The sequence below is a fragment of the Neodiprion lecontei genome, chromosome 7, assembly GCF_021901455.1.
Source record: "Neodiprion lecontei isolate iyNeoLeco1 chromosome 7, iyNeoLeco1.1, whole genome shotgun sequence".
NCBI classification, from domain to species: domain Eukaryota; kingdom Metazoa; phylum Arthropoda; class Insecta; order Hymenoptera; family Diprionidae; genus Neodiprion; species Neodiprion lecontei.
Window position 1 is genome coordinate 625,594 of NC_060266.1, and position 127,108 is coordinate 752,701.

General features: G+C 48.5%; 1 protein-coding gene across 1 annotated transcript; it reads right to left on the reverse strand.

Moving 5' to 3' along the window:
- Window positions 1-983: 983 nt before the first annotated feature.
- Window positions 984-120,976, reverse strand: LOC107216866 (alpha-protein kinase 1-like). Its single transcript, XM_046745167.1, has 2 exons — window positions 118,502-120,976; window positions 984-8,254 (listed from the first exon to the last, which is right to left on the reverse strand). The coding sequence occupies exons 1-2, from the start codon at window positions 119,307-119,309 to the stop codon at window positions 6,825-6,827; spliced, it is 2,238 nt and encodes a 745-aa protein (XP_046601123.1). The 5' UTR covers window positions 119,310-120,976; the 3' UTR covers window positions 984-6,824.
- Window positions 120,977-127,108: the final 6,132 nt, after the last annotated feature.

The following is a 127,108-nucleotide window of genomic DNA, read 5'->3' on the forward strand; positions in this document are numbered from 1 at the left end:
GTGCACACAGCGGAGAGGTTGTGGCAAAAGTTGAAGCCAAATAATGTAATAACGACATCGTACAAGTCTTGCTTTTCCCACCTGGTAGCGTAAATGAAGAGCCACGCTGCCAATAAGTATGTAATTTGCTACGACGGAAGAGTACCCCCCCCCCCCCCCCTTCTGCATCGACGATAGAGGAAAAGTTCCTATTTTCATCTCGACTGGTCCTTGCCTCACTTGGGGCCCGCTTCGTGCTTCTGTTCACTTCAACCGATCCTTCAGGTTCGCCCGACCGCCCGACGAGACGCCAACTACCTTCTTCAATCGATACCTTAACCTCCGCCCACGTAACCTCGGATTAACAGCACTTTCGGGAGTTTTAAGGATATATGTATGTCTACATGTACAAAGGCATACACATGCGTTTATATGGGTGTGTAATATCCTACTATAATATAGGTAGATATGTGCCTTAGGGGAGAAATCACTTGTCGGCCATCGACGACCATCGTTTGTGACTGATCGTTGTGCCCACACTCTCGATTCCCTCGTGTGCGTGGTATGCACGGTATGCATGTATGTGTGGATGTGTATATACACATAAAATATATACGTACCTGTGCAGAAGGTACCTCAGCACTCTCTGCCGTTTTTCCCTCACCCTTGTTTGACAGATCGGGTATTTGGCGTTGACTCGTATTTGAGTAATCATTCATTGATTTTAATGACCAAGGCCCCGCTTATGTAGCTCCAGCATAAAATCGTCGAACGCTCTTTCGGAAAAAAAAAGAAATTTGGAATATCTCAGACTTGCTGCAATATCGTCGTACATGTTGCGTATAACATTCTTCTCTTTTTTCTCATGCGTTGTAAAATGCGAGTAGCATATCAATACGTGCAGGCTGTATAGAATATTATGTCGCTGTAACGGAGAGGGATTGGTTTGGGAAAGAATAGTGGGTGGATTTTAAATAAATGTAGACGACCACCAACGATTTGTGTCATTTTATGGAATCTTTACTTTTTGCCCGATTCGTTAGGCCAGTCTATGGTAATTATGATTACGCTTGTATAACGGTGGTGATAATATTGGATATCTCTTTTTTGCTTCAATTCTTTTTTCTTCCTACCTCTTCGCTTCTCACCGGACAATTCATATCTTTGTATAATATACCGTGTCACAATTATGTGTAATAATATGTATAATAATAGTTGGTATATTATAAACATATAACGTCGAAATTCCTTCCATTGTATACCGCGCAACTAAACAATAATATAGATACAGTAACGATCTAATTTGTAACAATACAATATATAATAGTTAACTAATTATATACCTATACGTGATAGATATTTCTTATACGACGTACGGTGTGATGATATTACATGATATACAAAGAATTATCATACAGTGACATTATCTCTTCATACAACAACAACAACAACAACAATGGAAGTGATAATAATAATAGTTATAATGATAATAACGATGAAAATAATAATAATAATATAGATGATGACGATGTTGACAATAATTTAACCAACCGAAAATCTTACCGCGCAGTTTTAGATATTTTTCTTGATCTCCGTTAGTTTATTTTTGTAAATAGTATATTTCATTTTTCTTTTCTTTTTTTTTTTTGTCTTTTTGTTTTTGGCATTAAATAAACATCGACGCATAATACCCTATCTCGGTATTATTTTACAATTGTAGTTAGTTACATAGGGTAATGTATGTAGTAGTGTTTTCGTTCACCTAGCTATATGTATGTATGCATATATATATATATATATATATATATATATATATATATGTATATCTGGGATTTATAATAGTATATATAATACGTATCTATAGCGACGCGTACATGCATGATAGAAGTGTCTATTACAGGCTATACCTATTAATAATATCGTATTACTATACGTTTACTAGGTTGGCAGGGCGGGTGGCAGGGTTCTGACTCGGCGCTCTGTGTTCCAATTGGCTTTTTGTCGTCTACACATCTTGCCAGTGCATACGCGGTTATAACAGTTGCACATTTGACGGACTGCATAGATATACGTACGATGAACAACGCTCGTTGTGTGTCGTGTCCGTATGTTCGCTCGTATTACTATACACATGTACACCTTCAGGTATACGGTCTACACGTGTATTGTACGGTCTACACGTCGAGGATTGCCAATCAGCAATTTATGTACATAGTAGCCTTGTAAAAATATCAAGAGGCAACACACGAGCTTCGAGTTTATCGAGTGTATGTGTGTATGTGTGTGTTGTGACTCGAGCCTGGTACAAAAAGTTGACTGGCAAAAAGACCGTTTTATCAATTATTATCAATTATTATTTATTAGCCTCGATGGGAAATTAAAGGATTAATTCAAAAATATATATATACGTGTGTGTATATATATGTGTGTGGATATATTATATATATTATTTTGCAACGAAACTATCCTTACAATGTTTTATTTTTCTTTTTTTTCTAATTTTTTTATTCGATATAGTATTATCATGATAGTTTTATTAAATGTATAGGTATTATATATTAATAATAATAGTTATTATTATTATGCATATTTTTCTAATTTCCAGTCGATTGGAACGCAGACGAACAAAATCACTCGCACTCACGCTAAATAGGGTTTTTTTTAAAGCTTTTGTCATTAGAATATAAAGGTTTGTCAGCCTAACTTCTTTTCATTATATATAGTTACTGAATTCACTCGGTTTATAATACGATTTCTTTTTCATTTTGACTCTCCTTTTTCTTCACTTTTTATTTTCCTTCAATGGGTCTCGTAATTTTTAGTCTTTTTAAATGCATCATCTGCAATTACTCTTTGTTTTCAGCTCTTATTCTGTAATTCTTCGCCGTTTCTTTTCTCTCGCCGTCGAGCGTGAAGTATTATAATATTTTTTCGATGCTTCCTTTCGTTTCGTTCCTTTAGTCGCAGCTGGCGATTCATAATAATCTGCTTATTAAAAACAACAAACATGTTACACGGATATATAGGTATTTCTGTACGGTATATGCATATGAGTTATATACTATAGATTTTCATCCAAGAGAATGATAGTATGTAGATTTACCTACTATTTATGTTATATGCGTGTATGTGACGTGGTTCAAAGGCTAGTAGAGTAGGATTACACTCGATTTGAGGTTGCGCAATCGTGTGGTGTAGTATATGGTATACAATGAGTAGCACGGCGTGTCTTTGCGCGTGTGTCGTATATGGGTGTAGGTATAGGTGGTATTATGGGAATAAATGAGAGAATCAGCAGCCGGCCAATACCTACATATAGGACGGGCTTATCTTGCAACGAAACGAAACGCGAAACAGGAAAGACGAAAGACGAAAGACGAAATACACGGCCGGTGAAACGTGATACGTGAAACTTGAAGGGGGGGTTATGGAACTAAAGAGAGTCACGCGAGCATTCACACGTAGGTAGGTTATATACACACACACAGTATAGAGAATCCCATTCGCTTTCAAGATAAGCTTTTCGCTGCCTGGAGCCATACCTGTCCCTCGTCTTTTTAAAACCTTTCATTAACATCCCACTCATTCTCGCTACCTCTATCTTTCCCTACGATCTCTCGTATGTCGGTACCGTACGTCATTACCGCATATTCTATACGTATAGGTAATACGATAGGATACACAGCCTGCATTCGCGGCCACGCTACGTTAAAATGCAACGCCGCGTTATAAAATTTGTTGTACATACAAGTATCCAAACACACCAATAATTTAGGTAGGTGTGGTTGGTGCATTCTGCATGCAGTATAGATGCATTCGTACCAGCATCTGCGTGCACGCGTGTGTAGGAGAATAAGATGAAGAGAGCGTGTAGTGAGGGAAAAATCGAGGTTTGCACGACGCAGCTTCCTAATCATCGTCGCCCTGTCTGTTCGCGGTTTATCTGCTTATTGTTAGATGCAGCACCCCTCCCTCAGGGTACAACTATATGTTTCACGGTTATTAACGCGCGAGACTAAGAAAGATGTTTACAATTTCATTATACATATAATTACAAGTATGGATATACATATCTAGTATATACACAGTGATAGTTGATTTGTTCAATTTTTGCAGGGGATTATCCCCTTCTTTCCTTCTTGTTCTCCTTTTGAATTCTTTTAATCGTCAGTTTTATCGTATATGGTATATGAAGCGTATTTCGTTTATAAATTCTTTATTTTAATATTTACTTATTTATACCATTATTAATAATTCTCTTAAATAATCGATCGCAAAAACATCGCTCATATTATAGCTGTGTATATATATACACGTGTGTGTTGGTTTTTGTTTGTATTTCTCACTTTTTGAATTATTATGCATTATTTGTTTGACTATCATACGTATGTACATGCATGTATTTGCATCGCGGTATCTACATGTCATACCTCAGTAATATAATGTACATCTTATTGTTAGCCTTTGCAAGTTTTTTCTCGAGATTTGACAAAACTACATCCTACGTTATCCTCGTTATATACGTATTATATACCGAATTGACAGTGCCGTTTTAACTTATGCCGCGCAGTTGGAAAACTGTATTCTATCCGATATCGGCGTACGTATATGTATAATAATAAGAGGATAATCGGCAGATGTTTAATTTCCTCCTCCAGTTCGTAAACCGGGATCTGCACTCCTGGAATCCCTGCACTCCTACAGTATAGACAGGAACTATATATATATTATCTTTCCTCAGTCGCGTATGCATATTTACACACATATATCCCTATAATATCTATATGTACCTATAAATATGGCTACCCTATTCTTATGCCTATGCGGTATTTACAGGTATTCGCGTTATAGAGTCGAATACAGGAATGTACGGTTGCACAAGTGTGTGACGAATCAGCAATTCGTATCGATCGTATCGGCTCTCGCACGTGCAAGTTTTACGTAATAACGAATTGTTGTAACGTCTAATTCTTTGATTACTCCATTATACCGCTGCTGTACCCTCGCGAAACGGCAGCGGCGTTATCCCCTTTATACAATATACGTTCGGTTGTGGATCGGCATCAGAGCTGGCGAGCTAATGTCTGAGAATCAGCTAAAGCTGGGGCATCCATCAAAGTCACTCTCTTTGAATGGCGCGTAGGTACCGTGTAAAAATGCGAGGAGCCAAGGAGGAGCGGCAGGCAGCCAGTGTTGGCATTTCAAACGACGATATCCGTCGTTGACGTATACACGTATACGTACGTATACGTGCAAGAGATGTCCAGTGTATATACATACGTATATATATATATGTGTGTGTGTGTACACACACCTACCTTGACGAATCTCTTTGTATGCAGCCACGAGCTGATATACACCACCATTATCGATTGTTCTATTTTTGTTCGAGATTTCGAATCGCCCTCTGTAACGAGGACGATGGGCAACGGGATTCGAGTTGTTGTAACTCTTATGATGAAAAATGAAGTGAAGTTTGCCATTCACTTTCGTCGAGATTCTTGCTTAATTGCCGACAGGTACCTACGAGAGTTTGTCAAGTGTGCGAGCAGTTTCAAGCTTCCGGTGGTACGTTTAGCTGGATTCTCTGCCGATAGCTCCGGCTCGTAGCTATTCCTACGGTACAGTTGTGAGTATATGTTTTATTCTTCATGCTCACATCGGTATGCGATACATATGTACCTACATCGCGGGTACGCAATGCGTGTGTAAGTAAATGCGTTTTTTACGAATACAATGTTTGGCATATGACTTAGGCGGGTATGTACGCAATTCACACAGTGGTATAGGTATGCTGATTAAACTACACATAATAAAGGTACGTAGAATATGATTTTTTCGCTCTCGACGGGTGCGACCTGTGATACGTAATATTGATATACCTATACGTTACAAACGTTCCTATAAAATATAATCAGATACGAATAGTTTGATCATTCGCGAAGAGAAATGTGGAGTAATAGTCTGATAATAATTATATACTCATATCTTATATCTTTCGTTTATCTTGTACGCGTTGAGGATACTTATAGGGACAGGTAAATAGGAATCTTGCGATACATACATATACCATATATATACACGCACGTGCATTGTACACGTACCGGTTATATAGATTAGTGTTATTCTAGCTAATACTGGTTGGGTTGGCGATCTAGCTTGCGTTAACGATAGAGAAACATTGAATAATACATTGGGGCGAGGATCGAGAGTTGCCTGTATGTATGTATGTCCGCGTGGGGCCATCCGAGTCAAATAGAAGCGAACGAATCGCGGTCCGATTAAACATTGATTCGAGAACAATACCTGCGCTCCGAGATTTATTCGCGGCGGCCGGCGAGTCGTCGATCCGATCGTAAGAAGTCGAATACCACCACCACCGCCACCATCACCACCTTCTCCTTCTCGTTTCGTTTTGTTTTGTTTTTTGTTCTCCTTGTAACAAATATGATGCATTACACGTATAACACGGACGTCCAACGTACGTTGACACAAGCATTGCATGCACGAAAAGGCAGGTAAAGATATCGTTTACTTAGCCTGTGGCTTCGTCGGGGAGAAAGAAGAAGCCTAGCGAGTCGTCGGCTCTCACGCGGGCATAGTTTCGTCTCCGGAGGGATCGAAGTTAAAGAAAACGAAGAAGAAGATTTTTGCGGTCGGGAAAAAAGATTCTGTAGCCTCGGTCGTTGACTAACAATAACAAGAATGATAATAACGATGATAATAGTACTAATGATAATAATGATAATGCTGTTATAAATAGTAAAAATAATTGAAAGTGTGTCGATACAAGGAGCTGGCAATGCATGTCGTTGGGGGTGATGAATGATTTAACAGACCATATGCTACACGTTCTGAAAAAGTCTGTGCAGCTGGCTCGACGAGCTTATCGTCGTTTCGTGCTGTGGGTAGTACCAGCTTCCACCTCCTTGGCTCTGATTCTGGGAATAGGTTCTTCGCGACGTACAGGATACACAGGCGCACCCTTTGCCACCTTGACACCATTCCGTACACGTGACGTTGCTACTAGGGGCTGCTAAGTAATTGCCGAGTAACCAGTTCTCCGTGTTTGACACTGACATGCTTTGGTAATGTTGCTGTTGCTGCTGTTGCTGTTGCTGCTGCTGCTGTTGTTGTTGTTGCTGCTGCTGCTGCTGCTGCTGTTGTTGTTGTTGTTGTTGCTGCTGCTGCTGCTGCTGCTGTTGTTGTTGCTGCTGTTGTTGTTGTTGTTGTTGTTGTTGTTGTTGTTGTTGTTGTTGTTGTTGTTGTTGTTGTTGTTGTTGTTGCTGTTGGGAATGCGACAACTGTGACAGGCTATGAGAGATTTGATTCAAACTTCCTGAGTTTTGTATTGCGTTTGTTTGCTGCTGCTGCTGCTGCTGTTGTTGTTGTTGTTGTTGTTGTTGTTGTTGTTGTTGTTGTTGTTGTTGTTGATGATGATGATGATGATGATGATGATGGTGCTGATGATGTTGAGTCTGTTTTTGAGATACCGTTGAATGACTCAGGGTACTCTGGTGACAGCGGGGCGTTGCGGCGCAGAGCGTTATTCCTTGATGATGAGTTTTCTGTAGGCCAGATATACCACCGGATGTATATCCCATCTGTGCAGATGCCGCAGTTGGTTGCTGCTGCTGCTGCTGCTGCTGTCGTCCGTGTGAGAGCTGGTTCTTTTGATTCGAGCGATTAGTCGACGAAGAATCATACGCCGTGTACGAATTGCCGATTTGATGATTCTGGAGTATTCCTACCGCGGAATTTCCTGCAGTGGGTAATGAGTTTTGTTGCAACGATGTTCCGGAGGACGAAGAGGTGGAGGAGGCGGAGGAGGAAGAGGCCGCGGCGGCGGCGGCAGCGGCTGCGGCGAGAGAATGAAGGACGGGGTTTTGCGCGGAGGACGCGGCCGCGACGAGGGGATGCTGCTGCCCGGATTGTCTCCGTTTGCTCGCCGCGCTCCCGCTCCACCGCCTCGACGTCGTCCCGTTGGTATTCGCCCCGTTTGCGTGCTCCGGTGGACCCGCGGGCTCCCGAGCTCGCGTCCGGGTCGGCGCTGCGGGCGCCTGTTGCGGGGTCGGCTGGGCCGCAACTGCCCAGGGCTGCAGCCGCGCGTATGGATGGGGCTGGGGACGACAGCCTCTGCAGGATACAGCCGCTATTCCCACCGCGGGCTGTCGGTGATGACCCAGGACCCCCGACTGGTGCTGCTGATGATGCTGCTGCTGCCGAGCTTTCATCTCCAGGAGCGAGACCGCGCTGCCCGGCACCGCGAGGAGTTCTGAAATCATGCGTAATACGGAAATGTCTCAGTCTTTGGCCGTATCAGGTGTAACAGCGGCGGCTAGGTATACGGGTAATAGACGGGCTCCTTCGATAATACAAATCTCGCAGACATCGGTTTTTTTTCTTCTCTTTTCTCAGTTTTGTGTAACGTATTGGTTAAATCGTTGATCCGCAGTTGGTGTACAGATACGTTACACGGATAGAAGTCGGTAAAGTATTTTGGCGTACAAAAAGAAATACACCTGCGCCGAGAAATTGATGATAACGAAATAAGGAAATAACAAATTACGAAATTTATGTAAGCTTACGTGCCTGGCGTGCGATCAACCGCGGCTCTTTCTCTCCCTACTTTGTTCCACTTCCACGTATAGGTACACACACATATCTATTCGTACAAACCGTCAGTGGGCTTTTACTCATACAGCCTAAACGTGGGAGTGCGGTTTATGTATACTCGTACGTATACACCCATCGCGGTTTATTTTGAGGGAAACGCAAGAGTGCCGCAGCTCTGTACGCCGGATCTTCAAACACCGTCTAAGGGTTGCGATTCGTTAAGCTATTCAGACTCATCTACGTGTGGGTTAATTTAAACGCGTGCGACGCTTTGCACGTGTATTTCCGTTCGAGTATGTAGGCATCCGAGGCAGGGGGAGACGTACGTGAGAGCGACGAGCTCAACGGGTCCGTGTCGGTGCGAGCGTGAGAGAAAAAGGGAAATGAGCAGAGGAATGGTAACGCGGGGATGATGTGACCCTGTACTATATCCAGGGAAATAAAAGTATAGAAGGAATTGAGTACCCTGGCGAGGCCAAGTAATCTACCGAACAAACAACAAGTTATTAGCGCTGGTGTATACCCTGGGCCTTAGGGGACGTGAAAGGGAATGGGGGAAAAAACGGAGCTATGCGAAGCGGAGGACTGTTATATACTTGTCGAAATTTTACACCTGCAGTGTGCAAGCCCCGGTGACCACACAGGTGTATTTATATTTTTTCCCCGTAATGAATTGGTGCAATCTCGTACAAACATCTCCCGTCATCTGAGTTGGACGGCAGAACCGAGTAACGTGTACATACTAGTAGGTACTGTAGGATTGTCAATTTGTCATTCAACCACGAGCGTTGTTTCGGGTTACTCGAATGGCCGGAGGCCAACGTTCCGTCTCGCAGGCCCTGCATCTGCTGGCTGCTCTACCCGTATTAAAGTTGTGCGGTCGTAGGAAGCGTTTGTCGTCGCCGCCGCGCTGCCGCCGTTGTTTCTTACGTACATACGTATACACTTGTACAAAGTTGCGCGCGAGAACGCATCTGGCACCAAGATAAGCCTCCCCGGTTATACTTTTGACCCGGGTATAACATTCAGGCAGGAAATTAACTTTATATCGCGTGTACCTACGTACATAATATGTCCGACAAAGTCTATTCGCATTGAAGCTCGGACGGGTGACCCTATTATACCTACATCCGTCCACATCTTTCGGCAAATTTATCCTGGTTCAATTGACATTTGCAGCTGTCTCGGTTTAACAATTTTCCTCTTTTCCTTCCTGCAACTGTAGCGGTAAATATACGCGGATTACTTCGCATTACGTAACGCACTTGTTATAAACCAAAGAACCGCGGACAAGGATTTTTCCTTATTCTACAATTCTGCGGGAATAATAACCTCACCGTAGTTTCTGCTTACTTGTAAACTGCATAGTTAAAAAACCCAGCTACGCGGAGTCGATACGCTAATAATGTTGATATAATACGTGTCGTACAAGATGTACCCAATTTCGAAAACTCGCGAGGGGTTAAGAAGTAAAATTGACGCGAACGATAGACGAGGTCTACCGACTACCTACGTTTTTTCAACGGTTCAGTGCAGAGATACGTTTTAATTTCCATTCCATATTCTTTATTTTGTTATTTTTAATAAATTTTTTGACCGTCTCTGCTGCTTGGCAAAGACGACGTTACACGTATGTGAGCGGGCGGCGAAATAGTTGAAAACCACGAGAGCTTGTCTTTGATCTCATAGAGGCTGCTCCGTCGTTCCAAAATACTTGTTTCAAACCAGTCCCTGCGGACTCGACTCATGGTCGCAATTTATTTTTGCCATTTCGGAGAATGCTTCATAGATCATCACTGCCGTCCGCAGCAGACGAAGGAGAAGAGGAGAAAGAGAGCGAGGGAAGACGTAAAAAACGAGAGCGCGATCCAGCCAGCGGCTGTTGGATGCCGGAGAAGCACTTTGCTTTGAGCTACCAGATCGGACCGTCCGTCCGCATCAGCTGACTCGCGTCATTAGTCAGGCTGCGGCTGATCGTTAGGTGACTAGGCTGATTTACCTCCTCGATCCTACGCGCCGGTTTGTGTATGCTATGTGCTGCATACGGCATATACTTGATGTAATAAGTGAATATGATGCAGCTTGCATACTTTGTCTCGTCTGTATATACGTTTAACGGCGCTAGCGCTGAATCTTCTTCCTTTTCGTGTCACAGATCAGTTTTGTGCGAGTTGTTTTTCACAAAAGATTTCAAATCCCGTACGGAGGGAGATGATGAATTTCGGTCGTCAAATGCAAGCAGTTTTTCAAAGAGATATTGGAATCGCTAATAAGCGACATTGCGAGCCTGGGGCGGGGCGGAGCAAGACAAGATCTTGAAAGTTGCTCCTCTCTCATCTGCCGAACGGCTGGATACGAGAGAACACGGCGCTAATGACCGTAGACGTTTACGGTGTAAACTTGAGTGAGGAAACTCTGAAAAACTTCCATTCGGTCAGAGTTTCGAACTATACGGGTGTGTCAATTCACTGATCGTGCAGTAATCAAACCTAGCAGAACTCTCCCCGCTTAGTAACTGCAGTTTTTTTTCTCTCTGATTGAAGCGGTTTGCCGGCGTCATAGACATTGAGTTCCAAACGAGTATTACGATCGTTCTTGATCCAAATATTCTTCCGGACCCTTGACTGGCTGTATTAATTAAGGGTGGGTCGACGCGAGAGAATGATTAGGTGCGTGATGCGTTTCACGAGAGAGACCCAGATGCATCCGCTAATTATTAGGTGGAGCAGGAGTTGCGTCGGGGTGAGGGCAGGGGGGGAGGGGGGACTTTGGAATTTATAGCGGTTTCCGAGTTGAAGTAAATTGCGGCGCGGCGCGGCGCACGCACATCCCATGATCGTTAACCCCTAAACATAACTTTGGCGGTTTCCCGTTCGTCGTCGCTCGTAGCTCGTCGTCGTTTCACCTCGCCCTGGGTCGTTAAAAACGCATAAACTGCCTCATCATCGGTACCCCCCGGCGCACCGCGGCCCTCCGAGACTTTGGGGGAACTTTGCGCGCACACACGGTTAAATTACGAAACGAAGGAGAAAGGGGTGGCATAGGATACCTACGTCCGATACAACGTCTCTCCGAATCACACGGATCACGGGGTGCTGCTCGCCATTGTCGATCCTATCTTTCATTTCTTTGCGGTATAAGCAAATCGATCATTTACCATCTTGCCGTTCGTAGGACGCATTCCGAGATTCGGAAAATTATATAAAAGGTAAACTTGATAGCAGGAGGAGTCACTGCAAGTTTCCTTTTACAAGCGATGGTTATTACGTTCCCACCTTGTACGTATTTGATCTACGTATGTTTATACATTGCTCGATAGAAACGAACGCAAATTGCAACGGACAGCAAAGTGCCGTGGAAGATTCGAGCGAAGGAAAATCTTGGCAAACGTCGATCTTCACCGTCTCATATGACCGTTCAACGAACGGACAAGTCGTTCGCGCGAATCCTTGGCTGTATAGTCTAAAGACGCGTATGGAAGCCTTATGCGGGAGACGATAATAGTACCTGTACGTACCGCTTGCGCAAAGTTGACGGAAAGAATGAAAAGGAGAAACAGGAGGAAAAAGAAATGGAAGCGAAGCGATCAATACCTTATATAGTAGCGTTCTGATTCTTACCTTTTCATTACAAATGTGATTTTGGTACATAATTGTTATCGATAAGAAATGAAAAAACGAGAGATATGCTGCTGCGATCTTTCGTGCGTATGAGGGCAGGATAACAGTCTTATTGGTATAAATGCCGATCAATGTGTACCTACCCGTTGCTATATTAATCATTAATCAGCGAGACTCGTCAGATCGGGTCGCTTTGATCAAGACTCGGCTGGCTGGTCGACGTATGTATGTAGGTACTATACTACTGAGGAACGTTTACCTGCGGTGCTGCTCGGGTTATATCCCGAGTTGTTCCATCATCGGCACACCGTAGCCAAGCGCACGAAATACCCTCTCCTCGTATCTGACGTTGAGTCGTCCCCACCCCCTATCCCCTCTCAAGGAAGCCGTAGACACTTTCGACGACGTCAATTCAACTGACTTGAGATCCTTATAAATTTTTCACCCAAGTCTGATCGTTACTTCTGCTTCGCCTACCGTAAAACGTCCCGGCGAACGAACCTGACGGACTCCCGAAGTCCCGGTGTCCGCTTCGCTCGAGCTAACCCATCCTTTTCTCATTCCTTGCGAACGCGTGCGCGAATTTTTTCCATTTCAATTCTGGGACGTAATCGCACACAGATTATATGCGTTTCGGCTGGGAGTCGAATGGAGGGAATTCTTCGAGCACGCCACCCGGTATAATTCAAGGCTTTACAACCGAGGACCATAAATAATGCAGATGGCCGACTGCGGCCGAACTCGCTCGGCTGCCGTGGCTGTTGCTGGATGCGTTTCGTTGCGCCGAGTTCACCCGGATCGGGTCGGGCCGAAAGGGAAGGTCTTCCGATCTGTACGGAAGCGGGTGCCACCCGCGTGCGCGGCGAGGGAATGTAAAACCGATAATTGCAAAATCAATGCTTCCCGAATTATTATACGGTTTGGCTATGCACGGCGTTTATCATTTTATCTCACGGGCGTCGGCTGATGGGTACATGTATTATACCGTGATGCGATATCGAGAGTCCAGAATTGATTGCCATGCAATCTATTTATATAAACACGTTTGACCGCGGAGAGGATAGATCTAGTTCGCGTTAGTCGCCGATTGCAAAGGGAATAGTGAATAGAGTACAATACAGGCAACGCACGTGTGGGTGGATTAAATATGGATATCTCCCGGCCTAGTGTCTGATCTACGTTAGTAACTGCAGCGGTGCAAAGCGCTGTTAGCTATCCACCCGTTTCCTCGGCATCGATCGAACCTCAAGTCAGAAAAATAATCAACCGACTCGAGACCGCTCGGTCTGACTGTGAGCTATAGCTACACGAATGAAATATGCTACCGAGGCTCGCGACTTGGTATATACACACAGTGTCTGCATGTAGGATGAGAACAGAATAAGCATTTATTATCCTCTATGGAGCTTACTGTCCCCTGATTGCGAGCCGAGCTGACACGCGAGGATACAAAATTCATAGTCGTGCCGCAATGAATATTTGGCGTCGTGTACATCGGTCGAGATTTCATCAAAAGAAGCAAAGGGGAGGTATTACAATATCTACTCGTTCATTCCATTGTCTTCCAATCAGGAGACAGATTATTATTACCTAAAAGCATCAGAGGGGTGCGCGTCGTTAACTTGTGAGACAATTTTTTACTCCGGAGCACCTTACGTGTTATGCAATGGTGCAGGAGGATCATGTTCGTAATGTAAGTTGCGTATGTATAATCGCAACTGCTCTCATACACTACCGCAGCGCGACCCTTCGCATACCAGTTAACCCAAAACAACATCCGTTTCGTCGAGACTGGGTCACTGTATAAACGTGTCGCGTAATGTACGTCAGTTTTATTTATTATTATTATTCGCGCCTTACGTTTTGCGTCAATTTCGCAATCATGCTGAAGTTTGTAGTTATCTGCTTACGAATTTACTGAAAGAGGAGGCAAAGGTTTTACTCTATCGTCACCTAGATAACCTAGGCTTGCTCCGTACACGCATGGCGGTGGTCGAATCATCTCGTTCGAACGGATGGTACGTAATAATTTCAGCTATCATGTTTCGAGGAAGCCCAGCATCCTTCCTGTCTCTCGGTCTGTTTGTCCGTCCGTCCGTCCGTCCATCCGTCTGCCGCGGCGGCGTAATCTCTTTTCGTCTCGCATCTCCTCTTCCCGCATCGGCGCCGTCCCATTTCGCTTCGGTTCAATCGTTCCTCCAGATTCCATTTCCCTCACAGCTCTAACGCAACGCGCCCCTCCCTTCTCCCTTTTCTCTCTTACCCGCAACACCCATCGAAGGCAGATACAAATAACAATCCATGTGTCAAGTGTGGATTCGACGAATGAAATTAATCATCCAAGAGTAGGCCGCACGCTGGGTTTACAACTCATTCGAATATATTTAAACTCGACAAACAAACGGAGGAGGGAACGTGGGCAAAGTGCACGCGGTCGTCTCCGTTATACCTATCTCCTCGTCTCTCGTCGCCGCCCGGTTTGGCAAAGTGGTGGATTTAACTTTTAAATGAAAATATTTCAATCTCCGCGCAACGCTCTTCTCCGCGCTCTCCTCAAAAGGCTCTCCTGCCCGTCCTTCGCTACTCGATATTAACTTATATAATTGCGCCCAAATCAATTCCTGCCCCGTAAGCTTCCGGCCATTCGCCATGGAGCGGACCCGCGACGCAAGGCTTGCCGGGTAGTTCTATATTTTTAGATTCGCTGCCTAAAGGCACTGCGGGCAAGTAATTTTCTCGGCCAAAGTCACAGCTGCGGGCACGCCCGAGTGGACCTGGAAATAAGGAAAGTAAAAAGAGGGGAAAAAATGCACGGCTGGTACAAATAAAGACAAAACTGTAGGATCATGGTCATGCCCATGCCGTGTCTGTCAGGTAAATTGATTTTGTCTGCTTGGCGATGATGACGGTGTCGCGACGCAATGATACGCCGACTACTGCGAGTTCAGCCTTTCGTAAGACTCCTCGCCCCTGCGTCGAGTAACAAATACACGACTTTTTCGGTCCTTAAGCGCCTGTAAAGAAAGGGGGGAAAAACAGGTAAGAAAATTGAGAACGACTACTGAAATTGAAGGTTTTTTTCTTTTATTCTCGACGGTTGTCTTTGCACCTTTCTACCCAATTTTTGTATCCTACGTGTGCATTTCTTTTTCTCCATCATCTCGTTTTAATCATTCCGCCACACGCCAAGCTTTTCGAGCGTCTTCAACTGTTTTGCCATCCTTAGCTTTTAATTGTGTGCCTAGCTGCCAGCTTTACTTGTTTCCCCCGATTGTAATTGCAAACTCGACTGCCCATGGCGTAATTTCTGTCAACATAGTGGAGAGGTATGAAAAAAAAATTGCAATCCCGTGACATACAGATTCGAATTCTATTCTATATACCTACATTTACCTCACCTGCCCATGTATTAGGTACCTATCTGTACTTGCCGGATGCTCGAGCGAGTTCAACATATTGTGTGTGTTTTTTTTTTCAAATTGCTTAACAATCGGCTTACTCGGGATCAGAACAATTTATCACAATATCTCGATTGTCTTTTTCTTATCAGTGACAGCTCGTTCACCTTGAAGAATTATGCTACCGTGGTAATTTATTCAACACACAAGGTGTGTATAAGTATTCCACGATCGACGCTCACGGATCAATGCGAGAATTACACTCCCTAATGAGCTATCAACTCCCTTCTGCTACGGCGACTCTTTAACCGGTATGTTTTATATGAGAATTAAGACAGCCTTACAACGCATTTCTATAATCTGGTTTTCAATTCCGAGCGACTGGTAAACGTATTATGTATATTATATACTATACATGTATGTACATGTATTATTATTGTCGACCTTTGGAGAAATTGTATGTCGTAGGTAAAAGTGTGGGTATGAATGTAGTATATACATGTACAAACCGTATCGTTGGCATACGTGCCGACGTCGTTTAGAACGATTCATTCCGACAGCCATCGTTGTCGTTAACTTCTTATCAGTTGTCAGTTGGCCCAGGTATGGGCATTGCACGTTTTATGTGTATATAGGTATATTCTCCTGCATAATGACAACTCGGTATACAGGTTCTTGTACGGTTTTGAGTATTTTTTTCGATTGATCAAACATGCAGGCAGCATATACTTGGAAAAGTTATCAGCTGAAGCTAGAGAAAGAGGGCAAGCATATGTGATCGACCGAGAGTAGCCCTGGAGAAGAGCCACGTCGACGGTTTGTGTCGTTCGCCCTGTAATTCTTTTTTTCCTTGTCATCAACTCATTTTTCGCTACAATCGCCTTACGCCAGACCGGCGCGGCGGGTAAATTTTTTCCCCCTGACTCACAACGTCCGCCTGATTGTCCGCTATTGCTTGTCAACCCTTTCTTCTTCAGTCTCCGTACGAACAAACTGTTGAAAACGTCGTCGGCATTCGACAGACTTTCTGCCCATCGATAGTGCCGCTTATCGCCCTTTCACGCTTTATCTGTTTCCTTTTTGTTTTTGTTTTTGTTTTTTTTTCGAAGGCCAACTGTGTACACGGAACGCGTTGATAACCGCGAGAATGCAAGCGTAACTATCGAATGTCGATCGAAATGCGCCAGAATTTTTTATACGCTCAGTTAGATTGCACGTCATACATAGATTCTGTCCACCTCAAGTATAGACGGGAATATTACTCGGCTAACGTGGTCGAGCAATGGCGGCACTTTGTCAATAGCAGCTATGTGCCGCACGCAGTGCAGAATTATCAGGCCTCTATTGTATCATGAATCGCATATGATTGTAAATATTGACGAATTTCGTGATCGTGCGATATGTTTGCGAACATTCCGTCTTCGGGAAACGTTCCAGCACCGTCTGGCTCATACCTCATTTTTCCCCCTCTTTTCCCTTTTTCTTCAAACGAATCGATCTTCCGCCTATCCATTGTCTATCTACCTCTCTCGTCTACACTGTCACTATCATTTGTAAAATTGTTCCCCTCGAGTCGGGTTGTTGTAGCATAGGAGCACAGCACCTGCTCCCCTTAATCTAAGCATTGTCTGTTTCATCTGTCCGCGACGAGGCTTCGGGGCGAGTCCGGGTAGAAGATGGCAAACAAACGACCACCGTCCTGTCTTCTTTCGGCCCCCAGCCCTCCCAGTCTTTAGTCTTCAGCATTTAGTCTTGAGCCTTCAGCCTTCACCCTTCAGCTATTGTCTTAGCCAAATTGTTGAACGGCACACCGACGCTTCGCAACGCGTTGCTACTTTTTTCGACAGCATATATTCTCTTCTTTCTTTCTTTCTTACTTCCACCTATGTACGAGTATGTATGTACCTATCACTATAATATAACTGCATTTATGGGTATTATTCTTCTTCTCTTGGTGCAGGCTTTTGGCAGGTGTTATACAAATAAGGCGGGGCTCTCAAAAGATTCACGCTTCTAGTGGCCGCATGGTTCAACTCGAGGCGTTAAACCTTTATTTTTTCTTTCCTCTGATTCGCCTTCGTTTCTCAGCGTGGGCGAAGGAACGATGAGTTATCTAGGATCCCGATTATTGCCACGTTTACTATACGATTGTCAAAGATTACGTGAACAAGCAGGTTGTAAAGTAATAACGAAACGTTATCGAATGAATTCGTGCCGTCCGTTCTGCTCCCTTATCCGCCGCACCGCGTATTATTAAACCAAATAAAATATCAAGTGTTGATTCACGGACATCTTGAGAATTCATCCTATATCTCGGGACTAAAACTCGATTTTATTGTATATATCATACGGCAAAGATAAACTCTCGAGCATTCCTAACCACGCTTGGTCTGTAAACAAATAAAATTCCCTCTCGGAGATTCCAGAAATTTGGGTGGAAAGATTACACTCAATTGATAATGGATTAGGAATCGGTTCACGGTACGCGTCTACTCGTATCGTATAGCGTACAGGTATCATAGGATGCATGGGTGTAATGTTACGCGTGTATCATCAGCACGAGACGATCCCCCTACTCCCTCCCCGACTCGAATATTCCTAGCTGTGATGAGAATGTACGACAAAGAGCGAGGCGAGACAGGCATTAGCTGTTCCTGACTCGAAGGGATCGCGGACTGGAATCAGCTGTTTGACGTGGGTTAGGTATATACGTATAGCGTCGAGGAGGAAGCCTGGGAGTTGGGTCGGTCTTGGATCGTTAATGCAGGTCTTGGAGGACTGTAGCGTCGACTCCCACCACTACGGGTGTCATTCGTCCCTGCTGTTCCTGAAACAGTCCACATAATCTACCGTCGTATATATCCTCACTAATACCCGAGCGTAGGATCATGCGGGTGCGATGATGGAGTGTCCGCAGAACCGGTAGGTTCTTTAATACATTCTCCCTCTTCTCTCGATGGGCACATATTCATCCACCTCCCCCCCCCCGCCCCCCTCCCTCCTCTTCGACTCCCGCATCGCGGCTACATGCACGGCACAGTGTCTGGCCGGTACCTAAATAGGCGAGCTTACCGCGCGCCGTTGAGATGAAGATCTGCGCGGAGGTCTTTGGACAGTTTATACTTTTCTCCGCCGCTGGCGGGGGGTGGGGGGGTTGTATTGTACTTGCAGCGCTTTTGGAAAAGACAGGGACCTTTGAAATTCTATTCAAATCGGATCTCCGGGACGCAAACTCTATACTCATTGTCAGAGTTCCTCTCGGTCGGCTTTCGACGAGTTTGAATGATTTCTTATGCAAATCCAGCAACACGCGCGAGAGAGTCGTACGGAGATACGGAGAGCTGTTCGAATAATTTTTCAATTTCTCTGCCAAAACTTGCATCTTGCGGCTGACGAAGTTGAATTTATCGTACAGCAGGTACGTATTCGTACACCGCTACACAGCCGTGTCAGAATACATGTTGACATTCGTGGGCGTGAAATTTATAACTAATTGGAGTATTCTTCTATGCAAGAAATAGGTTATTTCCCTTATGAATTTTCCCTGCTCAGATTTAAGTTGTATAACCGCGGCGTCTGACTAAACACGGCACTGGTTATTACGGTAGGGAAGAGTATAACGTGTCTATAGCGTGAGGGGGTTACGTTCTAACGAGCCAACACCTCGGCAGAAAAGAAAAGGTAGACTTTTCCAGCGACCGGCCTCGTACCTCGTCGCGGAGCAAGACCTAAACCAACTTGGCACTACCCCGGGATATATCTCGGCATGAGGCAAGACAGGCACGGCAGGGTATGCGTGTACCCACATCAAACGCCGCATGTTCGAGGGATGTATGCGCGTATACCTGCGGGGGAAGGAAAGGACAGGGTTGGTAGACAACAGCGTCCCGCGGGGATGTGATACCGATCCCCCATTACATTGTGCGGGACTTGGCAGTTTTATACGGCGGTACGACGATACTCGCAGCATATCCTTTTGCAGCGCGACGCGAGGTGCGTTGTTATCGGGCGTCCAGGTGCCGCGGACCCCTATTTCAGTCAATGCTGTATGCGTCTATCGCATCCTCCGAGCTGCTGCAGGGCTTGATGGTACGTGTGTGTCGTCGGACGATCAAGTTTCTGTGAATTCAGTCCTCCGCCCTAGAGAATGCGTGTGGTACGCTAAATTCAGACTCTTGATGTTTCTGGGTTATCCATGTCCCAGCTGAGAGTAGTTATAGCCGGTGCCACGTATACGCACGGTGCGAATGAGCAAGCTCGCAAGCATTCGCGTGCAAGAATTTCTTTGTATACGTAGCGTAAAGCAGGTCTGAATGCTTGTCAAGTCGACTCTTTGCTGCGAACCCAAATATCGCTCTAAGTATCCTGTGTGACCCGTTGTGCACAGGTGTAGGTACCTACACCTCGGTGGGTAATTTAACGCATGACCCGAAAACTGTCGCGGGCGATCGAACGACGTACCTACGTCGTAACCAGCGTCGTCCTGTCTGTCTATCACGCTAAATGCCCCGAGTCGCTCGTCTGGTGTCGCGAAAATAGAAGGTAGCTAAGTAGTAGGGCGCTTCCTGGTCTTTTGATGAAGAAGAAGTTTGAAAAAACGATTTGTTCACAGCCGGTGAATAATTATACCTATATGCCGCCCGATGTCGGCCGAGGACTGCGCCGCAACCGATCGTTGACTGACTGACTGACGTAGTGTCGTAACACGGGGGTCTGGAAGGAACGTTAATATCAGTACCCTCGCTCGGAGTGTGACACGGTTCGCAGGAGGAATGTATTAATTCGATCATTTGACAGGTTAGGCGCGCTGGTATTTTCTCTCCGCTTATTGTTGGCGTCGTTACTCCGAAGTATTGTCATTTTTAGTATTCCTTTCCCTTCTCCTCTGCGACGAAAAATGAAATATCCATTCTTGTCGCAGCCCACGGCGAACCGCCTCAGAGAATCGCGCGACCCTGACTGGATTCTTTATTAAAACGGAGGGGCCGGTTTTAATTTTTGATCGACCGTTTTTATAACCGGGATCTAATTTCTAGTCGAAGCCCTTGGGGAACCTCGGGGAAAGTGGATTGCCGACCTCTTTTCGAAACCGTTCGGGGGATAGACGAAGAGAGAGATAGAGAGGGAGAGGCAGAGGGGGAGATAGGGAGGATTGAGAAGGAAGAAAGATTTTATTGCACGAGGGAATGGAGGGAGCATCTCGCCTTGCCTCGCCTTGCTTCGCCTCGCATCCTCGGCCATGCCCGTCGTCGTCGGATGTGATAGTGACGGTTGACGGTCGACGGTGCCGCGCGTGTGGCTCTCCAAAGGGGCTATAATTTTTTTTTTCTCTTTTTTTTCCTACCCCCCGACATTTTTCCTCCGATGACAGAGCGGGGTGATAGGCGAGCGGTTGGGCGCGGGTCGCGCGTGGTATGCCGGTATGCCAGGATCCTTAGAAATGTCTGATTAGAAACTACAGCCTTTGTTTCATCCTGGGGCCGTATTCTTTCTTGCCAGTGAGCGTGGCTGCCTTTTGTTTCGTGTTTGAACGGCTCGAGCTTTCGGCTGCGGCTGTGGCGGAACTTCGAAGAGGGGCCGTGGAAATTGCGCGGAATGATGAAAGACACTGTAATCTTATTCATTAAGGGGAGGCTTTGCTGTCCGCGATATAGAAGCCTGAACCTTGGCGTAAGCAAGATGAATGTCTTTCGCGTTTAAAATGAGAAAAATGAATGACAAATAAAAAGTAAAAACCGCAAACAAGAGAGATATATGTAATGTATACCAGCTCGTGCCCTCATTTCTACTTTTTCTCGCTTCTGATTCCGCAAAATCAAAGCATCACTGTCATACGAGGTATCAGTCGAAGACGCGTGGGATTTTTGAATTATGGGTGCAACCTGAGCGAACTGAGGATTCCTGCCTTTTGTGGTAAATTTACATAACGCATTCGATGACGCGTCTCGTTCAGGGTAACGAGAAGAGGGACTTACGTTCTCGACACTCATTCCCCGGTTTACGACGAGGAGTCATTCGAAAATTCCCGAACCTCGTTGCGACGTTTCCCCATTTACACACCTGCGAAACGAGTTTCGAGGCTCATTTCTGCGCCCGGCCCGTCGAATTTCATAAATAACAGGCTTCGCAGCTCTACGGGTTCGTAGCCGACCTTCTTCCATCGCTGTTGGTTGATTCTTGAGTTGGGGTTTTCTCTCTCTCTCTCTCTCTCTCTCTCTCTCTCTCTCTCTCTCTCTCTCTCTCTCTCTCTCTCTCTCTCTCTCTCTCTCTCTCTCTCTCTCTCTCTCTCTCTCTCTCTCTCTCTTCACTTTACTTACTTTTCATTTGCTTACGGTGCAAATTTCTCTCTCTTTTCTTACTCACGATTTCGCGTGCTAGTCATTGGATGTTAGGTGTAGGCTACTCTAGTTTAATTCCCTACGCTGAAGTGCCGCATTACATTGTGCTGTCTATCTCTTTTAGTCACAAAGTAAGTTTTATGCTAATGCTCTGTGGCTACATTGTCTAATATATTGTTACAGACACGAATATATTATATCTGTCTATCTCTCTCCTTTATTGTCGAGCACGGTCGAAAGACGTCTGGGAATTTCAAAGGCCTCTTTTCTAATTTTCTGAAATTTTCAGGTGAACCGCACGTCGAGTCTCCAGCGGGGCTGTAAACTCGTAAATGTTGCGAGGGTGAAGGCGAGAAGAGTTCCAGAGGCGCAGCCGAGGCTGAATCTGACCACACAACGCGGTATGTAAGTATTACGGTTTTCACAATTTACCTTGTAGGTCTGTATCACCGCTGCGACAAAGAAGAAACGTATGTACTGTACCTATACATATACCTATAAACCTCGATCGCAGTTGACTGCGGGTTCTCCTCCCGCATTGTCGTCCGTCGACCGAGATTCGTATCTCGAAGACAGAAAAGTATACATATACCGCGTATCCAGGTACAGATGTATATACGCGCACACACAGACACACACATATGCATATATATACATGTTGCCGCGTATATTACGTAGGTACATATATATACATATACCCGTAGACGTTCGTTCGTTCGTTTTCGCTAACTTTTCTTCCCGCTGCCGTTGCACTTCGCGGCTTGCGCCACCGCAATTACCGGGGAGACGCAATTAAGCGACAGTGTCTAATTATACAAGTGAGCGGATGGCGGCCATTTTTCATTTCTTTTTCGTTTCTTTTTTTTTTTTTCCTTCTTGAAATTAACTTTTGCGAGACCAAACGGCACGCCACTCGCGTGTTTTTCCATAAGCCCGGGCGCGTAAGTGCCGCCTCCAGTGAAGTGCAGCAGCTTCTTTCGAGCATTTCTCAAGCCCTGCCAACAATAACACGTGTAGCTAGGTACACGTAACGCTGAAAGCACTGCCGCAGCAGCGTTCGATGCTTTGTCATACTTTTCGTACTGCAGGCATCCCGGAGATGAGTAGCGAGCGTTCTTGCACCAAAACGTGCCTAGCGTGACAGTAGATCGGGCTGCGAGGTGAAGAATAATCTAATTGACGAATCTCTTCTGCGCGGTGAGCTGTAGAGTAGGAAATTGCATTTACATTTCAAATGCAACTTATAATTGAAACGCAGTTTGCTAATCGATCGTTAGTGAGGGGTAGTCTGGTGCGGCGACATTCTGTGGAAGCAACGCTACAGAGAGAGAGAGAGAGAGAGAACCGTGCTCGGTTCTGAAATTCGAAGCGACGCTGCAGGGGTTCGGTATAAAAGGTATATAATATGGAAAGAAAGAATGGGAATAAAAAAAAGTGCCGCAGTCAGCTCGCGGTGAACCAAACATGCTTCGACCATTTGCGTTATCTCGTCCGTCGGTGTAACGAATTAATAAATTCGCCGCACCGTTATATTCGTTGACTTTCGACATTCGGTGACCGGCGACTCTCGTCGCACCATCGGCATCGTTATCGCCAACTCCACCGTCGATCGCGGTCGTCTTCTCTATCGTACTCTTCTATCTGGCGCTATCTGTCGCCCCTGCTCCAACCCTATTTGCTCTTCACCGCATACACCCGCATACGACCGCGTTCGGCACGTACGTGTGTATGTACATAGGCGCCCCTATATTCCCCCGCCTCTATCTCCCTCCCTCTCCTTCCTTTCGCATGATCAACGCCGCACTTCGTCTCTGTTCACCTCCTGCCAAAACCAGTCATCAATAACCACGGTATCAGCCCCGCCTGGAAGTAGGGGACTATCCACGTGCACGAGACGTGCTCCGATTCCTCGACCGTCCCCGGTGCAACCTGTACTATACGTACTGCGTACTATACTGTACCTAAACGGTGCATAATCGTGTCTGCGCAACGGTCATGAGCGTAGAGTCGCGGAAGATACGTTCAATTTTACTCTATGAAAAAAAAGAAGACGCACCGAAAATGTACCTTCTGTTTTGGAAATGATTTTTCGTTCGAGTCCAATTGTGTTGGACGGGGTCTCTCTCCGATACGATTAACGAGGAGGTAGGAAGGTAGGTTATGCTAGCTACGCCTTGCTGCGGGTTTCTATGCCCGGTTGCCCCGCAATTACAGTTTTGCTCGCTTACAACCCGGGAGGCGAGAGTGCCAGACTAGGATACTAAATCGTTTCGCGTCAAGTATAATTAACGATATTACTTGGATATAGGAACAGGTATATAGGTACCTTTAGAATCGTTGGACCTTGGTTATACCTGGTTGGGGAAGTAGGTGTACCGCGTGTGTTGGTTGGCTCGGCGCAGCATATCATTTCTTTACCTTAGATTTTTGGAATTTATTCCGAGTAACGGTTGTCTTTGCCATTGGGGACAGAAGGATTATCATTGTCATTGTTATATTCTTGGACCTGCTTCGTAGTCTTGCACAAAGGGTATTGTGGTTCTCCGGGAACGCTGCAGCAATCGTGGTATACGTGTACGCGTTTAATTCCTATGGATTTATGTATGTGTATAAGAAATAAACCTGTACTACCTACACTTAATGCATAAGCCGATCATTAAGTAACATATCGAATGAATTGACGCGGTGCGTGGTAAACCGATTTTTTTCCAAGCAAAGGTTTGCCAGACGAATGAAATTGCATTAAATCTGCATACAAATGTACAATGCTTGGTCACCTCTTGCATAATACACAGGTGTCGGTAATTTTCATTCAAATTTTACACTTAACGATCCGTCGACGATACAGTGGGAGAATTCATCTTCCTCGGGATTTTTTGCAGTCTCTGATATTGATTTATCCATCGGCACTCTCTTTCTCTCTCTCTCTCTCTCTCTCTCTCTCTCTCTTTCTCCTAGATCTTTTCTTTTGGCCTTTCTTGGACTTTTCCCGCATCTCTACACAGGAAAGCCGCAAGTTATAGTCGTTGGGGAAAAGGCAAAGCCCGGGCACCCGGCGCTGTTGGAAGTTGAAACGCCCCGCAGCTCCCCAGGGAAGCTTTTAATAGACACGAAAGCAATTACTGCAGCGCAAGCTACGGGGACTCGATCCTTCTTTTCCATTATTCCTGAGCGATTCTCCAAGTATGCTACGTATGAGGTACCTATACCGCAACACAAACAAAGAGTCTTGATCGCTGCGGATTGAACGAATGAGAAAATAGAGGAAAAAAATGAGTGGAACCAGTCTATAACCTTCACTAATTCATTCCTACGGATAATCTTGCAGCAATTTTTATTCAGCCCAGCGCAGGGCGTACCTTTAAATACAGTATTTCACGTACGTGTCCGAGCCCTTCAAGTTTCCTACGCCGCTCTAGAGTCTGGTCTCTACATTATTAAGTCTCTTGTACCACGCGCAACCTGGCCGGAAGTACCGGCTTAACGATTAAACAACTAGTTCCGCCAACAGCCCCGATTACGTCGTAGAGCGCTGCGCCATGTCGCGACGCTCGGGTCAGTCACGGACGAGAGAAAATGCGGGATCCGTTGAGGAAACGGATGCAGGGGTTCCGCCGAACTTGATAACGCGGCATGTTGTCCTTGTACTTAAACTATTCAACGTTCCATATAATACCGCGTGGTACGTTCGCTTGTTCGCCCGCTCGTATTTAGGTACGCGTATGCGTTTGTCCCGGGTTTTAATCACTCGCCTGAAACAGAAGCAGTAGAAAAAACAGCTTGCTTCGTATTCTCTGTATCTACCTACTATTTGTGCCTGAAACCAGTAGATACATTATAGATAGGTGTAACATCGAGCCGACGGTGCCAACGATTTGCTCAGAATTTTTCTTTCGTCAACTGGGCTCCGATGGTATGCAGATATTATTTCTTTTATAATCTATTTTTCTGCAGCTGGTGAGTATTGATGCGACGGGCAAATTTTCTAAAGATGAAAGAAAACCTCGGTGTGAAATCGGTGTAGGTATAGGTAGAGATGCTGCTGCTGCGGAAGGGGGTTTCAGGGGTTGAGTTTCGATTCGACGATTAATAAGTATGTAGGTACAATGATCCGCACGAAGCGGTCTATACCTATAGGTAGCTGAATATATCGCTGTATCGCTGCTGCAGTCGGCAAAGAATGGAAGTTGGCTGCTGCAGGGGCAGAACAGCTCGGTGCCCTTGGCGCTGGCAACAATGCAGATTTGCGGAATTTATGGGAGCAGCAGCTGCTGCCGGTAGTTCGCGTATTTTCCACGATATTGTGGTCGTTCGCTGCTGTATATGTGCCGGAAACTTGCCCGTACGTACACGAGGATCAATGCGTAGCTTGGACGACTTGTGCTCCGATATTACAGGGTGAACGTTGGGATATCTGCCGCTGAGTGTACAGTTTTTTTTTTCTTTTTACCCGTCCGAAATCGAACGGGGCAAGGCTTGTATAACTTCCTTTCTTACTTTATTTTTTTTCCTCTCTTTCTCTCGGGTTTCCCTTACGCATACACGTGTACCTACTACGCTTGTGGCAAGAAGTACGGTATCGCAGAGCTGATAGAGAGAATATTTCGGGGCTGTTTTATCGTTCGACAAAGCCGCCGCGTTATCGTCCCACTTCGTTTGATTCCACCATAGGCTCGAATTCCTCCATTTGTGATCTTCCAGAAATACGCGTATCTATATTCAATGTACAAGGTACACTGCGCATATTGTTTCATTTCATTTGTGTATAACGACGGCTCGCCGCTGTACAGATAGTCCGTTAAACCGGATCACCAAACGCTTGGAGATAAGATAAACCTCAAGTCGTTCGGTTGCCGCCAGTTTTTGCTCCCGTTTCATCGCTGCTCAGAAGGTTGTAAAAATAGGGAAAGATATATGACGAGGGGAATGTTTATAAATAGTAGTAAATGTTACTTTGGTAAAGATAGAAAAAAGATTAGAAATTACGGGGGCGGTGGTGGTATAATCTGTGACCGTTGCCACCGGTCAACTTCACATAATATACGTATATAGGTAGGATTGTATCGTAGTTTCTCACTAAAGTTCAAGCTCGGGCGAAAAAATGCTAAAAATGGATCAAATTAGTTTTTGAAAAGTTTCCGCGGCGACCGAAAGCCAAAATCCGGTACGAGTTCTGTTCCTCAGGGTTCGAAACAGGCGAGGGAAATGAGGGAAAAAGAATAAAAAAGACTTTCGATACAGTGCGGTGAACGGGAATCCAGGGTGTACCGTCGCATCGGTCTGCTAATGAAAAGTCCAGTTGCTTTCAGTTTCCGGGCCGCTTCATCATCGCCGAGGGTGGCTGGGCGGATTTAACGTTGCCTACCATGCCATACCATGTTCGTGCAGTTACTATACGTATACGCCGTTGTAGAAGAGAAGCCTGGATCGGGCATGTCGCCACCCGTACCAAACGCGGTGTAACTAAATCTCAACGGAGTCGCAGTAGCTTGTTTCCGTGTTGCTGATTTTCCCCAGCATGGGCTTCGTGTTCACCGGAGAATAACTCCCGGGATTTCAACTCGCGAGTGCTTAGGAACGCTGCCTATCATCTTTTTTTCCTCATCTTAGTTACGCTACTTTAAATCTAGAATGCACCGTATAAGCTGGGCACGTAGTGATATTCCGTATTCCTTCAGCATTTGCTTATCCTCCAAGAGGGTTCGAAATTACAGGTATAATTACCGCTATCGTTGTATAAACTGGATCGGTAGGTCCGACGAAACGTCTAGTTGGTCTTTTTCGGACCTACAACTACACATGCAGGGTCTCTTCCCGTACCAGACGTATACGGACTTGAGTATACAGGCTGTTGTACTGGTTCACAGCAACGCTGCTACACACGGACTATGTAGGTATAATCATGTGCTTGCTCGCGACACGCGTTGTAGCCATACAGATGCCCGCAATAGATCACGACTCCGTTGCAGTACGCCGCAGAGACGTGTAACCTTTGAAATGGGAGGGGGGGATTTTGGGGTCGATTGCTAGACCTGGAGAGCTCGGATTCCGCCTTCCTCTCTCCTCTTCTCTCTCCTCTCTCCTCTCTCGACTCACCGATCTCTGAAGGAGCCCTTTTTGAGCCGCGCAGTTTCCTGGTATTTGACACGTCGATGACGCCGCGCCGCATCGAATGAAAGAACGGACGGTGTATAATGTAGGAGCGTCGAGCATTCCTCCGCGTCCTCGACGAGGCGGAGGACCCCGTCGAAGAGTAGATCGGACCTTGGTTAGTTAGGCGGAACACGCCTCTCCGGCTCTCCGGTTCTCCGTCTACGGTCGGCTCCGAAGTAGGCCTGCGGGCTCCGGCATCTGCCCTTGTAGAGGCGCTAACCCATCCTCTAGCATCCGACCGTCCGTCCACACGTAGGTATACCTGCAAATACCCGCGCACCGTATATGCCTATGCCGTGCGCGGGGCTGCCATGCCGACGGGCTTTTTATTTTCCACGTAGCGCCGCGAACTCGGATCAGTTTCCGAGAAAGTGTAGCAAGCACCGCGAATCTGCGATCCGAACGACGCGGGATGAATAGAACGCTCCCAGCCGACCTACGAGAGTATATTTACGATCGGCTGAGATTTCGTCGAGGAGCTTTCTGCAGGCTCAGCGTGTAGGTACATATTCCGAAAGGTTCGGCGGTGCGCTCGGCGAGGACTTATAGACGTAGGTGCCCCCGAGTCCCAGGAATCGTGACACGATTATTCCGGCTTAAACGCCGTTTCCGTGAACGTTTCAGAAAAACAAATAGCATACGGAACAGCATGTGAACATAGCTTGCGAAATTGGACGGGGGTAAATCGATACTTTACTCGCAAGCAAGGTAAATGTCTGTAGGTGCGCCTATACGTATGCAGGTACCTACAGGTCGCGTTATTGCAGAAATACAATAGGCACAGAGCTATCGTCATTGCTTCTTACTCTGTATACATATATGCAAGTTATCATGCAAATTGTGGCAATTTCAGGGCGTACCAATCTTCTCGCAGCTGTGCTCGATTAAAGTCTGTATAGGTATGCACGTTTCTCCTGCGGGTCGTTGATATAGTTTATATGTATGCCATGGGTGTAGTCGGTCATGTAGTTTAGTGTACGTAGAGCTCTCTGTATCTGTAACAGACACCCGTAACGTGTGCCCAGGAAAATAGCAGAACTCCGTTCGAACGCTTCATTTATCAACGATCTAAATGCTAGCGTCTCGGCAGTAGTCTATACCTGGGCCCCTTCCTGCTCCTCTCCCCCTTTCCGCCGCTCTTTTGCCCCCCCCCGTGTATCGTATCCTCGTATTTTGTTCTTCCGATTTCGATCGAGCAAGTTGTATCAAGGGTACCGACGCACAGTCAGTACGACTCTTATACACGCTTAATGGCAAATAAAACAGCTGTTGAAAACCCTGCAGCGAAGAGTGTGCAGGGTGATAACCGGGTTACGGTCTTTAGATGGAGTCGGCCTTCCGTCGTTAAAGCCGATCTTTCAAGAGGAGCCCAAAAATATTTTTAGTACTAGCCTCGACGCGCAGAGGTCGATAACTCTTCTGGGTACTTGGTATAATACGACTCTTCTCCGAGTTATACGTATTCCATGAAGAGGAGGTAAATAATCGACGCGTTTTGTAAGTGAACGTCGGGACTTCGAGATGGTAATTAGAACGACGAACAAAGACCGATAAGATCGAACCTGCACCAGGGACGTGGACGTGCAGGGAGTTTGTCATACCCTTACTGGGATACCTGCTCATACCTTCACTTGTATACTTCTCGGCTAATTAAGAAAGTTCGAGGGTATATACCTGCCGGGCGGTTGTGATGGAAACATCCGTGTATGTAGGTATAATGTACCTACATCTCGCACGGCACGTCGTTTCGGAATACAAAAGTAAATGGAATATATTACACATGTTATATTATTGTGTAGTATACGTTTCATGGTGAATATGACGCGAGGTTCGCACACGTTTAATGCATAGCCGTGTCATCGTCCTCGTCGTCGTCGTCGTAGGGGTGGCCTGTCGGGGAGAACGAGCCAGACAGGCGGCAGCGGCGGGGTTCGAACCCAGTACCGCAGAACCGCAGGACCGCAGCAGCGGGACCTCTCGACAAGACAGACGAGGACCGGGACTATGACGACGGACACGCTACGATACCTTCCCGGCTTTGAACGAACATGAGAAATCGTATCAGCCGACGACGTCGAGAACGTCGCCGACGTGGCGAAGCGGCCGCGAGGTTGAATTGTGGTGAAACTATAACCCTCCGAGATGTTGCGAGGGGAGCGCGCAGTCGAGCTGTAGGAGAGACGGGTGCATTACTGCAGCTGGGCTCGCGGTGCAACATACTTTGGTTTCTTCGTGTAATGTTACACAAGATGTGCACTGACTCTCGAGCGAATTCATCGTTTACTTGGTATTATTAGTTTCCTTTCGTGATTTTTTTTTTTTTTATCCTTATTTTTCTTTGGGAAGAGGAAAATTCTTCTATACGACTTTTAATACGTGAAGCGGTCGTAAATTTTCAACTAGTCGGGGGAGAGTGCAGGGCTCCGGCGGGAGAGAAGCTAGATCGTTGGAAATTTTTCAGTGTAATTTCTTCGCCGCTATAAATATTGTTAAAAGCGATGGGAATTTATTGCGCAAGTATCGAACTTTACTCTTTATTCTTTGCTTCCTTATCGCTCGTGTATGTTGTATACGGATGTATAGTGAGTATGCACACGAGGGGTTGCTGTACGTATTATCGGGGCTCTTTTCGCTTACGCAAATTCGTATCGCGGGCTGACTCGCGTGTGCCTGATTTACTGACCGATTGGCTCATGGACTAGCAGCCTCATCCGCGCCCAGTATACGGATGGACGATCTGACCTAAATTTTAAACAGTGAATAAATTCTTTTTCCCGTTTTCTGGAGAAAATAAACTTGTTTTAATCTCAAGCCGTGCACGCGTGCACTATATCTACATCGCTCGTGTCGGGGGAAAAAAAAAAAAAAAACAACAAAAACGCGCCCTATATTATACGCAAGACGCTATTCTATCGATAGATAACGCTACGGTATAATTTTTGCGATTCAAACGTAGCGTGTTCGTCGGGTGGTGTTAATGATCTCATTAACGGGTCTGAAATTCAAACGGAGAGCTCCGGTGTATGCCGTATTGCTTCGGACCGCAATATCTCAGGCATTCCCGGTTCTCTCCCACGCTGCGATCGCCTTATTACACTCGCGTTGTCGCACCGACCACTATCCAACAGAGGATAGAGAATAACGTGGCAACTTTTGATCATTCATTGTGCTTAAAGATAAGAGGTGAGTTGCGATTTGTTCCCTCGGTAGTACGGATATTTTTTTTTTTACGATTTACAAATTTGCTGCGACCGGTTGGTTCGTAAAACCACGTTTGACTGCGTACCTACAATATGCATCGTCATGGCGAGATGAAAATGATACGAGATCGGAGCTGAACAAATGCTAGAAAGGAGCGGTAGATGGTGAATGGAGAGAAGGAAATTGAACGTCGACAACGAGCTGAGAGAGGAATGATTGTCCGTGACTAAGGACCATTAAGGACCCCGCCCGAGGGTTCGGGGCTCCGCGTCGCCTGGGTGCGTCCCTGAACCGCCCGGTACTGCACGTCCGTTTATAACCATTACCCGTTGTTCCCCCGAGAGCGAAATGAATCGTCGGTAATACTGCAACTGCCGGACCGCTTCAATAGAGATTATTTGTCCGCACCCGATCATCGGGCGAAAATCTAAGGCTTCGATAAACTCGCGGTTATTGTACATGTATTGTATAATATGTATACTCCGGCAGTGCAAGCGCGATGACATTGGAAGTATGAGAAGGTATATCTTCGCCTCTGTTTATGCGTATACAATAGAAGAGCAAGTACGGTGCAGGTGCGAGAGAGAAGACAAGAGCTGGAAAAGGTTTGACCGGGCCTCCTCCAGGCTTGGTGCCATGTGATGGAGTTGACGACCGAGTGATCATGTAATAATATTAAGAAAAGATGTAGCAATATCCTTGCGGTCGACCCTAGATAGTCGTTCCCGTTCCGGGTTCGCTCCTTACGTTACGTCAAATTGTAGTTTACAAAACTTCTGAGACTACGACGACGACGCCACTGCCGTTGCTGCTACTGCTATTGCTGCTGCAGTTGTCTTTAATTACGCGCTAGGCGCGTCTCTGCTCGACACACATGCACACCGTTGTCCTCCGCCAGACGGATGTAACACCGGGGCGCCTTTGCCCTTCTCCTTGCGTCGAGTTAGTTTGTTTGTCTTTAACTATACCTACCTATAGGCAAACATATCGTTGCTGGTGGTCTTGACGCGTTATTAAACTTGGCTATAACAGTTTTCAACATTTTTCACCACGCTTTCTGTAAGCAATGTGCATTACAGGATCACCAAGACGTCATACTCTTATAGACGGTTGCATTCCCAGTTTGACGCCTAAAAATCATAGCCAATTTTCATTTTTCAAGTATTTTGCTTCTGTTTGATTCGCCTCTCGACCCTCGATCGATAGCCGCTGTCTTCTTATTCTCCACAGTCCAGCATCAGGATATTAAAAGTTTGGACATCGAGGAGCTGGCGATGCGGGGAGGTGGAGAGGAGAGGAGGAGCTGGCTCTTCTTTGCCGGTCGTACATCATAGGAAATTCTTGAATACGTGAGAGAGCCATAACTTATAATATCGAGATCGCGGCAGGAACTGCCCAAGTTTCTCTCTCTCTCTCTCTCTGTCTCACTCGATTCGTCCATCTTTTTCTCTTCCATGCGCTTAATATCAGTACATTAATATTTACTGCACGCGGTACTTGAGCGGATATTTTATAACGTTGTAACGTATAAAGCGTGGCGGTATTATACGGGCATCCGGTATAGAGTCTATCCTTCGAGGAAAGTTGGATTGTTGAAATTACTGAAACCCTGCGCATGACGAAGTATGTATAATAAATTTCCTGAAATTACTAGGTACCGGTGTACGCTAGCGCCAACAGCAGAGACGTAGTACTCTCGATTTACGGTTTTCGGCGGATTAGCCCGAACGGATAATTGACTTGGTTGAAACGCCTTCCTGCACATATATGTACCGGATCACTCGCGCGCACTTATTGTACGGGAGATTGTATTTTTCGATCGATCTGTCGTCCCGTCGGAAAGTGTAACGGAGCCGTAATCTCGCTAATTATAGAGACTACGTTTAGATGTACTTCTGTACAGCTAATCGGTCAATTATTTAATTTATTCTATTTCTATGCTTCGACGAGCGAGTGTAAGAAACCAGAATTGGCCAACTGCTGCTGCCTTTCGTAATGATCGGACGAGAAATATAGATTTATAGAACTGGAAATTTTTCGTTCACGAGGAACCTTCGATTCGCGTAGAAGAATAATAGTAAGTAAAGATATTACTTATCATGTGTACATGTATTCAACTATCCATGCGGCACGTTGTTGGATAATAAATTTCTGTGTAATATCGGACTACTAACGTTGATAGCAATCTCTTGATGTTAATTTGTCAGTCGCCTTAGCCATTCGACTGCAGGATTATGTATATCTGCCCAGTCGATGCTGGTTTTCTATACCGCGAGTGGTGAAAGCAGCTTAATCGTTGCTCGTGTAAATCGGCTCTATAGCAAGTTTTCATTAAGTCTAGATTTTTTTTTTTTAAAAACTAAAAATCCATCTTGCCCCCGTTAGATCGGAGTGTACATGCGATGGAATTTCTCTTATCTCTGAATAGGTAATTCGGATCACTCTGCAACAATAACGGCTGTAACTGAATATGCTTAGACACGATAAATCGATAACATCTATACATCTGAGAGTGACTGTTTTTCTCTTCACTTTACTTCTTATTATACCGATCTCCTCTTCCACGCGCCAGGATGGAACGCGCGAATCATTTGAACGTCAATCAATCAGCGAATGCTTCGATCAAACATCTGACATACGTTACGCTCAGAATATTAGTTGCGTGGATAAGTTTGCAGGTAGGGAAAATATATCGTTACACGGGTGTGGCACAAGTGCACAGATAGCTTATCGCCGTCTACGTGTTGTACTTATTGTCGATTTCTTTGCTCGAAATTTTTCTCATATCGAACAGTATCAGGTACGGTACGTCTATGCAAGCGCGGGATTGTTTGCGAACAATGGGGTGACGCTAACGCACATTCTAATCCGGCACTAAAATTTAACTATATAACTATACGACTTCCACGAGGCAGGCTCACAGAGGCAAGGCTTGAACGCAACGCCCTGAAACTAATTTGGTAATGCCATTCCGGGTAGCGGGTTTATATTGCGATGCCGCCGCGCTTGAAATCGTTCGTTAGCTCGAGTTGTCGAGAGAAGAGGGAAGTGGCGAGTGGCGAGTGGCAAGTGGCGATTGGCGAGTGGCAAGTTCCTGCCGCTAGAACCGATATACTCTGACTAATAAGGCTGGGAACGCGTACAATGATTTTCCCGCAATGCGGATGTAAATTATGTGCGTGAAATACATTTCTCCGACTGTTTAATTCGAATTCCTAAAAGTAAATCGACGACAAGGTTGCATGGTGATAAAGAAGGAAGAAACAATCTCTTGGCTGGATTCATCCCGCGCTCTCGGCGAAGCTGCAGAGCGATCGATTCGAATAATCTCCGGCCGAAGGACGTCGTTACAAGGGATAAATCACAGCTCAAGCGATCGTGCTTCGCTGGTACGGCCGGCGAACCGAGCGAGAGGCGGAATCTCGACTAATTAAAATGCACCGTGAAGAGTGGTGATACGTGAACCGTTGAATTATCTTATCGTTGAGAGGCGAAAGGGAGTCGGTGGTCCCTCCGGTTTGACAAGGCTCTGAAACTACAGGCAGGGTGGACAGAGCCTAGCTCCGAGATTCCGGGTACACCTTCGTCTCTTTTCCCCGACAGATATCTCCCTGCCTCGGGCCATGGGCTGCGGTAAAAAAAAAATTTTTTAATTAAAAAACAAATAATTCGTTATGCCAGAACGCTCAGGTTATTGCGAATTGCGAAACTCAATTAAACCTATTCCGCGCGAAATGTCTATCTGTTTGCAGTTCGAGTGAGGCATATATAATTTATGTATCTGTGTTTTTTAATCACCGTGAATGCACGTGTACACGTATACGTTATATACGATATTTGGCAAGTTTGGAACAAATTGGCAATACGCGTTGTTGTTTCGAAATCGAATTTATCCACCGCTGCTTATTAAAATCCTCCCAATTCTGTCAATCATATAGGCAGGTACGCGTATACGTGTGTTCTATATACATTATACACACGAGACGAGTTAATCGGCTTAATGAGAAATCGAACATGATTGCCGTATTTTACGAAGCCGGTAGAAGCCGCGGGCTCGCTCGAGCCTTTCAGGCATCTGTTTGCCGCCAATCATTTATATGCGGAGCTTGATCAATTTTCAAAGTGTCACGCTGCTCTCGCAGGATCACCACCGTATATCTTATCTCGCCGCGCGCTCCATGCAGAATCTACGCCTACATCTCATCCAGAGTACCGGCTGCCTAACCTAACCGTTTCTCGTCTTTGAAACAACATTTCCACCATCTTTCTACACGGTTTATCCGCCTTCGGGGAATTCGGTCGAGCCTCGATGGGACTAGCGGCTCTCACGTCTCGACGTATATTGCACCGCGTTACATGCGGGCTACAGGACATTAAGCGGGGAAGCCCTCGAGCTCTTCGGTCTGCATACGGTTCCTCCTAATTTCGACATCACACATCCTGCAGATGTCCACCCTGCTGGCCATAAGTCGGTGCAGATGTGCACCGCGCAGCGGAAATGCTAAATCCTTATTGGGACGCGGTTGTTATCATTGTCTCGGCGACGTTTACATCCTCTGCAGCTATTCTTGATATTTGTAAGATTGAGTAATCTTGAGGAAGCAATAGGAAATCTTGCGCAACCCGAGCAGCGGATGCTTTGGAACGCCACTGCCGCAGATCTTTGGGCGAACCGGAATAATCTAAAACGAATCGATTCCCGTCCGCCAACTCGCGACTGAAATGAATCGGTCTCGGGTCTCGAGGTCCTTCGATCCTCGGCCGCATTGCTTTCCCTGCGCCAGGATCCGACTGCACCTCCTCGTCGCTTGCAGGGGGGAAGGAACAAAAAGTCGGAGAGAGAAGGAGCAAAGAAGGAGGGTAGTAGGGGGGAATCGGAGAACCGAGAGAGATCTCGAAATGAATTATCCTCCTGGCAAAGAAACCCAGGCTGGTATGGATTAGCCGATGAGAGATTTGAGCGTGCCTTTTCACCGACTTACAGCCTACCATTAGACGCTCAGCTCCGTGCTAGATGAAACGGGGAAAGGAGAGGGAGGGGGCGCGGTGATGGGCAGGCTGCAGTGCTCCTCACAAAGATCTTGAGATTATTCCTTCGAGTCAGTCTCCGCCGGGTACCTACCCACTTTATTCGCAAAGAGGCTTTGTAATATCCTGAACGGCTAGTGTTTCCTAATACTCAGGATTGCTGTGGGGCCGATGAACGCATTTTACATGTATATATTCCAACGATTGGATATTTTCTGAACGGTCCCGAATACGCCTCTCACCATCGTTCGAGGAAGAATTATTATTGCTGGATGTTATTTTACCAGAATTCCCGCCCAACGATTCACAACCCGGGCTGTTATCTATATCACCTCGACTCCGCGGAGGGGCTCTGCAGGATAATAAAAGCCTGTAGAGAGCGTATTTTCGACCGACTGCGCTAAAGGATATCGTTTCGATAGTTAACGACACCGATCTGCATCAATGTGGGACTCTGCACTCGAAGGTCAATAAATAAATCAGTGTTAGAGAGATATCCTTGATTCGTGAAAGTATGGAAACAAAATGTTGCGGGAGGGAGAGGTAAAGAGAGAACGAGATGGGGAAAGGGACAGGGAGGGAGGGAGGGACAGGACTTACAAAACGCAGAGCGACGAGGAGGGTCGCAGCAGAGGGAAACACGCGAGGCAGTGTAAACACAGGAATTAGTGAGACGGTTGAGTGTTTGACGAAAGGGAGACAGTTCCCGGGTTCTCTCTCTCTCTCTCTCTCTCTCTCTCTCTCTTTCTCTCTTTCTCTCCTCTCTTCACAAAGCCCTCGCTGGTCTGACTCATTTGCTCGTAGCCGGGTAGGTACTCGAACGTAGCCTCGTATCCGCCGAAAGTACGCTGTTTGCATCTTAAGTCCCCTTCGGGCAGGCGGTGTTGGAACCTTCCCAGACGAAGAGCAAATAGGTGCTTACTTATACGTGACGTTGAAATTCTACGCGGATGGTTAAGGGATATATCTCGTTAAGTTTCCTTCGCTGGAAAGTTATGAATTATAATTTGCGAGGGAGAAATTCTGGAATTAGAAAACCCGCGTCGACTCTGCAAGCGTGGACTTTAATATCTCGTTATGCGATAGTATATATTGTGCAACAAGGAGGCAAGCTCGGTATTTTCGGGTCGAGCGTAAGTTTGCCATCTGAGTCGTAGGTGAGCCGAAGACGAATATTGCAAATACGTAAGGTGAGAAAAGACCGTTGCCTCCTTGTTGCAAACGATTCTTTATACAGCACACCCGTCAAACAACCCGTAAATCATGCCCGCGTTATATAAAACTATGTGTTTATCAATTTTCAAGAAATAACAATACAATCAACCGCACGTCTTTGCCTGACGCTTGATCGCGGTATAAGGGGATACCTGAGTATAAGCTACTCTCGAACATTTACCGCATACACAGCAGCGGGATAAACTCTTCAGCGAATAAAACAGCTAACGGTATTATTTGGTGTCGGTATAAATGGAAGAGGAATTTGAAGGATAAATCAATACGGCCGGAGGCTAAATTGCCTCGGCCAGCGCGAAAAGATCCATCGAATTCGTAAACAGAAACGATTCCCACGCGGCTGTTTGTCAAAGGCATTTTCCGAAGACAAAGGAACGGCGTTGACGACGGCGATGACGCCCCTTCAACGCGAACGCGAATTCTCTCGAAGTTGTGGCATTACGACTCTTCTCTCGGCGAAGACGTCGCGCCCTGATTGCCAGTGCGGGATAATCCCGCCTGCCCACCTCTTCACCCCCGGTTCTCCGAGTATTTTACTCGGAGGAACCGCCCTGCCTGGGGTACGACCGACAAAGAACGAACTTCGTCAGGTTCCTCCGGGGTAGCAGGTACCTTACAGGTACAACGCTGCAGGTAGAGAAGATGCATGCCGTCGAGTTTCGAGGTTCGTTTTCGCAGGAAGCACCAGCTGCGGCTGGCACAGGCACCGAGGGTCCTTCGACACCCTAGGCTCCAGCATGCACCGGGACAAAGTTTACGCAGCGCCACCCATCGAATGCCACGAATTCGCATTGATCAATGGTCACACAGTGCTTTAAGTGTCCATTTGCGATGCGCAGCTGCAGTTTCGGCCTTTGGTTACATTTTTCAGCGTCGTTTTTATTTTTTTTTGCTCCTCCCCCCTCCTCGCGCACTGTTGGCAAGAACGAAAGCCTGCAGTTTTCCAAGCTGACGCGACGTGCAGCATTCCCCGCGAGGTACGATCGTATCTCCTCTGCACCTTGGCACGCGTTCTAACCAGCAAGGCTCGTGACTCAGCTACACGTGGTGCTTGCTCGTTCGCTTTTCGATCCGCGAGAATCGAGAGATGCGTGATTTGGTATTCCAACGAGTAAAGAGTAAATCCTCCCTCAACCTGCACCCTCACGTTTCGCATTAAGCTCCGGCCTGCAACGATCCCGTGCGAAAAGACTCCCGGATACGCGCGTGTGGCTCGATCCTTTGAAATTTTATCATAAATTCGCCCCGCTACCGTGCAGCGTGTTTCGATGCTTCGCTAAGTATTTTAATTTTCTCCGGTGCATACGACGTCACATGCTTAATCGTCTCCTTGCGCTCTCTTCGGGCGTATACTTTACACGTTCAATATCTCAAAAGTCCATTCCTCTATACTGTAACGCGTGTGCGAATCCAGGCAATTCGCCATTGTCTAACGACGCGTAGGTACCCGTAGGTATAGCGTGGGCCGCACAACACCCGCATCGATCAGCTGTTCAACATTTGCGTGTCTGCCTTCATCTCGGCCGTTACCTTTTTATTTGAATCGCTGCTCTTGCAGCGGCGGAACGCCCATTCCCGAAGCAATTTAAACCTATTCAGGTTTTTTCAAACCACCCTCGGAGCCTGCCTGCCTGCCTAACCGCGGCCGTCGCATTACCCCGCCGTTCCTCGATCGTCTCGCCCGAACCCACCGTTTAGTTCGCTTCCTAGCCGACCCCGCCGGCATAACCAGACTTTTTCGTCTCTTTCTCCCTGTCCTCCTCCTCCTCCTCCTCCCTTTCTCAAGGGTATATAAGACCATGCGAAGAAAGCTTATTGCCGGAGATGCTGGACAATGGCTATCGTAGTATTCCCCGGCTCCAGAGTACTCTAGCAAAAAGCATACCGTTATTGTCCACCTCGTGCGTACGTAACTCTCGCCTTGCTATGGGAATCTATATGTGTACGTATACAGCCTTATATGCAAAGAGGGAATAGTAAATTTCGTGGCCGTACCGTGTATGCAGAGACCGAGATGAGGTGCCCTCGTTTCGGAGTTCCGCAGACTGCGGAGAACCGGACGGCCGTCTCGCAGGGCGGAGGGCAGGGCCGAGGCTAAACCCTTGTCTACTAATTACACATTCCTTGTGCAGGCCGCGTAGATCTTCCGTCTCTCTCCCACTACCGCTTCTAGGTGTGTGTGCGTAGATATGGGACGGCAGGCAGGCACCGACACACGTTTGCTTATGCTCGCCGGGCGGAACCTGATGCGGCGCATGGCTTGAATTCGCGAGTACCCAAGGGACCCCTATGTTTTCGAAATATTTCGCCCGGTGCAGGCCTAGCGGCATTCCGCCCGGTATAATACGTGTCAAAGCGTCTGTTATATCTATGCATGTAGGCGCGGATGTAATGCATGAATACAGGATGGTGCTGGGCTATTCGAAAACATTACTTGTCAACTCTGAAGTTGGTTCTCGTTAGCTCGCGTTCGATCAGCTGGCTAGATCAGTCCAACGATCGATAGCGAAGCACGGATCTTGGACTACGGCTTCACGGCGTCCTTCCTCAGTCAATCAGGCCAGTCGCGTTATGTCTGCCAAATATTACCGGCCAAATAAACTCGTCTCAAGATTCGACTCTGTCCGCGAGGTTACAAACGGCCAAGTACCGTCCCAGCGGTTAGCGAGCACCAGAGGTGTTAATTGCGTACATCTGTCAGGCGGAGCTTGCCTAGAGCTGTTCCCCTCCGCGCGTTTGTAAAATAGCAGCACGATAGATGTCGAAAATTCGTATTACGGAATCACGCCAGGGTCGCGGTGTGGTAGATAGGAATGATGTTATCAACTGCAGGATGTCACCTTCGGTCAAACAAGATACACGGGAACCTCGGAAATTCCGCGACCGACTTGCGAAGGGCTCGGGGCTCGAGTCGTCTCGCGGCTACGCCGCTGCTAGACACCCGCTACAAGGGGCTTCTCGACCTCCTCGTCGGCGGGGCTTCGTTGAGGCTTAGAATCCCTAGACGTGTCCCTCTTCAGCCGAACACATACATCGTACAGGTAACCGCAGTCGCGCAGAATATATGTACAGGCGGTGCCACGTGTGCCGTGCATTTCAGCGACTCCTTCGAATATAGGAGATCGCCGACGACCTGGTATTTTCATGTAGGTACCTATAACAGCTGACCACCGGAACCTGGGCTGGAGCGAGTAACGAAATGTGCTAATATTACCGTTTAACCCAAGCCCTGTGAATCCGCCAGTGCTCGCAATTATGATTTTAACAACTGAAGCAGCGTCGTTCGCTTCTGCCAGGACGTACCGTCGAAAGACCGACTGCCCCGAGTCGTAATCACCGGAGGATAAGGGATCGCGGAAGCGGACGTCCCTCTCCGCTGACTGACCGGGGTCAGTTCCCATAGCAACTAGATTCATGCTCACCACCGAGTTTCCCCTCGCCTGCCCATTCCTCTCAGGCTTGAATCGACGGCCGTCTGCCTCATCCTTGTTCTCGTCGTCATCGTCGCCGCGGACTCATGGCGTGGGGGGGATTTAAACTAGTTAGGCACTATATTTAAGCCAGTTGACTGAACAAGTGGATTAAGCTCTCGTGTGACGATATTGAATACGGAGACGACTGGAAAGGATCAAAGCGGCTTCGTTAAAGACGAACCTCGTGTAATCACCCAAGTGTATACGTATATAGGCATGGTTGACAGACAACCGCCGTGAGACAGAGAGAGAGAGAGAGAGAGAGAGAGAGGGAGAATGGGAAAGGGAGGAACACGCGAACGAACGAATGGCTCCGGCGCACAGTTCATTTGCATTTCCAACCTTTTGCCTCCGATCATGTCCGCTGCGCGGTGAATGATTGCGAAAAGTACCAACGACGGAGGATGCCGGGTTCGAATCAAGAAATATCTATCTAGCCCGGGAAGATTGCATTTGTAATGAGGAATTTCGAGATATACCTAACCTACGCGACGTAAGTTTTCGAGGAGCTCGTCAAAGCGGGTTAATTATAGATTAACGTCAGGTGACACGTGGGAACGCAAATGGAACGTTGGAGACAAGAACCGGTGGACATTCGTACGACACGTGGCTGACAACTCCGTCGGGAGCTCGGAACCACTAATTCATACGCGTACGAGGCAACGCATTACGACGTTAAATCGAACGTGGGTACGGTGTTGAAGTCACTTGTACATCCGTGCTTGCGTGTGATTAAATATGTATATACCAAAACTTGTACACCCTCGACTCGAAAAGTAATTAGGAATGGCAATAGTTTAGGCGGTTTGTATTATATGTATTGTCGTACCACGTTTACCTGTGGTTCTCAAAACCCGAATCGAAGCCTCCGTCTGTAAAGTTCTCGGTGATTTTTCGGCACACTAGTCGCATGCAAATCATTTAAATGCACGATTGAAAAAAAAAAATATATATATATATATTTTTTTCGAGAGAGAGAGAGAGATAGAGAATCACTTTTTGCACAGTTATCACAATTAAGTTTGGGTCGGTGTTCCATTAGCCTGGAAACTTTCACGTTTTACCAATTTAGAAGGATGCAGCAGGCTAGGCGAAAGCCGCCGAGCTGGGTTAATATCACAGCCATGTAGAGGGTCTGCGGCACTCGGAGAGGATATGAAACAGATGACGGGCAACTCTGTTTTTACTGGCGCGGCCGCTAGGCCAGGAGGTACCCCAGGTCCCAGCCAGGGCACATGTAATCCCGTCCCCTCGGCGGCCCCTCGCTTTGCTAAATAATACCCCTTTCTCCGCAGTCAGACGAACTTTTACCCCATGTTGTCGGTACCGGACTGACTCTACCTGACAGGACTTTGTTCAGTAAGGCAACGTTACTAACCCACGAAATTGTGCCTTCTTATTTACACTTCTACGAGTTGAGCGTGGAAGGAGAGCGCGTCTCCAATTTCTGCATCCGCGACGGAGTAAGTGGACGGGGGGTGATTTTTTTTTTCTACGCAAAATCGATTATTAGCAGTAGGTGAGACTATTTGAAGAGTCCGGCATCGAGTTCCTTACTGAATTCTTTAGAAGAAGATATTTTCGTCGCGGTTGATCGACGGTCAGGCAATTTGAACGAGTAATGACGTCACATCTCAGCTTTACGAGCCATCTATCGCACCGTTCTTGGCACACCAACCGTCCTTCCTTCTGCCCTTTCCCTCTATCCTCCTCGTTCCTTCACTGCAGGGCTGTATAAAGGGTTCCCTGTGCAATAGACCTCCGAGTCCGAGTTCTTTGGAGTCAAGTTTCTCCCGAGGAACGAACAGAATCGTAAAGCTTTTATTTTCGAAGACGCGGGTCCGCGAGTCGAGGGTGACTGCGCAGATAACGCGAGTCCACCGAGCCATGGACCACGGACGCTGAATTTTATTTCCTTATATTTATGTAAATTTTTATCAGCGAAAAATAGTGTCATAAAAACCTTTAACGAGCTCACGCTGCGTAACCCAGGAAAAATGTCGACTGACTATCGCATAGAGTGGTGCTGGATGTAAAGGCCTACGTCGAAAATCATGTTTATCAATGGCAAAAATCTAAACTGTTCGTATATTCTAAGCTCGTATCGCGGGACACGTTCCGTTCGATTGGTTCGGGGATAAGAGCCGGGGACACAGAGAGCGGGCGTAAGTTTAGATCCAGGTCCAAACTCTAATCGAGGGTTCCCTGGACCGTGTAATCGAAGAAACGGCCGAGTCCAGCACCGTCACGTCGCCAATGCCAACACAGCAGCAGTACCACCATCACCGCTAACACGAGCCTGCGAGCGTAGTGAGTATAAGTAAAAAAAAAAAAACAACTCGTACACGTCGACTGTTAATTGACGAAACAGCCGGTGCGAAGCAACGAAAACAGAAAGTGGCTAATGACAAACCGGTGCGAGAGGAATTGCATGGTAATCTAATCACTTGTTAGATTATAATATCGAGAGCACGGGATACCTATGCTTATTCCTTTCAACCTCGTATGGAAGTCTTCTTGTAAGACGTTCAACAAATCGTTTGGCTGGCTCCGTACGCGGTAGGTGCAGAATTATACTGCCACAATTTGGGTATTCGTATAATTTCGTATACGTTCCAATTGCGTTGAGATAGTGAATTTGTAGGCGAACCGTGTCTAATAGCGTCGGACTATATATTTACGGCAATAACGATATCGTCCAAGTATTAGGAAATCGATTCAACATTGGTCACTGGTGGAGGCTTTGTTTTTCACTCGAGGAAGTACAACCGTTGGTGCAGCGGACGTCGGAGCTAGAAATGGTTTATACGAATATGTTGTTAACAATACACCTCAGTGACAACGATATACATATAACGTATAGATTTACTTCTGTCCGCGTCTGCGAAGTCACGGCAAAACTCTTCATTGTCGTCGTCGTATGTCCACTTATATTCCAGCTACTCAATTTTTCCTTTTACTTCACTCAGGGCTGTCGGTTATATGTAAGTATAGTATACCTATATCGTAACGCCTTGCGGTGATTCTTACTCAGATAAGCTTTTTATTTATTTTTTATCAAACGAATGGACGGCCGCGGTCCATGCTTCCTGTATGGTATATGTAACACACTGCAGCGTCGCCGTGACGACGAAACTACGCTTTGGACGTAGATGCCAATCACAGATTACCTCGTTTAATTTGAAAACGCACAAGCGAGCGAAAGAAAATGAAAGAAATTGAAACGGTTTCCTCGGAAAGCTTCGCCGTTATACACAACTACACGGATAATATTATATCACATTACTGCAAAGTGAGAATTATGCTGCTAAATTTCAATTTGATTGGTCCATTTGAAATCATTATCAATTGCCTCAACAGTTTTTCGAATATATGAAATCCGGCAAGAAACGCAGGGAAAGACGTGAAAGGGATGCCCGGCAGGGCGGCTACTCGCCGGGAGCATCATCGATAGGTGGATGAAATAAACCTACATCCCTGCGTCCTCCGAGAGTAGGTACGCGCGTGGATACCTAATATAGCTTTTCCCCTTGTACCGCGTATTCGCTAGGGGTTTGGCGACTTGAATTCCTAACCGGGAAAGGGGGCACGGAGCGAGCGCAGTGTGGGGTCGAGACCCGAGCCTGATGGATGGCGCCGGCCGAGACGAGCGAGCATCCAGCGAACCGCCGCGAACATGGCGAGCAAACGTCAGCCTCTCTCCTTTCATCTCTTCTCCTACCCTGTACAGATAGACCCAGTCGTGCCTGACTGCGTGCGGCACATATTCATACCAATGTATACCTGCTGTGCGGGCGCACCGAGGCTTATTCGTAGATGCACATAAGCGACCCTTTATTTTTCCGTAACGCTCGACGCGAGGAAGGGTCAGGGTCATTTTCGATCGGTCGTCTAAAAACGGCCAAGTATTTATAGATCGGTATCAGTTGAGTTTAATTTTCCGACGCTGCATGAAAAAGTTGCCGACGTTGTGCTGCGCCCTCGGCTAATGTCGTTCGATTCTATCTCCAGCCTGCAATCGGATAGTACGAATTGTATAATAAAGGTATAAATACAACGGAATGATATGAAAACGAGCAATCACAGCTGTTCTTATAACAGCGAAGAGAAATCGGTACAATTGAAGATCGAAATAATTACTTACTGCGGAGCGTATAGAATACTCGACGTGGCTGGGCATAGCGAACGAAAAACATATCCCAGGTCGATTTATCTTGAAATCCATTTCCTGTACACATATCGTTTGCAATTATAGGTGGTATACCTTACCCCCTGGCTGACGGAATATCAGAGATACAATATCAATCGCCCTTGTTACTGATCAAGGTTTCGTTCCCGGTCACGTAGCAACGTCTGATTATACAGACTCGTCCAGCCAATCTCCATTGTGTTCTCTTTGTACGTTCGTTTTATTAATTTTATTTTTTATCGCGACAACGAAAAGAAGGACGCAATCGAAAAAGTTCGCACGAGGGTATCTTGCGAACCGCGCACTGCAGCAACGCCGTCGATAATCCACGTACTTGGTTAGCCTTACATTTCCGGGACTCGATGCCGCAGCATCGGGGATTGCCTTTGATGTAGGTAGGTACGTGATTGAATAATGGCCCTTCTATCCCAGTATCCGATCGTGAGAGAATTCGCATCTTATTTCCTAGATAATTGCGACAACTGACCCCTCCTGCTCGCCGTTACTCTTCCTCCCTCCTTTACATCTTTGCAGGAACCGTGGCGGATCTGGTACTACGCGACTAAATCTTTTATTCCCTATACTGCTGCATACGCGACACGCGTACACGGCATAACGAATGCGTGAACGTATAACAATATAGTGTACGCGGCGCGCGGGTACAAGGTATACGGTGGATTGCACGAGCGAGAGAATAAATTGTTGCCAATAAGGGAAGGAATAACGGAGAGGAATGGAGACGAGAAAGCAAAGGGACCGAGCGAGACCCGAGAGAGGACGTATGTATAAAGTAAACGTAATATAAATGTTAAAATCAATCCGCTCTCCAGACGGAGCTGCTCGCGGATATACATGGGGGAAAACGTAAGACGCGAACCCACCACTCGACGATTCACGAACGCACACACGGATACCTATAAAATTCTTACCGAACGAGCAATAAGAAGGAGAAAAAAATAAAAATAAAATTGGATAAAAAGTAAGCACGGAACAAAATAAAAGGCAGAGCCGGAGATTACTTATAGTTCTTCCGAGCCGAGGCTCTTCTTCTTTATATGCCAAGTTTTAGTCGGCCAGGCAGTACAGGCCCGGTCGAGCCGCACGTGTTTTGCAAACGCTGCCTTCATCGCTGCTGGGTCAACCGTATATATAAGCTTCTTATCCATCTCCCTCTCCCTCTCCCTCTCCCTCTCCCTCTCCTTACTCCCTCTCTTTTATTCTTTCTTCTCTCGGCTTGCCTCGCCTCGACCCCTCGCTTTCTCGCCGCATTCGGCCGATTCGCTCGCTCGCTCGTTCTCAGTCTCGTCTCACGTTCCAGTTACACAACAGCCGTCTGTCCGGATTCGTTCGCGGAATCGCAACACGTGCTGGTCGGCCTTATAGTCCACACGTGTATCCCGTCGACGCAGGCACCCCCTGTCCGTGTCCGGTTCAGACTAAACCAAAGAAACGATCGCGCCGATTGATGCCTGACCGTATCGCCATAGTTGGACAAACACATTTTGGATAGTTGACAGGTACGGCGAATGAATAAAGGAAAAAATCAAATGAGTCGCGGGGCTGCGGATGACGGATTTTAGGAGACATATGCAGACATCCAGCGGCTTCGCGTTTGCAAATATTTCAATTTTCTCACTCACTTCCTTCTCGTGGGGCAATAGTTGGCGTCTCATCCCAACAACTACTCGTACACTGTCGTACGTATACTCGATTTTCATTATTTCTCGAAGGAAGAGCAAGAGTCACGCCGGTAAACGAGGTGGTCCTCTTCTACCATCCTTCAATTTTCTCCTTACTCCCTGTTCCTCGCGTCCACCGTCATTCGATAAAGATAAATTGTTCGATACCTGCACACTCATGTTTAGTTACAGCAATAAGACCTGCGTTTTGTTTTGTTGAATCTGATTTTTTTCTTACAACTGCAGGAGAAAGATGTATTTCCTAATGGAAATATTGGTAAATAAGTTTGGAACATATGTACCTAGTCTACGTACCTATTCCCTTTGTGAGGTATTATTGTAACGAACATCTTGGAATATTTGAAAGCTAAATCTTATTAAACGGGAAGATGATTTCGCTGGTTTTATAGTTTGCCATATCTTTTCTGCGCGTGATAAATATTGAAATAAAGACAGAGACGGACAGAGGAAGGGAGAGAGAGAGAAAGAGAGAGAAAGAAAGAGAGGACGAGTCGTCGTTCCCGTAGCCTCGAAAAGGCTTAAAGCGCTCCGGTAATTATACGTTCCAGTAGCTTTCGAAAGAGAATTCATTTATGCAGGAACGCAAGCGGCTCGGCACAAAAATAAGAGATGAAGATTAAAACGAAACACCTGGTGCTCTCTGGCTGGGGAAGTGAAGATGGCGAAAATAAAAGACGACAGGCAGGCAAAGAGGGCTCTTCGTTATTATTAGTATCATTGTCATTATCGTTATTATCGTGACTGAACGGTGATATTCGAACAGAATTGTATGAATAAACCTCCGTGACACGGGATGGGAAAATTCGTATATCTTTCATCCTCCGATGGAGCTGCATGGCTGCGCGAACAGTGAGGTGCGTATCACGGTGGGTCAGGTCGTCCGCGCAGTTCCATGACGATTTCCGTGGTATAAGCCTCGCACAAGGCGAACCGTTCCTCAAAGACGTAGGCAACCGCCTTCTCTGGACCCGCGGGACCTTCGGGAATCCATTAACTATTTGGTCGACAGCCTAGGGGGGAAATCGTGGCTGAATCGCAGGGAAGGAGACACGGGGAAAGGTCTTGGCCTGCTTAGAAAGACCGGCTGGCACTTCCACTCCTCGCTCGTTTAATATACGATCTTATCCAAACACGGAATCTGTACCTAGAATCGTACGTTGGGAAAAAACGTCGAAAGTCGAATTCCGATCGCTCCGTCAGCTCTGAAATTTACTATGGAAAACGCGAAACTGTGACGGTCATGGTCTCGTCGTGCACATACCTGCGATTACACATCTACGTGCGAAAGTATAATCGTACACGCAAATCTCATCTCGGTCACGTAAAATATTTACATCCTTTTTCCGTATGAAAATAATCTTCTCGCTGCATGTATGCGCGTAGACTGCAGAGACACGGGAATCACATGATATGCGTGTGCGCTCACGTATTCATTCGCAATGTACGTATACGTACGTGCCCGCGTGACTCTTTTGTATACGGTGAAATCCCGTACCTACCGCTTCACTTAGAATAAATGGCGTTAGCTCTCAGCCTCCCGCTGGCGTGCCTAATATACGACAAAGCCTAAAACGGAGTAACAATAAGCATCTCAAGGCGTCTATTCCACCGTCTCGATTGTTCGCTTCAACCTCTGATGCGGCTGCACTCCCCGTAGCAGAAAGAGGCAGGCGCACTAACCTTGTCTTACTTTAGGAATTTATCATTCCCGACGGTCGGTAGAAGGCCGGATGAGATATAGCGCGGCTTCGGTGTTTTATTTCGGCCGGTCAACCGTTACTACTTAACACTAGTCCGAGGTAAACTCCGCGCACGTTGCGTTGACGAAATCGACGTGTCAATCGGTCATCACCGCGGCTGCTACTTTTCTCACGGCTATTTCACAACCCCAGAGGCGGCGGGTCAATCCGGGGTGAACCCGCCGACGTGGCTCAAGTCCTCCACTCGAGGTCTCCACCTCGGAGAGCTTGGAACAACAACCGACCGAACGAACGTACGTATGTGTATAATTGAGTGAAACTCGACGCACAAGCCGCTATGAAAATAAGACACAAGAGCACCGGGGTACACGGAATCGAAATTCATTTCTTCTCTCTTCTTTTTCCCATGTTAAACGTTATTGTTATCGTTAGTGTTACAATAAACGGATGGCGGGGTTCGAGGCTACATCCTCGGAACTCCGAGATATTCCGTTTCACAATCAGCTTTACAGCGAATTAAGATTGCCTCCGCGTGTCAAGGGGCGACGAATCGATACCGCGGAACGATCCTCTGCCATTGAAATTTCTGATAAGACAGTCGAGAGGTCCCAGGTGTTTTTACGGGTCTCGCGAAATATTCATGGTTCGCCAATTCATTGCACGCGCCTTTCATTTTCAAGAGTCCGCCGTCGCATGTACGGGAAGATGAAAAATATCAAATATCCGCATCGCACCAGGAGAAAATTAATCGGAATAACGCGGAAAGACAAGGGGCAAGCCAGCAGTGTGTACGTCGAACAATATTAGCAACGTATACCGTATATAATAGTGAGATATTGTTTCGATTGATGCCGGATGGAAGAAACGATAATGCAGCAACAAGAGTGTGAGAATCAAGATTGGGCAAGTTGAAATTCCGTATCCTAGATCAGGAACTTCCATCTCCGCCACCAGCTCGACCTCGAATGTGTAGGTAACGCTGCTCGCTCGTGTGCCTACGTGATTAGTGATTGGTGGACGGATGTGTGCGAGGACCGTTCTTCTCTGCGGATAACGCCTGATTACATTAGCCAGCCACTCGGTAGATGAATGCTCTTGTAATTGCACGCCCGGTAGGATCATTGGCGATGATTTATATAATGACCACGTGAAACCCGTCATTAGAGTCCCTTCTACGGTCCCAGTGTGTGGCGTCGACGTAGGCATACGCCGCGTGCGTGTGTCTCGTGCAGCGTGTGGAGGCACACACGCGCTCAATGAACGTCCGGGCCCGCCTTACTAGCCGTTGCCTCTCCTTCCACGTAGAGGAAACCCGAGCGCTGCAGCATCTCGCCGTCTCCCTTCGTCCCTGCTTTCCTCGTAGGCACGGCACCCACGATGCGTGGCCGATAAAGAGGGAGAAAACAAGAGAATTATCGATTCATCACACTCGTGTCCTGCAGTATATGCGGGAAGGTGTGCGATCCACGTATGCGCTCGATACGAACAATGCGCGTAGGTGCACGCAATTTCTGATCATGATTCCTGAAAGATCGATGAAGGGATTCTTCCACCTTGGACTTCTTTGCTTTAAACACCGGTGAGATTCCGTGCAACGGAGCATCCTGCGATGCAGACATCACGTATCCGTCGCCAAGTAGCTTGAATCCGTTTTACGGGTCTAATCAGCGCTGTCAAAAACCCTGCGGACATTCTTGATTCTCTTGTACAGGTGCAAAAATTATATGGGCTAGGCAACGCACCGCAGATAATCGTCGGCAATCTGCGTAGTCGGATATCGAGGTGCCTCCTGCAAAGGGCTCGCGAAGTAGTTACGGCATCAGGTTTATCGTATCATCGCCGGGGGGGGGGGGGTCAAGCTTATCTTTTGGTGTCCTATTAAAATACGGTTGAGCTTCTTTGGCTTGTTTAGGCTTGACCGCGTTTCGAACTTCTATAATATATATCTCGCGAGTCTCTCGACTCTGTGTAACTGCACAGCACGGGGGGACAAGAGGGATTATTTTTCTAGCTACTTTATGGAGCGATAACACACACGCTTTTTATACGTGTCGTAAAACCTTCCCTCCTTCCCTTACCCGTCCTCTTCCTCCTCCTTCTCCTCCTCTGCATCTCTTTCTCGGAGGCGAGAGAGGAACGGGATGCAACGCCGCGGATCGCTTATATGCGTGCCAAATTGCTACGCGGAGGCTACCGCACTCCTCCGCGTTGACTTGTCATTTACGCTTCGTTCGCAATTCTTAGTATCACCTCTTCCCCGAGTCTTGCCGCTCACCTGCAGCAGAATGCTCTTCTTTATTATTCGACGCGGTTTTTTTTTCTCAATTCTCATTCACCCCAACTACGACGACCAGCAAGATGATGTAATAAGGAAAGATCGAAGTTCGCGGAAAATTGGTCCATTCATCAGTGTATATGAGTATGGATGGTAGACTCGTTCGACGAGGGGGTGTGGATTTCTTCTCGAGAAGTCGTAGAGTCGACTATTTGCTGCGGTAGTGCGGAATAGGTACGTCTGGCGTATCGCTCCAAAAACGTTCGCTAACGAGCTCCTGTGATGACGAAGAGAGCGTTGCTCAGAATGACGTCGGAGCTGCGCACGTCTCTTTAGAACTTTGGGCCAGCTCGCGTGTCCTCCTCCCCCCCATCCCCCGGCCTGACATGCATGACGATGTGGGTATATATGCTCGAGGTTTCGTTCGCGAGGTCCCTCTTTACACTCGCTGGACGCGCCGCGCCGCGCCGCGGAGACGAGATTAAGGCGGTATTGTGTTAGCGAGGACAATGGGGTGTTTGTGCCACATTCCCTCGCCCGCGGTATCTCGTCAACGGGGACCGAATAAGCTTTGCAGGGGGCGTGGTGAGGGGGCCGCGGCACCGTGTGCAGCATCTTTGTTCGTCGCGGGTTGAAGAGCCTTTGGGAGAACTCGTTGATTATCGCGCGGAGACCGCAAGCTCTCCGTTATATTCTCAACCGGACTTGAATGTGTGCGTTTCTCTCTGTCTCTCGGTGTGTGCGTGCGTGCTTAAGAGCCTCTGCAGCAGCTACTGCGCGAGTTGGTAAAAACGTGCACCGAGTGCAAATCCTTACCACGCTGCGACGCAATGAGTTCTCTTTCCTCCCTCTCGCCGTCTCTCACAATCAGAGAAGTTTCGTCTTTCGTCGTCGTTCTCAGCTTGGAAATCCGCGTCTTTCAAATTAAGGACGGCGCCGTATTATTTCATCCTTTACATTCCCCCCGGGTGAAGGGACTACATATATATTTTCCTTTGCTCCGAGACGACCCGGATGCCGACGCCTGCCGCCGCCACCGCTGCCGTGCCGAGGTCATCCCGAGGAATCAGATAACCGATGACCCCAGGAAATCTAGAAATCACTGCTCCGTTACAGTACACGTTCTTCTATGCATGTACGGAGTTGACAGATCGATCGAATTGTAATATAGTTGGGAGCAGAGCTCTGACTTTGTCACCCGGAGATCCGGTTACTTTTGAATTTTATTCAGGAAGTACGAGCGGTTGGACGACTCGATCGGGGTCGCGGTCATGGCGCCGCGTGGGTTAGATTCATACATGTACAATCTATACACCTCTTTGTATCTCCTTGCTGCTATAGACACTGAATATCTAGCCAAGATGGCAAGCACCAAAGTACGTAGGTACACGTGAGGAGCTGGACTCTGACCAATTCAAGGTAACCCGTGTCGTCTGCAACGCAGGTTAAACAGATGGTAGCAGAAGACACCGCATCGGTAGCCTTGAATCGGTCAGAATTCACTTTCCTTGTAGGTATAGCTACGTCTGTGAGGCACGTTCTTGCGTCATACGTATCTAAGACCACCGGGCTCCTTAAATATACACGGAGGAGTTCGAAGCAGCGTCTCCGATCAGATTCAAACTTCAGTCGACGTACCTAGACGCGGGAATTTCAATTTGCCCTGGTAAATGAAATTAGTAAATTTACGAGCGAACGGAATTATTCCAACAGACTGAAAGATGACGGCGTTACTGCGGCTTCCTACTACTTCGCAGGGATGGCAAAGTGCGGACGGTTCTTGGTGACCTGTTATATTATTGATTGATTTTCGAGTCAATCAACGAAGGTGCGGATGCTGGCAAGTCTCCCAGAGGGTATGAGGCATTTACAGCCGATTGTAGTTACAGTCAGCGCAGTTGCGCCAACGGCGACATTGTCAAATTTCATTCCCATCCGCCTGTGGAGAAGGAGAAGAAGAAAAAGAAGACGAAGGTGCAGAAAGAGAAACTAGAGAGAAACAGAGCAATCGCGTTTGAAAAATCAAGAGGCGCGAATTCTCCCAGCAGAGCGCGTTCCTACGCTCTCCGTTTGGTTCGAACTCCTTCTGCCGTTCACTGCCGGCGTATCATCGATTCTCGATATTAGGCAAGTTACAGTCATACGTCCCATCAGCGAGAATAAGAGAGACCATCCACTTTTCTGAGCCAAGCTATTGGAGCACGACGCCTCGTTAAGACGTCGCGTCGCCTGACTCTGGGCTCACAGTTCCCCGACAATACGTATCCTATATATCACAAATAATACGTATACCCATACATGTAACGGACGGTGAAGTTATTACAATCGTACTCCGCTCGTATCTAGGAGCATTTCGGCTCTTCGGCTCTTCGAAGAAGCGGAGAATCCTACACGCCGCGGATGTGTATGCGCGCCTACCGGAGCGAATAGGGTCTGCGGATCATTAGGTACACGAACGAGCACGTACAGCCATTCAAATACGTTTTCAAACACGCGAGCTAACCGAGTCGTCGTGTCCCCGAAGCTTTTTTTTCTTCCCCGAGATACCCCGTCCCCTCGTCCTCGTTTCTCGGACCCCATCTCCTGCTCCCGTTGTTCCTCGTCGCCGTTGCAGCGTCACTATACGCAATGTGTTATAGGTATATACGCATTGTTGCGACTGGATGATTGTCACGCGTCACCGCCTCGGCTAATGGCACTCCTCCCCAGTGTCACAAACGCGACCGGCAACGCTTTGCCCAAATTATGCACGCTCCTTGACGATGGAGAGATGTGATAAGACTCGTGCCGATTTATTATACCCCTCGGCCTGTGGTGCAATTCTTGTTCCACCGCTTTTAGCTTTTCCACTCCTCCGTCTTCTAGCTTCCGCTTCATTCTTTGCAGGTAATTCACTCGTTAACGCTCATTGTCTGTTGAGAAGTGATATGGAATTACAGCGGTACATGCAGAGGGTATCACTATACGCACAGCCTTATCGGCACGTGATTCGAACGGTCATGCGGACGCGATCACCTTCTGACGTAACTCGTTCGTTCGATAAATGGATACCGCGACGACAATAAACTGCCGAGATCCCATTATTCGATACCGAAAGCACGGCGTAAGGCGAACGTTGTAAGCCCGGCTTTTCTCAATCCCCGCAAATTCCCCTTGCATTCAACGATGAAAAACGTTCAATAATTGCGGGTCGGTGACATAGTCATATAATACGTATCTAATATATTATTATGTGTACAGGTGTGTTCGCTCGGTGAATTCAACAGCTTTTCATTGGCAAATTTCAATACCCATTCGCCACTATCATCATCATTATCATTATTATTTTCATCGCCATTGTCACTCTCATTGTTATTGTATCGGGACCAGTATATCCATCAGACTGCTTTCGCAGAGCCGCGTTATTCGCGTGGCAATCGTGTCGCAGCTGCATAAAGTTTCGATTCGCCGCGTGTCGAGGCGATGTACGCGAGACCGACTGACGTGCCTACGCAGGATATCCACACGGTTCTCGGAGGCGTCTGTGTAAACACCGCGAAAGCTCCGAACGTTGACCGATGAGTGGAGCTTAATCTTCCACTTGGTGCGCGGAAAATATAAGACATCCGACACGGGTGCCACGCCGTCGACCATATTACGCACTCCCGAGACGAGCGCGTCTGCGTAGGAAGATCACCGCAGTCTTGGAAAACAAGCGGTTCACGACCTAAATCCCGATGATTGATTCCCTCCGGGTCGCCGAAAGAATTCTTAACAAGCCCATGCGACAGAGCAGGTAAAACCCGGCAACACGAGCGAAGTGTAACCCGGCTGCAGGGCCCGGCGTCCCTGACGTAGGTACCATACCCGCAACATACACGCGAAGCCAAACTGAAACGGAGCTTTGACGAGCTTCCGAACCTTTTGTGCCGTGATCCCGGCGACGGAGCTTTCGCCTTTGTGCGAAACGGGGCTAAGTCTACAGAAATAATGGCAGGGCTGAGCGCGGAATGGCGGACCTGAATGCATCTCCTCCTCCATCTAGACGCCCACCCGCAACCTACCTGCAGAGCAATGAGTACATCCACGTTTGCCTTGCACGGCAAGGGGGACATCGGTATCCGGGTTACAACACCGCCGTCCCTGCGCGAGAGGGCGATACCGAATTTAGATTCGATCCGACGACGGTTGCGGCGAGTCGCCGGTGACCGAGAATCAAAACCAGGCGAAGTTCAGAGGGAAGACGTAAATTTTAACAGCGATAATGATGTATCCTTGGAACGTTGATCGAGTATATTTATACCTATACCTGTACGCAGAGGTCGCCTGTCGGCGCGGAACACCCCGGCCACGTGCAGGTGTATATAATTATTAATTAGCAACGCTGATTGAATCGAGTATTCCATAGGCGGTGAATCGATATCAAAGGCCTATAATATTCAGCACGAACAGGTAGACTTTTTAAAGCTTTGAAATTATAATTAGCGACCTTTGGAACGCTGATTATTATAGGACTGGCGTCGAGGAGGCCCGATCTTTTCCGCTACTCCATTCAAACGGCGGAGGCAATTAAGAGATATTGAAAGAAGCCCTGTAGAATATTTCCGCGAGGGTGCGGATTTGTACTTGCGTCGAGAAACGTAGGTATGTTACTCCGGCGGTATACGAAACTGTACAAGTTCCGAATCATCGTGCGCGGTAACGGAGCGTGTCGCCTGGATAATATTATTCAAGGGTGTGGAAGTTTCCTCCGGCGTTTCCGCGTCTCGACAAATTTCAGGAGAAGAATATCGCGGTGGAATACGTGACCCTAGACCGGAGGCGGGTACAGCGCCGCAGCGGCGTTAGAGCCGATTATTCTGGCAAGGTACGCTAGATAAAGGTCATTATGCCCTGCTGGCATCGTAATGGCAGTTCCAGGTAATTTGAGCCCTATGGGCCCCGTGATCCGCGATAGCGCGGCCTAAATGCCACCCGCCGGCTGCCCCCCTTGCGGGCCGCGACGCCCAGCGTCGTTACCGTGGGTACGTGCCTCCCGGCCCTCGGCGTCTCTTCCCTCCCTCCTTGTCTCCCTCGCCACTCGATATCTATCTCGTCCGTACGTTATAATATCTTTTCGATCACTAGGCGCGCCGCTCCCGTCATCAAAAGTGTCTGATTTTAATTTCGGCCAGGTCCGAAACTCGAGAAATTGCTTTAGATGAACCGAAGGTCCGATTATACCTACACCTGACAACAATTTGCAAATAGAGTACCTAGGTATATTGTAAAGTGAAAGTGTAGATACTTCGCCGCCCCTCAATGTATACGGTGCTCTAAAGTCTCCGATTCCCAAACGGTTTAGAGCGGGTCGTCGATGGGTTTACCTGGAACAAAAAAAAAACAAAAAACAAAGCCGGGGAATTAGAGATAATTAGGACGGTGTAGAACAGCGAAGATCGTAGGGATTAGATTTTACGATAATTACGCCCCGGCGTAGGGTACATAGGTATACCGTAATCACGGGGGCCGCCTTTGGTATGGCAAGCGCGGCTCCTTTCGCTGTACACATAAAACGTTTGCATTCCATTAGCCGTGCATTCAATTACGTGAGCTAGTTCAGTCGTTTGATAGAAAACGCTTCGACGGCTTTGCTGAGACTTCTGTTATACAGACGCGAAGACTACTGGAATCGATGGATTTCCGCTTGCAAGATAGGATTCAGAGAGCCATTTTTATAACACGTGGTACGTACGTTTCCGCCAAGAATTTTGTCCGAAAAATAGCGAAATAGCCATTGACCTTTGGTTTCAGAGGTTTCCGAGACCGGAACGGTTCTTGTTCGAGAACGCTAAATGCAGCGACGTTGGTTGATGCGCGAGCGGCGATTAACGTTATTTTCTTGTTCCCTTGTTATTCTATTTTCTTTTTCTTTTTCCTTTTCTTTCTTTCTTATTTTTAATCAAAATTCAAGCCAGCCCACGATCCGATGGCCGTATAATGTTACGGCGTTTTGCCGGTCGCTCGCTGCAAGGGTTCCGAGGGCTATCGAGGGAAGTTTATGACCAACTGTGCCTTAATTAGCCTTAAAGTTCGTCCAATTAAGTTACCATCCACCGCGTTCACCGATGTCGATTGCCGCTGCAGCTCGCGTACCTATAAGCTGCAGATCCCCGGGCCACCCAACGTCTCGACTTTCGAATTGCGGCCGTTCCGCACCTACTCTGCATCCCCTCGAGCCGTATACAGAACGAACGACGCCTCCTCTGGTATACGTTAATGAAATTCACCGCGAAGAAAGAAATTCTAGGTTGAAATATTTTCGAAAACTAATTCGTATTCCAATCGCGAGAACGGCGTGGGTCGCCGACCAGGAGAAGGGAGATTTCCTACCGCGCGGTCAACGTTGTCCATCGCTACGGGCCATGAATAAGTCCAGCTCTTCCTCGATCGCATTAATTGGTTTATCGCGAAGAATACCTTGGAATCTCCGTACGTCTCCTAAGAAATTACAACATTTTGCAGCGGATGCCAGCTCAGACATAGACGATATGATAAATTTTATTTTCAAGATAGGCCGACAATGAGACTACTGATATGTATACGACGGCACAGTTGTCTGAAAAACATCTCTCGGTTTGGGAGAACTTTCCAGAACGTCGGGAGTCCTCCATTGCCACCCTTCGAGCTCTGTATCATCTTGTTCCAATTAGCATTGTCAGGTCTACCGCGTCGTGTGTGGCTTGGCCGAGAGAGTTGTAATCAGAGGAGCAGCAACGTGTTGTTGCCGATTCTTGAATCAATTTGGCCTACTCGTCCAGGAAATCGTATCGTCGCGTTTACCACCTTTCAGCGTTTATACCTTTCATTTTATTCTCAAGGTTTGTTTCAGGAAAGTGTATTTGCTGTATATCATTCGTGTAATAGGTTACGTGTTTTCTCGATGTTTCGCGGGCGAGGAAAAAGGCTAAAAAATAAATGCACAAAGTGACCGGAGCTTTGTTTTAGGATACGGGAAATATACCTATAGGAAGGCACTTTTACTATTAATATCGCTACTTACGCCGGTTCTTGGGCAAGTGTGCGTTTACGGGTTTGCCTGCGTTTGCGTGTAGTATACCTTTTAACTATATCGTTGAGTGATACGGACACGCGACGATTTTTCTCGTATATGCCGTGACGGAGAGACGTTACTCCCCGAAATCATTGGAATTTTCTATCTCTCTCTCTCTCTCTCTCTCTCACTCCGCAATTCGCGCGATTGTTGAAAGAGGCATGCGAGTGATTCGAAAGAATCGCATCCATGAGCTGAGAACATCGACCGCGCTAGGGTTTGACGCATATTTTTGGAGGTGAGTTACATTATACATCAATTACGGATTATACTCCGCTTCGTTCTGCATACATCGAAATTAGAAATAACTCTTTATCTAGGCCTGCTGGAAGGCTAACGGTCGTCGGCTCACGCTCTGTACTTCGAAACGTGGGACATACAATGTATGATCGGGCTTAAATACCTACGTGTAGTCATTGTGTGACAGGATAGGATAACGGGGAAACGTTAAGCCAACGATGAAAAACACTCCGGAGGCTTTCCGAATGCGAATACATGTCCGAATCTGGAGTAGAGGAGATATATCGCTGGGATATTACAGTACCCATGTTTATTTTTTGCAACTCGAGTTTCCGCATTGTCAAATTCGACGACATCTCGTCCGCCAGTCGGGGGTTCGAATTCCGTGGTACGTCATGAAATGAGACGCGTCTACGCCGGTGCGGACGCCGGTCGTGATACGTGATGTGCCTACATCTACTCTACAGAGGGAGTAAAGGTAAGAGAGAGAGACGGAGAGCTTTCGCGGGGGTGTCTTCTTTACTTCTGGTATAAATTTACGGATTGAAGCCGCGGTGGCGTCGGTGATAACCTGTAGTCTATACCGGGGAGCCGCTCGCACAGCTACACTTTAACGTAGTGTCGCGTTTCCACGTGAGAAAGCAATTCGATGAGTTTTGTAAACGGAGTCTCGTTCACCGGGTATTCTCAAGATGAAAATTTCGGGACGATGTAAGGTTTGTTCCATACGTTGTTAGATAATATTATAGAATCGAAAAAGCTTGTCGACGTCGAGGGAAGAGAGCCGGCTATCGACGCTTGTCGATTCCAAGTGGATTTTCCTATTTCACTGAAACTCGAATCGCTCGCGCGGAAGTTTGACGTTCGATAAAACTTTTTTACTAACCGGTTCAGAGTACGGGCGACTCGCTGCATGTGTATCGGGAAGAGGATACGCGACAGAGAAACGCGTATGATATGCGCCTGGTACAAGTACGCGTAGGTAGAGCGACAGAAGCGAGTGAAGTTGCGTTTATCATTTTACGCGGTATAACAATATCTTTCTTCGTTCTCGGCCAAGGACTGTAGACTGCACCGAACGTGCGTTAAAATTAGTTTTGCAAATTCGCCGGTCCACGGCAACTCGGCAACTCGGCAACTCCGCCGCTCCGCCGCCCGCCTATCGTCAATATAACAGCAAAAGGTAGGCACAGCGGCACGTGTGTCGCGCGTGATTATACATATGTAGGTATAACGTGTTTGCGTACGTACGTATATGTGCCTACAACTCGTGTAACTAAATCCACATCACCGTGCGATGCGGCACGTCGTTCAACACGCACCGACCGCGGGCTGCAACGAGCTATTAAATATGTGCGCACGGGGTTCTGGAATAAGCCTTAAAATCGGGCAAGGTGACCGGCCGCCAAGTTGATGCGGAAAAAGCACGTCTCGATTAGGAGAATAACTGTGTGTCCGCAGGCTGGTTCGTCGTTTCTGCAGTTAATTCGTCGATCCACTGGTTTTCCCCTGCAGCGGTATAATACGTGCATGGGTATACGCTTATACTACGTATAAGCGGCACGGTGACACGACGACTGGTTCGGGCGGGGTGCACACGCCGAGTTTCAACGGACATTTTTGCAATTCAAATGCCGGGAGAGAGCCGCACCTACCTATACCCACGTGTTATATATGTGTAGATACGTATATCCATATACTTACACCTGCAGACGGCAGAAGCGGGCGCTGTCTGTTGTTGACGGGTAACGAATTCACCGGGGGAATTCCGGCGCTACCCACCCTCTGCAGGGTGTAGGTACATATTGATCGCGCGAAAACATTCGATTCCCATTTGCTCTCTCGAATCGCGCGTAGCTTCCCGGACCGATGGATGGATTTTGACGCGTTTAGCGCTACGTGAAAAACCAATTAGACTCGGACGGATAATCAACGGAAAGACCCACCCCCTGCAGTCGACGCCACGGCGTTGCCCGCGGGCGGAACGGTTCTTATTTTTCCTTCCTGCCGCTGATTGATGCTTATTAGGAAGGCATACCTGCCTTTCCTAAGACTTATACATGGCATGTACGAGATACCCTCCCCCCCCCCCCCCCCTCGCGCTATAACCTACTCCCAGGAAAAATAAATGACTCTTCGGCTCGTTTAGTATCTACGATTAGAGAGGGAGATTATCATCACGTAACGCGTGATTTGGGTATTTGCATTTCCGACGAGAAACCCGGATTAGTCAACGTCAGCGATATACCTGTATGTACAATGCAGGAGCAATCGTAAACTGTGGCTAATGTTCTTCCCGATGTCAAAAGCTCGTATCACCTGCGTATACAGGTTGGCAGGTATAACGGCTAGATAGATGTACTAAAGTATCACAACGTCAAGCTACCAGGTAATCAGTCTGCCGAGGTGCGGCAAGAGGGTTGAGGGACGCCCCCGTCGTGTTTATCTGTACAGTCGGAGAGCCCTTGCATCGCAGTAACGGTGACCGGGGGCTTAGGAAAGGCTATTTGCGTTGTAAATTATGAATAATCTCGTTGTGTTTCATTCCCACCGGCGTTCCGTATCTATGCGATATACATATAATCTGTGTGTGTGTGTGTGTGTGTGTGACACACACAATGCGCAGACTCTATATATACACAATTATATATATATATATATATATATATAAATTGTGTATAGGGTGTGCGCTGTACGAAGCGTTGGAAAGATGGGAGAATATATGGAACTGGTGGAATAAGGTGAAGACGAAGAGAAGGGACGAGGAAATGTCCGCCGCGAGCGATAAATACTCTTATATCGTATAAATCCTGGAGGAGCCGGCGAGAGCTCGCGAAACTTGAGAGGCTCCGGAGGGTTGAAAAAGCGGTTATTATCACGGGAGAGCCGCGAGGGAATGACGCGTCGCTTTGCATGGTCAGGGTGGAAATTTTGCTTATATACATGTATAATAACGCACGCGCTTCTACAGCGACACAAGCATTTCTCTCCCCCTAATTTTCCGATTCGTCAGCGCCGGTGCAAATTGTACGAGTCGGCGTAACGACGAAATATGCGGTGCATGTGCGCCGTGAATGTAGGTAAGTACTGTGTAGGTATAAAGGACGTTTTCTTCCCTCGAATATTATTGCCGTCAACGTCGTAAATCATTCCCTTTGTTTACCCTCCACCGCCATCCTCACCCCGCGCTTTTGCGTTTTAACGACGTGTGCTCGGTAGAACCCCATGAATGAGGTGCGCTCGCGTATACCTATTGCATATATGTGGGTGGAGGTACATCGAGGTGCTTCGTCCTGCTCAACTTTCCGCCACCAGAGGTACAACCTTTAATTCTTACGCACTTGGAGATTCGATACTACCTCCCAAGAGCGTAAAAATTTATCCTGCGGAAAATCAAACGCGGCCTACGATACATTTCGCGTAGGTCGAATCGGGCAATGTTTGCCAATAATTTTTATGTAGCTCGATTCGGAATAGGTACCTAGTGTAAGGTAATAAAGGATAGAAAAGAATTCCGCCGCGGCGGCACGCAATATCTGCGATCGGCCGATGATTAATCCGCGTGGGAGTTCCGCCCGGAGGGGTAAGAAAGAATACGTGTGTTCGACGAAGGAGCAAAAGTCGGGGGGGGGGGGGAGGGGAGAGCCCTTGACTGATGAAATTTCACGGCTCTGCAGATATTCTTGTCCTTGGGAATTGGCCGTCTGCCGGTGTGCGTGTATGAGGCATACGTGTGTGGGTATATATATATATATGTATATATATACATACACACACACACATAGATATGTATAGATACGTAGGTTAGGCATGGGTATTCTTAGCGAGGCGGTCCGTGTCATTACGCGCGGCTCTAAAAGTCATTAAGATTCTGTTGGCCTCTCTCTATCCGTGCTCGAATCCCATTCAACCGTTTCTACGTTAATTAGCCGATGTAATATTTCTTTGGGCACCGCGAGAGCCGGTGACGCTCCGGGCGATAACTTTTTCACCCCTTCAACTCTTACTCGATAATTCATTTATGCTCGTGTGTGTAAAATAACGGCGCGAATGAATTATCGCGCGAACGGCGAAACAGCCGTTTCATGTCGCCTGTGACGTACTAGGTGCACACCCCTTACTCGAATCGTTGCACGTCTTTTACAGTGGAATCTGGAAAGCCGGCTCCTCATCGGGTCTGAAAAAAAAATTATTTCTACTTCACTCGAACGTGAGAAATTCAAAGCGCTTCTTTCGTACCGTCCGCGTCACGACGAAGCTAGAGGCAAAATAAAGGAATACGTTTCGGCAAACCGAACAGATCTGACAACCGATGAATTAAGCGCGACAGAGTATTTGCGGAAAGCCTCGAGTATATCGATTCAATTTGACTTCGTTCCTTGGCCTCGCCTTTCTCTTCTCCCTGCTTTTCATCTTTCCCTTTTCTTTTCTTTCGGGCTCGCCGATTTTCTCCTTCCCCGCCCTTCCCTCCTCGTCCTCGCATCCGCCGAGCAAGTTGAAGTTTAATTAAGCGCTATCTCGCGACTCGAGGGACTCGTTGAGAAACGAAGCAACTATAACTCGGTCTTCTTCGCTCGGTCCGTATAACCTCGTCATCGGGCCGCTGTGTCTTACCATTCCTTAAAACCGTCGTCCCGTGCTGCCGCTTTCGCGAGCTCTCTCAGTTTTATCTTTTTACTCGCATTCGTGACGTTGGATCGGCCGGGGTGCCTGCCCACCTTACGAGTATATCCCGCTTTCTATTCTTCCCTTTTCCCAATTCGGTAGCAGGGCGACTCGCTTTCCGCCGCGCCTGGGAGTCGGTCGAACGTTTTTTAGCAGGGGAATTGCTTCGAAAAACGGCCCGGCATCGTGAGCCATCGACGAGGCTTAACTTCGCCCAACCTCAGCGGTTCTCACCGCCGCCTCGCGTCGCGTTGCCCCGGAATGACGTAGCCTGCACGGGTGCCTCTCGTGTTGCACCGCAAGGAAGGAAGGAAAGAGCCTTCCTTACGATTCAACGGAGAAAACGAACCTCGAACGGGTTTCTTCGCTGTTTCCTCTCCTTTATTCCCAACTCTCTCTCGTGCTCTCTCTCCTTCTAATCATCTTTTCCCAGTTTGACAAGGGTCTCTTTGATCCCTCGAGTGCACGGTCGACAGATTCGCCAGAGTCATTCTCAATTCAGACTAGTCGTCACTTATACGCCCAACGGTACAGCCGCGGCGATGTAACAGACCGTGAAGGGTGTGTCTCCCCGCTTTTAGCCAAAGGTATTTTTGACAAGCGGAAGTACTCCGCGAGCGGAGGGACGCTGACGAGATTCAACCGGCCTCCGACGTTTTCTCGACGCTCGTCAAGCTTGATCGTGGGAGCGGAAGGCGAAGATGCGAGGCAGTTGTCATGACTGCGTGTAAAATTTTTACGCCTTCGTCGGAACGAAGTTAAACTGCGTAGACGTAGCACAGTATCGTGCAATATCGATGAGGACCGCGCGTCGTTTCAAAATTTGCGTCCGTAGGTACAGAGATTGAGTGAGGTTCGCTTTCACATTGAAAGAAGTTTGGCTTTATTTTTTAAGATGGTACTCTGGTTACATACATTTGGTCGTTGCTTTTTTAACCTCTACAATTTTTCGTTTCTATTTTTTGTTACAGATCCGGCACTGGTTCGACACGCATCTGCATAATCTAGGGAGTTCTATGTAAGTGAACAAAAACTTGTCATAATTTACATGATGGAGACGGTAATACTTTTGGATTGGCAACTACTTGTGTCCTCGTGATATTCGGGCGAAAAAGAGCGACGCAAATCTTTATATCCCCGATCTTTAATCTTCGATTCGCGCGCGAGAAAAACAATGCCACAGTTTCTGTGCGTATAATATTGTCGAAGAATGACGAACGATCCGTCCGGGCTACATCTACATTTATTTCAGGTCCTACTCGGTCTTGACTTTTTCTTCTTCTTTCGAACCTTTTTTCACAACCGCGGGACCTGTTCAAATGAGCCGAACTATACGCAATTCACCGCTATTCCAGACTCAAACGAACGAGCGTCGCGCGTTTAGCGAAAATATGGCAAGTTCGTTACATACACTGATGTATGTACGAGTATTATACATTGAAGGGGAAAAAAGTACGCGAATAATTTTATTATCATTGTATATTTGTTCGGAATGCAACGAGTATATTTATTATAGTCGCGAAACAGCGCTGCAGCGTAGATATGCATACATACACATGTATGTACGCGGTGTTCGAAAACAATAACATTTTTACAACCATTTCGGCGGTATAATAACGTCGCGGACCGTGCGCAGTTATATCCACCCACTGTTTTCAAGCCTTTTATTTCCCCGTGCGAAGCGCTCGTAAATCCTCTCGACGGATGTATCATTGCCTCCCGTAGACGATGACTCAGTGCAGAACGATCGGGGTAACAGTTATTTTACGTAGACTCGAATTCACACAAGTCTACAATCATTACCGATAAGAGCTGAATTCTGTTTTTCCTCGTCTAATCCCCCGTTTTATGGCCGCACCGGGCAAACATTCACGCATAGCTATAAGCTGCGCACTTGGCGTGAAATTCATACGCATGAGCGGAGAGCTATAATAATGGAACGAAAGCTGTCCGTGCAGGTTCCACGCCGGGTGATAAATACACGTATACCTCAACAGCAACGAATGCCTGGCAGACCGGCCCGTCGGTCTCTTAAGTGGTGCACGCGGTGCGAAGTGGATCTGCAAACGGAAACTGATTACTATCGACGCTCTAAGCCTCGATAACGCGGCGAGAGGAAGGTGGTAACGCGGTTAGACCCTCGCGGCAGAAGCGGGTCATAATGGAGCCAGCCAGGGCTGCCTCGGAGGTGGCTTGTTTTTCTAGACATTATCTCTCGTCTCTAGCTTGCATCTCGTTCTCCTCCGCTGTTTACTTAGCCCCTCGTGTTTTCCTTTCCTTTTTGCAATTTTCCTTCTCGCAATGTGCACGTTTTACACTGGCGAGGGCCAAGGTGCCCCCGCATCCGTCGCTGTTGGTTATACATATAAGTAGGTACGCGGCAGCGCAGCCACGCTGAAGGATTACCTTATCGAACGAGGAATGAGATCTGTCAGTCAGCGGGAGCGACGGCTGCAGGGCTGCGTTAGACAGTTGGCCTTAGGGGGGCGAAGGGGGCGAGGGAGATAGGATAACACGGAGAAGAGTTTCGTTTGACGACGATGCTCGTACGCAAGTTATACGCAACATCCGCAGCAACGTGCGGCCGTGCGGTGTCGTCCAAGACGCTGCTTATACACAGTCGCCTTACCTACATGTCGTACGATTCCGTCGCTGCAGACCGAGCAGCCGGCCGGCCCCCGACTTCGCTTCAGGCGAGACGTGACTTTGGCTGATAACGCGTTAATGCCTGCCACTGCCTTATCTCCTCGTTGTGTGAGAGGGCGCGTGAACACGCACCGACCGATCACTGGGTGGGTGCTGGAACGCGTACGTATGTGTACGCTCGCTCAGCTGCTCCCGTAACAATTCCCCTGCCGCCTGAACTCGTGTGGCTTAATTCCTCCGACGAGTATTGATCGAGTCGTATTTGATCGACTCCGTTTCTAATTAGGGTATACATTATTTTTATCCTCAAATTGATGTCGACGGAATTGGGCGCTGGGCTGACGAGTCTCCTCAACGTCCGCGTCATACGGATTATACGAACTTTCCCGATCGAGGCCCCGGGTGTAATTCTAGCTCGGAGAATATAAACAGCCTGCACTTATTGCCTCGTTTTCTCGAGCGTATTATGCGGGGTACGACGGTATCCGTTCCGTCGATCCTCATGCAAATCGATACCCACAATTTTAGAGTAAGCCGGTAACGTTTCTTTTTCTCTCTCTCTCCCTCTCTCTGATATTTCTCTTGCTGTCCTATATTTTTTCAGGGCTGTACAGGGTTGTACCCCGTAGCCTTAATAATACATTCAATCAATCAATCTCTCTTTTATTCTTCACTCTCGTGAAAATGCTGCGCGAATCTACGCGGCATGTCGGACCGTTTGAAAGTAAGAATGATAATTTGTTGAGAGGTGGAAGCGAAACCAGCAGCACCATCAGCTATTCGTACCTTTAATGCTTGTCCGCGAATTTAAATGAATCCCGAAAGGCTTTACATCCTGCGACCAAGTCTCTTCGCTGCTGGCCAGCTATGTCAGCGACCTGTAAGAGTTGTTTGTACGATCATCAACCGCGCGACGTCCTGGCTCTTTCGGAATCTCGATCGAACCATCCGACGATTTTCGACAACGCCTCTCCGTGCGTGGATATTTAAGACCGGGAGCTTAATAATCTCTGTTCAACTACCGTCGCGGCGAGGCCGATTCTCACGAGCTGCAGAGCTCAGAGTAGGATGCTGCGAAGACAGACACGAGAACCGGGCAGATAAAACTTATCGAGCGAGCTCGGACAGCCGAATGTTTTTTCTAGCCGATAACCTGGACGGCGTGTAATTGTATTACCTATATACCGACTAATCTCTTCCACCGGGGAAAGGTATACCTTGTATACTCGCGTAACGAATGACTACTCGTTTTCGTCCCTAATCTGTAAGCATTTCTCGATAAGAGCCCGAGGCAGCCGTGACTCGATCACGGATCCACCTTCGAAACCCCTCACGTCTCTTCTCGGACGTCATTGAGCAGTGAGCAGTTGACTAGCGTCAATCTAGGACTCCCGTTAACGTTACTCGAAGTGGATAACACTGCAAGGCAATTCGTGCCTCGCTAATTATACAAGACCGGCGGTCTGCACTCTCCTCGGAGGAGTTTTTGATTTTCACATGTGGTTGATTTTCGCCGGCAGCCTGTCGCGGAATCACGCGAATGAAATGAGAAATAAAATAACCTAGCTCGAGCAGCGAGGAAGTGGCCGGGTCCCCCTTTGCCGGTTTCAGAGTCCACAGCTTCCGTTCCGCGATAAGCGTTCTTCGGTCAACCTCTCATGGTCTCCAGATAAGAAGCACCGAGGCTGCTGGGCATGAATCACGTATCGTACAGCGCCTCGTGCGATCCGGAATGAGAACGCTGCCGCATTTTCCAAACTCGTCATAATTTTGACACGTCGCACGGGGTCTTCTGCGCTAATCTAGGTATACGTGGTTCGGCTGAAATGTACGGTCGTATCGTCCGAGAAGGTTACGGAGAAGGAATGACAAAATATGTCGGAGATGCTGTTTCATTATTTCTATCACGAAGCGCCTACAGCGAGCCGAAGAACGTACGGGATGAGCGAGGCTCTCCGATCCCTATCTTTCTATCTCCGAGCCAGCGACGTTTATTGAATCCCGAGTCGAAGAGGTCCAACGACGAGGACGAATGCGCCTTGCGTCTTCCATGCTGCTCCGTCTCTCTCCTCCGTCGACGTAGGACGGGAATATTGTGCAATTATGATCTTCGCTCCCGCAGCTTTCAATTTACGCGAAACGTGAATAAATATTCTCAAGAATTATTACGGTAGATGCCCAAACCAACCTCACTTAACTTTCTTTGGCAAAAGTGATCATTTTATACCGCAGCGTTGTAATAACGGTACGCCTGTAATATTATACCTACCGTTTTTAATCAACTTTGAATAAAATTTTAATTGAGCCCCCCTCCCTTGCGCTCGCAGCTCGAGCTACAAGAAAACAATCAAGTCAGCGAATGCAGGTTAAACCACCTTTCCTGTGCTGCGCCGCACAGCCGCAGCTCCCTTGAATCATTTCCGCTTTTTCCCAGAGCTGGCGGGCGCTGCAAAATGACTCGCACCGCGAAAATAGACACGCAGGTTGTTTCCTTACCCGGGCAGGTATCCCAGCTGCGCGTGTGCGACACGTCGTGGTTTCGTAGAAACACGCGAAAGCCTCGTGCTGTATAATGCCGAGGGCAGAGAGAGGCCTGCGAGAACCAAGCATTCGTTGTTCGGCAGACTCAACGAAATTGGAACACAATTGCTGACTAGAGGAAGATGGATCGACTCGCAGGTTGCTTTCCTCTTGATGTATCGTACGCTCTGTAACGGGTCGATATTTCTGCTGCACTTTCCGTCCAAGTTTTCAAAATTGACGAATTCCAAACGCGACTGATCTTTATTGCCGTATTTTAGGAAGGCGGGCGACGTGTCGATCCAACCTGAGCGGTTGATTATAACGAAAGGTCTGACGGGTCCCAACTCGCCTTTCTGCGATTCCCGTGCAATCGTCCGCCTTGAGCGGCGGACACCGTTGCGCTTACAAAGTTCGATGAAAACTGTATTCGGGATTGACGAGAATGTCCTTCTTCGTTGAGATCGAGGTGTCGTGCCGCCGAAAACTCTTTAACGACAATTTGCGAAACTTTCGCCGAATTCCGACGCATCGCGAACAGCTGATCTTCGCAGCGTCAGAGCCCTTTTGAACGTCGGGCCAACAACGTGTTTGACGCGCGTCGGCGGAAAGAGCGAGAGCGAGAGCGCGGTGGACGCGAGGACGGCGGGGAGGAGAGGCAGCGAGTCCGTCCACGCGTCGGAGGCGCCCGCGCCCGAGTGTCTCGGCTCGTCCGGAGCGTTCGCCTTTAATGCGGACGGGGGGATTCCCCTTCCGCCCGACGCACACACAACTCGCTCGGAAAGTGAGATTTGTGATGTAGGCGAGGCGAGGCGAAGCGGGGCGAGGCGGAGTGGAGTCCAACCTGTTTCTCCCCGCTGCCTGGCTGCGAAACGTAGGTACCTACATATATAATACATTGAACGCGACTCGGTCCCGTAATGGCAGGCAGGAAGGAAGTCTGTCCTTGATCGTGAATCGAGAATACATCCGCCCCCGCCGCGTTCTCTTCTCCGATCCGAGCCTCGGCGTCGTCGCATCGGCCAGCCTTGACCAATTACGCAGGTAGGTAGGTGATATCGCCGCGCCGCATAAACGCGGACAGTCGTCGCAGCATCCGCGGCGATGATGATACCATGCATATGATGTATATATATCTATTAATCCGCCTCGTTCGAGCCGCGATGAGAATAAGATGGAAAGACCTCGGCTTTAAACACCTGCTGGAATACGACGCGAGTGCATGGACGACGATAAAGGGAACGCGGTTTTGGGCATCTCTCCGCGATTCCTCCTTGGGTGGTATAATAATTACGCATGCATGCCGTATTCTAGCCCGGTGCCTGTCGGTGTAATCGTCGAGGAGAAGAAGCGCAATTATCATTTCGGTGCGGTCGATTCTCTATCCTTGATCCTCACGCCGGCGCTACCGAGCGACGGGCTTCGAATACGAAAACTAGGAGCAGCAGCGCGGGAACGTGTCGAAGAATTATTCCAGTCTTCGCGACTTTTCATATCTCAATTTATTCCGGACAGGTATGAGCGGGCCGCTTCCTCTCTTCTCCCTTCGCCCTCCGGTCCTCCGGTTCTCCGCCACACCGAACGGCAGATCTATTCGCAACGAGTCGCCGCCGGTGGGTATATGGAGCCAACGATTCGAGCCCACCCCGTATAAACGGGGACGCAGCTCGGCCGGGGTGGCAGAATGAATGCCTTCATTAAAGTCGATAGGAAAATACGCGCCCGGCTCTCCGTTCTATCCATCACCCTCTCTCTTTTATCTCTCTCTCTCTCTCTCTCTCTCTCTCTCTCTCTCTCTCTCTCTGTTTCTCTCTCTCGCCAGCCAATTTCCCCCCATTATTTCTCACTCTGTCACTCGCCCGGCTCTCACACTCTACCGCTGGATACCCTCCTCGCGCTCCATAATACGTCACGTCCGGCGGGCGTCAATTTATTTGTGAAAATAGCGCAGGCGAAGCCTTTATGCCGGCGTCCCTGCTGCCGCTACTAATACCCAAGCCCCTCCGCTTCCCCCCTCGTCACTCATTACCGGGCAAACCTCTGCGTCAGCTGAAGACCTACGCCTAGAAAGCGGGGAACGACTTGGCTGTTTACGTAAGTACAGGCGACGCGAAGTGGAACTCTAACCCGTTCGCTAACGACGCCGCGTCGTTACATACATACATGCGCGCATAGATTACAACCGGAATTGCAAACGCGAGATATATACATACTTATATGTGTATGCGAGCTGGTGCAGGAAGAGGACGCTGCGAGGGAGAGCGACGAGGGGGGGGGGGGGGGCTCTATTCGGGTGGTGGTTCTCATTAATTTGTGGCCAGGCCGGGAGCCAAGAACTTCCGTCGAGTCCGGGGTGCGTCCCAAGTGCCTCCCTAACGCTGCGCCAATGTCTATTTTACCCGTGCATCCGTCTATGAACTGCTGTAAGGACACTGATCGCCGTTCTGCGTCGCAGAGATAGAGAAATATGCGACTTTTATCCGAACGGACGGCGGGAAAAGCCGGACCTAATCACCTCGGCGTACACGTGAGAGCGCTTAGCTGCCGGCTCTAGTTGGGCGCGGTCCGCGGCCAGTTGGCGGTAATTAAAATTAACAGCTGTGTATATCGTAAAAGCAAATTGAAACAAACACAAACCCGGGCCGCCGCCGAGCGAGGCAGCGGGCGAGCGTCTCTGCGATTTCGTCTTCTCGTCGTCGCCGAGTTGGCGACGGCTGTATACGGGAGACCGCGGAGAGAGACGGAGAAACGAATTTAATCCGTCGAGTGGTCCGTCGAGATCTCCGAGACGAGGTTCTTTGAAAGAACCACCGAGCCGTGCCAAAAGGATGCCAATGATTTCTCGAGACCCTTGGTGTTTCGCCGTTGTTCCTTCTTTCCCTTCATCTTTATCTTCTTCCTCGCGCCAGCGCCGCCGCGAACCATTTCCAACGAATCAAAAGTCCGTAGGAAACCTTTGACCCTTTTAGGGTCAGACGTCGAGAGCGTCACCCACGAAGCGTCTTCCTTTCTTTCTTTCTTTCTACTCCTCCGCGACCGCAGCTCGACCGTACTACTATCTCTGTTCGTTCTTTGCTGCTCGAGAGTTCTCGCGAGTAATTTGAAAAATAAAAATAAACACCCGAGGACTGCACGTCCGGTCACGGACGACGCGGAGCGTAGCTGCACCGGCAGACAGACTGCAGGGAGGGAGGACGGCTCGAGTGTAGTCATTACGAGGAAAGTCCATTGTCAGCAACGTGGAGTTACCAGCTCTTACCCTCGCGATATAGCGTAGCTGCAGCCTGCGTGTCCGTCGTGCCAGCCTACGTAATGACCGTGGACGCGGACCCTCATCTGCAGTCTGGCCGAAATAGAGGAATGGGAAACCCCGTGGAAACTGTGCAGTTGCGTCGACGCCCAAAAGGCAAAATTCATCTCTGTCATTCGAACGAACCGTCGAACCGACCTGGGAACGCAATCACTGCTCTACGGTTCAATTCGTCCCGACTTCACCTCGTTAACGAATAAGCGCGGAGGAAAATCGAATTACAAGCCGTCGCTGCAGCATCGCGCGATATGGCTGGGATGTGTCTGTGTTTCGATGGCGTCGCTGTCGTCTTTGTCGAAGCCACGGCCGTTCGCTCATAGAGATTTCATTCCGCGATTGCTTTCAGCTGCAGGTTCATTTGGAAATTCGCGAGAGATTGAGTAGAGCTAGGAGGCTAATCTACCTACAGAGGTTGCGATCGTTTCGGCAACTGATATAATCTGATCTCTCCGTGTCGTTGTTCGAATTGTCAGGGCACGAGTCAAACGCGCGCCGTCTTATCGCTGCGCACGCGGTAAAAATATACACGCCGGAGAACGAGACTCTCGCGTTTGTCCTCGTGTTACAGCCACGGAAGTTGGTTTATCGCGTCCAAAGGTCGGCTGTGTCCTTGTTTAATTTTTTTTTTTTTTTTTTTCATAACAAACGAAACAAACCAAATTTCTTTCGCCGTACGGAATTTTGTAATCGTTTACGATCAATGCGCGCGAATATCGTGGCAAACCGACGAACGGAAAGCTCCGACACCGTGCGTATATTAAAACCAGCGGATAACAAACAAAATCTACATGCGAAGGTATAACGCGCGATGCGTATTTCCATATCGCGATAAGCCGCGGGTCGCGCTCTAGCCGGCTGACTTCCTCTCGAAAATTGCCTATGCATGCGATCGCCGATATACTCGCCGTGCTTCGCCGATTGTGTCACCCCGCGCGACGTGTCCACCAATTCAGCGAAGAGGTATTTTTTTCGCCTAAAAAGAGAGACGGAAAGAGAGAGAGAGAGACGGAAACTTTCTGACACGGTTATCGTGCGATCGGCGTCGTGACGTCAGCGTGAGCAATCTCAAATACACTTATGGTACTCAACCTCTCCCTGTCAGCTCTGTCTCTCTCTCTCTCTCTATCTCTCTCCTTTTCTCCATCCATGTATACGTCTCTTTCGCTCTCCCTCTCTCTCTCTCTCTCGGCACACATACGCACCTCCCGTATACTCCCAATGTTTACTGAGAATGGTACACGAGGCGCCAGCTGAATAAGTGACCCGTAAATGTTTTGTCCCCGCGCGGCCGACGCGCCGTAATTGTACATGTAACATGTCCTGCGAGCGCAACCCGGTCGAGCTCGTTCCGACTCGGTACTCCTGCAGGCGGAGGAGAACGACGATCGTTGCGTAATGGAATGGCATTTTGATGAGTTAGTCCTAAAGGGTAGCTGCAGTCGAGGTTGTGCATGACTGAAGGCTAGTTCGCTGACCGAATCGATTTTTGATTCGGGGAAAATTTCTCCTCTACCAACTTCCGAATTGTTGTGTACAGGTATAGGTGGGTACGTGTGTATTTCTCGGGTCACGTAGACGCGGCTTATCGCGCCGGGAACAAAAGTTTCATCTCGATATAACATGTCGACCACGCTGCCATGTCTTCCTTCCGTATCCCCGATCTAGGAAAAGTCGTTTTCATTTCCTTTCCTCGAGAGATCTCTCTCCCCCTTCGACCATTTTCCAAGAAGCAATTTTAGCCGAGGAACACGTCGCTCGTCTGCACGCTACGCCGGAGAATTCGTTCACCTCGGCAGGGCCGTTCAATTTTTATTATTACTATACGTACACCCGTGCACCTCTGCATGGCGGGATCGCAGGACAGTGCAGGATCTTCTACATCCACTACAGACGGCATACCTATCGCCTTTTTTTTTTGTAATGGTTGGGCCTGCGTGGCGGAATATCCGTGCGAATACCATAGGACGGATAAAAATGTCGACGACGTAAAAAGTTTTCCACATCTCTCGCAGCTCGCGTATATACGCTCTCCTTTGAAGTTCGTGAATAAGCAAGAAGCAACACCCATCGCCTCGCCTCGCCTCGCGCAACGAGAGGCAATACTTTATCAACAACGCCGCGCTCAGCTGATCGTACTATCGCGTCGCCTCCACTCACTCCACGACGTACTACACTACGCGTACCTCGTCCCTTGTCCCGCCGTCTATTTTTCCCCCCACTCGCCCACTCTGGGTAATTTTAAATCATCGGCTGGCGAACCGAGAAATCCGTGTGTCGACGACGACGATTAGAATCGGACGGGCTATCCGTCTACTTAACGGAGGCTGACGGATGCCCGAGTGACTGCCCTGTTCTTCTTCTATTCTCGTACCCCGCGACCAACCTGATGCACCACCGCGTTACACGCGTACCTACCTACCTATTATTCGTCACGCATCGGCTCACCTCACCCTTGAAATCTTGCCAACTATCCCGGCGCTCCTCGCCTTTCTTGGTCCACTGCATCGCCTTACGCCGTCGCGGCCAAGCTTTGGAAGCTGCGCAGGGAAGGACGTTTTTCATACGGGGCTCGTTTTACCCGTCTGCTCGTCTCGACTCCCCCTTTTCGTTCGTCGCAGGTTCGCACGCCCCGAAAGCCCTACCTCGAGCTTCACGGGTTCAGAGACACTTCAAAGTCTCGTTCAGCGTGCAGTCCGCGACACGTAATGCTCGGGGACGAGTGAACACGGGATGACAATTTCTTCCTCTTCTTCTTTTTCTCTTTCTATTAATCTCGCCAGTCCGACGCGACGCGACGGCACACGAAACGACGACGACCACGACCACTACTACTACTGCTACTACTACTACTAATACTACTACTACTAGCTCTTACGAAATGAGAGCCGGTTGCGTGCTGGGTGGAAGGTTGGAGGCTACGCCGGTTAAGTACGTCGTGCAGATAAAGTGGGTTGATTTCGAGAATCTACGAGTTTATGCTACGAGTTACGAACTCGGCTGCGCTGAGACGTCGCATCTACTCTCCTCCGAGTAGTGGTAAGAACGTTATAGCGACGATCCGGGAGCGGCAATGGCGTCGCATCGCATTCCGAAACGACGCAGTTTTGCCAAAAATAAAAATACTTCCCTTTTTCACGTACGTAGAGATATCTCCTATACGCTTGGTTCACGCGCTGACGAGAGGCAGCTGAATTTCCTTGAAATTGCGACGATTAAAACGAAATGGCCGGATGTGCCGTACGTGGCGCAGGTCGGATATAGTAAGTGCACGCCACCGCGCCGCTCGATTCTCGTCCGCCTCGATATGTAGCGACGGGCTGGTTCAAGACCGTTAGGCTGCACTCACAACCGGTAACGTCAACGTCGATGAGAAATCGTGCCGCGAATCGTCGATTATTCCACGTGAAAACGATAAAATACGAGAGAGAGAGAGAGAGAGAGAGAGAAAGCAAATAAACGGAGGTGTATATAATCCCTGATGGGTGTGTACGGATTGGGCAAGAGGGAGCTGCATTGCACTCTTCCAGCAAAACGACTGCAAGACGTGCAATCCTGCAATGGTGCACGTACACTGCTCGTGTACCTATACGCATCCACGTATAGCTGCAACGACTGCAGGATCTGTAGTATTACAGCGTTCGCAAGACCGAATCATACCGTCGATCCAACGGCCCGATCCAATCGGGCCAATCAAATCGTGATTGATTGCGGGGCTGCCCGATCGAGAATAACCTTTGCAATTGCTCGCCCACGCGTGTAAGTATACATGTATACGCGGAATGAGGTAACTTTATACTTTGCCGTGTACGATGTGCGCTTATACCGCCGCCGCTGTCTACAACGGCTATTCCGAGAAAATCCGTAAATTGCAAAATCTGGGTAGCGAACGAATTGTGGATATACGCGCAAAATATTCATTCGAATGAATACTTCGTTTCAAATTATATTGATTATACATGTATAGAGACGTATATATCGCGAATGGAGAAATCTTGAGTCATCCTTTAGGCAGAAATCTCCGCGTCTGCCGGTCATCACGCTTTCGTATATAACATACGTATGTGCCTGTTTACGGCATCGTCACAGATTTCTCGTCGTGCGGTAAATTCAAATTGTACACGCAGGCTGACTGTTACTCTGCTGCTGCTGCCGCCGCTGCTGCGCACCGCATCGTAAATTTAACCAACGGTTGATTGATGAGCGTTCGAAACCAGAGATCGCATCGGAACGATGAATTGGAGAAAAAAAAAAAAACGAAAATAAACGAAGAGAGATTAAAAGGAAAGGTAAATAGATAAATAAATGAATTAAGGTGCAGCACGACGCGGCCGTGAAGTATAGGCGACCTTGTTGCCTGGGCTACGCGCGATAGAGATTCGCCAGCACATCTATGCCTCTGTACACGCATGTGTGTGTGCGCATTATTATCCGCAAGGCGAGCGTAGGAGTTTGGAACAACCGCTAATCTCTCCAGTCAATTTTGCTGATTATAAATTCGAATATATCGCGCGTTAGTCATTCGCGTTCACGTTGTCGACCTATGACAATAGCTGTGCGACGGTCGTGGGCAGCGAGTGCGTTAAACGCTAGGTGACTCTGCGAGATAGGCATTCGACGAAGCCTGAAGCAATCGTAATCAAAAGAAGCAGCTGTATAATTATAGTATACGTGATCGATGTAATTAATAATCTCGCGAATATTGTTATCACCGAATCCCATCGCGACGATCGGCAATTTGAATCACGCCAGGCGGCAGCACAAGTTACGGTCGCTGTCTCCTCTGGGTTCCATGCAGCACGCGGACTGCCTTCACAGGTCTGTACATAGGTATGTACAAGGTATCGGCCCTGTAGGAAAATCTGAATTTAATCGGCGATCGCGGCAGCAACCGGATACCGAAAAACGATCGGCACACATGCACCAGCCGTCGTCGTGCCTGGAATTGCCATGTGAGCTCTTATCTCAACGGATATCTGATCTCTCCTCCGCAGCAATTCGTTAAATTGGAATATTGGGAACGAAGTTCAAAGTTCGGCCACTCGTCCTCACAGCCGTGTGACAGCGACGTCCTTGTCTGTTAGCTTTCTGCATTTTTTCTTATAATTTAGAACGCCTCGCGTCGCTTCCGCGCAGTTACGCCAGTTATGGTTCGAAACGAGTAGGTATAACTGGACTCGCGATCCGGCTCGTTAATTATTATCTTCGATCAGGTTTCGCGATTCGTCAATTGTGCTCGGTTCGCGCACTTTGCACACACGGATCCTGCATCGCATATGCGGGAGAAATATAGGAGGACGGATCTCGAATCCGGCATCGTGGCATGGGGAAAGCCTGTCTAGTGCGTACAGAGACGAGACTGAAACTGAAACTGAAACTGAAACTGAAACTGAGACCGAGTCCGAGACTGAGACTGGAATTGAAACTGAACCGCGTAACGAATGCTAACAGCTGTCGCGAGTCGAGTTTTCCCTTTTATCCCGCGGTGCCTTTGCGCGCACTCTCTCTTTCTCTCTCTCTCTCTGTCTCTGGCGCTCGGTCTTCTTCCTCTTTCATCCTCTCTACTATTACCTCCCGCTCCGCGAGAGACAATATACGCCACCTCGCGTTATACGCGTAAGAATTCAGTCATCGGTGCGAACGGTGAACGAGGAAATTACGTCAGAGAAAGAGGGATCAATGTGCGATAGAGACAGAGAGAAAACGCGAGTGAGCTCGCGGGTGAACGCGCGAGACGATGGAAGTTTTGTAATCATTGCCAATTCCCATCACGTAGGTACCTCAGCTTCGACTCGAACGTCATCTTTCGGATCGATCAATCTCTTGCCCTGCTGTTTTTAATCGGCTTTCCTCTCGCCTCACATCCCTGCGCACGTAAAATATGTACACGATGCAAAATTCTCGCGCAGCCGTCAATTTCGGGTGACGAGAAAAGCAAATTGGCTCTTCCCAATCTCCCGTCCGTTTCGATTCGCGTTTACAGCGGTATCGACGCCTCGATTACCGACGGCTGAATTCATTCAATTCAACAGAGAGGCGATTCACCGGCGGCGTTGAGAAAAATGAGAAGAAAACCAAGTTTCTCAACGAAACATGTATGTAAATGACATTGCTCGTAATTTCGTATCGCGTCGTCCCTTTTTCTCCATATATTATACCTACTAATCTTGAGCGTGTGCGTATACCGCATATGTCAGGCAGGCTCGGATAGAAGATGTACATAGGTACGTTATCGTGCAAGCCGCGGCGTTACGCGTGTGTTCGAGAAGAAGCGATGCGGGCTCAGTGTTACGGCTCATTTGCCATGGCCACTATATCATTTGGTAATCATAGGTTCTATGGTGTACTCCGCGGCACCTGTGCTCGATTCCCGCACGAGTGTAACTCGGCGTTTCTACTCACGTTTCACTCCGTACACCGAGATAGCGTAGCTATGCATAAGGCACAAAAGCCTCGGTTGTTCGATGACGGACGACTTTCCATCAAGACCGATTTCGCGTTTCCGTTGCGAATCACGCCAATATACACCGATATTCATGCACCACCGTAAAACGTATCGGTACGTGTGTATTGATCGAGATACAACGGCTTCGTCTTCTCTCGAAATTCAGAGCCGATCTTTCGTCTCTGGATCGGGGCTAATCGAGCGATAAATCGGCTTTGTATACCCTTTTGTGTAGCGCCGGAGCAGGCAAACAGACATCGCCGAGAGATCTTTTGTCCATGTCCGTGAACGAAATGAACTTTGGCGAAGAGTGGTGGTGGTGGTGGTGGTGGTTGTCGTGGTTGTGGTTGTCTGGTTGAGGCGTGTGTGGGTCGACGACGGTCGTACCGACGACGATGAGACAAAGGACTCGGTGCGATATTAGAACCCCACTTGGTCGGCGCATGACGGTTCTGTGTACCTTGCGTATTTGCGTCCGGCACAGGACCGGCTCGCATCGTGCTCCCCCATGCACACGCAACCTCCTATGAATATCGCGCGCACACCCGTGCCTCGGCAGGCTTCACGTGCATGCTCGATGATTTTATATAACGAGCTGCTTCGACTGTGGTGGAAATCTCTGCAAGCGACAGCGACAGCAGCAGCAGCAGCTACAGCTACGTGAAAGGGGACACTGCTGGCTGGCGTACGAACCGGCGTGCTAAATGGATTTTCTCTGAAAGAAACCATGAAGTGTAATAGGAGATTACGAGGCCTTATGGCGACCGGGGACTCAGACTCGAAATCGCTCTAGAGTCTGGTCCCCTCGCCCGTCGAGGCTGGTTCATCCCGTCCGCCGCCATAAGTACGCAGGAACGTGCAAATACGGGAAATTGGATATTCGCGAAATTAGATTTTTGCTCTTACTGCATCGCCGATCGCGGGGAGAAGCTAGAAATAGTTTTGCGGAATGTCGTATAATCCTTGAATAAAATCAACCTACGTTCAATTCCGTTGTATCGGCCGGCCAACCCGTCTATTTTCCCCCATCCTCGTTCGTCGAACAATTTCAGTTTCACCGGAACTTTGTATCATCTCCCGGCGAGCAGGTTTGCACGAACGATACACATATAGGTATAATTGCGATGTGGCTAACGGGATGTAATCCGCTCGTGACTTTCAGCTCCTGAACGTACAGATAACGCTCTTGCTTAACGATCCGCGACGTATTCGATAGACTATTATTCTTCACGAACCGTTGTACCTGCGCGTTTACGTATGTATGTAAGCCGCGCGCGCTCACGTAGTAATAAATCCATTCGCGGTCTGCGGATCGGCGATATTTCGTCATTGTAAAAATAAAATGCGCTTCGGAAACACGTAGAACTTTACCCCTGGCCACCTGTCAACGTCGCTCGAGCTTTACTCGCCGCCAAGGAGCTTTGGCGGTTGATATATACACGGGCTGGCAGACAGGTGCTTAGCAAGAAATCGCGACGTAATCTGGTGACGTCGGTGTAATATTAGCTATACCCGTTGTCGCGGGATTTACCCAACAAACATATTTTCGATAAACAATTTTAATTGCATCTGTGCGTGTATACATAATGACGCTGTTTTCTTTTCCTCGTCTCACTAGACGTTCCACTTTTTTCGTCGTCTCGTTCCAATTTACGTTCTATCTATAATTCGACTCACTCTCTACACGCCGCGGATGTAAAAATTTCTGTTGCGAAACGCATCTGCATTGTCGGTTAATCGGTGTGCGGACAACGCGATTAGCGAGCGATTACGAGTTTTACGGTGTATCGGAGCAACTGGCTGAATTCGTTTGGATACACAACGACCAAGCTCACGAGTCCGGAGAGTTCTTTGACGAGAAATTGGAAGAAAGGCGATTCTGCACCAGGTTAATTTCCAAACACAGGCATACACGCGTGTACCCTGCATATTGTATGCGTTACCTGTACGCATACGCGTATAATTACACATACCTCTACGAGATGTATGCGTAAACTAGTACAGTGATTTATGTTGCAATTGAGAACCATCGATCACGCGAGGTTAGCGTATATAACATCTATCATAGCCGCGCCTAATGAATCACCGCGTCAAGGTATATTTTTATCGGTGCTTTACCGGGGGCTCCATCCGCGCATACGGCTTTACAGGCAAAATAATGCAAGGGCGGCCGAGTTGAAAGCATTTTGTATAACAGGTTCGAGAACGGAGAGTGCGAAAAAACTGCAGAATTTAAGAAAGGTGAAACAATTGCGATGCATCGCGATGTTGAGTGCATATTTTAGTGCGTCATTTTGGGTTGAGGTACGATAATATGGCGTGCCGTGGAACGTGTCGCGTTTATTCCACTCGGCAGATGCCTCCCATCGATCACCTATAACACCCAGCTCTCGCATGATCGGAGATTGAAAATTGTTTTGTACGCGAAGCGCGAAAGCCAGGTAATACCTGGAATAAATTTCGTTATACGCAGCGGTATGCAAAGCCAGGTATACGTATAGTCACCGACTCGAATATATCATACCCGTGCACGCAAAGTTCTCCGACGCTCCTTATCGTATCCCCGCACCGCATTGGTTGTTGGATCTGACTCCGCGACTCGCGTTCTCTGTTCATAACGACGAAAAGGTAGATAAAGAAATGAGCAAATACCGCTGCGCGGTTGAAAAAAAAGATTATGTATACATTTCAATTACAGCGATGGGGATTCCGCGAGGTGCGACAAGACCCTTGTGCAGCAGCGCGAAATGAAATTGCGAGGCAAACCTCGCGGGGTGGATTATTATAGGGTGCAGGTCTAATTTAGAATTAATTAAAAAAGCGTCAGTTTTAGAAACTTGGTATATAAATTCGGCTGTGTACGTGCCGCTGATTCGGATGTATTTTTAGCACAGGGAAACTCGATTCCTGCAGGCTGTCGGATCGTGACTCGTGCAACACGCTTGCTTTTTCTCCTCGAACAGTTGCAGTAAGCACGTAATTTTTCTGGCACCCCGGTATATCGGGTCGCCTCCCTTTTCTCTCCGGCTCCGGGCGAAATTTTTAACGGTGCCATTTCGGGCAGCCGGTGACGCCTGGCGTAATTACCGCGGGAACGATTACAATCAGGCCAGGTCGCTCCCAACGGCGTGCGACTGCACACAGCTGTGGCGGACGAGGTGGAGGAGAGCTAGGAACACGACGTGCTCGAGGCCTGGAAAATGCACTCCATTTGCGAGTCGACGTGAATAATTACAGTTACGATCAGCGCGTGAGACAGTGCATCGAGGGGTTATTCGCTCTTGAGTGTACTCGCTTCTTAACTACTCGTCGCCGACGAGTGTCGGCAAGTCTTTGGACAGATAGGCAAATCAAGTTAAATAAGGTGGTCGAGAAGCGAGTATACTCGGGAGTGAATAGCCCCTCGCAGTGCACACACACGCGCGTCGACTCACCCTCGCGGAGTATCCTCTCCTCGTCTCCGTGCGTGCACTGCCCAAACTTCGCGTCACGAGGATACGCTAAACGCCACGGATGACGAGCCAGCGTGCGCCGGAGTGCAGTATAAACGCTATTATTTGACCACTCTCCCGTCGCCTAAATCAATATTGTTCGCGGTCCCCGTCCGCCTCCTTTCAATCCGCTTCTCTCTCTCTTACTCTCTCTCTCTGCACATATGTATATATATATATATACACACATGTCTTTACATACACGCCCTCCCTTCCCCTCTCAGCCGCGAGAAACTGCACCTTGATCATCGGCTTCTTCGCCACCCTGCATGCATTAACGTTTGCCGTGCCCCCGTGGTGTTTATTATGTATATTCGAAAGACTGCAGCAGGTACTCGAAAGACACCCTCGACCGAGTCCTGGATTAATATTTTCGTAGGAGGGTGGAGAGCCGCAGCTCCCGACTCGGGGCGAATAGGTAGACCGGAGGACCCGGGAAACTCGAGCCGGGTACCTGCCGAACTGTAATCAAAGAATCATGGCTACCCCGAGAGCCGGCAACCCAATCTTTCCGTTATACCCCGTTCAACCGATACTCGAACGAACCGAACGAACCGAACGAGAAGCCGTCGTCGATCAAATTTGCGATCGTTACCGGGGGAGATTTCGATTCGATTGTCGTCGGTCATTAGGGTGGTGAAAATCGGAAATTAAAATGAAAAGAAACAGAAGGAGAGGAAAAAGGAAAACGACAAGAGCTCCTCGAGGACTTTTCAAGGAGTTGCGACGAGGGCCTGTGCATGCATGGTCAGCCGCTTCGCTACGGGCCAGAACCGCGGTTAATGGGATAGCTGAGAGTTGGTCGGTATCGGGCGCGGCGGGGCGGTGAGGGGAGGGGAAAAAAGGAGAAGAACCAACAGTCGGGGATTCATGCCAGCCATTAATTCATCCGCGTAGTCCGGGGCCTCTTCTTCGCACAGATTCTTGCGCCGTGTTCGCGCCGCAAGGCCTCCGTCAATGCCAGGGGTATGAGAGTGAGTGGCGGTCGCTGCTTCGTCGAGCCGCCTTCTTCGCTCACCGCGTGCCGCCCTTATAGCCCTATGTATAGTATGTACTCGACCTACCTATGTAACACCCCCTGTCCTCTATCGCGGAGTTGGCAGAGTCCTTCGTTTCGCCTTCGAATATCCTACAGCGCGAATATTACTTGTGTACGTTGACGCGAAGGCGCTCTCACGCACCGCGCGTGTGAGTATAACACGCACGTGTATGTGAAAGCCTGCGTCACCAACGAAACGACGTGACGGAGGATCGGCTCACCGTATTTCACTCCGCTGCTCGAGCTAGGTTATTACGGGGCATAAGGTGCAATGATAAAAATTGCATAATCATGTTCGGCCACTCTGTCCTTATACCTGAAATAACCTTTTTGCCCTGCCCCGGGTGCGCACCGTTGTTAGGCAAAGGGACCGGGAAAAGTGGGTGAAAAACTCACCGAAGCATGTATTAGGGATTTAAAAACTTGGATTACGAAGCCCGTACCACGCCCAACGGAATTCACGCGGTTCCAGCAACTACGAGGAAACCCTTCAGGCTACCGTCTTGTACTCGAATTTCAAGCTGTTGTGCTACTTGGGCACAATTTTGTCCAAGTTTCCCTTCGAGCCGAAAGGTGGCGGAAAAAGGAAAGATAATATGAAATGCACCCAACTTTCCACGAAGCTCTTTTTTTTCATCCATTTCACTTATTTCCCTTTCTTCCTTTATTTTTCTTTCCCTTTCTCTTTTACTCGCCGCTCCTCGTTCTCATGTATACTTTAAATGCCAGTCCTCGGTCCTGCCGAGTTTTCCCGTGACTTACGACCTGGGCGTGGTCTCTTCGTAACCGTGCATACACTTTTTATTGTACTTGTTTCACCTCCTCGTTCACATGCCTCTCTCTGGTCCCCGGGCTAGCCGGCGCAGCATAACCAGCAACTTTTTAAGTGTGCTATGCAATTTACCAAACTAACTCTGAGAACATTTCGCGTTTTCTTGCCAGAACTCGGTGGCACCAGGCTGCCATTCTGAGCTACGGCAGTTTTAACAAACTTTTGCCCCCCCTCCCAAGACGACGACGATGACGGCGATGCAGCAGCTGTTTTATACCGGCTACTCTCGCAATTATAACGAGTTGGTACAAGGAGAAAAAAAAAGAAGAAAATGATACTAAGACCAGGTACGTGCGCGCGTCACACGCGAGTCAAGTACGAGCGGGAATAGAACACAAAGGGAACAAAATTTTCCGAGAGCATTGTTTCACCAGCCGAGCGTTAAAACCAAGTGGAATAGCAATCGCAAACTCGAGAGGTGTGAAGTTGAGATCTTTGTACCGAATTTATTTATCTTTATCAGGTCTGCAAACTAAATGTTTGCATGCAGTTTTGGGTAATTTGAGAAAAACAGTATTGTTCATTCAGGTGACTCCACGGCGCGTTTCTGTGTATGCATATGTTGATTACGTTACATTACAATCGCGGAGGCATGTTTATAGAGTACGCGGACCGATGTAACAGCTGATTTCAGCGAATGGTTGGTAATCAATAACGAGTTTACTTTTTCAACAACCTTGCAGCTGATATCGGTCGGACACCAAATATGTACCGTCACTTCGTTGTCGCAGTGACGTACGTACACTCGTATAGGTACACGTATACAAATACAGGTTGTTCGGAATATTTTCACATTACGCACGCGTTTCGCAAACGTCGCGATACTTATTGAGCCGGCGTAAAAGGAACGAATTCTAACAAAGCGAAATACTTGTAATTAGCGAAGAGGAATAAGACGAAGAATAAGAATAGGGATAAGAGAGCGAACGGGGGGCGGGCTGTAGGATCGACGGAGCACGTAGAGTCTAGGGTGGTGTATACGTAGAGCATAGTCCGAATCTCGAAGCTTGGCACAAAAGCTGGGCTGCTCCAGAGTTGCGAGGAAGTTTAAGGGTAGGAAGACGGGGGGGGCATAGTCAATCATGGGCTTAAGAACCGCAGGCGGCCAGACAAGCAAACCTTTTCCCTCGGCGCCCCCCTCCCCCCCCCCCCCCCCCCCCCCCCCCCACCCAGCGCCATTACTTATACCTCGGGAGCCCGGCGACCCAGCGGGGCCCTCGACGTCCCGAGGGCAGGCGGGGGGGCCTTGGAAACGGGCCACGTCAAGTACACTTCATTTCACGGTGGTGCCGCGGCCCGGTTCGGGTCCCGCTCCAGGCCCGAACTACACGCTCGTCAAACCGATCCCCCTCCCCCGATCTACAGATGCATGCGCCTTCCCTCCACCCCTTTCTTGTCCCCTCGTCGCTCGCAATCTTACCTCTCTCAACGTATATTCAATTGCCGTCGGCCCCGCGGTAAGCTTTGTTATTTCCATTTCGTTAATCTCCTTGCCCCCACCCCCTTTTCCGCGATATCTACGCGTGTGCTGTACGTGCGGTCTCGGCAAGAGATGCGCAAACTGCCGAGACGAAGGTCTCGGAGTGTCGGTAATCGCGCATAAGCGACGTGGATCTCTCTCTCTCTCTCTCTCTCTCTCTCTCTCTCTCTCTCTCTCTCTCTCTCTCTCTCTCTCTCTCTCTCTCTCTCTCTCTCTCTCTCTCTCTCTCTCTCTCTCTCTCTGTCTCTTCCTCTCTCTCCGAGTAGGTGTGAGCTTAGGCGAATTACCTCGGGGCTCGTCTGACATCGTCCCTCTCTCTCACTCTCTTTTTCTCTCTCGCTGCCTGCAAGACCTTGGCTTGAATTTCTTTCGACAAACCAAGAGAGATAGAGAGGGAGAGAGAAGCGAGACGAAGGCCATTGAACGCGGCGAAAAGCGTCGGGCTAGTTTGGCGGGGCATCCGGAGAGGGTCTGCCTTGAGAAATAAGTCGGTAATTCATCGCTACAATACCCCCGAAGATTTGAAATATAGTGCGCTCTTTGCCTAATTCCCCCGGTTCCTGTATACTCTCCCCTCGCAGCCCTCTGCGTCAACAAATCGCAAGATGAAAGTCGTATATTCCGGCCGAACCGAACAAACCTCCACCGAACCCATGCGAAAACGAAGAATCTGAGAAATTGAAAGATTCAGAAGTTGAAGCCCCTGCCTGCCTGCCGTGCCGCGCGCGGATGCCGAGGACCGAGTTCTTTGGCTCCATCGACAATGCCGGGAGAAAACTTGATAAATAGAGGATACCGAGGAAATCGTTCGAAATTCAAAAACTTTTCCACGCTTTGAATCCACCATCGCATTGTTCGCCTTTATTTCATCCGTCTATATCTTATGTGCCCGGCACGTCGAAACGAAATGTCGCTTCCGTGGAGAAATGGGTTTATCACCGATTGCTGGACTGTTTCTTCAACTAATTCCTTATCCGGAATTGCGTTATACGCGCCACTCGTTTGCCCGTTTGTTCATTTTCTCCCCGCTACTCTATAATTATTATTATTACAGTATATCTCGACCGAGTGACAAGAAAGACCCCAGAAATAATGACGCGTTTTTTTTCTTCTCCCATTTCGGAATCATTTATTTGCAGCGGGAACGGCCAGTCGTTGACGCGGTCAGACGAGGAGCACGCGGCTCCTAGATTCTTCAGCGATCAGACTATTTTCCCCGGACATCGTATTCAGCCGTTAGCTAGGTGCGGATAATCCAATTCGTGATCGTTGGAATAATTCGTGATATAGGTTTAACGTTGGAGATACGCGGCGGCGGCGGCAGCAGCAACCGTACGCTTTATGGCGGTCATCATTCCTCAAGTGCGAGTGTGCGTGGATAGTTTCGTTTAATGGCTCGCCGTTAAGCATCGCGGCGCTCATCGCCGCCTCGTACTTCTCAATTTACAAAAATTAATTTTTACGACTCTCATTCCCTCTGCTCTCTCTCCTCTTGTCTCCTCTGTTATCCTTCCTTGTACCCTGAGATCTCACCTCCCGTTATACATATAATATACCGATTCTCTCAACCACCGACACGGTCGCGAAGTCTTCGCACTTCCAGAACGAACGACCGCACGCTCGGAGACGAGGAGAATGCGATCATGCACCTAGTCGTGGCCTCCCCGGCACGTAATAATTTTCAATCGAAAAATAAATTAAGGAGCGATATATAGGGACCCTCGACTCTGGAGGGAACGGGAGGATGAAGGATGACGGCGGAAAAAGAGTACGGGGCGGAGGGAGGAGAGGGAGGGTTCGTAACGAGTGAGTGGCGCCGGGGTCCCATCCTATCAGCCGGGGCCCATCTAAACCACGGAAGGGGCCTCATGCCGTTGGGTACGTACAATGGGGGGCGTGAACCCTACAATCACCGGGTATAGAAACTCTCCGGGCACCGCACGAAATCGGGGTAAGGGGAGAAATGAATTGTGTCTAGGGTAATGAGTGATGCGGTAAATTTCTGATAAAGAAAGAACGTGTAATGGGGCTGCAGCTCGAGCGAGGGCCGCCATGTCGGAGAGGAGATTACGGAGAGGACGACGCATTCGCCGCGCTGCACGCATGCGTTCCTGCCAAGCTCCTAGATGCCTCCTATTTATACGTAATGGGAATCTAATGGCACATGGAACGGACAGGGGATACGCTCTACGCTCTACGCTCTACGCTCTAAGCTACGGTCACGAAGACGGGGGACCCTGATTTCATCTAGTTTCTACGTATATACCGCTGCGATGCCGATGTTAGGGCAGGTAATGATATTTCGGTCTATACCTACGATCGACCGCGCGCGTCTGGCATGAAAGAAACAACGGTTCCGTTTATATTCTTCCCGCAGAGTACGGACACTGATGTATAACCTACCGCTGCGCCGTCCGTCCGTCCACCCGCCCGATCGCTATAATAGTAATTCATTCCTATAGGATAGGAGGTTGTGCATTTGCTTTGTGTACCAAGGTATTGTTTACTACCGCTCGTTGTTGCACGCAGCTCGGCTGCTCCTCCTCGAGTAGTGTCTAATAAATGTTTGAGGGAATTTGCCCGAAGGAAACCTACGAGTCCGGTGCAGCTTTCACCGTGAAAGTAATAATACATTATGTGTGCAGGACAAAGGACGAGCTCGTAAAGGTCCTGCTGGATCTATTTCCCGGCTGCTCGATTGTTATTACTTTAGCCCTGCGTGTACAAGGTACCGTCATTTTTAGTAGTCCGAACTATACGACCAACGCAATCGCAGGGCCGTTAGGAATCCTTTTTCCCTCAAGGATTCCCGTTCGGAGCCGTGCGGAATGGAAATTTCATCGAAAACCCGTCCCTACTTCGAGTCGCATGACCCGCGATTGAAAGAAAGGATCTTGCAAAGTACCTACGACTAGGTATGCGGGCTATAACAAGGCTAGCGGCTCTGGAATCCACCCGAAGGTTATTGGTGTCGTTGAAATTAATCCTACCATAGCACAGCAGCGGGTCGTCTATACGTACGTATAGCGGTTTGTCGGCAGGTATAACGAGTTTGCCAAATAACTTACGGCATAGGCGCATATATTGTCGGCTAGTAGGTAAAGTTTAAAATTTGCCAAGACATAAGTGAGCATATGTAGGTACATGCATGAACTTGCAGCAATGAAAATGTCACGGGACGTCGGAAAACTTGGGATCGGTTACACGGATAAGTTAGCGCCGTGCCAACGCAATATAGTTTATCAAAATCGAGAGAAGGAGTGGAGCCGGAACAGAGGTGATTATTTTAACCGTAGCCGGTAACAGAGAATCATACCTCGTGTAATTCCCACTTTGAAAATTATTTTTCCAAGTTACATATAACCCATATCGCGACTCGAGGTTGTAGATTTCACGTACGAGGCCACGGGGTCTGTTGGTCCGCTGCATAGCGAGAATTATTTTGACTTCATCGTCGTTCCATTTCGCGTTAAAGTCACTTGCCTCTTTGTAATTAGTTGTAACTAATTAGCGGCTCGCGGGTAGTTTACGGTCGTGTTTTGTGACGCGCCAGTGCCCATTACAATGACAAACGAATAAGGGAACCGAGAATTTAAATCCGTTGGTCGATCTCTTACCCAAAAATGGCCGTGTATACAACCCGCATTTTTCTCTCTCTCGTAACAGGGCACTAACGAACCCGTGTGTATAACGACGCGACAGGGCGAAGGCAACGTGAAATAAGGCTGGGATTACGCGACGCGAGTGATATATGTATATAGTAGCCGGTCTCTCCCTCTCTCCTTTTCTCTCTATCTCCATCTCTTCCCCCTTTCTTTTTTCGCGAGCGCGAGTGCGGGCGTGAAATCGCAGCAAGCTGTTCGATGAACGGGAATTCGGCGCAGTGCATGCGCAGGATTGCACTTATGCAAAGCATTCGTCCCGACGTCGGTTAGCCTGTCGCGGCGTGATAAACGAAATTTTCGCGACTCCCGGAGAGTCACCCAGCCCCGTCGACAAAACGAAAAACTCTGATAGTTTGCAAGCTCGATACGAGGCAACCAAGCTAAATGTTTACTCCGCGAAAACAACCGAGTGAGCAAATTTTAACCACGTCGACTACTTTTCCCTCCTCAGCTGGCACGTTCGCCGATTCTAAATTCTACTTGATTGCACCTTCTCACAATCAGAATTCTTAGACAACAAGGAGAGGGACGTGGAAATTCTGCTGACACCGAACGGGGGCCGAGCTCCTGGCACCCAGGCGAGACGCCGTTGAAGCGCAACACAGTTAACGGGTGTCACGAATGTCCCCGATGCATGCAAAGACAGCGTATAAAAAGTTTACGTCACAGCTGTCACGAACGCCTCACAATCGGTATCGCGCACTCGCCGCTCCGCCGTGTACCTATAACAACATCGGACTGCAGCGTCGGTTGGAGGGTTGGGTCGAGAAAGTTTTCCATTGAATCGCTGCGGAACTCGCGGAGGTACGTGTATTTCTCCTCCTCGTCCTCTTCCCGAGGGACCATCCTTGGAATTATTATTGACCGAGTCCGTCGTCGTCGTCGTCGTCGTCGTCGTCGTCGTCTAGACTCTAGACTCCGGGCGAAGTTTAAGCCCCGAGTAGGCATCGCAGGCGTGCACATACATGCATACCTAATAAAACCGGACGCGTTTCTGGCACCGTTTCTCGTTATTATACAGACGGCCCCTGAGCTGCATTTCCACGCGGTTTGAATCTGATTTATGTACACTGCAGGCAAGCTTGGGCTGATAATGTGCGCCGCCTGCGTGCACACACGGGCGACGCTCGCTGCCGCTGTAACGCTAGGGGGAGGCGCCAGGATTCCCGGGACGTAGGTACCTACGGATTAGCATCCCCTACCCGCCGCTTAGAGCTGTGCGTGCGGCCCTGCGGGGGCGGAGAAGGGCCGCAGGGTGCGAGCTCCTACTTTATCTAGCCGTGCCACTCGGTGCCTGCTGCCGCAGGGGCGCCTTTTTTCCCCCCAGCCATCTCTCCCCTGCTTATCTATTCACCCCCCGCCCCGGCTTTTCGAGCAGACGCGATCCCGACGACGTCCAGAAAGTAGAATATTTTTAATCAGGGACACGAGAGCAGCGTATAACGTTTTTTCTCCTCGCATAACTGACAAAAGAGATCGGCGGAGGGACGCGAGATTGAATATTCGTACGCTTTGTATATACCGTCCTTTTCGCCGCGTAGAATTTCAATGCCAAAGTTGGATAGAAATTCTTTCGCATGGAACGAGGAATCCGCCTCGAACCGCGATCGGGGAGGACGACGCGCGCCCTGCAAAAGTTGGAACTGGTCTAGGCTGCGCTTTCGGCGATGGGAGGATCGGAGATGAGGAGAGGATGGATGAGGTCCAGACCGCCGCATCCATGCCCAGAGTTGGCGTTTATATTGATAGCGTGCCGGCGAGCACTTTGCAACGTAATATCGCTGCATTCCTCCAAGTTTCCGATAAAATCGCCCAGCGCCCGTTCTCATCTACCCCAGTCGCTCCGGATATTTCGATACTTTCGTGGATGCGCACCATCGCTGCTTCTATGCAGGCTCACATAGCCGTGGAAGGTACTCGATGCCGAATCGCACCCAACCCACGTATAGTCAGGTATGTAGCCATGTACACATACCTACCTATAACCCGCAGCGGCGCGCTGCATCGACGTGTAGAATTATTACCAAAGTTGAGCTCTGCGTTAAATCCTCCTTTTCGAAACCCATGCCTGCATGCCCGGGCCAATACAGGGTATCCAGGGTGCGCGCCTACACTATTTTCACACAAAGGGACTTTGCTTAAAGTTGACTAACAAACGAGAGCCGGAGGTAGAGAGAGGTACCCGCATTAATTTCCAAACCCCCTCCCGCTGCCGGTCTCTCGTTTGTTAACGTCGCATGACGCAAGGGGCGGTGGGAGAGGGGAGAGGGGGATCGCAGGACACGGTATAAACGGAATGCGAAAAAATCATGCCGAGATTTACGTGCAGGTACCCCGCACGCACCATTCAAAAGTAAGATCATACCTCAGGGGAGGAACAATTGACCTTAAAAGTCCGAAACCCTCGAGGCCTACTCTCGTCGACTCGGCCGGGTCGAGTTCTGTTCCGCAGGCCATTCGTTCGAGAATCGCAGGTCGAAAAGCACGAACGGCACGGCGCCAGCGCCTAGACCCTTTGTGCGTAACCTGGAGGCTCCCGATTACCCTCGACCGTCGGTTTTAATTTGATATTCCCCGCCGGTGTGTCGCGAGAGCGAGGGTGGCGGTCCCGGAAGGCTCGCGGGACGGATGACCGGACCTTTTCATCGCGTTTCCCGCATGACGGATCGCCGGAACGGAGTGGATAAGACTCGGTGGGAAAGACCGACCGACCGACCGACGCAACGCGTTCCCTCCATTTCCACGTGGCACAATCGTCCCGACGCAAGCCTGCGGTGAAAGCGCTTTAATTATATATATACCACCGCAGGGTCAAATCCGCTTGCGACTGGTAGGTAGGTACGAACGCGGGAATCGGTGATGATTTTTATCATCAGATGATTTTTATCGTACCTATGTACAGGGCTTCGAAGAAGACACGATCACACCTAGCCATACGTATACGATGATTTTTCTGCCGAGGGCAGGGTTTAAATTCCGTTGACGAGCCGAATTGCGGGATTTCGAGAGTCCGAGCAGCGCGGTAGCTGACCGGGCATCTCCTCCTCCGAGCGTTACCCCGCTTTTATGAAAAACCTTTCTCGTCCGAGTTTATTACACCCGCGGTGTTCTCGAAACGAGGGTGCCTCTACAGATGTATTCCTCATGGCTTGTTTTACGATAGACATCCCCTTGCTCTAGTCCGGATACCGCAGACTGCAGACGCGATGAACGCGAAAGATACCTAGACGTTATAGCCTACAACCGCGGGCTTCTTCTTCCCCTTCTTCTTCTGCATCTTTACGACGCGGGTATAAGGTACCGCGAAGGCATGTGTGTACCAACATAAGTACGTGCTGAATTTCCGCGATGTAGGTACCTTCATTCGGCGGCCGTTGCGCACCCATCAACTACATTATCGCGGAACTTGTACGTCAGTCGATACCGAATCGCGACGGGAGGTATCGTCGCCGACGAGCGGGTATTAAGCGACTTTTTTGGTCGCCGAGAGTGCGTAAGGACCTCTGCAGCGGTACCTCGGCATGGGTACCGAGCCAGGCGGCGCTCCGGTTCCTAATGGCCGTCGACATTATCCTGGTAACGACGCGTGCTGTTTCTCCGATAAGGCAATTACCCGTAAGTGCTTCGTTCACGAGCTTTGCTGCTCCGTGCAGACCCTGGACCCCCGACTCTCTCTCTCGCGAGTTCCTGCCAGCGTGACACTCGTGGCACCCGCCTTACAATCGTGTAGGTACCTACCTACCCGCTTATCCATAATACAAACCTACAATTACCGCACCCTTCTTCGTTAGTTACAGTTTTCAGTAATTTTGAGAATCTCTAACGCTCTCGTGCGACGTTGGAAAACTGAGTGTGATACCGAGTCGCGTTCGGCGCCATCTTCAAGCTCCCGTGGCGCAATTCTCCGGAACCGGCAGACCGCAGGCCTGCAGTGTAATTTCCTCGAAAAAGTTGCGGGGAACGGAGCGGAGGGTGGCGCGGGGGCATAACCGTGAAAGACTCGCTTTATCCTCCACCGAGTGGTGTGTACGTGACAGCCGTCTAGCGGGCGTGCTTTCCGCGACGACTTGACACGCACAAAGCTCCCGTTCCTTTCTTTCCTCAGACCTGAACCCGGTTATTTTTTGTCCGAAAACGTGCAATGCGCACGGAGATACCCTGGGTATCCGGTCCCGGTTTACCCACACGAAAATCGTGCGCCTGCCCCGTTGGTTACATCGAATGCCCATGACGTGAACGTGGGTGTTACAATATACGTAGTTGCGTACCTACGTAATCTTGACGTGTAAAAGAGCAAACGTAAGCGTCGACGCATCCCTCGTGCGGTTATACATAATACAGACATCGGCGTAGATTCCGCGACAGGTGCGCAGCGTCGCCCTGCATCGCCAAGGGTTCTCCTTGGCATGGGGATCGCGGGGTGTGAGGAGGGAGTGGGAAGGCTGCCTCGGAAGGGATTTTGATCGTCGCCTCGTCCCCAGCAGGAATTCGCGTCGCGAGGAATTGCGCCAGGCGGAATCGGATAAGATAGAATTTACGGCGCACATCTCGCCGGGTTTCGTTACGTTCCCTTTGCACAATAGCTGCTGCTGCTGCTGCTGCGGCTTTGTCGGAGTGCAGCAGCCTCCCTGCCGTCTGTACGTTCGTGCCCTCCTCGTATATTATACACACTCTTTCGCGTTCCGTTCGAACTCCGCAGTTCCCGATTCATGTCGTTCCGCCGCTGCCCGCGCTGCTGCTTCAGGGCTGGTTGCACAATATTGCGAAATTACGCCCCTGGTCGCTCGATCCTAGAGCTGTCCCCTCGACGTTTATTCCCATTCCTTTTCCCTCTTTCTCGTGTATTTCCCGCACTCTCTAGTTTTTGTCACAAGTGCCAGGAATTGCGGGAGACCCTTCGATCGTCTCGCCATACCTGTGCCTAATAGTTTATCGCGTATAAGGCGTACAACTTGCCTCTGGGAATACGAGAAAGGAACTGTACGAGGACAGCAACGGGTTTTCGGAACAACAAACAACGAAACGGGCTTTTTTTCATCGCCTTTTTACTTTTTCAACTTCTTTTCGTGTTCCTACGTAGTTAGGTAGGTACATGCGATACGCAGGTATACATGTATAAATATACGCGGTATTATTTTTTCTTCCTTAATTCAAGTCCGTCTTGGCTCGTGCGATTTAAAAGTGTTTCCTGCCGACGTTGTGATGCATCCGCAGCATAATGCGACGTCCCGCACGTTACACGTATAGGTATTCCGCGGCGCAAATTTTTAACCCGCGTGACGGGCGGTAGCGAAATTTCTGCTGCTTGAAATTCATTCGATCGGCGAAGTCACGCAAAAAGTACGCATATAGCGTTGCGTTGTCTACCGTACATCTACGTACATCCATGCGCCGCGTATATATACACACGTATACAAATGCCCGGATAAATGTAATTAGGCTTAACGCAACGCCGCACCCTGGGATCCCTCGATGCGGTGTTCTCGACGGGGGGTAAAAATCAGAAACGCATTTCCCTCGGCGCTGCAGCGACGCGCGGTACGCCGAGGGAGGAGAAACAAAGCTGGGTATATAAATGCGAAGTTCGCACTTTCCTCGTTTCGCTTGGGTATACGTAGGTAAAATATAGATAGGTTGTAATTTATACCTACGTGATCGAAACGTTTCCGAGTGTGTTTTGCGTGAAAAACTTTAATGTGTTGTAGCCTTCGACGACACACCGCGCGGGTTCGTCGCGTGTGCGCCAGCTCTGCAAATATACGATGACATTCGACGCCGCTGACGTGGAAAGTTATACTTTCTTCAAAGTTGAGCGTCTTCAAACCGTTGAAGCAGGTGTGACAGTCACCTCGACCGAGTTACAAGTTTCATTAATATGTTTCCGTCGCTCGCTCCGCATAAGATAGAAGGAGGATGAGAAAAACCATTTTCCGAACCAACCGTCTTACAACTTGCCTCTTAAACTCGTTTCCAACGCTTCTGTCATCTCGACAATTCAACCTCCCTAAAATTTGATCATTTCTGTAATATTCTCCCCCTTCCCCCGCGTTTCCACTCATCCAGCCCAGCCTCTGCTGTCCTTTCTCTCTCTCTCTCTCTCTCTCTCTCTCTCTCTCTCTCTCTCTCTCTCTCTCTCTCTCTCTCTCTCTCTCTCTCTCTCTCTCTCTCTCTCTCTCTCTCTCTCTCTCTCTCTCTCTCTCTCTCTCTCTCTCTCTCTCTCTCTCTCTCTCTCTCTCTCTCCTCTCTCTCTCTCTCTCTCTCTCCTCTCTCTCTCTCTCTCTCTCTCTCTCTCTCTCTCTCTCTTGTAATAAATCGACCAATCGTTGCACGCAGCTGCGCCGACGTCACGGCCGACGGCAACGCCATTATTTCGTACCCTTCAAAGCTCCACGGCTCTCCGGGATAGGCAGAGGCAGGCATAGTACACAGAGCGAGCAGCGCCGTTCGAAGCGACCCAAATTGTAATTCCAGTCGTTTGCCGCCCTCAAGTCTTCTCTCTCTCTCTCTATTTATCTCCGTCTCTCTCATTCTCCCGTCGGATGCCGGGCGAGACGCTTAAAGCCGTGACGCGTTATTTTTCTTTATCAAATTCTCTGTCCCGGAGATCCGAGGCAACCGCGCAACCGTGCAGTGCAGAAATTATTCGGATATACGTATGTCTTCCTGTGCTGCAGTTCCCGCTCTCCGTGGGTATATTCTCATAGGCTTTCGTTTCTGCAAAGCTTCCTCGATTGTCCTCGGCGCCAGGCCGAGTCGAAGGGACAGGCGGTACTATCTCATAGCTCGCTGCACGCCCCGTCTAGGCTTCTTCCCTTTTTTCGGGCGCACAATGATGCACCTATAACCTACGTTGGTAACGCACACATGCGGAGGCATATGGTACAGCCGCATACACGTCGCTTCATCCCGTGACGTTGGTTGGTTCTTACGGTACTCGCGCTTTCACTATGGAAAATCCCTGGGTGGCTACGTGTGCCGGGCCCGTTACATGTATGTACGTATGGGTATAAAGCGCGCTCAAAGCCCGGGAGGCAGAGGCGGACGAGTGAGCCTCGGACGAAGGGACATCTCGCTTCCGGTCAATAGACGTCGGGGAAAAAAAGAAGTCGACGAAGGAGGGAAAAAACGTAGAAGTAGACCTTAATAAGCTCTTTGACCTCATCCGCACATGCGAAACAATGAATTCAACGATCGATAAACCTTTGACAACTTGGTCGTAACTCCGCCTCCTCCTACTCCTACTCCTCTTCCTCCTTTTGTAGTTATCGTGTGTGAGAGCCGAGGCAGGTGCAAGAGAGAGAGAAGCGAAGTGAAAAGGAAGAACTTTTCTTGCGCATATGATATGTTTTATCTACGAGCACGTAAAGCTATAGCGTATATACGTACTATTCTGCGGCGATTAATGATTAACAGTCAGATTTTCTGTCCCTGTTTCATCATTGAACGTAGCGGTAAGTAGGTACGCATATAACGTGCGGTGGTCGAGCCCTTGCCGGGACACGTCGCTTCGTCCTACTGGCAGAAATTTCAATGGAATAAAATCGCGTGCTCGGAAAGAGAATACGCGTCGAATTGCCCCCCGTATGTTCCATTCTATGGCATTCTGTTCCTCTGATGCGCGGCGCACAGTCCGCTAGTCGGTCGGAGGGACTGCTGCAGCAGCAGCAGCAGCCTTTCAAAGAGAGGAATATCGAATAAATTACATCGATCCGAGTGCCTCCAGTCGATAGTGCAACGACTGGAAAGTAGGTTTCGCATCCTTACGATGAAATCGCGAGACTCCCCCTCCGCTCGAACGGGGCATCCGCAGCAATTCTGTAAAGCCTATAGCTGCTGTTATAATAGCTTGATTCTGCCGTCTGGCACTCGCCACGTACACCCGGCGGTAGTAGAGAGCGAACGAGTCGTACGTAAGACCGTGTCTGTATAATTCGTCGTGTGTAAAAACACCGTGCTCAACCCTTACGCAGCCAGACAGATCCCGTCTACGAGACTCGGAACAATGTTTCAAAGGGACCCGGAGCAGCCCGAGACAAATTTTGCAAGTAGAAGGCAGCCGACACCTTTGTCCAGGGCACTGCAAGGACCAACATATTCGGCATCAAGTTTAACGGGTCCGACACTCGTTCCGCTGCTACCGCGGTATATTGTCCGGCGCGGCGTGCAGTAATGCACGTCGCTCGAACGGTGGAAGGAAGAAAGGAAGGAAAGAAGGGACGGAGCTGTCTCAGGCAGAACCCGCAGACTATGCGCGGAATAATAAATGTAACCGGGAATTTTTCGTTCCGCAAACTTGACAGGCTGCGGGCTCGAAAAATTCAGAATAACGCCTCTTCACGTGCCCGAGACAGCCAGCCGCAAAGAAACCGCGTGCGTACGTAGGTATATACGAGGCGACGCAGAAGTGGTGAAAATCGGGAACGACTCGGAGGTACCTAGTGAATTTATGCCGGTGCAGCCTCGTCTCGTTGCGTGATATATCGCGAGGCTTTTTCGAGGGATTTCCCCGCATCCTCGTGCACACCCCACCCCTCTGTGGATCGTGCAACCGGGCTTAGGATGCATCCGGTGTATGGTTTTTTTTTCTTTTTTTTTTCTCCTTTTTTCCTATGCACGATGCAAAGCGACGAACGAACACTTCTCCACTTATACGCCGGGTGAACGCCGCGTCGTATAAGGTATACGCCTTGTCGAGTGGTGGGTTGAAACTCTCGACCTTATTTTTTTCACTCTGCACAGGGATTTACCGGTTCGTTCCTTCTATCTCTGTCTTATCTCGAGTGTGCCTGAGAGAGGGATAAATGGATGTAGAGAGTGTGAAAAAGAGTTGGACAGATGTACGCGAAAATTGATAGATGACGCTTTACTTACGTCCGTCGCAATTTATTCGACGGTATTACCTGCATGTTCAAAATCACAGAAAGAGAGAGAGAGTGAAAAGTTTGAAAAGAAATTATGCAACGCGGTTCTCCCACTCGCCGTGAACTGTCCCATTCATTAAGCCGCGACGGTTCGGTATCATCAATCAAACCGAACGACGCGACCGACGCCGGTGATGGGTGGGCGTGGGCTACACACTGCGTAGGTAGGCACCTATAACCCACCTTTGACGCAGACGTAGCGTAGCAGCCAGTGCGGGTACGTTTATAACGTGCGCGTATAGCACCTGTTCAACGGCCGCTGGATTACGGGATGCCCGGGGAAAAATGTTGTTGCCCGGTTTACAAGTTCCTTCGCCTTCGGCAGCCAGGGAACATCACCCCCCGCACCACCCTATATATCCGTTTCGCCTTTATTGCCAATCAAACTCTGGATGTTACCGATACCTACGGGCTCGCGAGGCCGATGGAAATCTACGTCTTAAAATCGCGCGGCAGTATACCGAGGGCGGGAAGGGGGAGTTGTTGCAGGCGGGTGAATCCGAGAGCGGCACCGGGTTGGCGGAATCCCGTCTATTCGCCAAATGGGCGATAAAAAAAATATTATTACCCGGCCATTCCGGGGCTCCGATGACTACTACTTTTACGATAGCCGGGCTCCGGCTCTTCGGAATTGGAATCTCTCGCGAGATTGTTATAATCGCGAAAGTTCGCTACTATGCTCCGCTACAGGCGCGACCGAACGGGTATGTACGTATGTACAATGTGCAATGTACATACTTATGTATACAAGGTATACCTATGCGTATACCTGCGGTAAGGTAGATCCGTGCATGGGCATCAGGGCATCAGGTATTACAGATGTGTGCGAGACCTGCCTGCCCGATCCTCTCAGGTATTACGTCCACGTAATATAGCATGATCATGTCGAGAGGGACGTGCATGCGGCAGAGGCCATAGCCCGATAATCACCGGGGTTCGATCCGAGCGGGCCGAGAGAAGGGAAGAGAGCCCTGGACCCGGATCATTAATCCACCAAATTCGTTTGTCGTGCATGTCCGTCTGCTTTTCCCTTGCTACAAGATCAACCCCCCCCCCTCCAAGCTTCGACGCACACACGCGTGCAACGGCGCTTTATACACATATACCTACATGCACGCTCGACTGACCGTCGACCGGTCGGATTTGTTCCCTAAGCCGATTTTTCCATCGTTCAATCTTAGATTACAGATTGCGCCGAGAACATGTGTGCGCATCTTTTAGAGGAGGAGAAGAAGAAGAAGAAGAAGAAGAAGAAGAAGAAGAAGAAGAAGATGAAGAAGAAAAATAAGACGAAGAAGAAGAAGACGAAGGCCTGCCATTACCCGAAGTAGCGGAGGAACGGAGGACCACGTTAACCGCGTCGAACTTTCAGGCCCCACGCCTGGCTCGTAAAAATATCGTGTTTCGGGCCCCCGCACTGCGACCATAATTCTACATCCTCCACCCCTCCGCATCTCTCTTTCCCCAGGCTTGACTGACTCCACTTCTCTACTTGAACTCGGCAGCTTCTGTCACGCCTGCCCGGACGACCGATTCACCACCAAGTTTGTTCAAGTTTGTTACGCCGAAATGATTCTTAATACACGAGGGGTCGAGAGCGGAGAGAAGCCCGTCTCTCGCTCGCTTCTCACCTTCGTTATTTTCCATTGTTCCCTATCTCGCGTCCCTCCGGCCTCTGGGCTGTCCCTGCATCAGCTCGGATATAGATTCGGCCGATAATGAGTCAGGGACCGGCACCCGGCACTCGGGGTCTAATTAACCTAGAGAAGTCTCCCGGTCCTAAACGTGATATGCAGCCATATCCGACGACGAGGGCTGCCTGCACCTCGTTAGAACAGATTCACCCGGGATAAAACGCGCGAATGCTCATGCCACGAATGTGAATACAAAATATCTGTATTATATGCGCGCTTGCGGGCGAGGAGATACGAATAAGACCTTTGCTTCTGCTCCATCTGCACGTGCGCGAAGCTCGTGGTTCGAACAAGGCAGGCAGGAAGGCAGGAAGGCAACCGCTATATAGAGGCATGTGTACGGCCTACGTTGTAATCTCGCGTTGAAGCCGGCGTCAATTAGATCCACAAATTTTACGACAATCCGTAATTACGCGCTCGCGATATGCTACGTGGCTCCCTGCCCGCCTGTAACGTACGTGCCGTAAAAAACCTCGGGAGCAGTCGTTCCATTCCGCATCTCTCCAATATTGTTTACCATCAGCTGTGCGATGGGTGTACCTCGATCGTGTTGCTCCCCGAGGTGACGAACCACTCTGTACGAGCGAATTTTCGATAAAGATTTCATTTCGAGTATACCTACGTCGAGACTAGCGAGGCAAGGGACGGGAAAAAAATGTGAATAATCGTATACATTCACGCCACGTGGTCTCGGGGAGGTTGAAGCGGAAGACGGAGAAATCCTTGCATGAATTTGTCGTTCATCAATCATCCCAAGAAGACTCGACAATTATCATTGTGGCTGGTAGCTGAGAGCACTGTACATGTACCCACCTACCGGCTGTTCGTTTCAAATCCTCGTGTCTGTACCTGTGTAATTACCCGTCGTATAAGGTACACCTGCGCGTATACACATCTCCTGTAGCTTAAATAATCGGGGAGCTAATCAATTATCTCCGGACCTAACGCAATTCCAGCGTCGAATCGAATCTCGCTGTTTGTTATACCTACGACAGTATTATTATACCTGTACACCTTGCTCGTTTCCCGATAGTCTTACAAAATGGAAAAATAAGGTAACTACCTCGAAAGGAGAGAGCCTGGCGTTTCAACATTTCATAGAGCGCGAGACTCCCTGCGCGAACAAACTCTGCCGTAACTCGCGCGGGTGAAAAAATAAGAGGCAGCAAGAAAATAGGGGGGAGGAGGAGGAGAAGACGAAGAAGAAGAAGAAGAAGAAGAAGAAATCTTGGATGGCTTTGTTTCGAAAATTAACTACGCCCACCGACGCGACGCACTAGCGCAAAGTACGAAGTATAACGAAGTTGTTAGGTACGCGAAGGGTGAAGCGAGTGAATGTGTAGGTTGCAGTAGGGTAGGTAGGTATTCACCGGGGACCCGAACGAACGTCTATAGAATTTATATTCTATGCCCGCCGCGCGGACCCGGCCAAGACTTCACTTCAGTTCTCCAGCGATGGTTTATTATTCACCGGAGTACCTGCGCTCCACGGGTGTATAGAGAGACTCCGAAGGCTATATTCCCTCCCCTCTCGGCTCCAACAATGGTCGGCTGTATTATTTTTTACTTAATATTATTTCAAAGGGTCCCCCGTCTCTGTCTCTTTCTTCATCTCTGCGCCATTATGCACCGCTGACTGTAGGTACGTACCTACTCTCCGGCTTTATCGTCTTCGCGATGCTGCAGCGCGACGTACTCGGAATCTATCTATAAGCTAACAAACCGCCCTTCGGACTTGTCCGTTTCCAACGATCCGACGACCTCGTTGTTTCTCATTATCGATGCGGTGCAATGCCAGCGCCGCCGGCTCTGAATCATCCCGATCCTTTACCGAGTAATTGGCCAGGGCGCATGTGGCGGAATTACAATGTCGTCGGATGGATGAAACTCCACTGCGTTCCGACATATTTGTAAAAATCAGCCGTTCGACCTCAACGGAATCCTGCGGCTTACGATTAGACGACGGTGACTCACCGCGCGAGGATCTAGACGCTGCCGGGTAGTGTCTGCGCCTACCTATACCTATACTAATTATACCACCTTATACACGGTACCTTTAAGGTGGGCGTAAGGTATAACCCACGAGGTAAGGTATATTCGGGACGTCGTATAGATACGGAGTTGGGGCCCGTAGTTTGATTACGTAATTGCAGGTTCTTTCAAGGAAGCGCTAATTTAGATAAAACGCGTAATAAAAACACAAAAGCCTCGTAATGACCGAGGGTTCCGTGCGACGACGGCGGGTTTCGAGGTTCGGAGTCGTCAGAGACAGCGGCAGAGGAGGAGGAGGAGGAGGAGGTTGCCGTAGCTCAAGATTACACGCGAAAGGACAATAATTATTTTACGGTTTGTGCGGGGCAGAGATGCACGGTGCCACGCCGCGTGGAGGTAGGTACGTACATACATATAACCACCTTCGACGCGACGTTACCTACCTCCTCGTTCAATCGGCAGCCATCCGAGCCGTGACGTCGCGCCGTGCCAGGCGGCTTATTGTTAAACGTCACTCCGGCAGCCAGTCTGCCAGCCTTTCCCGTATCAAATTATATATCTCTCGTACCTATCTTTGTAATATCGTTACTCGCGCACACTCGCAGCATTCGGGAGAACCAGCTGCGGGCCGATTGATGATAAAGTTCGTGCGAGCGAAATTCAAAACCCGTATGCAGGGGATGATTCCTCCCTCGAGGAAGGTATTACTCCCCGAGCTGCTTAGCCCGGCCATTTCTACAGTCCCTCGCAAAGTATCGTACCTACGTAACGTGTATTATACGTGGAGCCAAATTTATTCGCATCTCGAGATTCTTGAAACATGCAACGAAAGGAACGACCACGGAATTAGCTTACACTTACAGTAGGTATACCATCACGTTTTACCGATACGTCGCCGGTTATCATGTATTGGTTTTTATTTTTCTTCATAGTTTCTCTCTACCCTCCCCTTTCAATTCGCTTCCTCGTTTATCTTTAGCAACAACGAACCGCCGCCGCAGGCTATGCGGCCAGGGTGGAAGCCTGCCAACGACAGGCCCGCGCTTTTTATGTCCCAACGACCACCGAGCTCAATTTTCTAGCACGGCCGGGCGATTTAAGCCCCGGCTGCAGGATTCCTACGAAGTCTGTGAGTTGAAAAATTGCGGGCTGCGGCCGGCGGAGGATCGAAACCTCTGTCCGTGGGACGAGCGCTCTCGACCGCCGACGAGGACGGTTTCGAAGTCGCGTACGCGGTGACGCAACCGCGGGCCAGGCTAAAGGTTCAGCGCAAAGGTTAAGGCTGACACGAGCATTGTTAGCTGCGTCCGTGTTGGCCGCACAAGGATGTAACCATATAATGCGACGTCAGGCATGCCTTGGCTCGAAGCCTCGCCGCCGCCGGTAGAATCACAAGGATGTCTAAGACCTCGCGTACACTCGCCGCACAAGCTCATTGTTCGCGCGGGATATATGGAGTCGAATTATTTGTCAACGACCCCCGGCCCTCGACATCGGCCTATCTCTCTCTCTCTCCCTCTCTCCTCTCTCTCTCTCTCTCTCTCTCTCTCTCTCTCTCTCTCTCTCTCTCTCTCTCTCTCTCTTCGGCTAGACTCGGCACCGTGGTTCCGCATTAGCATTTAAAGTATATGCATATAAAAAAAAAGCATCGAGTTGGTACGCATTAGAGCACCGGCGAGCAATTTCAACGAGTAATTGCCTCAGGAATATACCAACCAACGTATATATAATAAACGCTAGCTCTCCGCGTCGACCCGCTAAGTGAAATAAATTTCAGAGCAAACCCGTTTGCACCGCACGTGTATTATACATATGTACCTATAGTATATGCTGCACCCGGTCATCGGGCGATTACGTCTTTCCGCAAGCGATATCTGTGTATGTATATAAGTTTCTTGCCAATGTCCCCGCGTCATTCTTAAGAGAGAGAGAAACGAAAGACAAGCAGAGGAGTTGAGGACCCTGGTTCTGCGGCTACTCTACGGGGGGGAATTACCCAACCCGCGCGGTATCTGCCAAGCGGGTGTTTAAGAATAATTTAGTATTCGCTGTTCAAAGATAAAAAAAATAAATAAAAAAAAAAAAGGCGAAAGACCCGGTCGGGCGTCCCAAAGTTCGATGTGAATTTCTATGCAAAGTCAGTCTGTATGCGCGGGGCCGCGAGGAGCGGTGCAGATAGGTATCTAGGTGGCGGCGTGTCGTACCGTCTACTACAAGTCCCACCTACACGGGCATCGCCGCCTGCCTGCACGCTACGAAGTCCGCCATATACACATATACCGCATATATATGCCGAGGAGCGCATGCAGGAGGAAAATAAAGGTCACTTCCCGTGTCTGAATGAATTAGCCACACACAATCGAACCCCACTCACACCGACTCGCGCGACGCCGGTACGGGGCTACGATCGAGCGTAAACCCGTCCTTCCCCTCCAACCTTCGCCGCGACGACGGTGAACGACCAATACGGTTATGCGCGTCTCTCCATACACGCTGCACTTTGAGTCGTCGGCTCGGTACACGGGGCGTCCCAGGTTACGGTTAAAGTTCCAAGCCGTCTTGAGAGTCCCTCTCGGCGTCGTTTCACCCACCACACCTCACCTCGCCGCCTGACGCACGATGCACCTGTGCTTGTTGTACGTACGTATAACCCCTGCGCCACCCGTCCGTACAACGCGACGCATTCCGATCGTTCGTATCCTATACCAACCTACTTATACCGAAATGTACGTATACGTACGTTATGTGCGGCAGAACCGCCGGCGAGAGCGCAGCTATGAAATGCGTGCCAAGTGCATCGGCGATATACCCAAGTCGAATTCTCGCAAGGGTCGACACGAGGGAAAAGAATCGAGTTGTAGAGGAAAACGACGCCGACCGTTCACCGTTGGACGGAAAATCCAGGAGTAACGCTGCGGTTGTTGCGAATCGCGCGGCGATTGCGGTTTGCACCCTTATCGGTGTGTTCAATCTAAGGAGGAAACCGGCCGCGTCTCTCCGACCAGTGAGAAAAAATTTCTTTTCCTTGCTGTCGGATGATTGCGCAATTAATACGGATACGCGAACGATACCACACGCGGTGGACAATTTTAAACAATAATTTATCCCCACAGCTATACGCTTATACGTGTGTATAATGCAACAGCTGAGAATTATTTTCTCTTGGGTAATAAATTACCGTTAATACCTACATTTTGTCGGTGAAAAATCGTATGGTTATCCACCGACGTGAAGAGGCTTGGACGTTGGTACTTTGTATATCGAGTAAAAAAACACACAAGTCATTATTCTTGCTTCGGCACGACGAATGGCCGGCTGACGACGAGGCTGCAGCTCTGGCTTTTTAAAATATCAAACTTTCGATCTCCGTGGTAAAAACGCTCATAAATAAACCCCGTTACTATACCTACATACTATATCAGTCTCAGCTGATAGCTGCCTGCCGTCCGCCATCCGCCATCCGCCTGTATTATGCAACCGAATATACCGCGTCTGTACCCGTGAATGGACAAAGACTCGTTTCTGCGAGCTCAAAGTTGCACAACGAGCCGGACGATTCGGTTTCTCGCTGTGCCTGCGTTCGCGGGAATTCGGTGCAAAAGCTGCAGGTTGGATATTTTGAAAATAGTATCCGCAAGCCCGATACTTTGACGATGATCGTTCCAACAACGATGACCGTGGTAAAATTTTGCGGAGCGCCGTTTGGTTTGCCAGAACTCTTATGGTGTAATAAAACGAGTCTGAAACCGGTGGAAAAGTTTCTCACACCGCCCAGCGTCGTCTCTGAAAGTTTTGAGAGCCAATTCGAGCCTCGACGCCAATTTCGTGATTCAATTACCCGCGTTGCACGCCGCAGCAGACCCCCCCCCCCCGATGCCGATGCCGATGCCGACGTGGAAGCTGGCCGTCCGGTATGCGCTGATCGGGCGCTAATGCCGGTCATATTATACATACGTTGTGCGCGCACACACGGTTTCGTTCGTACCTACTCTGGCGGTGCAGACGCGGCGTCAAGCGGAAAGCAGTTCTGAGCCTTCAACGGATAACCCGGCCATCCTTCCATTACGCTAATGGCTGGTGGTACTCCAGGGTATGTGTATCGGCGGATCGGACCGCCGTTCGACGTTGGTACGTAGTAACGAGCGTTTTACTCAGTCGCACGATTAATCGTCCAACTACCTCGTCCGTTCCTCGCATCCATTCTAAACAGTCCTTAATCATATATCCGCGCATCGGTCTTATTCCCTAGCAGCAGCTGTCGAACCTCCTCGGCCACCTCGACACTTTGGGGCATTACGCGCGTAGACTGCACGCTCTCCAGGGTCAGCTGCGGCCTTACCGCTAATTGTAAATGGAGTGTTCGCGCGATCCTCGTATACCTGTGAAAACCTTGAGAAACGAGGGGGGTAAAAGCGAGTATAAACGAAGACCGGCAAAGTCCGGGGTGGGTGTCAGTTGGCACTCCGATACCGCGCGGTGCGAGATAGTCGCGCTTGGTCAGCGCTCGGGCCTGACCGGGTCGAATCGGGCGTCCCGGCTGTAGCCGCATTGTACGTACGCTCGGGGCGTCGGATGACTAATCTCGCCGAGAATCGTCTCGGATTGAGCCCGATTGAACCTTTCATTCGTTTCGACGTGCAGGCATTAAGCGTCGTCACCTCCTTACGTCACGCCCGCCTCTGCCCATATTTAATCTTGGAAGCATCCTGAGCTCGAAGCCTCTCGAGGATACGCCCGCTAGTCTGTCGCTCCGTGCATACAGGTATACTCGGTAACGCGTCCTACGGATCAGAGATCTTATATTTCCTCGACACGGAATTTTTCACTTTACCTACTCTACCATCCACCTTCATGCCTCCGCCGTCGCGCGCGTCACGCGACTCCGAATCATCGTATCTCCGGTCACGAACGGCCCTAATTCTTCCTTCCCTCCTGCACTGCGGACCGATCGGTTCTCGCGCGACGATACGGATCGGCAATTTCCGTATACCGTGAAGCGAGCTGTACATGCATGCCTCATAATAATATAATATACGCGCGCGTACGCGCACACGCCTGTAAATATCGGGACCGAACTCGGAGCGATGCGAACGCCCGCAAACGCGCGTCACGTATAGTGCCTGGAAAGTAATTGCGGAATATATCGGATAAGAGAGCTACGCCGGCGAGTGGTGGGCGAGGTGGAGGTGGTGGAGGTGGAGGAGGTGGAGGAGGAGGAGGACAACGCAGACTGCGTACGTGTGTATAATATAACGCCGCGCGCGCGGAATCCAATCGGTGTTTATTATTTATGAGCTCTGGCACCGAACGCACAAACGGCTGTTTGTTTTTCTGCCTCCGGGCGAAACACATGTACGAGCCGTGCGTCGAGGCCTTAAGGCCGAAGGGGGACGACGCCTGACGGACGGCTGCCCACCTAGGATTCCAAAGCTAAGGTCAACCCGTATCACCGCGGGTTTCGAGCGCCCGCCGCCCGTACCTACGTATAATAATTCACGAGACTGATCGTTGAAGCCGAAAGAAAATCAAATTTCCGGTAGACGCACCCTCCTCGCCCGGCGGCGTACCGTTTTCCACATTTCAGCGGAACGATCTCTGCGCCTTTCTGCCGGCTCGCTCGAGAGTCGCTGATCGTCTCGTTGCTCTCCAGCCTCGCCGATTTCCGTTACCATTCTTTCATCGCTAGCTCGGTTCACGCGCTGTCGAGTTGGAGATTTTTAAATATTTATGAATCAGGCACGAAATGCCTTATAGAGTGTAGCGCAAAGCGAAGAAGAAGCCGAAGAATATCGAGTTTTACGCCGATAATAATCCCGAATTTGCTGATTCCGCAGCCGCGCCAATTCTTTTCTCCCTCTCCCTCTTTCTCGTTTGTAATTTGCATCGACAACGAACCGCGTTTTCGAAACGTAGAGAGCATGGAGTTGTCCCACGGGGCACGTAGCTACGAACCTACAGCTGCGCATAGGTAGGTGCGGGACAACCATAATCCCGATGGGAAACCCGGTGCATTTAAATGGGCGAGTAGGCGAAGCCGTGAATTTCCATCGTATTACCCGCGTCCTCGTCTCGGCGTCGCGTCGCGTCGACCTGCATTACAATTTACGGCGAACGCGCTCGGCTTCGCGTTCCTCTGGCGCCAATGGTATCGTACGCACTTGCAGGCGTACACACGTACACCTGCTCTATTCGCACCGAGCCGTAATAACGAATCCGGTGGCTAACGGGGCACGTTTTTCAAAACACTTTCGAACCGATTCGTTCCCGGCCGCTGCAGGTGGTATGTATAAGTTACGCTGTTCGAAGACGTCAGCCGGCGATTTGCTTTGTTATGCGTGGCATATCGCGCGCGGCCGTATAGTAGGTAGATAATATAAGTTGGCGGACTCTCGCGGGTCTTTGAATGAAAATTTACCGATTAGTAATCACCCGCCGGTGCTGCAGTGGCTCAAGTACCTACCTATCCTTCCGAAATTGCGGCCCACCGAGGAGCACCGACGCCGACGTTTAATGGGCACATTTATTACTCCCTGTCTCGCCTACAAAGAGCGGCCACGGCAGAGCTCCTCCTATATCCTATAACCCTCGCGGTTATATGAATCAGTCGAGATATTTGACAGTGGAGGCTGCGGCCACGCCGGAGAAGCTATTACATATCTGTTGCCAAAAGAGGAGAAGGAGTGCCCGTTGTTCTCGATTCCTGCTTCGTCGCCTTACGCGCGGCGAGTAATCGGCGAAAGCAACTGCAAACGCATTGAAACACGTTGACCTTAACCACGGTACACGTGGACCTGCGGTACCTACAGCGTAGGAAAGTTCGTCGCTTCGTTCTCGTTTCCATTTGATTGTTCCTCGAGTACCTGTCGTCCTGAAACGTCGTGGAAAACGCGGTCCGCGTCTGCTCGATAACGATATTGCTCGCGCTAATTCCTCGATGCGGAAAGAGGGCCGAGATAACGTTGACGGAAGGCGACGAAAGTACGAGTACGAGGTACAACAAATATATACATACATATAGATATTATTGTAATTCAACGCGCCGCGCGGCGGGCGGGCAAACAGATGCGGACGGACGAACGAGACGGACGAGGCGGACGAGGCGGACAAACTTGCCAAGTGTGAAGCCAGTGTTCAAACAACGCGAGGCCCGTACCGAACAAATATAAGAATACACTCACGGCGGAGGGAAAAGGAAAAGAAGGCAAAAGGGGAAAGACGGGAATACAACAAACGTTGGATATTTCGGTCCTGATTTGAATTTTTTTACAAAAAAGTTTGGCGAGTCCACATCCTTACCCCCTCCACCCCCGTTTTCCCACAACTAGCTTGCCCGACGTTGATATTACCGGAAGTTGAAGGGAGGTTTTCGCCCGCGAGAACCCCGGTCCAGTCTTAATCCCCCCCGGGTGCGGGGTGTGGCTGATCCTCGAAGGAAGGCTCGTAAAACATTTCTTCCCGAGAACGGAGCGGATGGACCGACAATTTGAGTATTTTCTCACGTTTCACCCGTCCTATCGATCCCGCGACAGACCCACCAGCTTTCTTCGATTATTACGATTTTCCCTGCGCATTCTGATATAATATCCTTCCCAGCCCCCGCGGGACTCGTTAACGTATATGTATCCGAAAGCGCGATAACGTCGGAACGTGCAACGAAGTACAGCTTGCAGTTTGGAGCCATAGTCCGCTGTCCCCTCGGCTTGAAACGGATGATCGATGGCTCTCGAGCGATCGTGCCGGATGCCTGCAATACCTGACTCGTCGAATTTTTCGAAGAAAACATTGGCCGGGTCATCGAAAGGTACGAGCTGCAGCCGAGTCGGAGAAACGCGAATCCGTCGAGGTCTGTAATCATCGAACCCGTGTAGCGGGGGGTTTGAAAAACGATTTCGAGGAGGAATAAAAAAACATCGAGAAGGCACAAGGTAGGGCGAAGGAGAAACGCACCTCCTTAGCGTTAGGCGTTATAGGTATAGGCCTCCCGACAAGAAGTCATAATTGTCGGTACGCAGCGGGCAGCGGCAGCGGTCTTAAACTTTATATACTCTTTATTCCCTTTGACGATAGTATCGAAGGAGCTGCGACTCATTGTGGTTAACTGCACCTCGTACGCCGCCTCTCGTCTTACCTTTTCTTTCTCATTTCTTCCACCTTTTCTCTCTTTCCCCGAAATCGAATACGCGGTGTACATAATGTATAATGGGGGTGTCGTTTCGTTTCTTTTCAACCGCCGGGATTTTACTGGGCTTTGTGGAATTTCTCTGTATCTCTCTATCCTTCGCCCTTTCTTCCTCTCCCTTTTTCTCGCCCTTCCTTTATCCTTCCTTTTAATTTCACGCACGCTCACGTCTAACTGCATTTCCCTATAATATCACGTTTTAATCACCAATTACACCTAGCCGCGCCTCGCAACCCCTTGTCGTCGTAGGTTTCGTACCCAATTTTTTTCCCGCAACTTGCGATCTGTGATTGGATTTCCGATAAATCGCGTATCCCGGGCGTTTACGAATCAATTTCATATCGGGCGAACGGTTTGATTCGATAACGATATTCATGCGTTATGCCTACGTGTGTGTTCATCATTCAAAAACTCATTGATCGCCGTTACGCATCGTGGTTTTAATTCCCCCCCTCTGCGGCCCCTTTCTTTCTCCCCTTACCTTGCAGTACCGATACAACACAGGTTTGCTTGACCGTTAATGGGAGAAGCGAAAAATACGAAGAATAGGAACGAGTAAAGAACGGGTTTTAACGGCGTCGTTTAAGGCTTAATCTACCGGGTGATCGTAAACAATATTTTTCGTCAATTTTTCGTTTCAACCCGAAGCGGATATGCATGGGCGGTGGAAAATGCGCCGAGATTTTAATAAAAACTTATCTCGGACGAGGCGAGTTTTTATCCGCTTGCCGGGCTGCATGCGTCATCGTACAGTTGAACTGTTCGATATTACGTGAAATCTTTAATTTAACGTAGTTATACGAAATCTCTTGCGGATTACAGTTCGTACGTACCATCGTGTGCCATGTGTACCGCGGGCAACGTTTATCGTCAGCCGATAGAAAGAGAGAGGAGGCAGAGTCGTAATTAACCGCGTGACACGTACTTTCGCGCTTCGCCTAATTCGGTTTCACGAGTTGGCGAAATTCTAAAACCGTTTTTGATATCCAAGCCTGTACGCTGTCTGCAAAGATTTTGCAAGTATCTTGACGACCCTACACTCCTAACGTAAAAACAGTTTATATCATTATACGAACTGATATTCAACCGAATGGCGGAGATTTGGGGCACAAAGTTGTGAGCTCTGTGTGAGTGCAAACTGTGCGACAGTGTTTCAATCGGAGTAGGTATACAACTAAAATTACTGCACAATCGCGCCACGTGTTCAATTGGCCAAGTCCATCGTAGTCTCGTATTTCGCACAATACTTAAGCAAAGCTGGATTTCGCGAAATCGCGACTTTACTATACTTTATTAATAATTACTGGAAGCTGACGCGGCGGCTGATGGCATTTTATTGTACCTACTTCAAACGCCGTCTGCACGATTTATATTCTCATACGGTGATAACGAATGCGAAAACCTTGGATTGGTTGGATATGTGATACATATTCTTATCGCCGCAGTATGTACCTGTATATTAATCATGATCATTCGCTCAACGCCTTCTATGACAATTTCTCTCTCTTTCTGTATTGTTTAATGAATCCTATTATATCATACGCGTATGTATGCATGTATGTATTTAGGCCTACGTATTGCAGTGAAGGAGAAATTATTATAGGTGCGTACATAAACCATCCACCACGATGGCGGATACACCACCACCCTGCGCAAAAACCATGAAAGGAAAGAAAAATATAATAAGAGAAGATGGTAGATAATTCTTGAGTATGTGTCATAATACTGCAGGATATGATTGCGGCAATACTGCGATTCGATATGATATGGGACAAAAAAGAGAAGTGAAATTTTCAACCGGATCGGAAATCATATAGATCAAGTAAAGTAAAATACAAAAATCATGAATAAAACCAATAATGATTACCTACCGTCCATGCGTGCGTGTTATGCGTCCGCGTTCTCGCTCTTTCTCTTGGTCAAAGGTTCTTCGAATATTTTCTTTCGTCTTTTCCTTTCAGTGTGTGCGTGTTGTTTTTTTCTTTCCTCGTTTCGTAAATACGGTTGTAATAAAGAAACAGTGTGTATGCAGCATGAATGTGCAGAAATGAAAAACAGCCATTTATTGATTGTCCGTCATTTTTATACATTTTTTTTTTCATTTTTTTTCTCTTTCTCTTCTTCTCTTGTTTCGATTAATTTTGTGACATATTTTCGAATCAAAATTTAGCACTGATTCTGTTGTTTGCAATTTATAAGCTGCAATTATATATATATATATATATATGGTGAATTTGGAATGGTTGTGGATATAAGGTGCGGGTGGTTGTTTGCATACGACCGCGGCTCAGCCTTTCGTATCTTTGAATTTTCTTCCCCCCCGCCCCTGAGTTCTCACGTTATCAGCAACGACGTTCGTCAGTTAAGTAAATGATGAAAAAACATACCGTCTCATTGATTGTGAACTCGCGTGCCCATTGAGGACGGAAATGATGAGGTCGAAAGCCGCGAGGTAGGTAAACAATTCGTGTTCATGTGTATGGTGTATAAAATTGCACCGTCGACAATTGAAAAACTACGTAGGTATGTGTGTAATAATGCATTTAGCAAAGATGACGAAATCATACGACCGTCGCAAATACGAAACGTCAGAACCGCAGTCCATGCTCTCAATAATAAATAAGCTTTGATGTTTAACATGAAATATAAATATATTTGGGTGGTATTGTACAGTCAGTGGATGGTTCATATATACACACTATTTACACGCAAAAGACGACGTGACTTATCGTTAATCACCTCACACGTCGTACAATTTTCATTGTTCGTTTCTCATTTTATTTCCGTCATATATCTTTCTAATATGTATTTCATTATAGCTCTCATTCTCTCACTATATTATCATATATATAGAGAGAGCGTGAAGAGTGCAAGTGAGAATAAAAAGAATATCTATATATACGTGTGCTGATATATATAGGCATATATACATATATATTCTTTTTATTCTCACTTGCACTCTTCACGCTCTCTCTCTCTCTCTCTCTCTCTCTCTCATTCTCTCATTAACATCCTTCCCTAAATATCGAAATTCATGCACGTGCGCGCCTGCAACCACCAAAATCCTTCCTACTTGTTAGCGTCGTCAGTCGTTGTTGTCATTATCATATAAACTAGACGTATATTTTTAATTCTTATGTGTGTCAATTAGTCAATCATCAATTATACAGGACTCTTGATGCACATATATGTATGACGAGTCAGCTATAGACCATTGAAATACTTCGAACTTCTATTATAATTATATGTATACCTACATTATGTACAGACTTAGATAACTATGGTCAGAGAAATAAGCGTAGAGGTGTATCACACTAGAGACTTGTACATTATCGTAATATAAGTGTGTGTGTGCGTGTGCATGTGTACACGCGCGCACGAATATATAATAGATATCATCATTAGACGCATGTTTATGTGTATCATTATCGCTAGTTCGATCATTCTCATCTTGTCTTTTCCTTTTCTCTCTTTGCATCGATGTCTAATCGACAACAATATAAGCTTTTATCTATGGTATTATGCGTTTTGGCTATGCGTATACTTCGTAAGATTTACCGGATATCTGATTATGGTTTTTTTTTCTCTTTCCAGATCTCTTTCCTTGCGGACGCAGCACAGGCGAATGTTCATGTAAGTGTTTTCGATTAGTTTTGAAATCTTTCCTACATATCACAACACACCCATACATAAACTACACATAGATGTGAAATCGAGTCTGCCTTTAAAAGAGTCTCAATCCACCGTCTGCAATTGAAGAAATATGCTGTTTCCTGCTTTCAATTCGCAAACATTTATCGTAATCGTTACCTATTATCATCATCGTTATAATTATTATTGTCATGAGAATATCGTAATAATCTGGGAATAAAAAGGGGAGAAGAATCACAACTATGCTCGTACTGAAATTAGAGGATTCAAGATTAAACTTGTGAAGAAATGAAGTTGAAAAAAATCGAAAGTCTTCTATGCCAGAGGTACGCGCAGCACACTGTATTATATATAGGTGCACGCGTGTGTGGGTGTGTGTGCGAGTGTGTGATTACATGCAGTACAGGTATAATATAATGTACGCACGGCGAAACAGTCTTTTTGAATTACATATGCGTAAGTTCAACTGTCTGAAGAAAGCCAGGTAATCGTTATTATATTTTCAACGACATATAACACGCTATTCTGCATACTTTTAATTATTATTATACGCATATGCACATGTATTTTCAAAGTTTTCTTTCTATTGTGAGGCTTTTTTCTTTTCTCTCATGTGAGCCTGGAAGATTTATCAATCGATTATACACATTCAAATTAACGACCAGAGCAATAATTATATGGTAGTCTACTGCAATTACCGCGTTTTTTTTTTCGTTTTTCTTTTTATCGCATACATTACCCATGTTATATTCTTTTTTTTTTTTATATGAGTAAATATGTATAATTCCATATACTACCGTATATACTACATAATATATACGAATCTGCGTCATTTTATACTCTACCGTATAAGTTGATGATTTTTCTCTCTCTTTCTTTTACTCGCAATAAATTTGTATTTGCAACAACCTCCGATAATCGCGATATACTGCATAATAATAATAATGACGATATAGCGACTACAGATTTTGTTGTGAAATTTACAAGCGACTGATCATCCCAATCTTGAATTTTCATGAAAATCACCTCGGTTACATATCTGTAAAGTAGTATACAATGTATAAGATACGTAATTGTCAAAAGATAGAGAGAGAAAGTCGGACCCGGCAATATCCAGGCGATATCCATTAGTATTGCTAAAATTCTCATCGCATAAGGATTTGAAAAGAGGCGCATATACATACATGTACGGTTGTAATTTGTTTTTCTTTATCCTTTCCTGATTCACTTTTACACTACATATTCAATGCTATTAATATTATTATTATTGTTGTTTTTGTTGTTGTTGTTGTTGTTGTCGTTGTCGTCGTCATCATTGTCACAATGAGAAAGAAACATCATTATCGCATATATGCTGAATATAGCTGTATTACGAAACGTACTTTTTTATAGAAATATTCAACTATATGTTCGATTTATCTTGTATTTTATTTAATCATTACTATCATCATTGTTCCATGTTGACATTTGTTTTCTTCTCTTCTTTTGTTGCACGATAGTCGTTTGGTAGCCATATTATTTCTTACAACGTCACAACCTCCGTCAGCGGAGACAGCGGAGATATAACGCATAGGTACCTATAATACCCAGGCGACTCGTTCAGAACCGCGGTTTGAAAATCGTTATCTGTGCAGTGCCGCGCGCGAGATTTACATACATTCCGTTTTATTCCATTAAATAATGTATATCTATTATAAACTATGCTGCGCCTATCGAACCAACCGTACGACCAATCGATACGATACGGAAAAATATGCGGTTTATCTCTCATGTTTTCAGAATTTCTTCCCCATGATCTGCAATATCTACACATTACATATAGCTATACCTATATTAATTATGCGGAATGTCAACGCGTCTCGGGTCGATATAAACTGTAAATAAAAATCCGGAGAATACATGTACGCGATTAAAATTAAGTGAAGTCAGAATACAACTATAGGTTAGAAACTTGGGCTTTTTTCTTTTTTATTTTTTCCTCTTCCGAACGCACATCGAATGTTTATACTCATCACTGCTCATTCGTATTCCGACATTTTTCTCGAGTAAACATCACACATAGATACAATAACAATGCAGGAATCTGAATCGAGCAACGACACATACCTATGATATGTACAAAAAGCAATACATCGTATATCACGTTATTCAAGCATACAGCAATACGCATACAGGTATATGTATAATAACGTGGAAGGTAGGCGGATGCGATTTGTTGTGAGAAAATATTGAGAAACAAAAATATAACAAAATTCCGATCAATCTATCTCGCTCGCTATGAAAATCGATTAGGAAGAAGAAAAATCGAGAAAAAAATTCAGGAACTACGAAAGTTCTAACCCGTTAGACGGAGTGCAAACATATTACAAGCAAGCCGCTCCGATGACCGATAGACGGACGTAACGGACGAGGAAAACGAACATCAGACTTCACGGCACGGCATACTCGCTATCAATTTCACTTACGCCGACGCGTCGCGTCGTCTGGCCGTCGTCACACCACACGCCGCGCCGTCGGTGCGCTACGTATAACTATATGTGTTTATATACATCTATGTATAAATATATACATATATAGGTACATATAGATACGCGTATGTGTACAGAGAAGGTACGGACTGACTCGGTCTCGGCTGGCATTCTGCCCTTTTATCCGTTTCCCCCATCGGGCACTTTCCAATCTCCGGGTGCATCGGCGACCATCCCCTTCTTCTCCCCCTTTCGTCGGAGGACGACCGTATCGGATATCCTCTCCGAGTATCGAATATCGACCGGGCCGCGAGTCCCCTCTTATATACCTATATTTTACAGGCCTGTGGCGAATTGGCGAACGTTCGAATATTGCCATAATACATTATATGCATACACACCTTCCTGTAATAATATGGCCGCTGCATGCACGTGTCTTCCGCTTACGAGTAGTGCCGAAAACAACAACAACAACAACAAAAATAATAATAATAATAATAATAACAACAACAACAACAACAACAACAACAACAACAACAACGACACGACACAGTGATACGAGGATTGAAAGAATAATTGCTCGATGGAAAAGGGATGAGTTTCGAATGCTTTGGAAAACAGTTGAATTATACATACGCGTAGACCAACGTCGAAATTATTTAGCGGTGTTGTCTGCCGCAGCGCACCGTATTTTCTATATCCTCCTTCATTTCTTGTTATATATTCACGTGCGTAGGTACGAATTTATCTACTTTATCGTATACGATCACCGGTATTTTGGCATTTCGAATTGAAGGCGAGTACACCGTCTGTACATGCATACCTATTGTAGCTTACATCCGTAGGTATGAATATGCGATAAGGAAGAGAGAAGAGATGAAGAAAATATACACTCGTACGGACGCATAATACATACGCACGTTACAGGAAAGTATACGTAACGTATACACATACCTACGTCAAAAAGGTACTTGGAACAAAAAACAAAGGCAAAAAGCCGCTGAATGAACGACTCCGCTGTACCGCTATTCGATACACGTACACATACACGTGTGCCTATATATATGTATGTATATATATATATATATATATATATATATATATATATATAGGCGTACGGCGTAGGTATATGTATACATATGCATACGTAGGGAGGAACCTCTGAAGCGAATGGCACCGAGTTATATTTGGCTGTGAATTGTGTATGCACAGACCACTGTTATATACGTGGGTAGTACAAGCATACAAGTATTGACTCGAAAAGGAGAATATGCGGAGAATGAGGAGAATGAATAGAATGAGGAGAACGAGGAGAATGAGAAGAGAGAATTCGACGCGTTGTTTCGCATACATACTCGAACTACTCGTTCGTTCTCAATAGTCGTTAAATAGTTTTGGCATAAGTTTATTAATTACACATGGTTAGACGAAAACACTGGCAGGGTGGCCTAGGTATATCCGACGAGATTAGAAAATAACCGCGGTTTGCATATTTCTGTACAAAGTTGTTCCTACGCATACCTACGTACCCATGCGTATACTATACGTATACACAAATATGTACGTACCTATACAGGGGTCGGAATATTTTTTATTTTTTATAACGTCCAATGCCGCAAGTCTCGATTTGGATCGCGTTGGAATCAAGAAACCCGCAATTTAGGGATCTTGTTCGCGACGCACGGCGACTAACGCTCGTTATTTGGATGATTAATCGCCCTTCGCGAGAGATGATGCAAATGGCAATGGAAAAAAAAAACAAGTACGGCATAAAGAAGAATGATCTACGACTTGGAATAGATCGATAGAAAAATAATAATCGACGCGTGAGTGACGGAATGTACCAATAACAAAACCGCAGCGTTTCGACAATATCCAAACTAAATATCGTGCGCCCTAAGCGTTTACCCGTAACATTTAGGCAGAGGTGTTTTATACGCATTAGTAGTGCATAGTTCTCGACTCTGGTGTGAACTTGTACATACTATCGTGTATATCGTATGTTTTACAGGTATCAATATAATATACGAAACACGACGTGGATGACGATAAGTATAACGATGATGACAACAACAATGACGATAATAATAATAACAATAGGAATAATAATAGAAATGATTATGATGTTAATGATGAGGATAATGAGGATGATAATAATCATAATAATAATCATAATAAGAATAAGAATAATAGCTATTGATTAGAAACTAGCAACTAATAGTAATAGTAATCAATCGCAATCGACAATACTAATAATAATAATAATAATAATAATGATAATAATAATAAGAACAATAACAACAACAACAACAACAATCCGTAATAAGAAGGAAACATAGCTAACATGATACAAGTTTGTTCTCCTTAAATTTTTTTTTCGCCCCCCCCCTCCCCCCCCCCTGTTTCCGCCAACAGGGGAAGGCTCGACTCATCGTGCTGCGTAGCATGAACATTGTAGTACATGACACGGTGGCGAAAGAGACAGGTAATTATTACGGAATCGAAACGACAATGGTTCGTTGATAACGGAGGAATGAAGATACAGGCAGAAGGTGGTGGTGGGTGTCGAGCGACGATTACGTTAATCGGGCTATCGATCGTCGGAGGTACGGGAGGGGAGGGGGGGTGGGCTTGCGAAGGTGGATGTGGAGACGGAGGCGGCGTGCCGGGTTTAGCTTTGGGGCAGAAGCGCGTGATACGCGGGAGCCTCGTAGAACCCGGCGGCCTGTAGGGCGTGGAGGGAGGCGGCCGCGTGGCGTCTGTGGATCGCGGAAGCGTAAACCGCGCTCGACGTCGCGGCGACGGCGGCGGCCGCGTGGTGATGATGGTGGTGGTGGTGGTGATGGTGGGTGGCGGTAAAGTGCGAGGCGAGGGGCCGCGAGGAGGAGGCCGCGGGCCGTCTGTAGGGGTGGATGTGCGAGTGGTTGTGGCGGTGATGGTGCGACGTCGACGTTGTTCCCCCCGACGACGACGCGGAGAGGGTGGTGGAGGAGGAGGAGGATGAGGGCGCAATGAGGCCGCCCGCCCCGGTGCTGCAGGCGGCGATCGAGAACTGCTGCCGGTACGACGACGACGAAGACGACGACGACGAAGAAGAGGTGGAAGACGAAGAAGACGAAGAAGAAGAGGCGGAAGCAGAGGAGGCCGCCGGCTGCAGGAGAACGCTACCACCCACCGCCACGGAGGAGGAATTTCCCGTCGAACACGTCGCCGCTGCTGCAACGCTTTGGTGCTGGTGGTGGTGGTGGTGATGGTGGGCACGCATTGCCCGGAAGTAGTGTTGATAAATACCTGATATAACGGCCTTCTCGTCGGCCGAGATCAGGCTCGTCGCCGTAGGGACGGACGTCATCTGCTGCTGCTGCTGTTGTTGCTGCTGCTGTTGCTGTTGTTGTTGTTGTTGTTGTTGTTGTTGTTGCTGTTGTTGTTGTTGTTGCTGCTGCTGCTGGGAAAGGGCAGCCAACTGCTGCTGGGACAGCGAGGCTTGCTGACCAAGAGACGCGGCGGCCGTCAGAGCCGCGTGGTAGGAGGAACTCTGGGTCGCGGCGACGGCTGCCGCCGCAGCGATGCTGGAAGCGGCCGATGTTGCCGCCGCCGCCGCTGCCGCCGCCGCCGCCGCCGCCGCCGCCGCCGATGCCGATGCCGAGGACGACGACGACGACGACGTCGATGAGGAAGTCGTGGAAGTCGTCGATCGGCGGCTCCTGCTTCGACTCGAGGTCGCGACCGTGGCTGTCGCGGGTGGCGGGAGGTTGTTGACAAAGGGGCTTCGCCGCTCACGCTCGGCCCGCCGATAGTAGCAGGGGTGTATCATTAGCAGGGGTTCGCCACCGCCGGGGGGCGGCTTCGCCTGGCTCGGCAGCTCGTACTCGACGCTGCAGTCCACGTGGAGTGGCTGGGAGTAGTCCTTGTAGGCGGTTACCTGCTCCTTGCAGTACTCCTTGTAGCCCCCCGGACCCACGGCGCTTATAGCGAGGGCCGACGAGGCCGGGGGCAGAACCGTCTGCCCGGGGGCCGGGGTCGCCGGTATGACCCCGTGGTGTCCGTGCCCGTGCCCGACCCCGATCACCACTTCCTTCTCGTAGCAGGCGGCGGCCATGATTCCGAGACCTCTTCGCTCGGCTGCACTCCTCCTCCCTTCTCTCGTTGGGGTTGGGTTTCGAGCTTATCGCGCACCGACGGATCGTTATTATTCCGCTTGTTCCTCGAGGCTGTCACCTCGCCGCTTTCGCAGACACTCACTGACACTGATGCTGCTCCTGGTACGCGATCCTTCTCTCCAAATTCATGACACCCCGCCTTCTCGTCTTCCTCGTCCTCCTCGTCGTCAACCTCGACGACGCTCAGCCTGTCATACCTCGGGCCCGTTCTTGGCACATCAGCGATCGCTATTCGGTGGCTCGCCGAGGATGAGTGATCGCCGAAACCGAGCCTCGAATCCAGGACTGACGAGGCGAGGCCCGCTGCTTGGTTATATTCTCACACTCTCGGACTTTTTACCGCGGTATAATAACTCTGTCGCTCCCGTAGTGTTGGACCAAGAGGTGGTATATATCCAACACGGAGGAGACGCACGTCGCTTTCCGGTATCCACAATAAATATCCCACCGATTAACCGATTGTATTATCTAGATTTTGTAACAGCCACTGTCGCTTCCCGTCGATCACGACGATGGTGATGATGGTGATGACGATGATGATTATGGTGATGGTGATGATGACGAAGATGATGATGCGAATGTGCCGCCCACCCGTCGATTAATCCAGACGCATTGCACGGGGTTTACTTTTGACGTAATATCCTTGTTGCTTCTCGTATCACTTCACACTATTTTCCATATGCCAGGCCGTACGTTTGAACAAATAAATAAAAATAAAACGGCGGGGGGGGGGGGGGAGGGTAGTAGCAATACAGGGGGCAACAGAAACGAAAGTAACACACTCCACTCGCAGATAAAACGACGATTTTCTGCACGTAGCACAAAAATATAATTATAATTATTATATTACATCACCAAATTCGCACGGTTTTATAATTCGTCATTCCGGGATCATTGCTCCTTGACCCAGAGAGACCAAGACGCCCGTATATAAGTATTTTAACGAAGACCTCGTTGTGAGGCGAATTCAAGGCAAAACGATACACAATAATTTCTTTTCTCCTTTTTTTCCTTTTATTCAAGGAACAGAACACGCCAGTTGTACTTCACGTATTCGTTACGCGTGAAAGTTCTCCATGCACTGCGGAACGATGGATCGCGTTGCGTAGGAGAATAATTATTCGGCAGACTGGTAGAAGGGATAAACGACAACGAATAAACGGATTCGGAAAACTGCGAATCGAAGAAGAGATCGCGCACACATTTGGGCAAAACGACTAGAGTTCTCCACTGTTCGGTCGCTTGCTTCCGTTTCTCCTCTCCTCGAGCCGATACCGGTAAGTATCTTTGATTATTTTCCAAACAGTTTTCCTCTACTCTTACCCGGCCACGAGATTGTAACTTCTCGATACACTGTCGTCGTCGTTAAACACTCTACTATACTGTACGCACGTTATTTATTTATTTATTTTCCTCTATCACAAATGCCTCGTTCTGTCCGTGTGTATTCTACCGTATACTCGAAACTTGCGTGCGTGTGCGTGTGTGTCTGTCCGTCCGTGTGTGGGTGTATGTATGTACGTACGTACGTGTATGCGGGCGGCGAAAAACACCTCGCCAAAAATCGGTCGCTCGATCGTTACACGGCGAACGTCGAGCTGCGACTGAGGAGCCCTCGAGCCGCCACTCCCCGCTCGGCTGGTCCGCGTCGCCACCTCCCACCTTCCGACCCCCACCGCCGGGAACCGACCTCCCCTACCGCCGCCGCTATTCACCCCTGTCCCGGCTGCAGGGGCGCCTCGCCGGGCTACACCCTCGTCCCGGGGGTTTCCTAATTCCCTCTTCATCCTCAGCGGCGACGGGGCGGGGTGGATTAGCCGGTTTGACGCGATTTCGGTACATGTGCCTGTATCTTGGCCCGTCCGGGGTTGCCTCTGGTTCTCTTACGTCGTCGCTCCCGAGGAGACGGCGTTATCGCCGAGATATACCCGAGGGAGGTGAAGGATGTAAGATCGACGTCGGACGTTTCATTCATACCTAAAATCGTTATCGGATAAGCGGCGCAGCGGAGAAGGAGATTAATCGCACTTATCGCCGTACACGGACACGTGCTTTCCGACTCCCACTTCGTTAGGTTCGTCGTGTCTCGTGATCGCGGAGTTGAAACAGGCCACCGCATTGATTGTACTTGTACGGCGGTGAAATCGCCGCGTTCGTCTATAATGGAAAATAACTATAGATACCAGGTGGTAGGTTGTATTTTTCAGCGATATGCCCGGGGTTCGGGAAACTTGCGTTTCTACCTTGAGCGGCTTCCTCCCCGCTCGAGGATTTCAACCTGTTTCCCCTTACCGCCCCTCTTCTGTCTGGCGCTCGCCGCCCCCCGACGACGACGCCATCGCCGCATCCACCCCTCCGTCGCGTCGACGGAAATCGATTCAAAGAGCTGTTTTGGCACAAGGCGACATTTTTATAGACAATGGATGGGTGTTTAATTAAGGGCTGCCGCCTACCCTTTCCTCATCCCCACCCCGCACCCTTATACGTATACATACGTTTCGCGATGCGATTTTCGCAAGCCGTGTCGAGGATGATACGCGATTCGCGGAATACGAACAAGTTTCGCAACCGCGGATGCCACGGGGGCTCCTGTTGGAATATTGCACAACGTGTGTGCGTGTGTGTGTATGTGTGTGCGGGTGTGTGTGTGTGTGCTCGAGGCCCGCGGTGCCGATATCGTATATATTTCCATTATTTGGCCGCGTGCATGCGCGAGAAGCTAAAGGTGAATGACGCCTCTTACTCATGCTGGCCCCGTCGCGTCGTCGCCCGTCGACGTCGTTCGACAGAGCAACCGCCATCCGCCATCCGCCGTATCACACCGTCCACCTTTGAGCACCGCCGCGCGACCGAACACAATGATGCAAGTCGTTATTAACTCCTCGTGCGAGGCCTTTGTCCAACGGATTTAAGAATTTGAAATTCTAACTCCGCGCGCGGCCGGTTTCTGAATTCGTTCCGTCTCATTTCGCAGTAAGATTAGCTGGGGTGACTGTCAATAGATTCGCGGTAAAACGGTTCGTCCGACTTATCGCAACCGTACGACATCGGTGCAGTTATAGGTCGACGATGGCCAACCTCGCCACGCCTCGTCGTTTCTGTGACACCGCTCTCTGGTTGCCCCCCCCAGCACGCCATTCGCTATTCTAATGTCCAAATCGTTTTACATTACCATTCGTTGAATCGCGGGCGACGATCCTCCTTCCGCCGAGTCCTTCCTCGATCGACGCCAAACTATAACTCGAGACGACGGACTCCGTTCGTCTTCCGCCGCTTTTAAGTTACATTGCACCCTCGTCGATGATAAGACGCGCCCTCCAACGACGCAAACAATGCATTCCACACCCATGTCCCCGAGATACATCCTTCCCCGGTCCTTTTCTCGTTTCGATTTTTTGCACACAATGCCGCAGATGCGGGTACGACGACGAACTTAATTATTATAGGTACCCACCAGACTTGACTAGATAATATCGCTTTAGAAAAGCCATCGACGAGCTGTTGTGGACTGTTTATTATGCCGCATTATTTCGGGCTGACCGTCTGCGTATTACAGCGTATAATGAGCCGTGTCAAGTCCCTGGAATTTCGACGGTCAGTCGGTCAGCCGGTCGCCCGAATCATTGTCATATATCAATAAATGTTCTTCGTGAGGCATAATCCTTCCCACCATTCCATATTTACAACCTCACGAGTTCGCAGCGTAGCCGGCATGTATAGGTATAGGTTATACCTATAGCCTGCGATCCTTCCTGCCTTCGTAAGACCGATCTTATTCGGGAACCGCGTCGGACTTTACTTTTCATCGGAAAAAAGGAGGAAGAGGAAGAACTAGGTTCGGTTCTATCCGTTCACCGCGCGCAGCTGCTGCTGGCGTAAATAAGAAAATCACCCTATATCGCGTTTCTATCGATTCGGAGAAACATATAATAACGACCGAGAGATCGCAGCGAGGCAAAAAGCGAGCGGACACACTCGAGATGACGGGGACCCGGTCCAACGCTGTAATAGTTAATTAGGTCCGCGCGAGCGAACCACCGAGGAATTTTTCCTCGCTTCGTATCGCCCAAAGGACGACCCGGCCACGATCGTGTTCTCTGCCACGGACTGTTTTGCGTCGACGTCGAATTGCGGTCTCCACCGACCGCTGCCGCTGCGCCGTGCAGCCTACTGCGGTCGTATAGCCCCTATCCTATACGCTCTCCGTCAGTTGATATCTCTTTCTCTCTCTCTCTTTCTCTTTCTCTCTGTCGTCGTCACCATCTCCGTCTTCGTCTCCCTCATGGTCGTTCGACGATGCAAAGGCGACTGCGGTCACCGATCGTAACAATAGCCGTTGATAATTATCCCGAGATTAGGGCGTATCGGAGTCGAACGATGTATACCTTGTGCTTACCGCCGGTACCGGCTTTTAGTTTACAGAAAATTGCGCGACGGTTACGACCGAGATCGCGATATATTATACGTCCGCGTGTAACAAATAAAGACCCCGTATTCAGACGTGACTAACGATCAAAAAAGAAGCGAAGTCGAGAATGCGAAACCGGGAGAAAATTTCACCGAATTGGCGGTATAATCGGCAGATTTTCATCACAGCCGCGAGTGGACGACGGCACGTTTTTTGAATTTTTTTTTTAAATTTTTTTACTTCACCTGCAGCGACGGTTCTTCAAACAACCGTGCCAATAATGCCCATATTGCATTGGCGTGAAGTGAAATCGGCATCGATATAACGCAGCGGAATATAAATTGACGAAATAAATCGATTCGGACGACTGCGTACTTACATGCCGAACCGATTGCCTAGTACGATCATTTTCCTTCCGACCCTCCGCTCCTCTGTACCTAAATATATAAGGAACGAGCCCATAGACAATGGCTCGACACGGTATAAAGTACAATTAAGAGAAACGATCTCTGACCGTCGCGTCGGGTTCCGCCTCTCACGCATCCGCATTGTGCCCGGCAAGAAGAGGCCTGCCTACCCGCAGCCTAGCTCCGTATCTCGAGACGCCGCTGCAGTCTCGCGTCAAGTGCCGATGGGTGGTGGGCTGCTCACATCCTCCTCCTGCCATGCCTACTCGTCGCTCGTTGATCGGTTTCTACCCGGCCCGGATTCGTCATGTTCTCCAGTCATACAACCATTTTGGCTTACCGTCTTCCGGGTGCATCCGCGGAGCCGAGGATCGTGCCTTCGTCGCCTTTCGCGTACGCGGAAGGTTATTATCGTAGGTATGTAGTATCATAGGTCGAGCGGTGCGAAGAAACAACCATTTTCCGGAACCGTAGTTGCTCACAGGGACAAATCCATCCTCGCCTTCGGGTTTAGTCCCGTTTTAGGATACGCCGTATCCGAATGGCATAACCGATATGCATATACCTATACGTACCCGTGCGGTTTCTCCGTCTACGTATCGATCCAAGGCTAAAACAATTATATCTGTCCGCCGAATCGGGGGAGACGCAGCAGCAGCGGCAGCGATTTGCCGCGCGTCGCCGAACGTTTGATCAGCCTTGATCTACTTCGACGGTGCGCGTAACAGGCGTAGTTGGATACGACACCTACTTATCGCACGCGGTACTGCGGTAATGGGTATACGAATTTGATAGTATGTCGACGTAGCGTCTGTCCAACACCTCGCAGACCCGGTCCTCGTGTCTCCCGGATGCAGCTTTTCAGGATGAAAAAACACTCCGAAGTCAAACGTTACGACCGGCGTACCTAAAACTCTGTTCAATCGTCGGTCAGGTTTCCTCTTCGTCCGCACGTGCCCGGCGCTGCATAGCCGATTCATCCTGCAGGTCTTTTCTCTCCTGTCGAGATCAGTTTTTCGCCGGGCATGTAAGGCCGTACGGCACGGGGTAGGTGCGACAAAGGGGGAGGTGCACGTGTGCGATGGGTGGCCGAAATGATCCGCAGGAGCAGGCGGGGCGGGTGACTGGAGACGGTGGGAAAGACCGGAGGCAACGTTTTTCGAAGACTTAGCCGTTGCCATGGCGACGCTAACTAAGATGGCGGGTGCAGGAGCTGAGGAAGCGAGGAAGCGAGGAAGCGGGGGCCGGGAACCGCACGTTTGGTCTAATCAGCGGGACTGCGGCGGGAAAAACTTGAGACCCCGACGCGGACCACCCGCGGGATCCGCGGGAGATGTGGCTCCGGGTTCCCGATACCTCCTCCTTACGTATACATCCCGCACGTGCCTATCGATCCTTCGCGTCGCCGTGCACCCTGACAATTTCTCGGGGTTCACCTGTCCGTCATCCTCATCGCGCGAGTATTAGGCATCGGCCGGGCGATTCTCCGAAATCGCGTGTCCGAGGATGATCGGCGTGCATCCAGCTTCTCGGGCCTTGTTTTTCGAGGGGATGGGTCCGCAACTTTTACGCTGCCGTGCCGAGGTTCGATACTTGGATAGCCCGTGAGGTTCTACGTGCGCGAGTGGGACTTTTGTTTGTTTTGCCTCAAGGGCGGCGGAGGGCGCGATCGCGTTGCACCCGCACGCGCTGTACCCCCATGCCCCCTGCGCTTCTACGCGCTGTATAGGATATGCATGCGTCCGCGGTGTTGTACGAATGACTCACTTCTACGCTGTAAAAGCCATTACGATATAAAGATTTTACTGAGAAATTGGCATCGTAAGTATTGTCGAAAATCTACACGATATAATACCGAAAGAATTATATGCGCTTAGGCTAATCCTTACATTATAGCTTTTCGAAAGCAGTAATTGTTGCTCACCATTGTGTAGGTAGGTACTTTCGGATATATGACCCCTAGTGTTCGAAACGCATTATGTATACGGGCGCCTCGTACGTTATTAATGCCTCATCCGTCGGATATACTCGTGCATATATATATATGAATTATCGTGCGACCGTGCAATATAAATATCGACTTTCCAGGCATCGTCCATGTGGGTACCTACCTACATAAATGGTCTGTAGATACGAAGGCACGCTTTGTGTTGCGAATTAACGAACCTAATATTATTGTTGAAAGTAGACAGACACTACTGCGTGTACAATTGCCGGAGTGCGCAAAGCGACTGGCGGCAAACAAAACGATAAAAATAAGAATAAAAATACATACGGTGATGTAGGGGGGATTTGGCAAATGGGAAGTAATAAAACTGGCAAATAGTATAAAATTGCGCTTACAACGCGAAATGTAAATAAACGGGTATTTGGTCGACTGCCCGGCTAGCTTACAGCGAGAATAGCGACGCGTAACTATATAGCGTCGCTTTAATACAAGCACACTGACGCACCCGCGATTATGCCCGACATGCAATATGATTCACACCGCACGTTAGATTTTCACAATCGCGCGCAGCTTTTACGCTGGCTGGGGAAGGGAAAAAAAGAGTGAGAAAAATATCACAGAGCGGCGAAGTTGGGAATGAGGGTCGTGACGTTTTCGTATAAAAAGAGGTACCTACGCAGAATTGAGGCGGAAAGTCCGTACGTAATAAAAGTATCAACTTCTCTCTCTCTCTCTCTCTCTCTCTCTCTCTCTCACCCGAACGAAAAGATAATGCCAGGAACGACCATTTGACTCAAGCTTTCACGAGTATTTCACGAATCGTGCAATAAGAACGACGCCGTGGTATATTTGGCGAATACGTAAGCAGTTACGGGAAAAGATGAGGGAAAAAAGGTAGTACCTAACTCGACCAGTACCCACTGCCCAGCTGCGTGTGTCAATATTGAATAATTCGGTAAACGACGGCGGTGAAAT

What these genes read in the sequence shown, in the direction of transcription:
- LOC107216866 (XM_046745167.1), bottom strand. Translation starts at nt 119,309, where the DNA reads ATGGCCGCCGCCTGCTACGAGAAGGAAGTGGTGATCGGGGTCGGGCAC. An exon ending in CGAGAAGGCCGTTATATCAG is followed by an intron (nt 8,255 to 118,501) that starts GTATTTATCAAC and finishes GCATGATTTCAG; the next exon opens with AACTCCTCGCGGTGCCGGGC.